This window comes from Vitis vinifera, chromosome 7, assembly GCF_030704535.1.
Source record: "Vitis vinifera cultivar Pinot Noir 40024 chromosome 7, ASM3070453v1".
In the NCBI taxonomy this organism is placed as follows: Eukaryota; Viridiplantae; Streptophyta; class Magnoliopsida; order Vitales; family Vitaceae; genus Vitis; species Vitis vinifera.
The window spans coordinates 24,311,839-24,437,581 of record NC_081811.1 but is presented as its reverse complement, the minus strand read 5'-3'; the positions used below and the strand labels follow the sequence as shown (position 1 = coordinate 24,437,581).

The following is a 125,743-nucleotide window of genomic DNA, read 5'->3' as shown; positions in this document are numbered from 1 at the left end:
ATAATATTTCATTATTAATAATCGTATTTTTAAATGGGTAAAGAAGAAATATTAATTTAGGAAAATTAATTCTACATTGAAAAAACATAAAAAATAAAAAATAAAAAATAAAAAATAAAAAATCAAGGTATAAACATAAAAGTAATATAATAAATATGTTTTCAAATTACTCTATTAACAAATTAGAATCATTGAATGTGATTATGATCTTAATCATTAAAAAAAAGATTTATTTTTTATCCTTTAAAAAAAGTTGAAAAAAATTAAATTAAATTATTTTTCATTTAATTATATAATTGATTGGGGAAGAAGGCAACATTGAATCAAGCTAGAACAAGCATAATTGTTTGATCAAAAAGATGAAATAAATCTCAATTTGTAAACTTAATTCTTCATTTTTTTTAAACCTTAAAAATATTCATTTTTGATAATAATATTATTTTTAAAATTTTATATGTAAATAATTAAAATGTATTGATTTGATTATTATTAATTATTATTTTTGAGTATGGTGTGAATAGGGTGGGTTCTTGGTCGATCCAGGTATAATTTCCTTTTATATGCATGATTTCATTATTTTTTTAAAAAAAAAAAAAAACAAGGAAAATTTAAACCCGCCTACTCTCAGTCTCTCCCAACGACGTCGTTCTCGAGAGGCGCGAAATTGGAACGCCTATTCTCTAATAGAATCCAGGGCTGCAATGAGAGGGTAGTAATTCCATCTCAACCGTCCACGTGTTCACACGGAGTAAATGACTCAAAATGCATGGAGAGAATGAAGCCTTTCTGTCTTCCCCCAATGGAACAAACCCCGATTCATCACAGTAACTTCCTGCCCCATTTCTCCCTCAGGAAATGGAGCGACGGAGCACAGAATCTGATTCTGTACGTCTTCTAGGACTATCCCAAGACCTTCTCCGTTACCGCAACTTCTCGTCCTCCCGCAGGTACGCTCTCCAAGCTCTACTCTCCCACCCTAACCTCCGTTGGCCTCACCAAATACTTGCCATCCTCCACGTCCTCATTGCCGCCGATCACCCCATCAACCCCCACCTCCCCGACTGGTACTCCATCCTCCAACTCCACCCCCTATCCGACAATACACCCCTCATTCGGAAACAGTTCGACAAACTCTCCCTCCTCCTCAATCCACTCACCAACCACTTCCCCTTCTCCCAAGACGCCTTCACCCTCGTCCGCGACGCCTGGTCCCTCCTCTCCCGCCCCGATAGAAAGTCTCTCTACGATCGCCGACTGGCTCAGCACTCTTCCAAGATGGAGGATAATGGTGATACGTTCTGGACTCTCTGTCCTTATTGTTATTGTCTGTTTCAGTACTATAGGGTTTATGAGGACTGTTGTTTGAGGTGTCAGAATTGTACGAGGGCGTTTCAGGCGGTGATGATTCCCTCGCCGCCCAAAGCTGTGGAAGGGACTGATCACTACTGTTGTTTTGGGTTTTTTCCCTTAGGGTTTTCGGGAAATGTGGATGAACCTAAGAGTGATTTTGTCGATATATCTGATAAAAGCGAGGATTCATCTGGAGAACTTGGGCGTAAAAAGAAAGGAAATGCCATAAATCTAGACAGTGAGAAGCCAAAAGAGGAGGAAGTGGAGAAGGGAGGTGACCGCACTGTTGACAACATAAAAACCGGTGATGGAGATGGAGATGGAGATGGAGAATTTGGGGTTACAGGGAAAAGAAGAGTCATGAATGTGGAAAGGGCGAAGCCAGAAGAAGAGGAAGTGAGGAAGGGAAGCGACAGCATTGGTGAAAAGGTGAAAACTAGTGAAGATGGGTTTCTATCGCCAAATGTCACCAAAAGACCCATGAAGAGGAAGTCTGTGGCAAAGAACACAAAGAAGTTGATGGGAACCGGGAAACGAGGTAGGAGATATCAAAATATAATATTTGCCATGGGAACTGACAAACCGAACTGCAACGTGAAAGCAGGGAGTGGGGTTGAAGAGGGTGGTGCTGGAATGGTTGGAGGACTTGGGTCAGGAAGTTCAGGTGTTTGTGTTTTTGCTGGGCGCGAGTTGTGTGAGGAAGATGATGACATCCCTGTGGGTGTGCCCATCTCTTGTGATGGCTGGAATGGAAACTTCAAATCTTTTTAGGTTTGCTCACGTATCTCCATTTTTATATACATGATTCTACCATTTGATGGTTTAAGAAATAGCAGTTAGGGTTTTTGATTAGCTGGTTACTCGATAGTTGAAAAGGAATGCAAAGTCTATAGAATAGTTTTGGACATACCTTGGGCAGTGTAAAAAAAGTAGCAGTCAGATCTTTTGTTTGGATGGTTACTTCATAGCTGAAAAGTAATGCAACGTTTTAGTATGGTTTTCTATGTTCATATGCTTTTGACTATTTATGGGTGGAAAATGATACTGTAAGTAGGGTCAGAAAAATTTAAATCAGTTACTGTTTGGACCCCTAGCTTATCCTCAATGGTTCTCCACAGGTAGCTGTGACTGATGAACTCAGGTCGACAATCCTGCCCCCCAGGTGGACTACATTAATAGTGTGAACCTTGTTGCAAAATGTTGATGAAGGAATTAACTGATCATGGCTCCTTCATCAAGACCCAATTTGTGAAATCTTGGTTTACTCATTGAATCTTTTTCTTTCATTTATGGGACCATTGGTTCTTCGGTTCTTTTGCTCAGGAGCCTCATCATCTTGATGATTTAATGTACTTGATAATAGTGTTTTAGCTTAGGATCATATATTTTTTTATGGTTCTGATGCTTATCTCTGCTAATGACAAATATACCACCTGGGAATCATAGCTGCTTTATTAGATTCCATTTTGATTGGAAGACACTTTTGAGGTTGCATATCTTGGAATTCCTAATCTTTTTTTGTCACTTTATTTAGGAAATTGGGATATGTTTGCTTGCCTCTTTCATTAGTTGTTTAGGCGTGTCAGTTGCAGTTTCATCAACTATTGCATGACATATCATTTTCTTTTCTTTGATTACTTAGAGGTGTAGCTGGGGCTTTGTTCAACCTTATCAATGAGAGTGTAACAGAAGAAATAATTTTTCAATAAATTATGTATGCAAATTGTGTTTGTTAGCTCCTACCTATCTATCTCCAGGATATCTTGCACAAAAATAGGTATACTGGATTTGTTTTTTCCCAACCTCAAGAGTCAAAGCAATGGCTAATGCTATAATAGGTCCACTAAGTCACTTTTGTTCGCATTTATATTCTTGCCTGGTGCATTTTGCAACTGCTGACTGACTCTGAGAGAAGATATCCATTCAAATACTGTTCTTATGTATTGCCTGGCCACCTGGACCATCAAAATTTTGTACCCATGCTAGGGCCATTCATTATTGGCATGGAAATAATTGCCCAAATCATTGGTCAAAGTAGGCAACTTTATGCTTGTAATAAATAAAGATATCCAAAATAGTTCTATGAAAAAGAGAGCGGTACTCAAAGTTTGGTATTTTAAGTATTCATGTATTGAACAACATTATCCAGTGTGGTTTATATGAATCATTGTGTGGTATTGAAAATTCCTTAATCATGGTCAAAAAGCTCTCAAGTATTCGGGACGGTCATAGCTTTAACAGTGGATTGGTGGTGCGAAGTTAGCATTTGATTTCACCAATGTGATGACTTTCATTTTAGTCAAGATGTGTTGGCAGATAAGAGTGCTACATTGTATGTTAAACAGTAGCATCCCGCCTAAATTCTAGTTGTTTTGGGTTTCTTATTTATCTGCTCAATTCATGATGTATTTTCTCTTTTGCAAATTGGGTTGAAGAAAAGGAAGACCAGCTGAATCCATTAATGCTTAAATCAAAGCAAATTTGATGGTATGGCTGCCTTTGTTGTCTACGTTCAAGACAAAAGGGAAAAGAATGGGCTTGGAGCCAAATGTGAATCTGGCAGCCGAACGGCCCATGCCCTGGTACTAGTACTTTTTCGTGTTTAGTTCACCCTCTCCTTCTTGAAGAACGCGTTTTCTCTTACGTATTTAATTTATGAAACCTGCCATTCTATCAGGGTATATGGAAATAATAACCAAACTTAGACAATGGTAGTTGAGAAGCCATCATTAATATCTAATGCTAAGTTTAATAGTAGTCTTAGGGTTAAAGTTTCTTCGATCGGCCTCAAGGTTTTAATGGCGGTGGATTCTAACGCCTTAGGTCTTGTGCAACATTTTCCACAACACATCATTTTCATGCCTAGAGATTGATATCGGATAAAAAGTTCAGAAATCTTTGTTGCCCCTTCCTCATTTTGCTTTACACTTTTTGAACATTGTAATTTGAATTTGGGATCAAAGGATGGGTTGGTCAAAACTTGGATAGCAACTCATCTCTGGATACAGGAATGTGAAGGACATGAGACAAGTTTGGAATCCTCTTTTGTCGCAGAAATCTGCCCCTTTTGCTTACATCTTGGCCGGATGTGGTGGAGGCCAAGGCTCCCATTCCTACATAATCGCTTTCACCAAAATTTCATCTGCCCCACTTAAGTGTCATTTTCCAACTCTATGCCCCACCCCAAATATTTGGATTTGATCGGCCTCATTTCACCAAAGCTTAATTAGTATCAACTTTATGCTGATTCAAAAAACCACCTTGCTGTTTCCACATATGTATCATGGATTGAATTCAATGGGGTTAGCGTGTCTGTTTATTCAAAAAAGCAGTGTTGCCTCCTTTACACCGAAAAGGAGCAAACAAGCACTGAGTAAATCGACTGTGGATGTTGGTTAAAGTGGTAGTACTTTGTCCTCGACCAACCTGATCCTGTCCTTTATCGTAATCTTTATTCCAATCACCTTATTATCCCCTCTTTTCTAAAAATGCTTATTTAGTTTTTCAAAATGTTATCTCACTTTCAAGTACATGACCTCTGGTTTTAAGCGTGCTTCCTTGCTTAAAATTCTATAACTATTAGAAAATTTTGAAAAATAAAATAAAATCTGATTTTCAAAATTCTGGGAATAGTTCCCTTTGTAGAAGGAAAAAAGAAATCTAACAATTTTTGATACATTTTTCGTAAGTTTATTATAATTAAATAAGATAAGTTAATACTTTCAAACCGTTTCTTTTTCCCGAGAAACAAACACCACAAAATAGAAAATTGGGAAGCTTTCACTCATATCATCAAAATGGACTGGGTGTCCTAACTCCTAAACATAAATTATAACAATGTTGGATGACAATGAGAAAACAAGAACAAACATTCACAAGTTAGACTATTTTGGTCCTGTGATTTAGTCTCAAATCTCAATCATCCACAAAAAGTGCTGTGGAGCTGAGGAATAATAAGCCAATCTCATATGATTTTGTTTAACTTACAGCATTTAGATTTTGGTCTTCCCACAACTTTACCTGTCGACTGTATACACTATACACCTGTTGGTATGTGTTCACAAAAGTCGGGAGACTAGAGGTCAAACATGCACTGCAAGTGTTGCAGACATGGATATATTGTCTCCTTGGGAGCTTCAAATGTTTGTTGGGCGCTGCCCCTTAATCATCTCCACCGCTTAATCAGCGCGTCCCCCCACTACCTACTTTTTCGGTTTGGTTCTAGACTACATCCTATTGTCCGGATTTGAATGAAACGTGACACTGCTCTTGCCTTTCTTTTTTTGTTTTTTTTCCAAATTCCAATGATTTTGCTTAGCAGTATCTTTAATGGGTTTTGTCTAATTGATCAAATTCTGTGGCTAAGAAAAAAGGAAACTTCTTTTGAATTTGAATTGCTAGCTGAATTCGTAACCTCAATCATGACATACATTTCATTCTCTTGTCACGCTATGCGCATAAATTGAGCACGATTAAGATTTCAATCATGGCCTCGCAATGTGGGTTACTTTCATTTATGTTATTTAAATGATCAAATCAAGACTCATTAATAAGGGGATCTCTAATTTTTAAAATATCGAATTTCATATTTGATACAATTTTAATTGAATTCATGCACCAACTACTGCAATGAAGCCATTTTAGAGTAGGCTTCACCCAGTGTGTATTATAAAAAATTAATTATGGATGATATGAATAAAATTATTTATTTTATTTCTGTTTTGAGAGAGAAAAAAGAATCCTAGGATCAATCACAAAAGTACAATGTAATATCCAGTTCTCATAGGCTCATGTTTCAAGCATAGGTTAAAAGGATGTGGCATCTATCTTGCATTATGTCATCAGCTACCTTCAACCTTTGACCTCCATATATTTGTGTATATATACGCATTTGTGCCGAAAATGAAACCATCGTCCTCCAGATTCTCCACACACCTACACCCTACAGCATCCATCAGACATCGGAGCGTATCATTAAAGTCTGCCAACAATATCCCACCCCAGGTTCCACTTCTGCAAATGCGCATTTACGCCTTTTATTTCTCAGTCCCCTCCTCTCTTCATTGCAAAATATACGCTTAATCTTTTGCTTTTATCTCCTCCTCTCTCCCTCTCCCTCAAAAACTTACTATAAGGGCAAAAGCTGAGTCGTTCCCTCCACGGGCTTACTGAACATGCATGCATTTGGGTATATATGCAACTCTAAATTCGTTTCTGCATCTTTAGGGTCTGTTTTTGATGTTTTATGAAATTTTGACGTATTGGGTGTTGATTTTACAGAAACCCAGAAGAGGAAATGCAGTATTTTCAAAGTTACCATGAGTTTGGAAGCTGTTCCAACCAAAACAATGGCCTTGATGAAGGACCCCAATCACAGGATGCTATGAACGATGGGAATTCAAACTTGGAGACAGAAGCAAGAGCAATGGAAGCCCGGGATAAACACAGAGTCGCGGAGAGAGATCGCAGAAAGCGAACCAATTGCCACTACTCCACTCTTCGCAATCTTCTTCCCAACGCAACCAAAGTAAGTCATTTTCGTTAATTCTAAGTAAATAATAATTGAAAAAAAAAATGCATGAATTTGGATTGACAAGTGAAGGTAATTGCGTAATATGTCAGCTCCCCAAGGCGTCGGTGCTTGCGAGGGTCATCCGGCGCGTGACGGAACTGAGGGAGGCTGCAGCGGAACTGTGGACGCGTGACGATGGCGATGGCACGGAGGAGTTTCTGTTTCCGGGTGAGACAAACGAGTTAAGGCTGGGGCGCTGTGAAGGTGAAGGCGAAGGTGAGGTTGAGGGTGAGGGTGGAGTGGTGAAGGCGATGTTGAACTGTGAAGATAGGGCGGAGCTTCTGTCGGAGGTGTCAACGGCGGTGAGGTCCGTCGGAGGGAGGGTGGTGAGAGCTGAGATGGTGACGGTGGGTGGGTGGACCAAGTGCCTTTTGTGGGTCCATGGGCTTGGACAAGATGGGCTCGAAGCCCTGCGTAGAGCCCTGAAGGTGGTGGTGGACAGGCCCAGTTTCTTCTGTGGGTCGGGCCGAGGTTTCCGAGGGAACAAGCGGATCCGGTTCTCTCAATGATTTGGTGATGGAATGGGTCTGAGGGGGTGAATGGGTTTATTGTTGCTTTGACATTTTACATCACCAAACAGAAAGTTCCAATTGAGATACAAAAAAATGTTTCACTTCTAAATTTTCAAATTCCCTGAAATTTTGTTTATTGTAATATCATGAAATTCCTAGATCTCCAAGGTCTCTTCGGGATTTAATTAAGTCTTAGAAACTAAACCTAATTTGATTATCTTATACTTTGATCATGAAATTTAATCAAATTGATGCGTAGATTAGGCTTTACATTCATTCCTTCTAGTCTAACGCTTGTAACTTGTAAGGGAAGTGGAAATTTGCCATATTCAAAGGAAGTTACCTAACTATGACTATGCATTGGTTTTTCCTATCTTACCAGTTAGTTGGGTTTCTGGCGGGAAATTAATGTCTTTGTTCTCATTACACCAACACAAATTTCAATGAAAATTGAGACTCATAATATAACCAATGAAATGAGTTTAAACATTCAACCTAGAATTCCTAGTGGGAATTCGAGTACATGGAGAATAACCAACCACCTAGGATTGGATTTGGATTCTAGCGGGAATCCTAATAGAAGGTGAACAAAAATAAAATCTTTAAGATAAATCAATGTAATTTAGGAGGACTTAAGAAATGAACGGAAATTCAAACCTAGGGCACTTAGGTGTTGTCTATTTTTCTAGTTTAATACCGAATACAATTCACTTGTAAATTTTAAATAGTTTGTTTTTAAAAATGACTTATTACTTAATATTATTAAGATAGACTGAAATCTCTAACACAAAGGGAGCCCAGGTGCGCGTCAGTTTGCCAACCCTTTGGTTGGCCCATTTTTTTTTTTTGAATTTGGTGTGAAGACAAGTAGGGGAGGTGAACCAACCACCACATGCCCAAATTTTTCTCAACCACATTTCATCGACTCTCATATTGCTTCTTCAAAATCTTCTCTATAAATACTCGTCCATACTTTGCTGTTGTACATCCAGAAGAGAGTTGAAATTTGCCCACATCCAAAGAAAGCTAGCTCCATAATACACCTTCATCCTTTCAAACCATGGCTACGCAATTTATTACTGTTTCTCTGGTTTTAACATTGTCGCTGTTGAGCATGGAAGTGAGCCTGGCAGGTCGCCACCTTCTGGACACACCAGCCGCTCCATCACCACCAACACTACCTCAAATTCCATCTCTTCCTAAGCCCACATTGCCTCCGTTGCCAGCAACGCCTGCGCTGCCCACTACCCCATTGCCAACACAACCAAATGTCCCAACTGTGCCAAAGCCCACATTGCCGCCGCTGCCATCTCTGACAAACCCAACATTGCCAACCATCCCCACAATTCCAAACCTGGCGCTTCCTCCGCTGCCCTCCTTCCCCACCTCCATCCCCACCTCAATCTCTTCAATATTCCCCAACATTCCAACATTTAATTTCCTTACACCACCTCCATCCACCACCACCACCAGCCCTTGAGTGGGCCCTGCCACACCTTAGCCGAGGGAGACTAGCTGGGTTCGTATGTATTTGGAAGGCTTCAGGAAATCCTAATACACTTTATTGCATGAGAGGTTGATTTATATGTCAGGTCTTGTCCTGTAACAATTCATGGTCCCTGTGAGGGCTCTTTATGTGTCTTTCTCTATGTTGTTTTTCTTTTTCTCTCTATACGAGTACGATTCCTTGTGTTTCTTTTTTGTTTTACATGAATACGATCCCTCTCTTTTTATTTTTTAATTTGATTATTGAACACTTTCTCAAGCAGTAAACATGACACGATATTCATTTTTACGTCAAAATCTTTGAAGAGGGAAGAAGACAATATGAGATGCAGACAGAGAAGAAAGGCAGTCCCAACTTGGTCTGCTGACCGTCTTAAGTGTGTACTAATCTAATAATCCTGATAAAACTTGATTAAACCTTAATTTCATTTTCATTTTCCTCGTCTACATCATCTTTAACTCCTTAATCATCAGCTTCGTCTTCCGTATAAGTCTCAACAAATACTCTTTTAGGTGGTGTTTGTTTTTTTACTTAATTCTAAATAGAACCTTAATGCTTGATAGTGTTAAATATTAGGTTGTTTGTTTTTATAGTATTTTATTTCTATTAAGTATTAAAAAGTAAAAAAAATTAATATGTTATTTTTTCTATTTAGAAAAAACTATATATTTTGGTTTTTTCTATTTAGTAAAAAGTTTATAATAAGTCATGAAAAAGTAGAAAAATAAATAATTTAAATTCTAAAACTAAATTACTTTCAATAAAAAGCCAAAAAAACAAACATCACCTTAGTGTCACATTAAGGCACGTAAATCAATTTTTCGATGCCTCATCTCTAAATATTATCAAATGATATGTTGGGATTTGTAAAGCAATTACAATAAAATAATTATTAAAAAGTCCATCCAGAGTTATCAATCAATAACAACAACTTGTATAGGTAAGAATCTCATGTATGATGATAATGGTATCTTTTGTACAATTTTTTTTCATGGGTTAATAATTATAATTTAATGTAATTTACTTAAAATTAATAAAAAAAAAAGTTTATAACAACCGATCCATTTTTATATTTAAGAATGAATTATTCAAACAAGGTTAAAATTTAAATATAAATAAATAATTTACCTAAACAAGCAAAGTGATTGAGATGTACATCTTATAATTATTTTTTATGAAGGTTGAAGAGGTTGAAGATCTATTTGGTGACAAAAAACACACTCTTTTAAGGAAGGATGTTTTTTTTATTTCATGCCAATACAAAGTTGCAAGTCAAATATTATGTTAAAACTATTTTTTTAAAAAAATTAATAAAAAGTTTATCTTGTTTGTAAAAATAATGGTTCTAATTCATTTTATATTATTTCATGTAAATATAAAATTGTGAATAGGAGATCGTGTTAAAAGAAATTTAGAAGTTATTTAGTAAAAAGTTTATTTTGTTTATAAAAATAATAATTCTAATTCATTTTTTTTCAAAATGATTATAATATTAATGCATTAATGTCAATTATATTTTTTTGAATCTTAATCATATTATTTATATCTGGATCGTATAGTTTGTACTCACATCCTATTATTCATACTTTAATTTTAACTCATAATATTCGTATTTGAGTCATATTATTTATACTTTGGTTATATGATTCGTTTCTTCATCATATTTTTTGTATTTTTGTCACATTGTTTGTACGATGATAATATGTTTAGTATCTTTGTAACATTTTTCATACTGTGATGATATTATTTGCATTGTAATTCTTTTAAATCCATGATTTTAGGTTGTAGTAAAGAAATTTACATCACATACTTCTTTGTACATCTCGTGTATATATACTGATTAGTCGTGTAATGAAGGGCAGGTGGTACATCAAAACCTCAAGCGGCTTTGGAATGATCTATGAGTCCTACCATGAAGCAATCCATGTGTCAAAATTTTAGAAGATAATAACCCAACAAGCTGAAAAGTTCTAGCAGTATACATAAGTGAGCTCAGGTTTGCGTCAGTTTGCCAACCCTAATTGGTTGGTTTTATTTTGAATTTGCTGTAAGACAAGTAGGGGAGGTGAACTAACCACCACTCCTCCAAATTTCTCTCAACCACATCTCATCAATCTCTTATATTGCTTCTTCAAATTCTTCTCTATAAATACCCGTCCATACTTTGTTGTTGTTTATCCAGAACAGAGTTGAAATTCGTCCACATCCAAGGGAAGCTAGCTCCATACACTTTTATCTTTTTAAACCATGGCTAGGCATTGTCTTATTGTATCTCTGGTTTTAGCATTGTCACTGTTGAGCATGGATGTGAGCCTGGCAGGCCGCCACCTTTTGGACATACCAACAGCTCCACCACCAGCACTAACACTGCCTCAAACTCCATCTCTTCCTAAGCCCACATTGCCTCCCTTGCCAGCAATGCCTGCGCTGCCCACCACCCCATTGCCGACACTGCCAAGTGCCCCAACTCTGCCAAAGCTCACATTGCCGCCGTTGCCATCTTTGCCAAACCCAACATTGCCAACCATGCCCACAATTTCAAAGATGACGCTTCCTCCGCTGCCCGCCATCCCCACCTCAATTCCTTCATTCCCCACCATTCCAACAACAATCCCAACAGTTCCTTTCCTTTCACCACCTCCATCCACCACCAGCCCTTAGAGTGGCCCCGCCACACCTTAGTCCTGGGAGACAAGCTGGATTCACATGTGTTTGGAAGGCTTCAGGAATTCCCATATAATTACATTCTATTGTCTGAGACGTTTGACTCATTTGTGAGGTCTTGTAACAATTCATGGTCTATGTGGGGGTTTTCTGCGTTTCTTTTTATTCTATATGAATACGATTCCTTGTATTTCTTTTTGTTCTATATGAATACGATTCCTTGTATTTCTTTTTATTCTATATGAATACCATTCCTCTCTTTGTTTAATTTGAGTATTGAACACCTTCGTAATCGGTAAACATGGCACAATATTCATTTTTACGTCAAAATCTTTAAGTGGGAAGAAGACAATATGAGATGCTGACAGAGAAGAAAGGCAGTCCCAACTTGGTGATCTGCTGACCGTCCAAGTATAAGGGTATGCTATAATGAACTTCAAGGATTCCTTGTGTCCCATGGCTTCATGAATTCCAAGTCTAACTTGTCACTATTGTTGGTGTCAAGCCAACTGAATTCAGGTCCGTCCAATTTCACTAGAGTCAGACGGATTTCTTCCCTACACAGAAGGATGTTCGGACAGGTGATCCAGGCACGCCCCTCCGAAGCTTAGGTAAAAAATATTCAACGAGAATAACTCTAATTATTTTTTGTGGGAGAGAATGAACGTTTGTACTTTGTTCGTGCTTCTTGAGGGGTTTATATAGAGTTGATGACATCGTCATTATAACGTTGATTATGCACTCTTGCCTTTCTTGTAATGATGATTGTTCGACAGAAATCAAGCCTTGATAGGACAGTCAACGTTGTCACTGCTGCATGGACTAGGCAATCACATCAAGTAAGGGCTGCTGACTGGTGCCATTTGCTGAATGTGGTGTCAAAATCTTGAACCATGTAGTTGACTATCCATTTAGCTTGCCAATATTTGGGATTGTGCGTAACAATTAATTGATATTGACTTTTAGGTGTAAATAACGTTTAGTCCGCTGATCAGACATTAGGTGTCTAGGTCGTCGCTCAGATATCAAACGTCTAGTCCGGCACTCAGACATCACATATCTAGGTTGGCACTCAGACATCAAACGTCTAGGTTGGCACTCAGACATCAAACGTCTAGGTTGGCACTTAGACATCAGACGTGGTTGATCAGACATGCTAGAAATCTTGAGGACTTGACTAGATTGATTTGCTCGATAAGTCCAACCGACTTGGTCTGTTCATTCTATTTGGTGCTAGATATAGTTTATCTTGGTCCAGATAGAGTGATCCTAGACGGGTTATATTTTTGCCCTGATAAGCTAAAGAGTTTTGATTATGAGAAGACATACACGTGGAAGGAAGCCCCTTGCAACTATTTATTGATAAACGTACACTTTTCTTTCTTGTTTATATTGACAACATATTTATCATGGGTACCTCAATTACATTTCTCACTCACTTCATTGGTGTCTTAACATAAAAGTTTTATATCTTGGCCCACTAAGCTATTTTCTCGGTGTTGAAACTGCTTTCACTTAGAATGATTTGTTCTTATCCCAACATAAATATATTAGTGACCTACCCGAGAAGATGAACATGCTTGAAAATGAGGAAGTATTTTTTTTCTTACTCGCTTAACATCTCCTTCGTTGTTAACAAATTATCCAATCCTTGACTCATTAGACATCATTGCAACGTGTTCTTCGCTACTTGAAAAGAACTTTGTACCATGGGATCCTCATTAGATGAACCTACTTTATTAATCTTCATGCGTCTACAAGAACTTGACAAGTGATGTCAATGATCACACCTTCACTTTTGCCTATGTTTTGTTCCTTATGCTACTCCCATCGATTGGAGCTCTAAAAAGGGAAAAACCATTGCTCGCTGTTCCATGGATGCTGAGTATCACATGGTTGCCTCCACTACAGTAGAGATAAACTGGATTCAAAACTTGTTACGAGAGTTTCATGCACCATTGCCAGCTACACCAGTTATCTACTATGATAATGTAGCGACTAAATACTTTGCGACAATCGCATCTTCCATTCCTGAAAGAAGCCCATCACTATCGACTTCCATTTTGTTTGTAGCCAAGTGTCCAAATAACAACTTTGAGTCTCATGGCCATCCTGCTAATTAACTTGCAGATTTGTTATAAATCCTTTCTCTCGTTAGTCATTTATTCGCCAACGGTACAAGATTGGAGTTCACAATGAAACCACAATCTTGTGCGGGAATGAAAGAACATAATCCCACCGTACTATGATTCTCATCTCTTTTGGAAAATATTTTTGAATTATAATTATTTAAAATTAATTCCCATGATTTTAGGTTGTAATTAGGGAATTGACATCACATACTTCTCTGTATATGTATATCACATGTACAAGCATATAGTCACTCTTTTATGTAATGAAAGGCAAGACCATTCAGCAAAACCTCAAGCCGCTTTAGTATGATCTATAGATTCTACTGTGAATAAATCCATTTCAAAATTTTAAAAGATTATTACCCATGGGTCAAAAAGACTCAAATCTCAAACAACAAACTGAGCAATTCTAGCGGTATACACAAGTGAGCTCAGGTTTGCGTCAGTTTGCCGACCCTTTTGGTTGGTTTTCTTTTGAATTTGAAGTAACACAAGTAGGGGAGGTGAACTAACCACTTCTTTTCCATATTTCTCTCAACCACATCTTATCAAACTCCTATTGCTTCTTCAAAACACACTCAGAAATCCTTCAAAAGCTTATCTATAAATACTCGTCCATGCTTTGCTGTTCTGCATCCAGAACAAAGTTGAAATTTTCTCACATCCAAGGGAAGTAGCTCCACAAACCTTGTATCTTTTAAAACCATGGCTATGCATTGTATTACTGTATCTCTGGTTTTAGCATTGTCACTGTTGAGCATAGATGTGTCCCTGGCGGGTCGTCACCTTCTGGACACACCAGCAGCTCCACCACCAGCATTAACACTACCTCAAATTCCATCTCTTCCTAAGCCGACATTGCCTCCTTTGCCAGCAATGCCTACGCTGCCCACTACCCCATTGCCAACGTTGCCAAGTGTCCCAACTCTGCCGAAGCCCACATTGCCCCCGCTGCCATCCCTGCCAAACCCAACATTGCCAACCATCCCCACAATTCCACAGCTGGCGCTTCCTCCGCTGCCCACCATCCCCACCACAATCCCTTCATTCCCCACCATTCCAACAACAATTCCAACAGTTCCTTTCCTTTCACCACCTCCATCCACCACCAGCCCTTGAGTGGCCCTGCTAACCTTAGTTGATGGAGACTAGCTGGGTGCGTATGTATTTGGAAGGCTTCAGAAGATTCTAATACATTTTATTGTCTGAGAAGTTTGATTTATATGTCAGGTCTTGTTCTGTAACAAATTCATGGTCTCTGTGAGGGTTCTTTGTGTTTCTTTCTTTTCTCTATATTTTAATTTTTTGTGTTTCTTTTTGGTCTATATGAACACGATCCTCTCTTTTTTAAAATTTGATTATTGAACACCACCTTAAGCAGTAAACATGACACAATATTCATTTTTACATCAAAATCTTTAAGTGGGAAGAGGACAATATGAGATGCAGACAGAGAGGCAGTCCCAATTTGGTCTGCTGATCGTTTCAAGTGTGAACTGATGGTCTCATGGTAGTCATCGATGCGTCTTAAGTTTCATAATCAGCTGTTTCATTCTTTAGATTGGACTGCAATAGACATGAGATATATGATATACATTAAGGAAGATGACTCTGAGCACATAACTAAGTGATAACACAATGACAAGCAAACAGGATATGCAATAAAAAAAATGATATCACTCGAGGATTAAATAAAACTTTTAACAACGGGGTATTAGTGCAGTACATTTTTTATTGAACTGAATTGTATATACAACTTATCATATCAGGCCAAGAACAATCTTCTTGGATAATATTCAAGAATCTTCTTGTACACCCAAGTGCAAATAATCTCACAACGAAGTTTGCAGCTACAAGATGATAATCAATACAAAACTGAGATATACAAGTTCAGTACCTGTTTGGTGAATGATGTATTCAAAAGTCTCGACACTCCCTGTATTCATTTATACAGGAAGCCAAAAAAACATAGTTGTGGGATTCTTGTTTCACTTCTTATAAAACAATAAGTCTCGGCTACAATTGTCTTTTACTGCATCCTCCAAACTCTTGGCCTGGTCAAAATCAACCTTAAAAGTAACCATGGTGGTGCCCTCTTTACCAGTTTCATAATCCTGCTTGATGTCCTCAACCTTAAAAGATTGTAGCTGTCAATGGAAAGCACAAGTTAATAGTACACCAAAACATTGGTCCAAATTTTAAGACATAAAAAGGGCATAGCAAAATTTCAAAGGTGTTACACAATGGCATTTGAAAAATAAAACTTACAACAAAGCTACAGTACACTTTATATCATATGTTTATTTTATTTCATTTACATTAACAATATCCTCTGTTAACAGGTTTTTAGATGCATAAAAGTATAAATGCAAGTGAATAACAGGTACATTAACAATATCCTACTGTGACAGGTTCAGATGCATAAAAGTATAAATGCAAGGGGATAGCAGGTAGGACAAGTTGCTGAAGAAGACAATAATAGTCTTCAAAGAATTCTTGGTGGTACATGACTCACCTCTTCCAAAAGAGCAGAGCAATAAGCTTGATTATCAGAGCACAATGTAATTAAGGAGGAATGTCATGGGAGTAAGTCCACTATTCCAAAATGGATTTAAGAGATCTTCCAATTGGTAATTGCATGGAAAAAAGACTTAACAAGTGAGACAGAGGAATTGGAGAACAAAGAAAGGAAACATGCCATTAGCATTACTTAGGGTTTGATAATCCTACTGACAGACCAATTTCTTGATATACACAACTCAAAAAATTACAGAAAATTTGAAGTAGTTACTAACATTGCTTCTAAACATGCTCACCTGATGATATAGAATCCCCAGAAGTTCAAAAGGAACCTCCACGGCCATTGGAACCTACAATGAAAAAGTTCCCAGTCCAATACTCATCAAAGTCTTAAAATGGGCAGGTCTCCATGCAGCAGATATCAACATAAAGGTGCTGGCACACCAGCATAGAACAATTACCTTAGATTTCACAAAGCAAGTTGGGGCATTCTTCAAACATTCTGCTGCAGTTCTTCCATAAGCCCTGACAAGTCCTCCAGTACCTAATTCGATACCTCCAAAATGCCTGAAATTCAAATGAGGAAATCAACCAGTGTGTAAAAGTAGGATTCATATACGAACCTCAAATCAGTCAAATAACACAGCTAACTTAAAAGTGAGAAATCATACATGTGACTTAAACCCAAAATTAATTATTAGCCAGAAGCAATGTCATAACATAGTTTGCAAACACAATTAAACTGTCAACATATACAGGAAAAAGAACTTACCTGATCACAACCACCATAACTCTATCTAATCCTGAAGCTTCAATAGCAGCTTGTATAGGCTTGCCTGCTGTACCCGATGGCTCACCATCATCAGTTGATCGGTATTGGTCTCCAACCTATGAAGTAAGTAACAATAAAACTGGTTTAAATTATGGGAGGAAAAAAATGAGAAGCCCATTACCATATCTTTACCATGAGCTATTCCTTCTGACAAGCATGCAAGGAACAACGGCATAGATGGGTCCCAACATCGATATTTCATATGCAATTACTGCAAATGCAGCTCAAATGAAGAATTATAGTTTTTTAACTTAATTTTACTATTCAACTTTGACCTTCCTGTGTAGCCATTTTGAAATAATTTGATGAGACACAGCACTCGAGAAAGAATGTTGAATGTATACTAACCAGAAGGAGAGCTTATAGTAAGAAACCATCCTTGATAATCAAGGCCTGGTTTTAAATTAATAAGGCTTAGTAAGTAATTCCCAATCATGAAATAGGAAAACTAACCTTATAAGCCCAACAATTGTGGGTAGCCTTGGGATCCTTGACCTAATTATCATCATAAGAAACAAAATAATCATATTTCAATCAACAACTCAATCAATTAATCAAATAAAAAAGAAAAAAGAAAAAAGAAAGAATGAAATTGTAAACAAAAGGATGTAATGATATCAAGTAAGTGTCTATACATCCTTATTTTAACATGTTTCGAATCAGATAAAGTGAAAATGGGTCAGAAACCCGAAGGAATATGATGCGTTATTAAGAAAATACGCCATTAAACAGAGACTAAGAAAAGAAACCCTAGAAGGGAGAATACCTGGGAAAGGAAGGAGTTAGCATATTGTTGGTCGGGGATGTGGCCGGCAATGGCAGTGAATTTGCTTTTTTTAATCTCTTGTTTAAAAGTGACTGTCTCACGGATGGTGGTGAAGGCACCAGGTTGATTGTTGCTGGAACTTGACATTGCCTTGTTGCACCAGCAGATTAGGCGATGGTGAAGAAGCTTGTTGGAATTGCAGCAATTGGGTTGTAGCAGTGACGTTATCACTGGCATGGGTTTGGGGTATTTCAACAGCTTCCACTGCAAATATATATGAATCCACACCGTCTGACAGACTGCCCCAAATACCTGGACGACGACGTTTCAGAGGAACAACAGAACCCGTGACGCGAAGCAGAATTGGCCGACGGACACAATTTTGTTGGAAATTTTTGCCTCAAACGGTGTCGTTTCACTCAGTGCCTTCTATGTTCTTCCGGCCTTTTCTGAAATTTGTTTTTAAAAATAATTTTTTAAGCGAATAACAAAAAAATAATTTTTTAAATATTTTATAAAAATAAAAATGTTTGACAAATTTTTTTTTTAAAAAAAAACAATAAATTGAATTTATATAATATAAATTAAATTTAATTCAGTTTTTATTAAAAATAAAAATAATTATATAATTACAAATAAATTTTTAGTAAAATATGAATAATGATATTATAATAAAATCATAAATTATTTGTCTATAGAAAAATATACTATTTTAATGTTTTGATTTTATAAAAATATTACACATAAATTAAATTTAATTCAATTCTTATTAAAAATAAAAATAATTATATAATTACAAATAAATTTTTAATAAAACATGAATAATGATATTATAATAAAATCATAAATTATTTATTTATAAAAAAAATACAGTTTTAATATATGTTAGAAACATAAGAATATTACCATCTTCCTAAAATTTGAAAAAAAAAAAAAAACCATTAAATAGAAAGTTTATCTAAACTGGGTTGATTTTTACGATTTGGCCCGTGTTTGAGGATTTTGAGAGAAAAAAGAATGATCAAGTTGAAAGAGGACTAATGAATAAGAAGCTGATCCATGGAACAAGCTTTTACCCAATTGAGAATGCCTGATGGCGGAAATAAGAGTTGCACATATTACAATTACTTAAGTTCAGCCCTCAAACTTAGTACAGAGGAAATAAAAGAAGAATAAATCATATGATGGATTTTTTTTTTTCCTTTTTTCTTTTTTTGTATATACCAACAATTACATCCTACTTCACTAGCATGGATCTCAACTCAAACCTCAATAAAATGTTTGAGCTGATCTTTCTCTACTTGCCCTTTTGAAGGGAACACCCGACTTTACATCAATAGGTTTACCCGCAACTAGTCGCCCCAAATCAGTTTCACTACTACTACCACCAAATTGGGTGGTACACATTTTACTATGTTTACTTGTGCCATTATACAAAAATGATGAGTTACCTTCTCCTTCCAACTCCTCTCCCCAGCTGCTTCCTTGGTGTGGTAGCCTCCTCCGAACCCCATCACCTCCATTGCTCCGGGAAGAGCCTGAAGGTCTTGAAAACAAGGAGGGAGTTATATCTGAATCTGATGAAAGTCCATAATTTCTGTACCAACTGTTTCCCACTTCACCAAATATGTAATCAGAGAAGTCTCCTGTGCTCGCAGAGTCGTTTGTGCTCTCAGTACTGCAAGAACCTTCATCTGAGCAGCAGCTGAAGAGGGAAGAACTCTCACTTGAGGAATCAACCACACCAACCCTTTGCATTGAGTGAGATCTCCAATCTTCTGGCCGAAGCCACTGATTACTTGTGGGACCATCCCAAGTCGTCCAGCATGAGTTTTCAAGCTTCCGTTGTATCATAGAACGATCCACACCTGGAACTGCTGAGTTGGATCTCGGTTTGGTAGCAGCAAGGCTGGAAGGAACAGCTTCCAAGTTCCTCATCTTCAGTTTCCCTTCATGAGAAACAGCCATGTTCCTTGACAAAGCAGGGGGCTTTGGAGAGCGCCTACATGTGAGTATATCGAAGTTGTTCAATCTTTAAAAAGGAAAAACAAAAAAAACCTAAAACCCAAAAAAAAATAAAAATATATCAAATTGAGCACCAGGGATATGTTACCTTGCATACAGTAGCATGTATGCCCCTTCTAATAAGACCCTATCCAATTCCACAGGTGTTACCTACATAATAACAGGATCCACCAATCAAACCGTCAAGTCCAAACATATAGCCCAAAATTATTATTATTCACTCAAATTCAAGTATATACTTTATCCCTTTAGCAGATTAACCATTCAAAAGGATGAGGTACACAAAACAGTAAACAGAGATAAACCAGGACCATATTCAGCCTGGAGATCTCACTGCAGGACATCAAAGAGTAAGTGTGCCTCTTTCCAACTAAAGGGAAGGGCCTTCAGATGCCAAAATATATTAATTTATTTTTTCCTTTTCTTAATCAATTAAAAAACAAAGACAACAAAGAAAACAAAAAACAAAATAAAACAGACAAACCAATGAACAAAAGTCAAAGCCAAAATTTTAATGCCAATATGTGACTATATATTTGAAATAAACAAGAAACATACTGTGCTGTCATCAATCCTGAACCAATCTCCAAGGAAATTCTTAACAAAACACACATAGTGCCCAGAAAATGCTGCATTCATAATATCCAAGTGAACCACCACTGCATAAAGACTGTAGACAGGATATCTATCATCTGTGCCACTCATATATGGGGTCAAGTTCAGCGTCTCAGGGAACCGGACTGACTTATTCAACTTCCCAAAATTACTGGACTGCATGCACAGATAGTGAATTAAACACAAATATTTCAAGATAACATGAAAAAAAAAAAATCACACGCTCCACTTTCAATTAAATAATTACCTGAAATCGCTTTAACACAATTGTAAGGATATTTGGTGCCTCCAATACCATCAACTTCTTTTTCGCTTTCTCATATGATCTACATCTGGTCAAAACAAAACATAATTGAACCAAAAAAAAAAACACCCTGAGAGAACACTCCACATGGCTGAGAACTGTAACACCCTGAGAGAACACTCTCCACATAGGTGAGTAACTGTTTTTACAAATGCGATAATTCAGTCATATGACAGTTCAGAAACAATAACTGTAAAAACATAACTGTTCTGCAAGAGGCCTACAGTATTTACATTACGATCTACTGGCATATAATGCTGCCAAGCCCACATATTTACTACAATTGTAGTCATCAAATGTGATAATCAGTCACATGACAGTTCAGAAACAATAAATGTAAAAACATAACTGTTCTGCAAGAGGCCGAGAGCATTTACATTATGATCTACTGGCATATAATGCTACCAAGCCCACATATTTACTACAATTGTAGTCAGAAATCTGGGAGATTATTTTTCATAGGAGGATAAGATAAGAAGTTCTATGGTAGAAGGTATCAAGATCTTAGATGATCAGTATTGCCCAATATGGTTCAATTTTGAAAAAGAGAAAAAAATTTAGCTTAAGCAAACAAGGATACAGCATAAGGGCTTCTAGCAAAATCTATGGAAAAAGAACAAAATCACTGGTAACAGTTTGGCATAACACAAGGTGTCCAGCACAATGAACACCCATATCCCAAAAAAGGGAAAACAAAGCTCAATATAACTGGATCTGGGGACAGATACAAGTGTTGGATATAAATTCTAGGTGTAATATGGAAAAAAGGCAGTAAAGGAGTTTCCTCATCATGTGTTATATATTGTGAGGAATGCAAATAATGTGGCAAATTCTAGCTACCAATAGCTGTTAAATTACTGTTACTGTCCCTATAGATAAAACCCTGGTGTAATGTACGTAAAAGTAACCAACCTGCCACATTGGTACTTGTTTTCCCCATCCAAGATTTCAGTAGCTGTGAATTGCGCAAGAGCCTCTTCAAGGGTTCCAATGTCTCCATCTATTTCAACAGTAAGATCCATCATCCTCTCACACCGCTCTGATTTGCCTTGGCACTTCATGCACTTTATCTAAGAATCCCAGTCATAAACTTCATATTAATATGAAAATACCAATAAGCAGAATCTTAATAACAAAATCACATCTCATGCATTAGAACGAAGGAAAATAATTCTATCGGGACTGAAGATTAATGAACCATTAAAACCATGAAATCACCTTAGATAAAAGGTATCCCCCAAAGGTCAGGCCCACTAGAGTTGTATCTTCTGCCAAGGGACCCACAACTCCCGTGTCCTTGAGGCAAACAGATTGCATTGTGTCAACAGCATACCTGCCATCTCAGTAACTGAATTGTAATACAAATTTGTAAAGAAATTGAATTTTAGATAACAGAAATACAAGTCCATCCAATTGGATCTAGGATGTGTTATCTGGCTCACCTCAAAAATTCATGGGCATCTTCTTCTCTCCCATGTCCAAGATGACTTCCAATTCTTTGTATTTGGGAGAGAATTCCCATTGGAGACAAGGGAGACTTCCCCTCCCTTGCCTCAAGAATTAGACATTCAAACTCACAGATGAAACACCAGTCCTCCTTTGGACCTGGAAAGAAGACGAATTTTAAAATGAGAGAGCCACCAAGCACATATTCCAATCAATTATACAAGTCATAAACACAAAGGAGTCATGAAAAGAAACTTGCATGCTTTCGAGTGTAGCCCTTGAAGAAGATAAGAAGCAAGAGGCCGAGTAAAAGTCAAGCACTGAAGCACTGCGTTAGCATAACAACTGCAGCAAATTCAGAGAAATCATATTCTAAGAAAAGTAAGAACTAAACTATCTGAATGACACATTTCCAAACCAGCATAGAGATGTTTTTTATCTCATTGATTAGTACATAATTCAAGAAAATAACAATAATGGACTTCATGATGATTGTCTGAAGCCTCAAAGCTCAAAACAGGTGGAATGCAGAAACTGACTGGGATTGGGATTTACAGGGGAAGCACAGAAGCATGTTTATCTAACACAATACAGAAAGAGCAGAAGCTAAAAGTTCTGTTGAAATAGAAATTTTAAATATTACATTATAACCATGAACAACATCTAGCATCCTTTAAATATAGTCTTCCTATAATGAGCTGAAAACAACTCTTAAATTACCTGTTCCCACAGTTCATGAGGCCAAATGGGCTCAATTCCACCTTTTCCCAAGAGTACAATTCCATGAATAGTTCATATGGAAAGAGCATCTGTCCACATATAAATCATATGTGCATTATCAACAAGGAAACTTGCACTACTCCAGGAAAAACATATCATAATTCTTCCACAAACCTTGTGATTGTATTTTCCAGCAATTCCACTTCCAATGCCTAACAACTGGGGCTTTGACTGTTTTGAGGCTCGAAAGTGCTGTGCAACTTTCCGCACAGAAGTTCTCAAGCCATTGTAAGCATTTTGTTGCAAGCCTGCAACCTCAGAGTGCATGTTAGGCGAGGTATGTTTTGCAGACTTCGCAACCGAAGCTGAATGCCCTTCAGGAGCAGGAGATGAGTGATCAGAAACAGTAGATGACACAGATGAGACTTCTTTACGCTTCACTACCTGTGGCTCATTTCTGCTATCACTAGCCAGAAAATCAGACCCTGAACGGCTCAAGAGTGGCGAGCTCCTGTGCTTAGAAGCATCTGAATGGCGAGCTCCACCACTGGACTTCTTATTACTCAAGCTTTTTGGCCGGGTATCATCACATATGGCAGTCTTGGCTTTGGGAAATTGCGATTGAAAGTGATCCACTTCATCATCACAAATGGATTTCATCTGATTTAACTTGCTTGCACAAGCAGTACTAATTATATTATTAACATTAGAAATAGTTACAAAGGAATCACATGAAATGTCATCAGAAAGTCCCTTTGAGCTGTCAGGTGTGCTTGACCCAAGGACATCACTAACAGAAACATCAATGAATGGTTCACTTCTAGCAGCAGAGGGAGTGAGGCCATAAAATGATGAGGTACTGGTAGACAAAGAACCAGTTGTTGTTTTGGCATCTGCACAAGGCTTAACTTCATAACTATCATCCACCATTGATACAGTTCTTTTAGAAGAAAAACTATATTCCCTTTAATATAAAAAACATTACCATAATTCTCAAACTGATTTTGGGATGTTGTTTTGCCACCAAAGCCACTTCCATCATTAAACTGCATGGCAGAGGTTGGGGTTGGGGGAACACATTCATTCTTGTGACCTTGTCTCCAGTGCTTAATTTGGCACTTCCCAGAACTAAAACAATACAGTAAATAGAAGTGAATAAGATAGAAAGAAACAGACTTCAAACTTACCTTGACATCAAATATGCACAGTTAGAAGCAAAGATTACAGATCTTTAACAATAAAAAGCCTAAAATTTTTACATACTGTTATGTGAAACTAAGAACCCAGACATGAACAAAACCAAACCAAAAAAAGCCCAATCAAAAAATAAAAAACAATAATAATTACAATAACAGATTTATACTTAATCAAATAAATGAAATGGCATAGTCAAAACATCATTTAGATATAAATAATGTGAAGAAAAGATTTTAAAATCAGCAAGGCATCACACTCCAATGTCCAAGATCCATGACCGGAGGCCCAAATTACGATCCAACATTCGAGTATGAGAAAGAAATTAAAATTGTTCAAATGATTATCTGACGAAACCATGAAAGAATTTCCATTAAAACAAGTTAAGTAAAGGCCAATTATGGTATTGCTTGATTACAAAGGGAATAAATTTTTTTAACATTTCTTTTGTGTTTATCAAAACATTTCCATTTCCATGCTGATCAAAACAGCCTACTGAAATAAAAGTAATGATCTCTTCTTTTTTTTTTTCCTGGATATTTCATGCATTAAGTTTTGCCAGATATTTAGAGTGACAAGCTTTCACAATCTATGCTGAAATCTTCTTTTGTTAGTCCATCAGTCTTTAGGTCACACTTACATCAATTAATTTTCTCTGCAGAATTAGCCTTTATAAACCCTGTTCCTGCAATGTCCTTAGTGAAATCCTTAATTTAACCCAAAGAAAGATTTTTAATTATTTTTTCTTTTTAGGTAAAGACCAATTGTATTTATAGTGCCTACCAAAGGGCGCACAGAGTATATACAGTGTATACAAGCTGCTAAGGCCAAAAGAGGCACACGGGGCACAAAAAACACCACTCTCCCCTCACATAGAGTTCAACCAATCAATAAAATCCATCAAAGACAAGGAACACTCTCTTATGTGCACCCTAACCCATTCCCAAACACAAAGAAAGATGCTATAGCTGTCGCTTCAGCAGGATCAGTGACTTGTGGCACATGATGTGGATTGGGATATAAAGCAAAACTGAACATAGCAATCTCCCTTTATTCTATAAATATGGAGCCATTGTTCATCAGAAAAGGAACAATGTTGGCACTACCAAACCAATCGGATAGATGAATTATCAAAATAACAATAATGCTCAATCAAGAAAGTTTTTGTTGTCCAGGGTTAGCCAAACCCAACTCAGAACCCATACCAAAATTGATTAGCCAAACCCGACTTGAAACCCACATTAAAAATTGATCCCCAAAACTGTAACCATGCAACAAAAGTCCAACAAAAGGATCAATTCTTTGTCCTAACCTAAAGCATCCTGACAAATACCATGACAATCAAACATGCATCGTCAGTTAGCAGACATGACCAAAATGTCATTTACATATGCATCTAAAAAAATATTACCACAAGTGTATTGCTAGATGATCCACAAAGCATTAGCATCCATAAAATTTTAAGACAGCAGCACTACATTTCACAAGTTTCATTAGGTTAGACAACCCAAACTCAGTATGTCATAATTCAAATGCAAATGCCAAAGATGTAATCTTCCTTTGCCACAATTTATTTCTCTTCTTTCTTTTTTGTCTGCGTCTGATCAGTAATAAATGTCAACGAATCCCTACAATTCTATCAAATTATCCATTTTTTTTTAGATACAATTCTATCAAATTATCCATTTAAAACTGCATTGTACCTAAAAATCTAATAACCAAAGCACCAATTGAACTACGCAAAACACCTCAACATTTAAAACCAAATACAAGACATCAAGTAACCCAAATCACAAGAATCAAACCCCAATTGAACAAACCCCACAAACTCAATGAAGCAAAAGTTCCAAAAGCAACTCACCAGTACCGGACGGCCTTGCACTGGGAACACCGCGTGGTGGCTGGGCCATAACACGCCGCACATTGGTACCGCCTGGCCACTGGAATGGAGCTGTACTCGACGGCGGCCTCGAGCTCGACTGCCGCAGCCTCTTCGGAGGCCATAGCCACCAACCTCATGATCTCCTCCTTCCTTTCCGCCGCATTCCTCCATTTCTGCCGAAGAATAACCCCAACAACAAACACCACCAGCGAAAACAGACTATAAAACCCTAGATTCCCCATAAGATTAACATCTATCCGGCACCAAGAATCAATCCGGAACAAAGAAACCCTAGAATCCTAAATTTACTACACATAGATGAGAGTGTCAGTAGGAGGGGCAATAATGTAAAATTAAGATAAAATTCGGGGCATTTGAACGATCAGAGAGGAGGAAGAAGGCAAGGGATAGATCTGAAGAGAGGGAGAGGGGGATTGATGTGTCCACCCCTTGATGGCTCATTTTGGGATTTTGCCATATTTGTCGTGTGTAGATGAAAGCGAGCTTTTTCTGTTGTAAAGCCTAACGAAGAGGGTGGGAGGATCGTGGCAGCAGTTAAAACCAGGTTGGAATCAAGAAAGGAATTTGACAATGGTGTACTAGGTATCGAGATGCGTGAATTCACATTTTACCGCCAAAAGTGACCCGACCCGACCCGCTATCAGCGAGTGGGGTGGGCCGTGAGCTATCATCAAACTTAGGATAAATTCCAAAGTATAAGCATTTGAATCGAAGCTATTCTAATAATTCCATTTGATTGATGTGAATAGTGTTTAAATTCATCAAGTGCTTCAGCCAGTTGCACTTGAATTTAAGGCATTCTCTTTATTAATTGAATTATTTTTTGTAAGAGAAAACACACCCCCCAACTTACCCCAAACTTATGCTACGTGGATCTCTACATTAATCAAGGAAAATAAAATTATGGTATGGTACCTAATTTAGAATCTTAATTCACGTTTGGCTGCACTCAACTTTGTTAAAACTTACTATCAAGGCCAAAAGGTCCAAAATAAATTATAATTCCCCTAAAATACCTTTTAAATTTACATTACAATTATTTAAAATAATTATACAAATAAATACAACCCGTTTTCTTAAATATGCATAAAAACCGAGCTACATTATTTATTCAAAGCTATTAGAATCATTAAAGAATCAATTGCATTCTTACATAATTTGAAGTTGGTTTGCTTGGTTAAAAAAAATCGAAGAAATGTTACTGTGTTTGAAGGAGAAATTGATATAATCATTTTGAACTACTTTTTGTGCAAGAAATTCTGGTAATAATTAGTCCAATTTTGAGTTCTAAATTATTTATAAAAAAAAATACTTGACTCGTAAATTAATTTAATGAATCAAGTTTCGTTTGATTTGGTGCCTTTTTCCTAATGAAAAAAATTTAAGAAAATAAGCGAATTCACAAACTCATTTAGTGAGTTACAAATTTGTACTCAATAATTGGAGTAGTACATGTTTCGACATTAGGTACTACATGATTAGATAAGGGTTAACATATACATAAATAAAGAGTAATGCACACATATGTTTACTCATACTTAAACTTCTAACCGATTTCTCTAAACTTTCTTAAATTTTCTTACCAGATAAATGAACTATGAATCAAGCAAAAGTTAATATATTGAATTCTTTAACAATCAAGCAATTTATAAAAAAATTTATGAATCATCTTTGGCCTTCAATAAGGTTTCCATGGACAACTTTTTTACTTGCGCTTTTCCTTCTTACTTACTCAAAGTCGCTTTTTAGGATTGCAAATGAACAAACTGTTAAGCCTAGAGCCTTTTACAAGGCACAAGGGCTTAGATGCTTAAGTTGGTAAGGGGATCATCGAATGAAAAGTTATGAAATCGATGTCAAAGTATGTGAGACTAAGATTTGATTAATCTCCTGTTTTTTATGTTTATAAAATAAGGATTGAACTTAACGTTTTACAATGAAATTTCACAAGCAACAAAAATTCTTTAGAGTCATAAAAATGAAAATATATGGACTGAAAGTGGAAATCAATGATAGGTTTATCAAGTTTATCCTTAAGATTTCTATGTAAGATTGTGGGTGCAATAAGTTAAGATTGCATATTTTTGTTAAATTGCAACACTTCACAAGTTCTTAAATGATTTTATACTTTATAATTTAGATGAAAATATTTTTGAGGAAAAATTTAAGTTTAAATTCGTTAACAATATTTTTATAAAGATTTTTCAAAATAGTAAGAAGTTCATAGCAAGTTTGTTTCCCATGTTTTTGTGCTAAAACTTATATATTTGATAAGATATCAAAAATAAAGGGGGAAGTCGGCTAATCCAAGTGGCCTAAAGGGCAATTTGTACTCCAAGGTTAATGACCACTTGTTAAGCATTGGAGCTTGACCAGTTGAGTTGCAAGGTCTATTGGTCATCTATTGTATTGCTCTATCACTCAATGACTAGTGAATTGATTCGATTAAAAGGTTAATAAGTTGATCTTAACTTACCAAATGACTTGTTTGGACTTTCTCTTCTATATAAAAAGCTTTATCCTTCATGCATTGAATAGAAAAATGTTCCACACTATTGTTCAATTATCCATTAAACTTTTGAAAAGACTTATGAGTGCATTGAACTTAACCTCGCATCATTCTTGATATATCTTATCAATCCTAATTTGTGTTGTACCCATTAAACAAAATTATAAATTACGAGTTTTTTTATCTTTATAAACTCAATTTGATAACCTTGTGAGGGTGAGATCAAGTATAGATATCATTTGAGGGAAAAATTCAAATGTGAATCATCACTTGATGATTTTGCCAAGTGTGAGATATCACTTAGAGTTTTCAAGAGTGATGTATCTTTCAAAGATTATTGAAGGTCCTTTGAAACCGAAAATCAAAGTATACAAAGTTATAAAACTTGATTTGAAACCTTGAAGATAATGGAACCTCAACTTGGGAGTGAAGCTTAAGTAGAGTGGACATAACTCAAAATTAGGTTAAACCATTATAAAATTGGAGTTTGCATTCTCTCTTCTTGTTTCTCCTTATATTCCATTGTCTTTAATATTGTAATTGTTGCTTATAATTATCATTTACATTAACATTTATAAAAATTGTTAAAAAGCAATCATGGCCCAATTTATTCCCTTTCCATCCCTTTTGGGTTATTAGTTTAAGTTGGATTAGTAAAAACCTAATTAAGTGATATATCCCTTTCTTAACTTTTAGTGCTCCCTTTTTATTTATTTATTTATTGTGGAAGAAGTTAGGTTGTCCACATGTTAGCATGGTTAGTGACAAGGATAGGTTGAGGAAGCCATAGTGCTTAAATTTGATGCACATTAAGTGCATAATGAGTGTTAAAGATTTTAGGTATATGTGATCAAACCTTGGTTTGTGAGAAAATGATGGCAAGAAGCTTCCTATGGTTCATTCAAAAGCCTCATCGATTTTGATAAGGAAGCCCTTACAATTTTGATTTTCTCCTTTAAATGATGAAATTCATCTAGCTTGATTATCATGCCCTACAAGTGACTTAAATGACATACCTACCCCCCAAACATCAGGGACAACAAGTCTAGCACGATAGATAAACTTAACCTTATTCAAGTTATAAGTAATATAGCTCCCTTAAACATAATATAGAACCAATTAAGGTTAATATTGACTATGATTATCCAACAATGATAATTTAACCTACTTCAAAAAAGTCAAATTAGTATAGACTATTGTGATGTCCCACATCGGATATGGGAGAATGTTCCTGGCGCTATATATGTAGAGACTCCTCTTAACCAAGTAGACGCATTTTAAAGCCGTGAGGACCCCCTTGGGCCCAAAGCGGACAATATCTACACGATTGGGTGCGGGTCGTTACAAATGATATCAGAGTCAATCCTCGACCCCGATGTAGGGATTTGTTTGGCTCCGTAAGGAGTGTTTGTCTGTTTGACCCCACAATCCCATGGGACATAATGAGGACGTTGTGTTTGTATGGAGGGGTGTTTGTGATGTCCCACATCGGATAGGGGAGAATGTTCCTAACGCTATATATGTAGAAACTCTTCTTAACCAAGTAGACGTGTTTTAAAGTCATGAGGGCCCCCTTGGGCCCAAAACGGACAATATCTATATGGTTGGGTGCGGGTCGTTACAACTATCCTAATCGTAATCCCATATCGAACTATGGTTTCAACCAATCATGACTAAACTATATAACTATGAATATATACAACATATGAAATCAATTGCATCTTGGTAATAGGAAAATATTATTTTTCTATTTCCATTCTCATTTTATCTTAATTTTCATTCTCCCTTTCATTATCCTTCATTTCAACCTTTTTCGTATAGGATTCATCTTCTTATCTTTTCAATGACTTGACATTTAAGGAAGTGTTGAAATCAATACATCCTTCACTTAAACCTTATGAAGTCACTTTCAACTTGTAAGTATGTTATTGGCTTCTCACTTTAATTTGACCATAGGGATTCACTTTTAGTTGCACTAACTTTTAGTTATTCTTTAACAAATTTAATGGCTGGTCCTCATTTTCCCTTTACAAATTGTGCAGTAGTGATTGCACGGAGGAGAAACTGTGGCGATTGTGGAAAGAACAAACTAGTAGTGAAAATTTTATAGAGAAAAGCATAGAATCAACAGTCGCTTTGGCCGAGTGGTTAAGGCGTGTGCCTGCTAAGTACATGGGGTTTCCCCGCGAGAGTTCGAATCTCTCAGGCGACGATCCTCTTTTTGTTTTATTAAAATTTGGAGACCCCACCATGGTAACCTGGTCAGCACCTCCACCAAATCCCGCCCACCTCTAAGTCCATAGCTCCATGAAAAGTTCGGAATTTTAATTTTAGCTTCTGAGTGTGTGGGATGAGGAGGAATCGAAGTCAAGCATAACTTTCGGACATACCCAATAGTCGTTACTTCCTAATAATACCATTCCATTATTCTAATTTTCATTCAATAAAGTCAAGCTACTTGACCCCAATGACCATTCAAACTCCCCAAAACCCTTCCAATATGGCTAGCTTCTAATTTCATGACTTTCTCCACCTCTTCTAACTGATATTTCTTTCGTCTGTCTCTTTTAATTTTTAAATTAGCACGTGGGAGGTGCATTTTGATTTCCGATTAAGCAGCGCTCGGTGTCATGCATTATTTAGCTTGTCCCTTTCAATCATACTCAGAAGGAAAAATGTGTTCAAATTGTATAGAAATTGTTAGCGAGTTTCAATGGAGTACTACAAATTTTGTTTGAATTTTGAAGATCGTTTAGTCTTTTAATAAATGGATTTTTTATTAATTTATTTTTCCATTTTTATCATCAAATTGTGTTGTGTGTTTATGAGAGTAGATTAAATAAGTTGGATTTTTAAAGCAATGGGAATGGTATTTAATATTTACCTTTAAAATCGGATGATTGTAAAGGGCGATGTTGAAATGGAAATAGGGTAGGCTTTGGCCCAGCCAGGAGACGCCCAAGTCAAGGGGGAAACGGTGTAGAACGGGAAGTAGGAGGAGTAGGGATCCACAGGTATCACTGCGTAAATTTTGGAGACTTTTCCACCTCCTTTCCCATTCACGCCCTGTTTCTATAAAGGCGTTTCGCTTCTGGTCTTCCACAAACCATATCATTCATTGCAGCGTTCTCTCTTGGATACGCAACCAGCATATGTCTCAGAGACCCAACGTCCCACATTCCTCTTCCATTGCATTTGGCCTCCATTCCCATCTCCTTGTTTCCAGTGATATGAACCCCAACTCCAACTGGTCCTCTTAGATTTTCTTCTTCTTTTTCTTAAAAGCCCTGGACAAAGGGATTTAAGCAAAAAGAACCCATCTTTTCGTTTTTTCACTTGCTGGGTCCAGTTTGATTGTGTGTTTGGTTTCTGAGAAAACTTAGAGATGGGTCTCAAGGGCTTTGTTGAAGGGGGTATTGCTTCGATCATCGCTGGGTGTTCCACCCACCCGCTCGACCTCATCAAGGTCCGGATGCAGCTCCAGGGTGAGACGCAGGTTCCCAATCCCGCCGTTCAAACTCTCCGTCCAGCGCTCGCTTTCCAGACAGGCGCCGCTCCCACGGCTGTCCACGTGACTCGGCCCCCGCGCGTGGGTCCGATCACCGTCGGAGTCCGGATCGTGCAACAGGAAGGGGTGGTCGCTCTCTTCTCCGGCGTCTCTGCCACCGTCCTTCGCCAAACGCTGTACTCCACTACTCGCATGGGTCTCTACGACATTCTTAAGAAGAAATGGACTGACCCAGCTACCGGCAACATGCCGCTCGTAAGCAAGATAGGAGCTGGACTGATCGCCGGCGGGATCGGGGCCGTCGTCGGAAACCCTGCCGACGTGGCCATGGTCCGAATGCAAGCCGACGGCCGCCTCCCTCTGGCCCAGCGCCGCAACTACAAAAGCGTTCTGGACGCCATAACCAGAATGTCCAAACAGGAGGGAGTCACTAGTCTGTGGCGCGGCTCCTCCCTTACGGTGAATCGCGCCATGCTCGTCACAGCCTCGCAACTCGCCTCCTACGATCAGATCAAGGAGACAATCCTACAAAAGGGTCTGATGAAGGACGGCCTCGGAACGCACGTGACGGCGAGCTTCGCCGCCGGATTTGTAGCGGCAGTGGCCTCAAACCCTGTGGACGTAATCAAAACCAGGGTGATGAACATGAAGGTGGAGCCGGGGGCGGCGCCGCCGTACACCGGAGCTTTGGACTGCGCCCTGAAAACAGTACGCGCAGAGGGACCGATGGCCCTCTACAAGGGGTTCATCCCTACAATCTCAAGGCAGGGACCTTTCACTATTGTGCTCTTCGTCACACTGGAACAGGTCCGCAAGCTGCTCAAAGATTTCTGATGATGACGATCAAGAATATTAGGAATTTTAATTTCGTGTTTTATTTTAAATTATAAGAAGAAAACAAAAACAGTATCATTCGATGCTTTGGTTTATGGAAATGTGGAGGGCTGATGATTTTATTGAATAAATTGGAATTTGAGTAGGGGCCCAGCCGCCCAGGGAGCGTGGAGGGCACAGGAAAATGCCCATTAACCCTTTACGCGTAGAGTCCACAGATGCCCATTGTTGCTTGCTTAGGAATTTGGAATTATGAATGGGTCGTCAACATTACGATATTTCTTTATGCAGAATTAATCCCTTTCTTGTAAATGCGCCACACAACCAAATTGTAAATGCCCCATACAACCGAACACGAGGTGGATGATGAATTTGGAGGGTGGGATGCATTCACAAGAACCACGATCCAATAGCATGGGCTTGCTTGCCTTGCTTGCCGACACTTGGAAGGGGCTGTTTATCTGTTTTTTTGGCCTTATACGATAATTAGGTGATGGAGTTGGATGAGTTATGAAGAGATAATTGAAGGAACGGATTTGGAGTTTTGGAGATGGAAAGAGGGAGGAAGGTGATTAATGGTGATGGTTTCTGGTTAGGTGCATCTGGGGCCGTGTCATTTAGTGATTTGATGTTGATACCTTATACGCATTGGGGTGACTTTTTTTAAATGTCGCCGTCATGGCCACGTTAGAATCAGTCTGACATGTTAAGCAATAGGCCTAGTCATGGGGTCATCGATTGAGTGGCTGGCTATAATTGTCAAATTGCCTTCGTCACTTTCATGTTGGGCACATCACAATTTGAACATTTCCACCATGCAGATTGCTACAATCTGAACGAATTTTTCCGCACTGCAGATGACCATCTGCCTAACGTTTTGCTGCATATAGACCCAGAACCATATGCCACGTTGACTGCATATTGTGACCCAGAAGCTAAGACCACGCAAAATCGATGGCCCCGTTCAAGTCCTCCTAACAAGTGATTCCTCTGGGATGGATTTGGACGTCAGTTTTACTTGTGAAATCATCATTTGTGATGGATATCTGAACGACAACTACAACTACGACTTGTAAAATTATTCAATCATAACGTATCTAAAATGCTCGAGTTCTTGTGGCAACAAAAAGGAATATGTTTGCATTTCCTGTACAAACTGCATCTTTAATCTAACTACATGATATCAGTGCATCTCAATGCTAAATAAAATCCTCAATTTTCTCTCTCAAAGCTAGGCTACTTTGCAAAACTGGAAGAGTATTGCAGAAAATCCTCAATTCTCTTTCTCTCCCAAAGCTAGGCTACTTTGCAAAACTGGATGAGTAGTGCAGAAAACATTGATAAGATAAATAAACTGTACATATGTTCCAGTCAGTCATAAACCACTTGCTTCTGAGTGCAAATGAGATGCAAACCCAATAAGGTTCCCAAGAATAGATGATGGTGGATTCATAGGCAAGAGATTTGACTTCCAATCCTTGAAATTTCTCATGTTTTTCAGAAATCACTTGGCTTTTGACCACAAATGGGCTGCTGCGCCTCAAACATTTTCTTGATTCTGGTGTGATTGGCTATCAGACCCTAAGCCTTTGTCAAAATTTTGGATATCCTTTGTAATTTGGGTTCGCTTCTCCTTCAAGAAGTTGAGCCGAGATGTCAGCTTAGTTAGTGCAAAAGATGTGGAAATGGTTTCCTGTTGTGGATTCACCTATGATCAGAATAAACAATTTTATTAAATTCTGATAAGCCAAATCTATAGCTTTTCAAAGAGGTTTCCAAAAAAAAAAAACATCACTCCAGGAGCCATAAATTAGCAAAAACATCTTAACACTTAGTTTCACCTTCAACAAAAAATGACAGAAAACAAGCATATAATGCTCACCTCACTCCTTAAAGCAAACTTTCTAGAGGTGAATGAAGCAGCAGGCTCTATCAATGCCTCCACTGGTGAAGTAGCCGGAAGCCAGGATGATATAATTTTGTCATGATCTGGTAAACTGAGTTGTTGCTTGTGAAGCAGCTGTTTGGTTGGTAGATGTTGTATAGCCTGTTTCTTCACCGTCTCAATGTTTGTGCTGCTTGTATTAATGTCCTGTTGTTCATGGACAACGGAATTCATCCAAGTCAAAGGTTCAATCAATAATGTAAATGTACATTAAATCAGGAACTATTAGCCATTCCTCTAGAGCCTTATGTTTCATTTCCCATTATTTGACATACGACTATTTTGGTATATATCTGATATAATGAGAAGTTCTTGTTGCATTCTTTATACATGCATTTGTAAATGAAGAAATGCATAGAATGGCGTGAAGTAAATTTTGAAGAGAAAAAAAAACATAGTATTTCCAATAGTAAAGGTGCAACAAAGTGGGATAATTAATGAATAGACCTGTTTACTGAAAGAGGGAACAAAGATTCAACTCAAAATGAGGAATTTGACCTGATGATCCTTTTTCTGATTGATGTAGCAATTTAGATGCAAAGAGAATCAATTGGAACAAACAATCATTTGTAGAATCGGGAAAAGTATCAGACACACTCTGGATGCCATCAGTAACTGCCTGAATACATCTTTTTGGTAAGGTCACTCATGTATCTTAAAGTGCATTAAACTAGTCCTGCAATTTATACTAAACAATAAAAAAGGGTACCAGTAATAGATGTTTTGAAAATATGTAAAGTATAAAATCAACAGTTTTCAGGGTTGAATCATGGGTTGGCGTTTCTTTTCTCCTTTTGAAATGTTACAGCTGAACACGAAAAATTGGGCAAATCCTGGTCAAGGACTTCTTGACTGTAGCCAAACAAGGTGATATAAAAAAATTATGCTACATCAGGTCCTCCAATTCTCTGGTGAACCTTCTTATGCTTGGATTTGCTGGCCTATTGTGAAAAGCTTTTTGGGTGTCATATTCCAACTTATTTTTCTTCCATCAAACTAAAAAGGGATGTGGAGGAAAATACAAGACTTTGAAATGCTATTGAGAAACGACTTATTCATGTGATAACTATTCCCAACAGTAGGATAAAGAGATGGACATGTAGGAAAACCAAGAGGATGTTTAATAAAACTTATTACTTATTACTGAATGACTTAATTATTCTTAAGTGTTAGCTTAAAACTTATTACTTGATTTTTTACTAAGGTTGTTTGGTAATATTAACTTTAAATTTTTTCTAAATTATCAAATTAATATGCTCACCCTTGATAATTTGAGTTAATATTGATCATCATTCATTTTAATTAATATTTACTTTCATTAATCTTAAGCAATAAATTTGTTCGTTATACAAACATATTAAAATTATTATAGATGTATAAAATAATGAGTCATAAATGTGGAGTCATGGTTGGAAACCTTCATTAGATATGGGTAAATTCGGCAAAAGATATTTGAGATTTAGAATAAATTTATTATTTTGATTGAATACTAAAAGTTATTTTTAACTGAGTTGTGATATTATATTATTTTACCAAATATGCTTAATCTAACTTAATGACTTGAATAAAAATTTTAAGTTATATTAAGTCAATTAAGTTGATTTACCTAACATCCTTTAATAATGCTTAGAATGTACATGGGCACATTTGGAAAAATCTATGAGGCATGAAATGAGATGATTCAGTTGCATTCAGAGAATTACCAATGGCAATGGTAGGGCTTGTAAAGAAACATAAACAGCTACAAAGTGAATGTAAAGGAGAAGAGAAGAAAGTTGTTTATAGACATAATAACTAAATAAGAAAAGATTCATAATCTCATCTCTTCATTGAAGTTATGGATTTTGATAGGCTAAAATGATGAAGCATAGTGTGTGTTGTATTCCCAAATAGTTGGAGAAAGAAACTATTGAGCGATTGAATTATTAATCAAGGCCAAAAGTCTGAAATCCTATGACTGGGTTCAAATAACTTTTAATTTTTCTGCCACACATGAAAAATAACTTTTCTGCCAAAGCACCTCTACCTTCCACTGATTTGAATGAGTGGTTCCATAAGCCAGATAAATTTATAATTCATAGAGCTCCATCAATGTTCAAAATCTTCACCCCAGTGTTACTTTTTTTCAGCTTCAGAAGATTCCAAAATATTAATTATGTTGCAGGACAAAACTCATTAATCTCTCAATTTCAAAAAATATCTACAGAGAAAATCAAGATTTAAAATTCTGGTCATATCATACCAATGGGAAAACCATGAGAAGGTACAAGACATGAAAAGCATACCTTGCTTCGCATTGAGCTTTCTTTAAGATGGGAAGTAAGTGGAACTCCAGCATCCTTCTGTTTATCATTCCTGTGATAGAACAAGAGATTCAACAAACTAATGCTTAAACAAAACACATCATCTCTACATCTAAACCTGTACCCCTAAACTAAAATCTGTACTTAGGCAGTCTTAAATGTTAATTGGAAAGATAATTAACATACAAGCCAAGAATGTTTATTTGAGTCACACCTTAGTTAAAGAAAAAACATCAAAAACGAAAATATTGATTTTTCTAATAAATGAGAATAAAAGCATCTATTGCAGGCAATGGAGACAATGCAACCATGGAGCAGAGAAGAAAAATAAAAGTCTTACAAAGTTGCAGGATAATGCAGAGGTTGTGAATGTTGACTACATGAACCACATAAAAATCCATTGTTCCATTCAAGTTGTTGACGAATATGCACATGGAGATCTTCAACCTGCTGCTTCAAATCTGCTTCTGCAGGAGGAATTTCCTCAAGATCTGCATTCATCTGTAGGCCAGTTTCAAATTATGAATGTGTTCTACAACCGTCATGCATTCAGTGAATGACTAATTATTTGCTGAACTGACCCTGTCATTGGTAGTGGTTGAGATGGTTAAGTGACCATATGGCAGGTGCAGCCCAGCTTCCAAAGCTTCCCTCCAACCCTTATCTTCTTGCAACTGTTTCTTTAGCCTTGCCACCTGTCATAAAATAACACCTTCTCTTAAAATTAAATTTAGTACAAATTTTTTAACGATGGACAAATCAGTTCAAATATTAAGGAATGTCTAGTTCGTATTCCCCTGTAGAATTTATATACAGGCACTGAATGGAGTGAGGTGGGGTAATTTATACTTGTACATGAAGAGTTGCTTTGAAAAGGTTGTACCTAAAAAATGAAAATTAGAAAAAACCTTAGGTTGGGGATTCATATCATACCAAGTGGAATAGAATAGAAGATCAAAAAGCCCCTGTGAAGGGGGGTAAGATAACAGAAAGGTCGAAAGTTGTCACATGAATCATTTAAGCATAAATATTCAGGGGGCTCAAATTAGGAGGATTTAATATTGATAAACCCCCATAAGGGTTACTGAGATAGGATGTCCTGATAGAATTCAAGTTGGTTGCATAAAGTGGAGAAATTGCTAAATACTCGTTACATGAAATGGAATTTTTTCAGTGAATAGAATCCCCTAAAGAACCAGCTCATCATATGGGAGTAACCACCCCATGCCTCTATCTTTTCTGTTGGAACAGAGTAGTTCTAGAGTTCTTATTGAGTTAGAGTACGATGTTCAAGGGTCTTTTATGTCAGGTATTTTTACACAAGAATAACTGCAGGCTAGCATAAAACTGCAGTTGTTTCATCTCTAACCCTCTTTCCACCAATTCTAATTCCTCACATTCAACAATTATAAAGCAAAAAGCTTTACTATCCTATAAAAAAAAAGCATTGAAAATATTTATTTTTGGCTTACAGATTGAAGTGCCTCAATTCCAGCAACCCAACAAAAGTGCATGATAAGTTGATATCAAGATATTCCAAACATTCTTATATGCATGTGCATAATACAAAGCTCAATGCAAACTTAATATACATGAAAAATAAGCTCCCAAACAATAAACAAAATCAGAAATTCTTAGAGGTCTAGGGCATTTTACTTCAAGGATAATCCACTCTTCACATGCATCCTAATAATTTAAGGTTATCCTCAATTGAAAATATTGAGGACTATCCCAGAAAATACATTGCTATTTCATGCATATGCTTATAATTTCCGATGATTTTATTCATGCTTGTCTAGAGATCTTCGGTTGTTGCTTCATCGATCAAGTTCATATTATGTATTACTTCATACTAGAGATTTAGATGGATAGCCACTAGTAGCCTTTTCATTTATCTCTCCGAACATTTCATGTGATATCCCACATAAGATAAGGGAAAAAGTTTATGACATTATATATATATATATATATATATATATAAGTTCCTATCAACCATGTGGACACATTTTAAAGCCGTGAAGATCCATATGGCCCAGAGTAGACAATATCTATATAGGGAGGAGAGAGTTATAACAAATGGTATCAGAATCGATCTTTAACCCTGATGTGAAAGTTTGTTTGGTCATGTAAGATATTTCTGTGTGTTTGACCACAGAATCCTATGTGTCTGCATAGAGAGTGATTGTGATATCACACATTGATAGGGAAAAAGTTTATATCATTATATATGTATGGACTTCTCTTTACACTGTAGATGCCTTTTAAAGCCATAAGAGTCCTTTAGGTGTGGAGCAAATAATATCTACATGGTTGGAAGTGGGTTGTTACATCTCATTTATCATTTATTCGAGTTTTTATTTTTTTTCTTATAATGTCTTGTGAACTTCTTGTTGAATGAGTAGACTCTTCATTCGTCATTATCATGGAGAGAATTTATTCCCAAAAAATCTAGTTATCTTGTACTTCTCCTAGACATCATGTTAACTCTAATACTAATTGTTTTTTTTTTTTTTGATAACCATGGATGTCCAAGCTAGCTTACGCGCACCTCGACTAATCCCACAGGGCCTTGAAGTTAACAACTGGTAAACCTCCAGTGGCCTTGAAGGGACTCGAATTGGTGACCATTGGGGAGCAAACCCAAGGCTGGACCATCTGAGTTACCCCTCAGGGTTAACTCTAATACCAATTGTTATGCAAAAGCAAGTGAACAAAAATATAAAAGAATGAAAAACAAACTAGAAAGCAATGATAGGACAAGACAAGATTTAATGTGATTTAGCAATGTATCTATGTACATAAGGAGAGGGGAGATCAATTCACAAATTTAAAGGAATAATTACAATCTTAAAGCTATCAATTTTCAAATCCCAATTATATCCAAAAGCACACTCTATAGGTCAAAATTTCTTCCTATATTCTATATTGATTTTATAGGAAAATTCTATATAGGGAAAACTTACTTCTATATGAAAATTTTATAATAGGTTACTTCCTTTATAAGAATTGAAAACTTTCTAACAAAATATTATCCACATAAGACAATATCAAAGGCTTAGAACAATCCTTTTGCAACTTATTCCAAAGAATGAAATTGAAGAACTGAGTAGTCATCCACAGATATTGCTCCTTGCCTATAGTTATAGAGTTTTCATTTCATTAACAGAGAATAATTGTAAGGAAGAAAAGTTTTCCAAACCTTCTTTCTCATCTTCTCCCAATTCGAAATTTTATGCTTTCCATTTTTTTGCTAAGTGAGGCCTAGTGAATCCTACCAAGCTGAGGTTCTTCCTCTTAGCCAAGCTACTAGTTTCACCATTTTGATTTCCGGCACATCTCTGTGATCAAATACTCTATCTAAAGCTAGTAACCAGTCAGTAACACCGTTACCTTTTAGATTTCCCGAGAAATTCTAGAATTTCAATGTTGAATCCAGAATTTCTTCCTTAATGGACACGTGAGAATGGTTCAACTTGCTTTTCAAAGAAACAATTACTGAAACCCTTGCTCTTCTTCATTGAATTCATTATCTTCCTCCTCAGAAATGACCTGATCACAAAGAACAGTTTCTAATAAAATCATATGATAGGTGGGGCTTCTACTTGCCTTTGGAGGTCATTCAATATGGTTACCATCTGCTCTTGATTAGTTTCCAATTTCTGATATGGGAGCAGCACAAAATGTTATGGATGATTTCTCTTCTTTGGCATGGTGCAAATTCTCCACACGGCCAAACAATCTTCAGAGTGGAAAAAAGCCAAGGCTATGATACCAACTGAAGCAAAACCAATGCCCTTTGAACAAAAAATGCAATGAAATCCTAAAATAGGGCTTGTGCAAATAAATTCAGCACTAAAGAAAATATTAATATTAGAGAAAACAATTCTTCTTCCTAGTCAGACTCAAACTCTCCTAATAGGACTCCAAGTAGAAGTACAATTACCTAATTCAAATAAAATTTTAATAATACAACTCAAAGGACTCCTACACTAAAGGCATAAGACTTAATCTGTAGCAAAAGCTGAAATACTACACTAATTGATTGATCTAGCTATTGCTGCTGTGTATGTGGCACTTGTAGTTGTTGATGGGGCATTTGATGCAGCCAACATGACACTTAAGGCCTGCTCCTCAAAGACCTCCATGTCACCTACCCTACCTTAATAGCTTATCGCATGGATGACAGCAATGGTTTCATCATGGTCAATGGCAACACATATGACAAACCATCTTACACAATTCTTTTAATTCATCACGACTTAAGTACTAAGAGATGAATACCATTCAATTATGAAGTCCTTGGTTTCATAGATTTAAATTGCATAATTAATAGGGTGGCTTTCCTCTCAAATGAACTGGCCTCAGCCAATGTTCATGGCAGGGCAATCTCATTATCATACACTAACCTCCTAGGAATTTGGCATCTATTTCAGAGGGTTGCCATCAAGTTCAGACCTGTTGCAAAATAATTTCAAATCATGGTGGATCATGCTTTCAACCATAAAATGACCAAAATTGTCAGGATAAGGCTCACAGGATCCAATCTTATGTTTAAAAAAGATGAGTTCACTCCATGTAGTTCTTCTCAATTTCTCTATATTCTGTTCAAAATCATAGACAATCTTATGCTTGTCCTACTTCCTTTACTAAAATGTGAAAATCAAAGCATACGAACCAGTCCATGTAGCACTTTGGAAGAGTATGAATCAGTCTGAGTTGCAGTTTACTCTAAGGTAGTTTTAAAATAGTTGATATTTTGAATTAGTCAAAACTAAGTCTCAATAATCTGAAATATGTAAGCATCATGACCTGCAAAAATACTAAGCATGCAAAACTTTCCAATAAAAAGCAAAAGAGAAAGTTGATCTTTTGTTATATACATCTTGTTCAAGTGCTGAACGGCACTCCTGCAAAGCCTGCTTTCTTCTTTCCAGACTTGCTTGAAGAATTGCATTCCCTTTTGCCTAGTATGGAAACATATGCATTAGGTTATGATGGAATAAACAAAAGGTATTCTCAGAGAAGGAAACATATGTTGAAAGTTACCTCTTCTGCAACTCTATTTTGCAAGTCAGTTTTCATGTCCTCAAGCCTATAAATTGCAACCCTGTGTACGGATTAACAAAAGAGTTGAGTTTAAAGAGAGTCAAGAAGAAAAGTTTGTCATAAAATGTTCCAACTATCAATAAGTTATGGTTATGTAGCTTAAGTCACAGATTAAAAATAAGGCTCGGTTGTACCATATTAGCTGGTAGTTTTAATCAATAAATTATATGCTATGAAAATAAAATACCCACAGCATATGACAAAAATGAAGTCTCAGAAAAAGCAGGAAATTAGAACTACAAGACAACCTAATTAAGCATCCGCAAAACTGACAAGAAGCATATGTCTGAAACTTATAAAACATCCAACATTTGCACTATCGTAATGAACCTTTTGATCTAGGAATAATAAAGCTTTGCTAAAAATCTGCACCAAATAGTTCTTAATAATAAAACAGCTAAAAGCTGATGACTTAACATTTTAATTTCTATCAGCTTCATCAAAGATGTACCTTAATATTCTCCAGCACAGTGAAAGGTACAAGTAGTATGAGCAGGGTTAAAACTCCAGAATCAGAGTCCATAGGAGGTACTAAAACACTTCAAGTAATCAATTTGTAGAGAGGATTCTACTAACCATGAAAATACAGTACTGATCATAAGGGAAAAAAAAACTACATACCCTATACATCTATCTATGTGAAGAAGCTGAACCAGGGTCAGCCTGGGGTAATCTAAGCAGGCAAAATAAAATAAACATTCTGCTGAAGGATGACAGGGTTAAACCTTACAGTGCATAAATCAGGCCTCAATCCAGCTTGAGTTCAGCTCAATTTAAATTACATCCAAGAAACAATGGTAAGCTGGACATGCGTGTTCCACATATAAGATCGTCATGGTGAAGAACTTTTCTCCCCAATCCTAGTCCAAGGCGGCTTTCAAATGAAAGCAAATGTGCTCCTTTCTAGGGGTTTAATATTTCTAAACCTCACTCTAATGTAAAACCAACCTTCTACACAAATGAGACCACTCTCAGTTATAGAAATCAACCTTCTACAGTCATGGTACTGTTGTCTGTTATATTATTATCACATTAGCATTGGAATAGTAATCCATCTAAGAGATCAGTATGGTTGAATTAGATTACATCGATCTTAGATTAGATGAAAACCAGACATGGAGTTTAGAGTAATTGTATGGGATGCAGGATCGTCCAATGAAGTATATTAGGAATTAGATGAATATAGATCTTGGTCTGAATACTTACTCATCTTCAATTTCATAATCAATTGATTCCAATGAATGGTTCTTTTTTGCCTGGCACCAGACACCAAAAAAAAGTATTGTTAAAATTAATGGAAGATGGAAATTCAAGATGATCATTGGAAAAAGGTAGGTATTTGATTAGGGCCAAAAAATATTTTGGTAACATGCAATCAAAGTAAAGCCAACGAAAGAATAAGCACAAAAGCTCCAAATACATAAACCGCAGAATGAACTTGAGCAAACACAGCAAGGAGTACTCACATGGATATGCCCCCATTTACTGTATTGTTTGACACCTGCCAAAGGATTGTTCGACTTATTTTTAGATTTTTGAAAGCATGAAGATGGACCACAACCAGTTAAATTTGGCACTAAATTTATTTCGCCTGGAACATCTTCTGAGGAATCACATGACATGCAAGCATGCATTTCTGAACAGGTATCACTCTGATCCTGCAGATTATGACTACTCTGTCTGCAACCATGCTGAGAATATGAAGTTTGGGGAGCAGTTAATGGGCCTTGAGTGGTTTCAAAATCTCCCTTAATTTCAGGAGTGACATAATCAGAAGTAGAGTCTTCAGAACCCTGCATCCAAAGCGGTTTGAATATATAGTCCAGAAAAGGATACAATTGAAACAAACACTCAAGATCAAAATCAGCCACATCGCACCTCATAGTTGTATAAAACATTTGCATAACAAGAGAACACAATTAAATTAGGTTTATCCTTAAAAAAATTTATATTCTTTGAACTACTGAAAATATGCAGGACAATGTTTCTCCACATCCAGCAGATACTGCTAATTTTTGCCTATCAAAAAAACAAAAAAAAAAAAGGATACTGCTAACTTCAATTATAATTGACATATGCAAAACTAGGGGATTATCTATATAATATCATGTGTACATGTTAGTATTGGTAATCATGTAAAGAATGCACAAGGACGTACCACACTGTCAGATAATACATCATCATCTCTTCTGCCACTAATTTTGCTACAAGTTCCCCTTGATGTGTCTTCTGCATCCATTTCAGTCTGATGTTTTGCCTCATCATGGTATTCATCATTTTTTAGGATCTCATCATTAGTTGGTTCTTCAATTTCACTGCTACTGTCTTCTGATTCAGAAAGTTCAGAAGAAACAGAACCCGCCTGCAAGTGGTTACCCTTCAATCGACTTGATGGAGTTAGAATGGACCAAACAACAGTAAAAATAGAGTTATAAATGAATCAGTACGTGATTTTTTTTTTTTTTTCATTTTAAATAGAAACAAATGTTTCATTGAAATGAAACTAGTAAGTACAAAGAAGGATAAGAAATCCTTCCCACATTAAACGATCTGCAACTTAAATCTGATAAATAAAAGAGGAAGAATTTTTTCTACTCCAGAAAGCAAGTGTCATACAACCAAAAGGAGATACAATTACAAATCAATACTCGAGGAGGTAGAAAATCCCCTACATTAGAGATCAAGTGCTCAGGGTGATTTTTTGTTTTGGTAGTTTTATGAAGAATGCACATTACTCTATTGAATGCTTTTACAGGAAACAACAATGCAAATGAAGATGCAGAAGAAATTTTCACGAACATAGCCTCCCTATCCTCTCATTTTGCAACAAAGACTGTCCTTTGGTGTCAATCCTGACACAAATTTTACACAAAAATTTTGCATTTGTAATCCTTGCTTTCAAGCATTTAATCTGATTCTGACCCCATATTAGAACTCAAGGTCATCATATTGATGTGGAACATCCTTCCAGAAAAGCCTTCTATCTAAAAAACATACCACTGCTTCTCAATATAATAGGGAGGAGCCTGTTTTTTATAACATTCTCAAAACTTGAACAATGGAATCTGTGAACTTCACTGGCTTCCAATATTTTAATGTGGGCCTAGTACATGCCAGTTACAGTGTTAATGAATATCCACTGAACCAGAAGAAAAAGAAACTTGTCCAACCTGATTATCATGGAAAGTTGGACCAAGTGAATGAATTCAAGAGGCAAACCTTTGCTTTATTTCTACGAGGAAGTATTGCCATTTTTCCTAACATAGAACTTTGCATTCTCCCCTTGAATAGACTTTAAAATGTGTAGATCCAGTAGAGGAACAAGAAGGTGGAGCAAAAATTCTCTAATTTTTTTTACTGTGGTTCGATGGTAGCTGTATTATTTGCCACAGAAGAGGATAGCGGATCAAATCTGCTTATTGAAAACTTTTGTTTCCATTTTTCAGGAGGGCAGCTGTCCCCCTGGGCACTAATTGCTCTGATGGAAGGTTATTGCTTCCAACTCCTCCAAGATGAAACATGAATGGAACCCATCAAGTCAAGGCCCCATTGCAACTCTCTTCTAATTCTTAGAGAAAAAGGAAATCAAGAAAGCAATATGAGAATCTGGTAGCTCCACTATATATATATATATACATTTTTTTGATAGGTACTAGTAGCTCCACTATATGTCGAAAACTTATAGATCCGCTATATGTCGAAAACTTATAGCTCCGCTATATGTCGAAAACTTATAAAAACTAGCGGAGCAGGGTTGGTTTAAGTATATTTTTTTTCTTTTGATAGGTAAATAAGCTTAATATATTAAAGACGCTAGCAAAAAGGCGTAACAAAGTACACACGGAGTATACAGATATGGCCCAGAGGCAAGTAAGAAAAAAGAAGAGAAAGATTCAAACCCACCTTCCCACCAACACCCAACTCCCACAAGGGCTGGGAACCCCCTAGCAAAAACCAAAATAGAGAATAAAACCTTTCCCGGAACAAACAAAGAACCCTTAGTAGAACAAAATTCCCACCAGTGGCCTGTAGAGACCCCTACCGCTAAATCCCCACCCCCCTCCCCAATTTTTTTACTATGGATGGAGCACTATTGCAATTGACTGAGCACTCGAGCCTTTGAATTTCCTTCTCAAGACGCGAAGAGGATATGGATTTTCTCCCTTCCCCGAACACCTTAACCCACAACATTTCTTCACTTCTAGTTTTCTAAGAAGAGAGTTAATTTTATTTTCAAAGCCTAGAATTGGCAACCCCAAACAATTGGAGAACTTGACAAAACCTTTGGGAAGAGATGCAAACTCCTCCCCCTCCGCTACACCTCCCAAACCTGCAACCCTAGGAAGATCCACCTCCTCAGTTCTGGCCTTCGAAATTGATATTCCTTTCACCATCTTCCCTGAATGCTCCAAGGACCCATCTTGCACTCTCAACTTTAAACCGGGGGTCAAAGGACCCAAAAAAGATAGCACAGAAAAAGGGTGGCAGTTTGCTTCCGCCAAAAGAGCAGGGTTGGTTTAAATAAAAAGATAAGAAAGAAAATTATTTTTAAAAAATTCCATATGATCAATCTAAAAGTGGAACCTACATACACCAGACGGCAGGGAGAATGCATTACAAGCATTTAAGGACGTCCATTTAAGAGTCCTTCAAATGAGAGACAAAATATTAAGACAGGATTGTAGGGGGGGAAGTAGGACCTGCATCATTTTTAATGGGAAAGGGAAGAGGGGTATATATTTCCATCAATCATAGAACAAATGAGCCAAAAACTTTAATTTCTAGAATAAAAAATAGTGGTGTAGTGGTTACATTGACCTCATTAGAACTAGTTGTCAAGATGATTCTTGAAATGAAATTTTTGTTAGCCCTACAAAGTTGCCAAAAAGTAGTTAAAAATTGTTACCAACTTTCGATCTCTCACTATACTCCCCTTTTTTCCTACAATCCAATTTCCTCATATTCAACTAGATACTTCAACATTTTCAAAAATAGTAGCCGCCTTCTAATAAAGTAGTGCACACACTTTTTATTCATGAACTCACCAGAAGAAAACTAAGAGATGGCATGTTCCACTTCTTAAGTTATAATGTTCATGGCTATGTATAATAAAACTCAACATGAGAATTTAAGGGTTCACAACTCTCCTATCCCACTTCACTGAAATCACAACCTAAACTCCGACTTACAAAAACTCTCACCTAAACTTGCTTTACCCACACAAACATATGACTAGATTAGAGGGTGTTTGTATCTTTTGTAAAAAGAATCAATGGATATTATAGATTGTTCCCCAAATTCATAAATAAATCAAATTTACTATTTTGTTTATGATTTTATTGTTTAAGAAAATTTGTACATACAAATTTCTAGCATGTTTAGTGGATTTTTCTTAGTAATAGGCTCAAAATGGATAAGAAATGGTGTTCATGTTTGCAGACCATCAAATCCCATTGCCCTTAATAAACCAATGGTAAGTACTTGCCAAAATGGGATGGACCCTATGTCATACAAAAAGTCCATATCAATGTCACCTACAAAATTGTTGCTGAAGATGGCTTGAGAAGTGAACCGATCACTAGAAAATTTTTGAAGTGTTATTATACTTGAAGACTTGTTATTGCTCCTTAAAACACAAGCCTAAACTGTGCAAATGCTCTTAGTCCACAAGAGCTTAAAACGTGAATGAGCAAAAAAAAATTGGGATCTTTGTAAGGCAAACTTACACAGCCAGCAAGATAAAAATGCAGCTGAGTAAACCTCTTCCACAAGAAAATCTTCAGTTCCCAGATCAACAAAAGGTGCAATCTCCTTTTGGGTTCTTTGTAAAGGCTTACCAATCAATCTAGTAGGATTACAAGTAATTGTTGGAGCTTTTGCTCTCTTTTTTATTAGCCTTCAAATGAGATTCAAAAAGATTTTTTTTCTTAATTTAAGCTATTGGGACAACGAACATTGTGCAATTTAGGCTCGTGGAATAATAAGTTTTCAAGCATAATAGCATTTCATATTATCTCTTAGTTTTCTAAAGATTATTGTTTTATAGTGATAATTATCTTTATTTTAATTATCACAAATCAGTTAATTATAATAATTATATATATATATATATATTAATTATCAAAATTAATTAATTTATTATTGTCAAATTTAATTTAGTACAATAAGTCAGCATGAAAGTCACAGCAAGTTACAATTGTCAAATCACATTTGTAAATACACAGCTATTATAGCTATAAATCACAACAATATGAAATTGTGTAAATATATTAGGGGGGAATTATGTAAATATGTACTATTTATAAAATATGGATAGACAAAGAATCCAAAAAAGTTATTTTCATTCTCATTTCATGCACTGGAATGGTGTCTACCTCACATTACCTGAAAATGCCCTTAAATGTGCATATGAGTTGCCACCCAAACCAAGCCAACTCACGTGAGGATGGTACATCATGCAACCAACAAAGGTACTTTAAGCTCAAAAAAGTGTTACTTTAAAACCAAAACAGTGTTACTTTAAGATCAAAAAACATGTAAAGGCATTTTCGGGTAATGTGAAGTAGATACTATTCCAATGCATGAAATGAGAATTATTTTCCCCAAAATACACTTTCCATGAAAATGATTTTTTTGGGTTCTCTTTTTATCCATATTTTGTAAATAGTGCATGTTTACACAATTCTCCCAATATATCATTTTGTATAGTTGGCTATCCTAAAAGAGCCTTGTGTACCCTGTATAAATACCATAGAGATATATGAAAAAATCATTCAGCAATTTATCAAGTCAATACTATTTTTCTTTCTTGTGGGACCCCTGTGACACATGTCATCATCTTACTGTGTGATCCTATGTATCATTTTTTTGACATTTGACATCATTTTATTTGAAGCCATTAATGCCACATGGCTTCTTTTTCTTTGTCACATGATCAATTCTCATTTGATTATTTAAGGCATGTGTCCTATTAGCTATTCATTGACACATGACAATTAGTGAATGGGCACCATCTACACCTTGCTTATGCCCAACATCGGTAGCTGCAATCATAACTTTATACTTGTCTTCACCCGATGCCTCATATAAATAAGAGAGTGTTCTTTGGAGGTAATTTCTTGTCAAAAAAAAAGCCTCACCTTTCTGGATTTGGAAAATAGCTATTTCTGAACTTTTATTTACTTATTGAAATTATTAATCTTGGAGGAAGATATGAACTTCATTATCTTCCACAAAGGAAGACTCCACTAAGCATCACAAGTCTTCCGATACAGTTCTTTCTATTAACTTAAACAATGCATTATTAAACATAAGAAAGGGTAAAGGCAAATAAGGGGGCTCCCTACAAGAAGATCATACTAAACTACAGCTAGAACATCTAGAATTAACTTCATACCAACATTATCATAAGCAGTTTCGTTTCTCTTACACTGAAAAGCATGACAATAAGTACATGGATTTAAGGAGGAAAGAAATAACCTCATTGCTTATAGGTAGTAGAAAATGATTTTTATTTTTTTTTTCCTTACAAGGATAGAACTTACCTCAAATATACTGCAAAACTCCTCTAGTAAAGTTATAACAATAGCTTGAGCATGGTTAGCTGCAGCAGCAGCTTTCAAAAGTTGAAGAGACCCATTACCACTTAAATCAAAACCATTTTCAATCTCACAATTGCCAGCCACCAGGGGACGAAGAATTAAAGGTGCCATGCAAGCTGCCACAGCTGATAAACTCATCCGGTTCTCGGATTTGTGAGATGCCACAGCTTGCATCACCAAAAGAATTCTGGATTCGGAAGGAAGAAAAAGACAAATTAGTACATGGAAACCTTATCGAATAATGCAACAATTGTAAGAGTACATGAGGCATTTTTCTTTCTTTCTCTCTTTTTTTCTCTTTTGTAGCAATGTGTTTAAAATGAACAATACCAATGTTTGATCTTCAAAGTAAGCTAAGATTACATTAATAAAGGAAAGCAATGTACAAGATTGAGAGTAAGTGTTAATCACCTAATAAATGAAAACCAAAAAGACCAACACAAGAAGTCAGGAACAGAACTTCATGCTGAAATGTGATTAGATATCTAAGCACATTGGATAGGACTTAATTGAGTGAGAGCTACTGACGTGGTAGATTCCAAACAATATGGGTGAAACCATCAAGAAGAATTTGTTTGTGAAGTTGGATTATCATGTTGGACCCACAGAATTTGGATTTTGATCATTTCAGGCTGATATGTTCCTACATGATTCCATATTTGAACTTCATGGATGGGAATTTAGGAACCAAAAAGATCAGTCCCTCCCTTGGATTGAACCTATCAAGTCAGGTTGCATATTTTTTCAATCTGGCATAGCAACATGATGGGTTCAAGAATAAGTATCCCATCTGTAGTAGGACTTTACTTTTGAAGAGCCTAACAAATTGGTTTACAAGTTGGTGGGAAATAATTCATTTTTTAAAAACTCTTACATGGGGGGTTTACCTGTAGGCAAGCCAAAGCAAATGTGGAAGCAAGTGAGCTGGTAAAATGCAAATATATAAAAATTTGAGGGTTGAAACAGAAATAAAATAAAGAGGAAGTTACTCCTAGAGTCCCATTGTTTTTTCTTTCTCCCTTTTTGCTCTTCCCAAAACCCCTTGTACTTCCCCTGATGAGCTTGGAATAAGATGGGCATCATATAAAATATGGGAAGTTTCATATCAGTCATAGAAGTTCAAAAGCATGCTAAACAGCTTTACTTGAAAAATATGACTTCCATCTCTATACCATTTGATTTCTTAAAAAACTGTCAAGATAGCATCAAAATTGATTCAATCTACCGGAGCCTATCAAAAAGAGATTATTAAAGTGAGTTCGATTTTTTTATTTTTTTTTTTGAGTCAAAACATGTATTGTGGAACATCATTGGACAATAGATAGTACACTGTCCATCAGTTACAGGCTCAGTAAAAAGGCAAAGAAGAAAAAGGAAAAAAATAAAGAAAAACCATAACATTGAATTCAACTTGACACAACTATTAGATTTTAATATTCTTTTTAAATAAATCAGTATAATTTTGATATGAAACTGAAAACATAACGATGACAACAAGACATACTACCTCTTTAACAATCGACAGTTTGGTTCTGGAAATGTTTCATATAATGCTCTACGAATGGCATTCACTCTAACTCCACGTTCAGTACCTATCAGCATTGTGTAAGAAATAAACAAAACAATCAAGAACAGTGACATAACAGGGAAACCCAATACAATTATTTCAAGAATCTTTAAAGATATATCATAAACACATAGCTGGAGCATAGAAAATAAAACAGATCCTTTATGAGACCCACATGTCCCATATAACAGAGGTAGTATGATTATATAACCTAGGATTTTTCCTTATATATCATCCTTAGAAAATCCAACCCATTTTCTTCTCAACCTAACAACTGAAGCATCCATTCTGCAAGGCCATCATAAAAGTATATATGAAATGCTGCCTAGCATGAAAAAGAAGAAAGTATGGATAACATGTTGCAAAAGTTCGAAGATCAGGATTAAACACCATCCAGGCTGATACTTATTTTTGGTCCTGTAAGTCATGGTTGGATCTGTTATTCTATTTAGTTGGCTTTCGGTTTGTGATTCGAAAGGGGTGGATAACGTTTGAGAGAGTTTGATGTTGGTTTTTGAGATATTTTGTACATACTTTTATCAGTTTTTCTCCTTATACAGTGGAGTATACTCTTACTTTGATCAGGTTTTGTACTTTGTGGGAAGGACCTCTCATCATTTTCTTCAACTTTATTATTATCAATATATACTCTGTTTCTGAAAAAAAAGGTCATGGTTGGATCTGCTCAGCATTGGTTCCAAGCCTGTACACATGACACATCAAAATCATATTCTCAAGGAGCATCACTATTGAATAGCAAACATGTTCTCTAGAATATAACAACGATAGACCATTAAGCTTCTTTAAACTTCTCAGTTGAAGTACTGTTAGAATGTCGACCAAATGGAAACCAACAAATTAATTTGATTATTTGTTGATTCGCATTGAATGGTTCAAGCAATAGAACAAGCTTCTCTAAAAAGCCTTATCAGTCCCTTTAACAGTGAAATTTGTTGTTGCTTCATCACTATTAGAGAAAGACATGATGGTCTTTAAACAGAGGAAATGCCCTAGATAGAGATGAATGGCAAAAAAGAATTTGATATTAGCCAAAGTCAATAGCTTAGAGAAAGGATTTTTTTTTTGTATTTTAATTTCTTTTTTTCTTTTAAGAAAGGTAACCTAATATACTTAGAGAAACTTTAATGATGTTATTAAGAATAACCTTGTCCAGTTTAATTTTTGCAATATATGGTCCAATTTATCTTCACCCAGTGGTTAGTGTTAAAGGTTTTACAAAACGGAACTAGAATTGACAGATAACTCAACCTTCCAACTTAGTATGTTGTAGCTCCCCAATGTTTAACATAACAAGTGCTATGAAACCTTGGAATGCATTTTGACATTAGATGAGGAAAACGAACACAAGAATTTAGAATAAGACTTACGACATGCTTTTAATAGAGCACTGCAACAAGATGCAGGCACAAGTGATGATGGTAACTCCCGAAGGACATGCTGAAACATTACAGCAAGGAAAGAGTCAATCAGGAAATGAAGACATCTTAATAAAGTATCTGATTCTAGAATTGTATACCCCCAAATGGAAGTGCAATGGAGTGTAAAAGAAATGATCCGTTTGTTATCATGTGATACACCTTGATACAATCAGCAACAACATGGGGGTCCTCATCTGGAGAAAATTCATTATTACCTGGATTTTACATCATAAACAATCATGACATTAGGGTAGTAAATGAAAAACATTTAGGGAGATTTACTTAATGAAAATGAGCAATGTTTCTTTATCTTTTTGAAAATGGAAAAAAAGATAAAAATGAAACCAAAAACATATTTTGTAGTGCATTTTTAAGAACAGTTTTCAAACACATTTTCAAAAATGGGTAATTTTCTGCAAATGCAAAATATTGTTTTTCAGTTTGAGCATTTTGACAATAGAGAAAGAACCAAAACCAACAGGGTTTTGAAAATTTTCATGGTTTTTTTCAGAAAAACCCTTTTCATTTCCACTACCAAATAAACCCTTAGAATTTGTTTTTGAGAAACCGCCAAACAAAATTTTCTTCTCTTTCACAAAATAAAAAAAATGGTGACATGATTGGGGGTTAAAACACTTAAGAAAGATCATAATCACCAAAAGCCCAATACCTGTACATAATAGAAAAACTGGAATTATTGAAATTCTGAGTGAGTCAAAGTAAACAAACCCTGCTCATATTCCCGAACTCGGCGTGCAACATCATCTACTGAAGCAGATTGTCGAAAGATACCTTCTACTTTGACTCCTGCCAATGAATATCAAAATGCTCGAACTCAGAAATATCAAAGGTAAAAGAAGTTTTTTTAAGTGCTAAATATTTTTGCATTGAAAGTGGAAAAATATTAGTTCCTCACATTGATCATGCACTAGTTAAGATTATCAGGCCAACAAGGTTAAATGTCAAATACAGTAACATTCACCAGGTTGCAGGAAAGTTGTTTATTCCATTTCTATTTATCACTGTTAAAACATATCTCTTTGATACATTGTCTCTCTGCTGGTTTTCTCCTTGCATCGCTAAAGTTGCATCTTGCAATGCAGTACAGAAACTAAAGTTTTGACCACATCATGGAGATTCATACTGAATTGCAGTTTACAAAAAAAGAAATTGGCTTACAAGAATAATGCATGGCAGAATTATCCTTTTATACTACAAAAAATTGAATCCATCTCCAACAATAATTTCAGAATGAATTCACCTCATGAGAGGGGATAGCATCTACTTTATCATGTTCCTATACTGGCATAGTGACTTATAGACATCCAAAAAAGTTCAAAAACCAAAAAGAAAATCAAGGATGAAAATGAAAAAGCATTTAGAAGCATTTAATAAGGTATATGCTGGAATAACTAACCCATTCAATTGAACCACAAAGCAACAAGATTACAGCCTCAAGTACTAAGGAGCTGCCACAAAGTGAGAGATTCTCACCATATTGTTCTAGAAACCTGAGGGCTTTCTCCAAGAAAGATGGAGCTCCGTTAACATCTTCCAAAGCAAGTAAAATTGGCCTACCAACCACCAAGGACTTTACAGGATGTTTACTCCTCACTAGAACAGAAATACAGAAAATTAATCATCCCAATGAAACACCCAAGCAAACAGATCAGTTTGGAAAACCACAAATGATCAATATCAAGTGACACACACAAACAGAACATACATTATAAACCAAATTCTATCCTTAGCAACAAATTTCATTTATGTAATATTGTCTCTTACAAGAGGTACTGAAAAGCAGCCCTAGGAGAAAAAGAAAAATATTCAAAACAATGAAGCAGTGGAGATAGAATGAGGCATAATATAAACAAGACTGCCAAGACTTCTGATGTTAGGTTAGTTATAGCTTATTTATGGCAACTCTTCATCCTGATTTTGTAACCCTCGATACACATTGACTGATAATCTTCAACATTTCTAAACAGGAACTCTTAGTTGCTTGATACGTTGAATGATGGGATAACAAAAACAGAAAAAAGAACTTCTCAGTGGAGCACCTAACAAGACATGTTTTTCAGAACAAGTATGTTCCAAGCAAGAAGCTCAGCCATGAGAAAAATCACAGAAGCCCAGGAAATACAAGTCAATTTTAAAAATATGTAAAGCATGAATACAGAATACACAGTTCTAAGCACCATCAATTCCATCTGTCGGTTCATTCCTGAAGATGCTATTGTGTCCCATTACAAGAGCTACATTAGGTGCCTGTGCCAAAGCATCCTCAAGTGCATCCTTCCACTCATTAAGGTCTTCTAAAGTTTCAGCCTGTCATCTCAAAAGAAAAACATAATAATTAATGACAGCTTAAGCGACCACTGCTTCAATCATCAGATGAGAATTATTATTATAGCTCAGCTAAAGAGAAAAATCCCTACACTTTTTTGACAGGACATGCATCTTCTTTTTTTTCTCTTACCAGAATACATCTTATTTTTCCCCAAAGACCATTCCTATTCTTACTTTTCCTTGAGGTTTTTTCTGATGTGGCAACCACATATCCATGGCCTTGACATGTGAGATGTTTGCTAGGAAACTCCTAATTACAAAAATCATAAAAATAACACACATTATATTTGCTTAAACTTCATGATTTTTTAGTATATGTGCACACATATATAGCTTTCCCACATTAGATATGGTGGGAAATACTTCCCTTTTTAGGAACACAGTGTGGTGATCAAACTTCAGATTGATTTAATGGGATGACCCTAGTATTCTTTCTATTCACCTTAAATCCTTATTTCCTAATATTTAGGGCCCAACACCAACCTATAAATGGTATAAATTTTTGGACAAAATCCTTTAGTTTGATATGAGGATATAAAGACACAAAATTAATAATAATAAACTAAAATAAAATTGACATGCTAGAATAATGGTGTTTTTTGGGACTAATCAAATAGAATGACATTTGGTGTCACATTTGAAATTTATAGTTAGAGACTATCCCAATGCATTATTCACATGCCAATAATTCATCAACAATGAGTTGGGGATACTAAAGTGGAAGAGCAGCAAGACCAGCAAGGATCAAGCTAGAAATAAAACACAAATTAAGTCAATAATTGTTCTTTTAAGGCTGTAAATGAGTAGGGCAACCTGAGATTAGGTGAGTATTGGAATCTTCAAGATTATCATTAAAGATAGGGTAGCTTCAAGCACAATGAGTCAAACGAGGATGTCTTCAAGCTCTTAAAGTCAAGCTGGGATGTCTTCAAGCTCACTCTATTAAACTAGGTTGTCTTCAAAGTTGGTTCCATAATCATCAAACAAATTTAGGCACAAAATGAAATGGAACACTTTTTTTGATAGAGCAGAAAAGATTTTATTGAAAAATTGCCTAAAAAAGAGAGGGTAGGTGCAATCCAATTCCACCAAAAGTATACAAAGAGAGACAAAAGACAAAAGAAGAGACCAAACAAACATCCTTCTAAAAGGACTCCATCCAGTTAATGAAATCTAGCAAGGAACAATTATAACCGCCTAAAGACTTTCAAGACCAAAGCAAAAACAAATGAGAGCCTCCTTAAGCAATTGACCTAAATTTTCCAAGGCTTTGAAAGTCCTATCACTCCTGCCAAATGACCTTGTTAAACTACCAACTTTTCTAAAAACTTGAAGTTGATTGAATTTGGTTTATGTGGGGGCAATGATGATTTATGTCTACATCCCAATGAAATGGGTAGCTATTGATTGCTTCATGATATATCATTAGATTAGATTTGGTTTTGCTCACCAATTAGAGGAATGAATAAGGCTAATTACACTTTGTAAGTCCCACTATGATAGGTGTCATCTCTAAAACGCCAAAAGTTCTATATTTGTATGTAGAAACTACTTATTGAATTATTTATTTGAAAGTACTTCTAGTCATGCTTTGATTTCTTATATGACATAACATTTAGAAATTATAAGCTATGCAGAAGAATCCTTTTACGTGTTCAATTATAGCTCTATTTAAAAAGCATATGTTTTTTTCATATTTTACTTCTACAAAAATACACACTTGATCTATACATGTATTATATCCCATTGGGATTTCGAGGTCGTTTTCTTCCATTAACCATATTTCAAGTATTTCAAATTTCAACCAAGAGTGTCTTGGATTAGGCTTGATGTTGATCAGTTTTTTTGTATCATCAATAAGTCTTAAACTACTTACACTTTAAGATTTGTTCCTTTATTTAGAAGTTAATTTAGTAAAACTCTAATTATTATTCTAATGTGATTGAAACTAGACAATTTAAATTATTAGCTACACCATGTTCTATTTTGGTGCCACTCACAAGATGAACCTTCTGAGTTGATGTGTGATCATAGAATTATGCCTAGACAAGATATGTAATTTCCTAGAATATAATACCAATTGTCTAAACAACCCTATGTAATCTCAATAATTCATCATCAATGAATATCAGTTTTCACCACATTTATACTTCCAATCTCCTGTCTACTGCTCTCTTTAGCTATCATATACAAAATCATATAACATGAAAACGTTGAGTCGAAAGTCACAATTAGAATAAGGGAAAATTAGAGAATTTCACTTAAATGAAATTTTGAGAGAGAGAGAGAGAGATTACCTTGAGTGTGAAAGCCCGTCCATCACCACCATCAGGAAAGAGCACAGTCAATAGTTTTTTATCTGCTTTCATAACCACACTATAGAATTGCACAACAGAGATATCAACAGTTGAGTACAAAATTAACATGTTTTGTATTCAACATGATTACGATATTGCCTTAAAAACTCTGAGTAGAAAACAAAATTCAAGGAGGAACTAACCTGCCTGAATTGTTAAGGTCAATGCCACCAAGGGTCAGATTCACCTCTCCCCCTTTCTGAGGAACAATGCTCTGCAGAGTACAATAGTCAGTGCTCCCTCCCCTAACTTCCACAATTTAACAAGCATGGACAAATGGAAAACAAGAAAATCATGATATGTAAAAATATCTACCAGATTTGTTAACTTAAGAGATAGAAAGTGCAAGCTAACATCTGGAATAGACATGTCTAACAGAATTTGAGGTGATGAAGTGCTTAATTCCAATGGATATGAATAACATATCTAACAGAATTCAAGGCTTCTTTGAGGAAGAATCTATGCTACTTACCCCAGAATTCAGGGCTCCCTGAGCTGTAGGTTTTGGTCCTAATCCATTTCTTTCTTTACCTATTTCTTTTTGGGTTGTTCAATCTCTCTTTTAGTGATAGCAGGCACCTCATCCTTCTTTTTTGTATTCTTCTTTGGTTCTCAAAGAAATAGAATATTCGTTTCTAATTAAAAAAAAAAGTAAAGTACCTATTGTATCAATTGAGTCTTGAGTCCTACGAATATAATCTTCCTTACTATTTTTTTATAGACCACTATTTTCCTTCCAATTCAACCACAAACATGAAAGAAGTTCGCAAAAATCTCTCCATGTAAGTATTATTCAACTACCTTAATCAACTCTAGTAGTGTGATGATAATATTCGACTATCACTGCCAAATGAACATTTGAACTAAATGAGTTGCATTTAAAATTTAAAATGACTTGTAAGCATTATTCCTTTTTAGTAGCATAAAAACTTGTATCCTCTCTTACATGGTTAAATTGATAAAAAAGTTTAGCATTGCTGATTCATGGAAAGGATCCAAAATAAAATATGCACAAGAAATTGCAATTTGTTCAAGGAAGGAAATCATGGCAGTTCGGTTACTAGAAGCTTAGAGGCTAGGAAAAGTAACAGACGGTTCTCAACTGTGTATCTGGTTGTATGAGACAATTCCATTGTAATCTTGAGAGGACAACCACTACCCATAGTATCAGAGAAAATAAATACAAAGTGAAATAGAGTACCGGGTTTCTTCTAAAGAAGACCAATGATGTGCGTGTCAAAATAAACCACCTTCTCTTCCAAGATGCCCATCCTATTCCTACACATGAATTAAATAGTAATAACTTTAGGTAAATTCATATTCTTTCCCCACAAGATAATAAACACAATATGAAACCAAAGTTTGATTAATCTCAATTTTGATGATAACAAAATAAGATTTGGAACTAATGATTTATCCTACGTGTGTCTAGGTAAGAAGATTTTCAAAGAAGCAATCAAAGATATATCAAACCAAAGGGAAATCGAGAAGAATAAAAAGACCTCAAAGATAAGATCAATCAAGACTTATTCTCTAGGATCTCTTTGTAAGGCTATTGGTACATTAAGATCATGCATTTTATTTTTGCTTAAGTACCTAAAATCATCCAAGTGCTAAATTAGTTTTATTCTTTTATAAATTGGATGAATAATTGTTTTATATGAAAACTACTTTTGTTTAATGCAATTCATAATTAAAAAGGTTTTTAAAATGATAAAATGTTATTTATCTGAGGTTCCCTCAGGATTTTATCTAAAAGATGCAAAAATTATAGAGTTCATTTATACATCTTTGAATGATTTTTACAAGAATTGAGATTGATTGTTTCAAGGATAAAAACCAATGTTTTGACATGCATTTCATCATTGTGCAACGATAAGAGTCTTGTGGGAGTTGTTTGCCCTTTTTAGGGTGTCTTGGGTGCTTCCATCGTCAGTTAGAAAAACACTTTTAAAGTGGTATGGGTCGTTTGTGGCCAAGGAGTGCAGGAAGATGTGGAAAGTGGGACCATTATGTTTGTTTTGGATGGTGTGGAAGGCAAGAAATAGAATTGCCTTTGAGAGGAAAGAGCTCTCTATCCAAAGGCTAAAAAGTTCTTTTGTTTCTAGTCTTTGGTCAAAAGCAAAGGGGTGTTTAGATGATGTTCCTCTATACAAGTTTAGATAGAAGGCAACCTTATCGCCAAGATTTTTTTAACTTTTTTTAGTTTTTTAGATTGGTAGAATAATAATATGGAAGATAGGTGGTGGAATTCTAATTAGGAGCTTCCAAATTCAAATGTCACATTCCGAAGTATTATTCTTTTTAATCCATCAAATCTAAGTGCCACACCTGAAAATCCTTTACCAAGTTCATTTAGTTAAAAAGAGCCTTCATTGGACCTCTTCCCATTTAAAAATTCACTCACTATGCTTACAAAAATTCCAAACTCTGATTTTTTTAGAGCTTGCAAACAAGAGGCCCAAGAGTCCTATTTTCAACATGTGTTCTAGAAAAGAAACTCAATCATGAACCCATCATCTTATTTCACATTTTGTGCCTAACAGAGGCTTTCACCCCAATACCAAGCCTTTATCGCTCAACTGTCCAGCCATGAAAATCCTACAATAGTCCAAGAGGCTTTGAGCATTAAACCATGGAAAGAGTCCATAACTGAAAAAATTTAAGCTCTATAAAAAAAGAGACCTAGGAGATTGTGAATTTACCAAAGGGAAAGAAAACAGTTGGATTTAAATGGCCATATACCATCAAATACAAATCCAATGAAACCTTAGAGAGGGGCAAAGCAAGGTTGGTTGCCAAAGGGTACACTCAGCCATATGGTATTGACTACCAAGAGACTTATGCTTTGGTCACTAAAATAAACATTATCAGGATTTTGTTATCATTTGCTTCCAACTTGTACTGACCTTTACAATAGTTCAATGTGAAAAATGTCTCTCTTCATGGTAATCTAGGAAAGAAAGTGTACATAAATGTTGCATTGGGATTTGTACACAAATCATGGTCAAACAAGGTCAATAAGCTCAAAAAGGCACTCTATAAACTCAAAAAATCCCCATGTGCATGGTTTAGGAGATTCACTATATCAATGGTGAAGAAGGGATACATCAAAACTAAAGTGATCATACCTTGTTCATTAAACACTCCCTCCATAGAAGGGTAATTGCTTCAATTGTTTATATCCCTAATATCATTATTATTGGTGATGATCAAGAAATTTGAAATTTGAAGTCCTATCTAGCAAAGGAATTTGAAATCAAGGATTTGGGGAGCCTAAGGTATTTCCTTCAAATAGAAGTTGCGATATTGAAACAAGGAATCTTCATTTCAAACAGAAATACAAACATAATCTACTTAAGGATACAGAAATGTTGTGTTGCAAACTAGTTGATGCTCTGATTGAGGCAAACTACAAATTAGGGATGGTAGGAAAGTTGATCTACTTACCACAGATAACATCTTATATGGCATATATTGTTAGTGTAGTAAGATAGTTCATGCATGCTCCACCAAAGTCCAATTGAAGGGTTATTTATAGGATTCTTAGGTATATCAAGGCAGCCTTGGGCAAAAGGATAGTGTTTTAGAGAAGTGGTGACCTGAAGTTAAAAGCCTAAACTGGGCAGGGGGTTAGATAGAAGATCAACAATGAGATTTTTTGGGAGGAAACCTTATTGTATGGAGGAGTAAGCAACATTCAATTTTATTCTTTTTGTACAAATCTCCTTGTCAAGCGAAGGTTTCCATGTACCAGGTTTGTATTTCATGGGAAGGATTTCTCATCCTTCTTATGTTGCTTTTGTCTTTAATGAATACATCTTTGGTTTCTGATCAAAAAAGTTTAGAGCTTACAACTCAAAGCATTTGTGAGTTATCCTCAAAATAATGCTCATGGATCTCAATATTAACATCAAAGAGGATGTTGTATTGTAACAACAAAGTAGCTATAAATATAACTCACAATCCAGTCTACCATGATTGAACAAACATGTGGAGGTTTGACACTTCATCAAGAAGAAGCCAGACACTGCTCAAGTGTGCACACCATATGTCACATCAACCAACCAGCTAACGGATGTGTCTACCAAAGGTTTACCAAGCCTTAGGGATGCAAAATATCTTTGCACCTCCTTGAGGAATGTTGGGAAGATTTGAATTAATTCTCATAATTTCTATAAATATAACCTCATATAGTTGTCAGGCATGTGTACAATGGTTGTATTCCCGGAAATTTGCTTGTAATTAGAATAGGATAGCTATAAATTGTCTTGTAATTAGAATGAGATAAATGTAATCCTTATTTGGTTGTGATTGGGCTCAACTATTGGATATAAATTAAGGCCTTGTACTGATTCAGAAAAGTGATTGAGATCATTTTTCATCCTTTGATTCACCTTTTTTTTTATTTTGATGGGCACATTTAAGAGAATTGCAACCACTGACCAATACCAATCCCTAGAAATGTTCACTCTCTAGAAAATAGTTCGTCTATATTTGAAGTTTTCCTCTCTCCCCCTATGACATAGAACAAAGGAATCAGAGGACCTTGTATTGTTTCCATGATATTTTTGTTTTACGTGATCATGTTTGCTTGTTGTCCCTTCAATTATTTTAGATCCAGATTTCACAGATCCTAGGACATTTTTCCTCTGGCCTTAGCTAGCTGTTGTTATAAAGCCTGTTGTTTTTATGATGTTATTGAATTCAATATACACCACATTTATTCATCTTCGAAGAAATATGCAAAAGAACTATTCAAGACATAAATCTTTGAACTTTTAGCATATAATAAATGTCTTGTATAAATTGTGTTTGTGTAGAAATAGATTATGTATCCATAGTGGATGATATATTATTCTCTATCATCCATTGTGCTATGAACATTTGTAATTTTAGACCAGAAAAAATCATAATAGCAGATTACAATTCAGTCAAGAGATTCTTGTTTTATTGTTGTTGAGAACAGAATTGGGATATCTATAACATGATTTTTTGACTTAGTATATGATCTTTTCTAGTTTAAATTGTGTATCCTAAACTCGTGAAGAAAACGAATATGAGGTCAGATTTTATAGCAAGATGGCAATCAGGGTGTAGCTTCTTGTTTAAACTGAGAGGCAGCAAAAGTATATACAGTCCTTCATATGATAGAATTAGAAAAGCTCATGAGAGAAACGCTTCCAAGTTCCCCAAAGCAAGTCTGAACATAATGTTATAAGCAAACAAATGAACAATCCAGCAAAGAAAAATGCACCTTTGGATGATATAAAGAGTGGTCCACTCTTGAAAACCTGTATAGAAATATAGATTTCAGGATAGAATTACGTTAGTAAACTAAAAGAGAAGTGCATAAACATGAAATCAACTGCAGAGGGAGAAAGGCATTTCATGATGCCAAAACTGAATCCAAAACCACTGATGACAGAAGGCATATAAAGCATAGCATTCATCCATGAGTTTGCAATGGCCTATGAATAATAACCATTTAAATACATGGTTGATGCCTAGATTTTTATGATTAGCAGCCCAAGATAATTCAACTGAGTGTCACATTTTAGAATCAACAGCTTAACACCAACTTTTTAAATCCAAGAACGTATCACATTTGTTGCTAGGAGCCTACAAAGATGAACAAGACACCGTATAAGATAGAATTAGATCCTAACTCTTTGCATAACTGAGTAATTTGTTGCTGGTACCTTCTCTATCTCATGATATTGCATCATGAAATAGGGAAGATACTTGTGAAAAATTGAAATTCACTCAATCAAATGGCCAAAATAAGTTTTTCAAAATAGGAAGTTCAAATATGTCAAATGATATGTGAGTTCAAGGTGCTTTTGGAAATAAGCCGATGTTAACACAGACCCATGGAGAGTATGAAATGTACCTTCTCACTCAAATGGACATAAAAACCCCTCCGCCAATACTATGCTACCATGCTCATTTGAGAATAATCGAAGTATAAAAATGGGTTTTCAAGCTCACTATTTGTGATCACCTCCAAAAGTGAAGGAAGAATGTGCATCTCGCCATCTCCTCTGGCACGCAGTTACTTTCTTAACCTCTCAGTTCACCATAAGGAGGCTAAGACAAATGCATCACTTCATTACCTGAATGACCAGCAAGGGTGGTGGTTTTTGGATTCTCAAGATACCCATCCATGAGTAACTATAGTTCATTTTGAGATGTAGGAGAAGGATTTACAAACTTTCCAATACATATATAATCAATTCAATATTCAACGATTCGGTTCAATAATCAATGCACCATCTAAAATTTTTAATACTTATACTTTGAAGCCTAGATAAAGATCAAAACAGCTTTATTACCCAATCTAATAACAAATACAATGCCAATAACACAATCAAGTAAACAAAACATTCATTAACCAATCATACAGTACCAGCACCTCAAAGTAACCCAGGCGCAATAACATATACATGTAATAGACAATACTATAAATGGAGGGTTACCCTATTTCCGGCATGATAACACAACTGATCAGCCCACCCAGTGGTCGCAGAACTCACATCAGATCCTCCCTGAAACACGAAAAAGATCAATCATCGTCTACCATACAAATTCAACATCCTTTAATGGATAAATGCCGCTCAACCCATTTCTTTTTCTCTGAAACAACGGCAGCACATCCAAACACAATTCTGTTAACTATGTGTACCACAGAAAATTCGGCAGTTTGGATCACCATCTTTCTCCCTGGATCATCAAAGTTAACCCCCACAAACGGCAGTGCTGTATCATATCAAAAACCAAGCCAAGACTCAATAATCTCCGTACGCAAATTATAGAATATATATATACACGTTGAGATGGACTAACAGTGATGAAGTGTATCTCACACATAAGTCATAACCAAGACATCTTAAAATGTAATTTCCTTTTTAAATGAAGAAGGAGCAGATCAAAAGAAAACCTCAAAACTCAGAACAAAAACAGAAGATATAAAAAACAAATGAAAGGGAGAATATGGACCCAAGGACAAGACGGCAAGTGTACAATGAGGCCAATGCAAGTTTGAAATCCAAATCCTTGGAGATAAAGCAGAATCAAGAAAGCAGAAAGAGAGAGGAAGAGAGTAAAGTGAATTTGCCTTTTTTGAGTCTTGCCTCTCCGTTTCTTGTTTTCCAACGGAAACCCCACCCGCAAGCAACGTATTCCAAATGGCCCCACCGACTCTTCACACTTATCACCCATCAGTCATCACCCACTATTAATTTTGGGTTTTCTATTTTCTGCAAATATTCCCATATTCTGATCCAAAAATTAATGCATGAGTTTAACAAAGATGGACAGTGGGTGATGAGACTCGAATATGGGAGACATGCTTTGCTTTGTAGTTTATGGTTGGAGCCACGTGAATGAATGGATGGACGACAATGCCAAACACATGCCTACTTCTTTCTTATGTTGTCTGCCATTGTTATTCGTTTCACTTTTCAGACATGCTTTGTCTTGATATGGCAATTAAATTAATTCACTGCCAAAAGCATTCTTTTTTCTTTTTTTTTTTTGAAATTCGATTTTCAAATCTTACAAGCAATCAGCCATCATGTCGTTCAACTCGATCTATTTCCAACGTAATTTCAAGTTTCTCGTGATTTTTCTTCAAGAAGGCGTGCAACTCTCCAATCATGGCAGCGAAAATTAAGGAGCTCCGGAATTGCTGGACAAATAGAAAAGCCCACGTAAGCAAAAATAAATAAATAAATAAATAAAATGCCTGTTTTCGTGACCGCACTGTCAGTGTAGCGGGCTTTTCTGTTGCAAATTCGCTGGCACTTCGTTACAAGTAAAAGAACATTCGAAAACGACGTCGTTTGGACACCAAGAATATCGACCGTCAAAAGTTCGTTAAGATTTGACCCCGCATTTGGCGGCTGAGAAATGAGTGGAAATTTGAAATTTTCAAATAATTTTTATATTTTTCAGTTCCCAAACATGGAAACAATCCGTGATTCATTGCCATTGCGGCGCGGCGGAGATTCATCCGCCATCAGAGTCAAAATTTGAAAAATCAAAATTTTTTTTCCAAAAATCACTTCACACGTGTAAGCGTTTTCTTTTGAAATAGATTATATTCAAACATTCCATGCATTTTCTATTTTTTAAAATAAAAAAAATTATAAAAATAAAAAATTACCTAAACATAAACTAAATGATTTTAAGCATGGAAGTGCTACTAAAGTAAACATTATGGATAGAAAATGCTTTAACCAGAGTCACTCCCAAACGAGCCCTCTAATTCATTCAACTTGCAACTGCAAAAACCCTCAATACCATATACACAAAATCGGTTACGTGAATCACAGCTCACAAGTTGAAACAAGATGTCTGCTGGAAATGCAACAAAAAAATAGAAGTGATGAACACTGTCTTCCATAATCCATATTCTCTGATGGAAAAAAAGAATAACAAATGATAACCTCCATGGAGGCCATGGTGGGGAAACTTCATCAAAACTGAAAAATCATCAAACCCGGATCATACATATGAGGGTGACAGTGTCAGTGTTCCTTCCTTGCTTCAATTTGATGATAATGGACAGAAACTGAGGGCCTCCTTGGACTTGTATGTATGTACAGAATTAGAAATTTAGAGTCTAGAAATAGTAGTTGTTCTCCTTGTGGTTTACAGCATCCTTACAGAGCATGGACCGCACTTCCATTATCGATCTGGGTGGCTCCAGGTCTTTCTCTTGCAGTGCATTTCCAAGCAATTGTTGCATTTGTGATGCAAATGTGTCATCTAAAATCTGCATATATGCATAATTGGTACATAAATTACAGTAGATAAGTGAAGAAAACAGGATGCTCTATATAACCCACTCCTCACAGGAGGAGAAATTTCCATTCATTAGATGATTAATTCAATTCACTCATACTGGTTAGGCCACACGAAGATTGTCAGATAAATTGTTAAGAATGTAAATTAATACTTAAGATATCTTATGCTAGAAGCCTAGAACTACCTAGTAAGAGATATGCCCAGTACAATGTACAATATATCTGGATTAATCAACATTTTGTTGTTCAAGTTTGGTCTACACCATCCCAAAACTATTAACCATATATATCAAAGCACTATTAACATGCGTTTAAAAATATTTAAGCACAATTTATGTATATATAGTAACAGGTTTTCAAGTCGATATCATTCAAGCCAAGCGGGCTAAGGTTGGATCCTGTGAAATTAATTAAAATTGAAAGAAAATTACTAAAGCTACAAAATTGTGAAAAAATCTTGACAAGATAATTTAACATCTATATGGGAGTTTGAAATCTCAAAATCTTGGGAAGGTTTTAAATAGTTTAGAATCTAACAGCACTTTTGGACTAAATAGTTTGTGTCATAGAGTATTTCAACCTCAGCAGAAAGCTTGGATGGTAAAGTGAAACTTACAGACACTGCAATTCGTGAGCCTTTATACCAAGACTGGTTCTCTCTCCTATTCTCCAAAAAACTTAGCACATCCTGTTACACAAAAGAAACAGTCCATGTAATATTTACAAATCTGATTAATTTGTTTTGGATTTGTGCTGCATAACTTACCTGTCCCATCCGGTCCCAATAACATCGGCAGATTGCTATGAACACATGAACTTCAAAGACGGTATAAAGGTGGTCAATTGTCTTTGTTAGAAGATCCTTCAATGGCTGCATTCTACTTTGTACATCTGATTCTACCATGGTTTCTTCTGAGTCCTGGATTATCTTCTTCAATTTTGTGGCACTCTGCACCCTTGTCTGTACATACAAAGAAGCAAGACATAATCCCTTATCTTAACACGAAAATTAATAATCTTAAACAAATATCACTGAGGAAATCAGGTACCCACATTCTCTGCAAGTTTCTCAACAATTGCTTGCACATAATTTCTGAATTTGGCTCTAAGCATCACAGTTACTTCACTGAGACGCTCACCTGCCACTGCATTTCCACCATCAGGGATGCAAGAACCCCATGACTTCAACTGGGTTTCTATCTTGGGCCGAAGCACATCCAGCATCCTTTTCATGGAATTTAAAAGAATCCCCAGCTGAAAAATAAATGTAACCTCTGACTCCATGCATCAAAAAGAAAAACAAAAAGAAAAGGAAAAGAGAAAAAGAACCATTTCTCTGGAATGGATGGGGGTTAGTTCAGGATGTTGCCACATTCAGAGCTTGGGTTTGAGGCATGTGAACTTTTGTATAGGCTCAGTCCTTGCCTTCCCTTAACCAAGTATGTGGCAGAATCAGAAGCTCACCTCTCCAGGGACTGTATAGGTGTTTACTGTTCGTTTTGCAAATTTCTGCACATATTTGAGTCCCAATATCTTAGTTGCCAGATTGTCCTTCAATGGTGATAAAACATCGGCATATTGCTTCTCCAAAGCTTCTAAAACTGCCTTCTCAACATCTGCAACAGCCTTTTAACACATACAGACCATGAACAGAAATAAGTAACTGTAAAATAAGTAACTGCAATACCAAGTAATGAATGAACAAAAGAGAAAGGTGCCATAATAATTGGAGACTGGATTTGCACTACAGGTTTGGAACCTCGATTTTGACAGATGCAATATTGACAATCATACAGGTCAAAAGCCAACCCAATTCAGAAGACCATATTCATGTAACTGAAAGATAATGCCATTCAGACCATTTCCCAAATTTCAAATGAATGTTTAAAAAAAAAAAATCCATATATCCAACTGCAAATGTTAGGCAAAAGATAATCCTAGGTTGGTCCTAAGCTTCCACGGAAAGTAGAGGTTCTTGGATTCTTTGATGTATATCAGTGGATGAGTTGTACTCTTGATTAGTAAAGAGACAAGATCTTGTTCATAATATGTTTGGATAAAGACATCTTAGGTAGGTCCCAAGCTTCGGAAAATAGAGGCTTTTGGAGTCTTGATGCATTAGAGGACATGGAGGCCTAGAACAAGAATCAGGAAGCTTTTGGAGTCTTAACAATGGTCTTTTAACACCCCCCATCCACATCATCACCACCCTTTGTTGAAGGATATTATCCCATCCTTCAGGTCATGAATCGGAAGCTAGTGATCTGCTAAATGGAGAAGGCCAAAGAATTTGAGGGGAACTTTTTCACTCATTGAGACTTTGTGTGACAGGTTTCCTCTTTTATTGTTGTGTTTGCTGTTTACTCCAATTTTCCATAAGGATGTTTCTTGTACCATTTTCCCCCTTTTGTTCTTATACAAGAGAGAGAGAGATAAAAAAAACCACAATTAAGGCTGCTCTCCTCAAAATATGTGTTATATATCTGTATGCCATTAATAAACTCAAGCCAGCAAAAAATAAATAAGTACAGAAATAAAACAAAAAAATGGTAAGAAGTTAAGAACCATTTCTGGACATACATTCTCCAAAACAATTGTATATTCTGGCCAGCGACGAATGATGATTTCATATTCATTCAATGTCTCCTTCAGCCGCTCATACATTTCATCTACAAAGGGTGTGGTAGAGTGTTGTGTTCTGATTCCACACCACTTTACCTGAAAGTAAGTCTTATCTAGTCAATTTCCATAAAATAGTAACATAGTCAATTTCCATAAAATAGTAACAATCATTGTGAAAAATGGGATGTTTTCCAATAACGTGAATATAACAAGGTAGACACTGTATGATTGACTGGAATTAAACCACTTATCAGCTAGCCTGAAAATAATTCAGTAAAAATCAACAAATAGTAGGAAATATGATACAACATCTAATTTGTTAGAAACACTGTAAGCATTCTAATCACTTCATTAACTTGTTTGCATCAAAGCAGAAGGGAAAGAGGCATCACTGCTCAAGTAAATATTCTAGATCATAAAAGGAACCAGTGATTTCCATTAAACTTGAGTGCTCCAATTTATATAAAATAATGCTTGTTAGACATATTACCTTATCTAGTTTGCATGAGTCGAGCAAAGCAAGACGCTTGTCTTGAATCCAGACAATTATATACAAGTGAAATAATTCTTTCGCATCCACTCCACCTTTGATAGGACTGAGAAAGAGCATTAGATGAGTGAAGATCACACACAAAAAACAGTCTCAATATGGAGTAAATATTTCTTTTTTTGATAGGTAAGAAAAGATCTAATAAAAAGAGGCGCCAAAAGAGCGACTCAAGGTATACAATACCTACACCCACCGCCAAACTGGCCATAACAGAAGAAAAAAATACGCACCCAGCTGGCCCAAAAAACACCCTTATCTAGAGCCCAACCAATCAATAAAACTAACTATAGTTAGAGGACGATCAGCTATAAACAACTTGGCCTCTGACCAAAGAGAAAACAAAAAAGTATTTGAATCTCTATATTGACAGCACATCATCATTAAAGGCCAATCTATTTCTTGCCTTTCAAACCGTCCAAAAAATATAAAGAGGAGCTACTCTCCACACCTTCTTGCACTTTTTGCCCACAAAAGAACCATGCCAACTAAGAAGCATCTCTCTAACTGAGAAAGGCAGCACCCATGACACCCCAAACAAATTAAAGAGCAAATCCCATAAGACCCTTGTTTTTGTACAATGAAGAAGAAGATGGAGTAAAATAAGGCAAAATAATTACCTAATGTTCCAGCAAGCTATATCCTTTTGGAAGTCTGCTGTTGCAATAACAAGTTCAGTCACAGGAGGTGAGGGGCCAGAAGGAGGACACGAAAGAAGGAAGGCTTGCAATCTATTGCATAGCTCCACACTATATATGGCTGAAGAAAGATTTGGTAGATCAATAAAACTGCAAAAGAAATCAAATTAGAAACTAATCAAGTATTAAGGATTCAGGGAATTTTTTTTATACACTCATAGGAATATAATAGGTGAGCAGTACTGCTACTATTTAAATTACAAACATACACAAGAGTGAATCTCACAAAAGAAAAGTCAGAAACAATTCCCCAAAGGAAATTCCAAAATAGCATCTGGCAAAAATCGCTATTTACATCAATAAACTGTAATAATTGCCAAATGCAATTCTTTGGATCACAGTAGAAGGTCTACCACTGCCCCCTAAATGTGCCAAATACTTTAAAAAAAATCATGTAATAATAAAGGATGTGCTGATTATTTTACCTGGGCAGAACATGCTGATTGTGGATCTCAATGTCAGCAAAAATTTCATTTCTAATATTTAAACACAATGATTTCATCTTCTGGTAAGCTGTACAAAGAGTCACAGAATCCATCAATGTGCTCTCATTATTACTGGAAATAAAGTCATCCGTTTCAGCCAAATGCCTTCTTGATCTCTTCTTTGCAGCAGCCTACAGCAATTTGTAACTTAGAAAAATAATAGAAAGGGGAAAATTAAGGAAGCATAAGCATGAAGAAGTCAGTTTACAACACCTGAAAATATTTGCAAAGCTTCAACTGAGCCTCAGAAGTCAAGATGTCATGGAATAGAGTGTAAAGCTTTACAGCAGGTTCCAAAGCAGGAGCTGCATTTCCAATTGCAGGAACAAAAACATCCAACATTCCTGACGGAGATGATTCATCAAGGGACTTGTAGTTCTCAAAAACCAAAGCAAGAATCTGCTCAACTTGATCCTCAATCTCCCCAAGGATGCGATTCTGCATAATGGTTAACATGAAAAAAGTAACTCTTGTGACCTTTACTAAGTACAGCCAACCTTACAAAAATGATGAGAACATGGTTGTTTATTCTGAGACACTACAACAAGCATTAGTGTCACATTGAAAGTTAAATGCCTGAGACGTAACATAAAATAGTTGCAAGTTTTTTTATGGAGCACAAAGGGGTCATCGGGTGATAAATGTATTTGCAAAGTAGGAGCAATCAGATAGATCCAAGCTACAATGCATGTTTTTTTAGAACCTGTGGTGTTAAAACACTTTCCCTTTCGGTCACCCTCTCTTTTGTTTCAACATGTAAGGTTTAAGTTGAAACTTTTGGATCACGACAACCCAAATAAAGAGGCCTACTGACCTGAATGACCTGTCATTCACCCTTAAACACAGAACCCTCCAAAACTAAACATGCAAACTCATAAGGCCAGAATTTCACGAAAATTCAACTCCTACCTCTTGATGGCTTAAAACACCCCTACTGGAGCCTTTCATTAACACAGGTAGCAGCAAGTCATGGACCAAGCCTAGGCAGTCTGCAGTGGGTGTTGCTACTTCCATAACATATGATAAGTATCTGCAAGCAACATAAGAGAGTATCTGATCAAACAGCAATTTAGAATTCTTTGTGATGTATGGAAAATTATCCAGATACAAAAAATCATCCCATCTGCGACATCTCAATACCTTAACTTGGTGTATGCGTCTGAAACTCCATAGTAGGAGGCAAATTCGGTCACTAACCACTTCCATGGACCATGTAGCAACAAATGTCTTTGCTGAAAACGTTGAACTTTCATTGCAACTTCTAACACCAAGTCATATGCCACAGTTTCTGCAACGGAACCACACTAGGACGAAAAGGAGAAGTTAATACCATATAATGATTTCCAGAGTTATAGCAATCCTGTTGCTCTCATTCCATATAATTACTGATGGTCTTTGGTCCTTCATGTATAATTAATATTCCTAGCAGAACATCGTAAAGCAGGCACAACATAAAACAGAAAATGTAGCATGTATTTCTGAAACTGAAAAGAGGATAAGATCTCAAATGTACCTTAAGATGACTATTCTCATCCACAATAGTTGAATAGTTTATGTATAGTTGTATTCTGCCCACAAGTTCATGCTCTGGCTCATGATATATAGACCACCAGCGGAGCTTGTCACTCTGCATTCAACCAAATATTGAATCCTCCAGCATCACTATCTGCTATACTAATCTTCACAGATAATAAGTAGGTTTGACAAATCTTACTGGCTCATCTGTGATAGTGGCCAATTGAGCTACAACACGACCATAATACTGTCCTTTAGAATCTTGGACTTCAATTATCAGATCATCGCCAATGCTATCTGGGAAGCTGTTTTGAAATAGACAAAAAAGTGACTATCACCTCTAACAACAAAGGAGTAACAAGGAGTACATAAAATAGAGAAAAATAAATAAACAAATTAAAATTAAAACACATACAATACATGGGTTTCACCAGATCCTGCTTGCATGCGAACTGCATCCTCTTCAGATGAACTTTTCAATCTCAACAAACAAGAATAGGTTTCTGACAACAAAACAACACCTAAACTCAGATTATGTAAACTCAGTGACTAGCAGTTCCTCATTCCAGCTGTATATATATATATATATTTAATTTAGGTCAAACACGAGCACTTGTATGGACCTAAATGACCTGGTAGTGTAATGTAATAACATGAAATAATTGCATTTAATGACATGTTACAACCCAGAACTTCTTCAGAGTTTTTTCCCAATTAATTGGTACCATCTTATGCCATGGGGCATATTATGTTTTCGTTTTTATCCTCCTTTGTGATATATTTTCTCTGTTAACAAAGTCTTAATTTTCTATTAAAAAAGGTATAGGAGACCTCAGAAATTGTGTCTGGAGGTACTTTCTCTTGATCCATATTTTCTACTATTTATTATGGTAGTGGGATGTATGGACGTTTTCTTTTTTTATTACACCACGTTGAACTCTTCACATGGACAGAGTTATAGATTTTGGTTTTTCATACCTGCCATCTTGCTTATTCACGTAGAGAATTAGAAGATGGATACCATGCTTTTTCAATTTTACGTCCACATTTTTTTATGGGAAAGGATGTCCACATTCTAGCACCTAGATCTGCAGACAAAACCCAATCTAAATTCACCAATCCTCAATTTGAAACTAGATAAAACTTTCATGAAGCACAAGGAACATGCTTTCATGGATCATAGTAAAATAATTGACACATATAGCCGGTGAAGCAATTTTTATTTTATTTTTTCATTTTCATTTTCTGATAGCAAGTATTGCAATTTGTTCTATTCCAAAATAATTACCAAATGACAATTATCCATCCCTACTCCTAAGAAGCTTTGCTTTTCTCCCATTCAAAAAATTTCTCAAATATTCCCAAAATTATTCTTGAAATACTGAGCAAAATTTACCCTTCCTATACCTGACTGAGCAAATTTTACCCTTCCCATACCTGACAGTTGCTAGAATAGTAGCCCCCTGAGGTACTCATATTTGAAAGTTTTTCACGCTCTTCCAAGTGTTTTCCTTGGAAATGTCAAGGCACTAAAAAAGGACAATGGAAAGCCTGGAAATGATTCTAAGTTTGTTATCATGAAAGAGCATAGTTTAAATAGAGAACAACATTGCTCTGGAGATGGCACCAATGGAAAATTGATTCATGACACCAAATATTCACTGTAAGGGTTAGTCAGGTTCAATAGTTTAGCAGACATTAACATTGACTTCCCAGCTTTGTTATGATATTTTGCTAGTTAAATACCCAAGTCTGAATTAATCTCAATACCTAAGTCTGAATTAAATACCGAATTCAAAATTTGGCGCTGTAGTTTTTCCATCCAAGAGGTGATCCATCAAAGTTTAGATGAACACATGTCAATGTTGGAAATAGCTCATAGAAAGCAACAAATTTTAGAGAGGTCATAAATTCTAAATTGAGCAGAGATTTTTGTACCTTGCACTGCTTCATAAGATGGCGAACCATTGTTGCACATACTAGTCACCCCAATTTTTAAGAGTCCAGAGACCTGTTTTATATATCGAGTGCTTGCATGCATATATGCTAAACTCCGACTTGAAAAAGAGCCATTTACAGGTATACGGGGAGCAAAATTAACTTTCCTCACAGCAACCCATCCAGAATGAAGGGTTGATTTTAATTTGGAGCAACGAAACCAAAACGATTCCATATTTATCTTTGGTTGCTTTAGAGATGTAAAACTGCAGCCAGTAGGTGGGTCTCGAGCCATTTTCACTTTTCTTGCTGCCAAATGATCAAAATTTCAGACAGGTGATAGAGGTCTTGACATACAAACTTAGTGCAAGCATGATGAAAATGCATAAAAATAAAAAATAAAAAATACATAACAATACTTTGAACTTTCATTTTTCCAATGATTTTCTTCGGTTTTGGTGCAACTCCCTCACTGACTATATCTGAAGATCGTCTTGCCAACAGTTCTTCCTCAGATTGTAGTAGTACTTGTTCCAGACTGTATTTTTTTTCCAAGAAAATTGGCATTAAAAGCATAAATTGAAAAATAGAACTCAATATTAGATGTCATGAATGGTAAAAACTTCATTAGGAAAGTAACAGGATATACAAACAGAAATAAAGTTTAAAGGAGCAAAATACACGGTACAGGTGAGTTTCCTATGATCCTATTCCAGTAACATTAATTGCTGATGCATTTCAGAGCTTAGCAGCCAGAACATAGATTAAAGTCCATATATTTTCATCTTTAAAGTTTTAATAGCCAAACATGGTGTTTTAAATCATAGCTTCAATGGAGCACAAAATATGTAGCTCATAATCAAATGGCCTAGTGAGGCTTCTTTAAGAGAGACCAATGATAACATTTTTCATTTTTAATTTCATGATGTAGATATTTTGCAAGGTGATGACAAGTTTTTGAAACCAAGTGATTTGAACCCACTTACCTGATGTAAATTATTTCAATTCTACGTGCTAATTAAATTTCCATTTTAGCTTCCCTAATGAAAGGTTCTTTTCATGTGGACAGTTCTTCCTTGTGTACTTCCCTCTACACCACAAATTTAGTGAATCGCTTCTTACTTCAAGTTTAAGGCAGCATAAAGAAAAAAGAAAGACCTAAAGGAATTTGGGTTGAGATGGCAAGTAAATACATGACTGTGAGGGTCCAATGAAATATATGACCTTAAACAAAGATGCATGGAGAAAAAGGGTTCATTAGCTAGGGCAAAGTAGCTGGGGTCACTCAAAATCAAGAAATATGAAATATGCAGTGTTTTATTTTCAAGACTCTCACAACAGCAAAGAGTCTAAGTTAGTAGAAGCTTAAGTTTTAAATAGTCCTATCAATTACATTTCTTAGGTTCTTGGTAGCATTTTTCATATGTAAGCCAAAATAAAATCCTAAATGTCGAAACAGTAGCGTACAAGAAGAAATAAAAAGATAGGAACTATGAACTCACCCAAATGCATTTCGCAACAGTGCACATTCATTATCCAAGAAGAGGGGTGCTTCCATGCAACCCCCAGCCCATGAGTGAAGACAAAGCCGAACACATGCATCATAAGAAATCACAGCACACCATGGACCTTGCCCACTGAATCCAATTTACAGAACAGTTACTAGAAACAACGAATGGATTGACCAAATTTGTATGTGTCACATTTAAGGATGATCATTCTTCTTGTGCTTTTTGATTTGATGCAACAACATTGTTCTTTCTTATCAAAGAAATGGATTAACCAAATTATGATTACAACTATTTACTCTGTCCAATGGTTGAGTTTATCATAAGCACTGTAGATAAGATTCAGAAACCAACATTAAGGTCTATAGTTGGATCAGATACACAACCTACCTTGCATGAAATGTGGGAAGACGAGCTGGCAAAGAACCCGAAGATGCAGTAGTTTCAGCAATGCTGTAAATCATAATGAATGAGTCAATTTGTTCACAATACCAAGAGATTCTTGCTGGATTTAAAGAAGCACGCACACCATGCACACACCTTGCAGAGGGGTCAGGAATTCTGTTGCCGCTATTTTCCTGTGCAGTGGTGCTTGAGGGAATGTTTTTTGTTGTGTTTGGCTCATTTATGGTTACAGTACTACTTGAAATTTGATCCCTGTCTTGGTTGATTTCCAGACTAGAACCAACAAATGGGGGTGCACTGGGGATATCATCATCACCAGAAAGCTTCTGCATTCCTCTGGCATAGACATCCTGCGGCCACTCAACCAGCTAAGGCACCACAGGGGGCATGATAAATAATTTTTGGCATAAAATAAACAAAAAGATTAATTTTTTGTCTTTCTGTTTCAAGGAAAAATGCTAGTATATAATAAGCAGTTTGGGCAAACGAAAATTTGATGGCAGTACTTCTACTATGCAAAATTAGGAAGAAGAAAACTGTTCCAAGGCACAACTACACAATGAAGTCAACTGAATAACAGTGGTGTGCAACCCAGTTGTTCACAAGTTAAGCTTAGCTAACTCAAAACTCCTGAATAGTAATAGCTTCTGGCCAATCTAAAGATTAAGAAGCTAGCTGTTTGGGCTGTGAACAACCAAATAGCCCACCCTCTCACCCAACTATGCAGTTGAGTTCACCTAAAAGCATAAAACATGTTTCAAAAGTGTAATGCCATCCTGAATCTTTCCATATAGAGCCCTAGGGCACTATACTTCCATTTCAGAGAACTTAAAAATATTTAAAGCTTTCAGTCTAAATATGCTAATCACTATAACCAACTAGTACACCAAGTAGCAGAAAACACTATGTCAAAGTAGTTAGCATTTGCAGTTCGTGCCTAATTTGTAGCACTTAAAACAGTCAAAAAGTAGTTTCTACTGTTTTTCACTATTAAATCTCACAGAATTTAAAACAATTTGAATTATTTTACATTCATGTATGTATGAACGAAGTGGAATGTAAATCTGTATGTGTATGATGCTAATAAGTTGATCCCATGCATTCATTTTTTTCTCTAAAGAGTTCATATGTCAACTCACAAGTGTCTTAATCAAGATAATTTTAGGTTATGTTTGGTTCTTGAAAAGTGTCAAGGAAAGAAAATGCAAAAGAAAATCAAATATAATGAAAATTGGTTAGAAATTTATGTATTTTCAAATTATTTAATTTTTATATTAAAGTGCTAAAATAAGTAAAATTAGTTTTAAGTATCATATAAAAATAATTTATTGATTTTAAATCTAGTTTTTATTTTCCTTCCTTCTACTTTCTTTCCCTCAAAATTTCCAGGAACCAAACATAGCCTTAATGAAATTTAAAAATAAGCACTAGCCTTAAACTATGACCAAGTGTAAGCACAAAATTTATCACACAGACATTAACATTTTACAACAAGAAACCCAACATTAGGAAAAGAAACCTGTTCAGCTGCCATTTCCGTATCTGTCCGCAAAGAAACGTTTGATTCTGAAGCATTCATTGCTCGATGAGGCATAACACCACCGAGGCTTCTAAATTGTGTGAAGGACACTCCAGAGCCAGCAGCTGAATCTGATGTTCCATCTTCTGTACACCCATGTCGTCCAACTGAAAACCCACCACCTCCATCTCCCATTCTCTCCACATCTTCCGTACACCTATGCTTTTGCAATGGAGTTGGATATTTGGGACCCGCAGAAACAGGAATTCTATTATCTTGGGGTGATGAATCAAGCGAGTCCTGCCCAATGTGTATGTCATCCTCTGAATCGGTGCCTATGTCCATGTCTGATCCAGACCCACTATCATCACCACTCCTGGGTATAGCATGTGATACTGGAATTATTCCTGATGGCATATACCCACTACGGAACTTGTCTGAAGGAGGCAACCCAAAGCCTCGCCCACCATTTCTTAGACTAGCAATAGGATCACATTGAAGTCCCTGGGTAGAAATCATAACCGAAATATCTTTCTTCTTCTCCTAATTCAAGTTTCAAAGATAAAATAAAACCCATCAAGAAACTCATTTTACACTTGAAAACTAATACCAAATTAATGCTAAATTCAACGGTTACACTCACCTCTCCAACCCACTTTAGGGCATTACTATCAAGGCCTTGTGTAAACATTTTGCAGGGTTTAATCTTCAACCAACCCCCGATTCAGAAACAGAATCTCAAGACCGAGTAACAACACTTGTACAAAGAAAGAAAAATAATAAATACAATACAAGTGGAAAATAATCTTGAATTCTTCTAATGGGTTTGGCGCATTAGGTTTGAACTTTGAAGTGGGTATCATAACATTCCAAGTTTTGTTTTCTTTTCTCAAATTTTCTCACCTGCCAAACAAAGCATAAGGTTTAAATAATTAAACTCACTTGCTAAAAAGTTCAGAGAACCGACTCCAACCCTCCATCAAAACAACTTCGCCCAGGAATCTAAAGAAAACATATATGAGTAATCATCCCACAAAAATTCACTTACCAGAAACAAATCCCACAAAAACAAATGAATTATTAGAGAGAATGTAAAGCAATTTCAATGAGAAAATCGAAGAACGTGAAGCGACTGCTCTGACTTCATAAACGCTTTATTCCCTTGGCTTTAATGCTTCAAAATTCAGGGAGAGAAAAACCAGAGAAGAAATATATATATATATATATCTATATATATTTTTTTTCGAAAAAAAAAAAGCCAGATTTTAGTATCAAACGGATGAATAATGTTTAAACCTTTGATTACAAAAAGGAAAACGAGAATCAGAGAAATAAACGGAGAGTTTAGTTTAACGTGAAGCTGACGTGGCAGGAGGGAAACGCGCTCTTTGTAACGGTCGAATGTTTAATGGTGCAATGTGGCGTGGCGGTACAGGCGATGAGTGCCACTTCGGATGAGGGAGTGGGCCCACCTTTCAAGAATCCACTTTCAAAAATTGACTCAGTGCAATCGCAGAATGCTGCACCCAGCTGTCGGAACCCCAAATATCAATTTTACCCTGGTGAGTCAATGCCTTAGTGGCCAAGTAAGAGTGCGCTTTTGGAAGCAAATTAAATTTTGTTTTCTTACTTTTTAAACTAACAGAAAAATTAAGGTCTAAGCAGGTAGAGCGTCACACCAATCTTAAATTTTATTGACAACATTTAGCAAGAAGCCAGTGTTTGAATTTTTACACATTCATTCATGTTTGTCTGATGATAATCATAACACGAGAACTAAGCAATGATGGGAACACATGCCATTTTGAATTTGACATGTTTTCCAGTGAAGTCAGTGATGATAAATAATTCACATTCTAACATTCTGTTTTGTAGAGGCGGTTGACAGAAAATGCCCATTTTTTAATTTGTAAGGGGGGTTAAATGTTAGAGAACTGTTCCCAAATCTCAATGTGCCGACGCATATGCAGAGAGAAAAGCGAAAGTAGGAAACCATGCACTTTTTCCCTGTACTACCCACCTGGACATCACTGTATTTGAGTCCTACGCTCCAACCTTACCAACCTTACCACTTTGGAGTTAGGCCCGTTCTCTTTTTTTTTTTCTTTTTTTAAATAAACATAATTTATAACTAAATAAATTTTATACATAAAGGGGGTCATTTTGACTCAAAATTCCTAAGGAAGGTAAGCCGGATAACTGTTTGAAGCGATGTTTTTTGATGTTCATACGGTATAAACCAGCTTAGCTTTTAACTTTAGCTTTAAATGATGCTAATGACCAGCATGTGCATGTAAAGAGGTAAGTCATCAAAGAGTGAGAGGGCTGAAATGAGGACAGCCACTTACCACTTGATCAGGCTTTGTGAGCTTGCTTTGGACGGCATAGGCTCATCATATCAAGCTTCCTGTCTTCCGAGATTCTATACCAGAATATCCAGCAGGCCCATTGTGAGAATCCTCATCTTTCATAGTAGGACCCAATGGAATGTTACCTGGGACAAATTTTATTTCCCTCGCTCTCACTCCCATTTCACTTATAGGTAATGTTTGGTTCCAGAAAGTATTAAGAAAAAAAAAATGATAAGAAAAATTATTTTCTTATATTTGGTTTTATTATAAGAAATATAAAAAAAGTTAAATATAATTAAAATTATAAAGAAATTTGTATAATTTTAAATTTTTTAATCTATATATGAAAGAGTTACATCCATAAATTTTTTTTGAAATAATATATAAAATAAATTTATTGACTTTAAATTTATTTTTTATTTTTCCATTTTTTTTACTTTTTCTCTCTATTTTATTTTATTTAACTGAAAAAAACAAAAAGGCTATGTCTTGCCAACAAAAAGCCTCCTCCACACAATATGGTTAGTCTCTTTTCTCTTTTTTATTTTTTCAATTTTTCTCTCCCAGTTTTTTTTTTTTTTTTTTTGAAATAATGATAGATCTTATTAATGAGAAGAAATAGAAACATCAGAGGCTAAGATAGCTCCTAATAGAGGTGGAGCATCCCGCCAAAAACTTGGACTAGCAAAAGAGCTTGCTGCTTTTGCAAGAGCATCAGCAGCAGCATTAGCTTGCCTTTTCACATGACATAGAGTAAAACTTTGATAAAAAAATAGAGATCTACAGTCTTGAATAAGCATGCCAAATTCAGACCTATCAAGAGCTTTAGAGTAAAATGCATCGTAATCACCTTTAGCATCCAATTCTACTATAACATTTGAAACACGTAGCTCCAATAGCCATCTTGCAGCTTCACGTAACCCCAAAGCTTCAGCCTCCTTAGGAGAACTCACACCATTAACAACCTTAAGAGTAGCAACCAACAACAGAGCCGAATTCATTTCGTAGAATCACACCTAGCCCGATGGTTTGATGTTTTGAGAAAATCGTTGCATCCACATTACATTTCAACATTCCCGGGGAAGGTTTACTCCATTTGACCTGAGTGTTGGCATTTCCATTAAAAAGCTTTTGATCAGAACCCAATCTTGCATCTAACCAATCTTTTAGGAACGATAAGCTAGTAGAGACTGTTTGAGTAGGAGATGAGGCACTATTATTCCATAACAAGGAGTTTCTCTGCCTCCATATACCCTAAATGATAGACTCAACACACCCCACCACTTCTTTATCAACATTAGTGAGGAACATGAAAAACCAGTCAAAAAAAGAAGAGACACCATTAACTGAGGGAATCAAGTCAACTTGTGACCAACATGAAAGAGCAAACAGACAAGAGAGAAAAAGATGCATTAAATCCTCTTCATGTCCTCCACATAGTACACATGTATCAGTCACAGGCATACCTCGTGCATAGAGAGCAGACCTGGTAGGTAGACATCCTTTGCAAGCACGCCATAGACATAATTTTATCTTTGGTGGGATAGACAAATCCCATAGCATATTCCATGCTATAGGCCGTGAAGACAAATTACCATGCAAGGAAAGCCATCTCGCTATACGATACCCTGATTTCACCGTGTAGTTTCCATGATTGTCCCAATGCCAAATGAGCGAATCAGGTGGAGACTTCGAGCTCAAAGGAATACTAGCAATGGCTTAAGCATCCCTAGGTGAAAATATCTCCCCAAGTAATTCCACATCCCACTCCTTACAGTCGTGGATCCAGAGATCATGAACTTTTAAGTGAGCTAAGTCATGCATAATAGGAGTTTCAACTTTAAAGTTTTCCGCATCCCTAAGCCAAGGGTTGTTCCACACATCAATACTACAGTCATCTCCAATTCTCCACCTACTACCCTTTAAGAGAATGGCTCGAGAACTCCATATCCCTTTCCAAGTAAAACTTGGATTATGGCCCAGACGGGCTGAAAGAAAATCCCCAGAACGGTAATATCTAGCTTTGAGGAGTCTAGCAATAAGAGAGTCTGGTTTAGTGATCAAGTTCCACCCTTGTTTGCCTAGCATGGCTAGGTTGAAATCACGGAGATTACGAAAACCCAGTCCACCTTCTTCTTTCCGAAGGCATAATTTATCCCAACTGAGCCAATTAATACGCCTTCCTCCATCGGACTTCGGGCCCCACCAGAAAGAGTTCATCATTTTTTGTAGCTCTTCACTTAGAGAAATAGGCAATAAAAAAGTGCTCATACAATATGAAGGAATAGCCTGACCAACTGCCTTGATCAAGATTTCCTTACCTGCCTGAGAGAGCAACTTACTCTGCCATCCTTATAAATGCCGCCACAATCAATCACAGAGAAAACCAAACACAGCTCTTTTACTCTTGCCAATCAAAGAGGGAAGCCCAAGATATCTTCCAGTGTTAAGAGGAGTGGAAACACCAAGAATATTAGAGATAAAATCTCTATCCAAAGATGAGACATTTCTGCTAAAAAAGATACCTGATTTTTGAAAATTAATAGCTTGCCCCGAATTAGATTCATACTTAGCAAAAATAGTGTGCATGGTTGAACTCTCTACTGCATCAGCTCTAAAGAAAAAGAAACTATCATCGACAAATAAAAGATGTGAGATCCTAGGAGCACCTCTACAAATCCTACAACCATGAATATCACCCCGCCTCTCTGCCTGCTTAATGAGGGAAGACAAACCTTCTGCACAAATAATAAATAAATATGGCGACAAAGGGTCTCCTTGTCTTAGCTCGCGCCCAGGATAAAATGGCCCAACCAGTTCACCATTCACAGAGACAGAATAGGAAACAATAGAGACACACAATATTATCCACTCCATCCACTTAGAATCAAAGCCCATTCTCAACATGATAGCTTTGAGATAGTCCCAACGTATTCTATCATAAGCCTTGCTGATGTCAATTTTGAGAGCCACATCCCCAACCTTGCCATGAGTTTTTCTTTTCATGTAATGAATAAGCTCAAAGGCAACTACCACATTGTCTGTGATAGCCTTAGCAGGAACAAAAGTTGATTGAGATTCATTAATTAAAACTTAACCGATTGGCCAAAACCTTTGCTATAATTTTGTAAAGGACATTACAGAGAGCAATAGGCCGAAGATCCCTCATTGAGACGGGATTATCATTTTTTGGAATCAAAACAATGATAGTCTCATTTAAAGAAGCTGGAAACTCATTGTTGTTTAACCAAGAAGAGCAAGCATGAAAAATTTCCTTGCCAATAAGAGGCCAAAAATGCTGAAAGAAAGCAAGATTGAAACCATCCGGTTCTGGTGACTTGTCAGGATGCATTTGTTGAACTGCAATTGAGAATTCTTCAAAAGAAAAAGGAGATAGCAAGTTTGCATTATGAGCCGCAGTTACCTTACTGTCCACATAGCTCAAATCCGGCAGAGAAATATTTCTTTCCATAGCAAAAAGAGTTTTAAAATATGATAAGGCCACCCGACACAGATTAGGTTGATCCTCCCACCAGGTCCCCATGTCATCCTGCAGGTTATTAATTTTATTGGCTCTCTTTCTTGCACTAGCCACTGCATGAAAATAACGTGTATTCATGTCTCCTCCCTGCAACCAATGACTTTTTGCCCTCTATTTCCAGAAAAACTCTTCTTGCATGAGAACATTAGGTAATAGGAATCTAAGTTAGATGAAAATGGTCAAATTTATCAATAACAAACTTTTCAAACAGCCAATTGTCTCTCCTTTTGTGAGAGTTTTCAATTTGTCTCTCCCATTGTGAGAGTTTTTGTTTTTTTCTCCTACCATTTGTTTCTTTCTGTGAAGGTCGTGTTTGCTTCTGTTATGGATTCTTGGCTAGAAAATCTCTCACTCTTAGTTGATGAGGAGGAGGAACTTGTTCTCGATACTGGTGAGAATGGGAGCACTACTCAGTCTTTTGATCTATGTCTCATTGGAAGGTTTCTCACTGATCGGATGATCAATTTTAATGCTATGAAACATTGCCTTGCCAGTGTTTGGAGACTCGAAAAAGGTATCTGTATCAAAGAAATCAACAAACAGCTTTTCCTTTTCCAATTTTTCCATATTGTTGATTTGAAGAGAGTTCTTGAGGGAGGTCCATGGACTTTTGACAACCACCTACTCATTCTCCACCATCTAAAACAAGGTGCAATTCCAACTGCTATACCTTTATTTCATGTTTTGTTTTGGATTCAAGTATATGATATTCTAGTGGGGTCTATGTCTCTTAATGTTGGTAAGCAACTTGACAACTTTATTGGAAAATTTGTTGACTACAATATAAATAACAATGCTGGCCTGTGGAGAAATTTCATGCGTATCAGAGTTCTTCTGGATGTGAGGCAGCCATTAAAAATGTGGAAGAGAATTCGAAAACCTCAGGGGGAGTGGTCCTTGGTTCACTTCAAATATGAACGGCTGAGCACTTTCTGTTATCTATGTGGCATGTTAGGGCATTCAGAAAAATTTTGTAATAAACTTTTCCTTATAACTGATGGTGATATCAAAAGAGAATGGAGTACGGATCTTCGTGTTCCAGTGAGAAGAGGTTCTGAATATGGTGGAGAGCGATGGTTGCGAGAAACAATGGAGAATTCTACGCATGCAGACGATTCCGAGTATGGTAATATTGCTATGGGATCAGGATATGGATCTGATTTTTCCATTCAAGAAGTAATCAGCTCCGAGTCTGGTGGGATCAAGGATTTTCAAACTGCTAACAGGTTGCCGCAAATATTGCATGGATTACAAACTTTTCCCACGTGCACTACCAAGCCAACTGGTTCCTCTCATGCTGATGGTCATGTGATTACTTCAAGAGGTGATAACATGGGCTTTAAGGAAAATGGGCTGGAAATTGTGGAGGATAAAAAACGTAGAAGGGCCGAGCTATTTTTTTTAGGCCATTCAGATAGCATGGCTATTGATTCTGGAGAACGGGCCATTGTGAGTCAAGTTGCAGTGGCTGCTAACAGGGTGCTGGAAACAAGCTCCACTACCAACATTTCATTGGCGGGACCTAGTAACCAGGCCTGCCAACAGCCATGATAGGCATTAGTTGGAACTGTCGAGGGCTGGGCAACCCACGAACAGTTCTAGCTCTATGTGAGATCAACAAATCTCGCAAGCCTGATTTTATTTTTCTTATTGAAACTCTTGTACATTCAGCACAAGTTGAGAAGTTGAAGTCTAAGCTGGGTTTTGAAGGTGCTTTCTATGTTGATCGTGTGGGACGTGGAGGGGGTTTGACTTTTCTTTGGAGGAAGACAGGGATGTTTTCTTTGTTGAGTTACTCTCAATCACATATAGATATGGAAGTCTCAGAGGAGGATGGTCTTCGGTGGAGAGTTACTGGTTTCTATGGTTTCCCGGATAGAAGCCAATGACATTTGTCTTGAAATCTTCTTCGGTCTCTCTATTCTGCTTCCTCTCTTCCATGGTGCACATTGGGTGACTTTAATGATATCGTCTATAATGAAGAAAAAAGAGGCAATGTCCCACATCCTCCATGGTTAATTAGAGGTTTTTGTGAAGCTCTTTCAGACTGTTAACTTCAAGATCTTCCTCTTAAGGGGTATCCTTTCACTTGGGAAAGAGGTCGTGGATCAAGTCACTGGGTTGAGGAGCGTCTCGATCGGGCTTTAGTAAATGTATCTTGGCTTAATCTTTTTTCTAATGCAAAGCTAAATAATTTAGTAGCTCCTAGCTCTGATCACTCCCCAATTGAGTTGATTACGGTGGACAAGTTTTCTTGTGTTTATAAACATAGGTTTCGGTTTGAGAATGGATGGCTCAAGGAGGATGAACTGGATTTTGTAGTGTCAAATGCATGGAGATCTCCTCATGCTGCGAGCCTGACAGACAAAATTCATACTTGCTCTTTTGCTTTAAAAGAGTGGGGCCAGAAACATGCTTTCAAGTTTAAGAATAAAATATATCATTACAAAAGGTGTATTGAGCAATATAGGGACAAGGATGGGCCTACGGACAGTCAAGTTTTAAAAGCTTATAAAACTGCTTTATCTAATTTTTCTCTCCCAATTAAAAATTAAAAACCAATGACACACCTTGACTAAATTTTCAATTTTCAATTTAAAAATTTTTAAGGACATAAAATAAGATGATGCTTATTTTTATAGCTTTTAAAGTAATTTATTTTCGAAATTAAGGTTATTTGTTTTTTTACTTTTTCATGACTTATTATAAACTTTTTACTAAATAGAAAAAACTAAAATATGTAATTTTTTCTAAATAAAAAAAAAAACATATTAATTTTTCTTTACTTTTTAATACTTTATAGAAATAAAATACTACAAAAACAAATAACCTAATATTTAACATTATTAAGCATTAAAGTTTTATTTTAAGTAAAAAAACAAACACCACAATTTATTGCTTAATTTTTAAACCATACCTTAATTTGAAAGAAAAAGTACTGCTTTAATTGAAATGCTTCGACCACCAAGGATCTTTTTCCTTGATGCAATTCTTTGGCATGCAAGGTTGTGTGGAGAACATCACGGGGAGAATATCAAATTCCGATTTAATTGAATCACCACAAATTATTGAAGAGAATATAACTATCTTAAATATTGAGAAACCATGAAATCTACATTGAATTAAAGAATCATTCATATATTACTTGTATGAATCATTCGTAAAAAAATTCAAAATAATGCATAATGAAATAATTAATAGCATTTGCTACGTATTACACACAGGATGTCTTGCCAAATCATAGGGATGACCTTTCCATCTACAGGCTGCCCATCTAAAAGAAAAATGTTTAAAGCAGACCAAGCGACACGAGGACAGAAAAAAATTGAACAGAAGGCAACCAAGTTAGAACAAAAAAATATATTGATTATTTCTTTTATCCATGCAAATAAGATCCTTGCTTAGCCGTTTCCAGAAACAGAATCAATTTTTTTTTTTTTTTTGAAGTTTAAAAAAAAAATAACAAACAATAAAAAAGCAAAAGATGAGATGCAATGGTACACTAGCTAGTGGTGAAACCAGTGATACAAACTGTGGTGTAAGTAGCACCATCCCATTTACTTTGATAGCGATGGTAAAATATCGAACTCAGAATTTATTTTTACAAAAAAAAAAAAAAAAATGCTTTACCTATAATACTTGCCCAAATGTCAATTCATTCCCTCTACATGCCCTCTTTGCTCTACCTTACTCATCTTCTGAACCTAGAACTTGCTGCTTGAGCTCTTCAATTTTAGCAGCCAACTCATCCCTATTTTGCTGTAATTGAGCAGGTGTTAGTACTCTCTTGTATTAAGAAGGCTACCTGATAAAGCAAGATCAGTGGCATATGGATATATACCTTGAAGATTAGATAGCGAGCACTGAACCATAATGTGTAGCCCAGACCCACGATTTCCATCAACTTGGGAAACTGGTTTCACAAAATCAAACACAATCAGATTGTCAGCTATAAGAAGCCAAACAATTTTCACAACTCCAACAAACTCCAACTTCCAATACAAAAATAACAACACGTACTATTGGAATAGAATCGATGGCGCCAACGATGGCTGATGCAAACCACAAGGCAGTCAAGGCACCGGTACCATATAGGAAAATAGAATATGGATCTTCTGAGTCAAACTGCAAGTAGTTCATGAATACGTCATAAGATAGCATGTTCTATAGCATCCTTAACCAAGTTGTTAACCAGAATGATTGTAAGTGTCTGAACTTTATAGATAAAATAATTCAGAAAATAGTCTGTAAGGGAAAGGAACACCTCAAAAATTACTCAGAAAATTTCAAATTAAACACAAATTGTGGGCGTATTTAAAGAACCAACTGAATCGTACACATTGAAGTCAAAGTTTAAAGAAGAAACAAGCAAGTTTTGCCTCCAAAAGAAGGTACAAGGAATTATTAATAAAATTTGAACCAGTAGAAATTGATGAACTTGATGGACGAACTGACAGAAAAAAAGAAGATAATAAAATGGGGGATTACAAGATGAAAATAAATAAATATGCTTGTGTTGCTCAGGTAACCGCTCAGGATAAACTTTCATCAAGCAATTTGTGTGAACTTTCAATAGATTTCTTCCATTCATCATCATAGCAACCAATTTGGATATTCAAATACTGTCCCCCCTTCTCAAGCATTTATGGAAAATTGACCACTCAATAGACAAGTTTTGATATGAAAAAGAAGCAAGAATGAGAAGCGTGTTAAATAAATGAGAAGAAATGGCAGAGAGAGGAGAAAAGCACAAAGTGGACTCAGATTATTAATCACCGGCAAGGCAAATAATGCCATTCCGATGAGCGAACCTAATAATACAGAATCATCACTACTAAAATAAAATAAAAGGAAAAGGAAAGCACAAAGCAACACAATTAACAAAATATATTACTAAACTTAATAAAGTAATTAATCCAAAGTTCCATATTCTTCCAGACAGCAAGGTATATGCCTCATGAAAAGAAACACTCTCAGTTCTCCAACACAGAAACATAAATATATCTATAAAAACATTTAAATAGAATTGATAAGGAAGAAATTCTATCCCAGCAATCATGCTACTTAAAAAAAATAATAATAAACAAGCAAATTGTGTCTCTAGATATGAGTGAAAAGGCTTGAGTTGCTCAGATAGTCGATCATCAATGAACATGTAAACTTTCAATAATTTTCTAGCAATCCTCATAGCAACCAGCATGCAAATGCATGCTTATCCAGTAAGGTTTTCCAGATAATCCATTTAAAAATATAAATAATTATGTGAACCAAAAAGCTAAATAAGGTCCACAAACAAGACAAAGAAAAGTATTTACACGGAAAGAAAATAATGCATCATAAGCAGATTCCGATCATTTTAATTCAATTTTTTTTTTGATAAGTTAAGGGGACTCAGATCATTGCAACTTCGGCAAGGCTAATAAGCCATTGCGACGAGCGAACCTTATAATTTTAATCCTCCTTGTCCTCCAGTACTAAAGAAATTTTAGGAAAGAATGTGAAAGACTAAAGAATCTAAAAACAAATTGATAGAAAGAGGAGAAATTCAAGTGTGGATGTAGTCAACATGCCATAAAACCCATCAGTAGAATTTGGCTCCAGAAGTATAAAAAGAACCAAAAGATGATTTAGCTACTGTGAGGAACTAAGGATCCTTTGATAATCATATTTAGTGCTAAAAATACAAAATAAATCATCATCATGTGCATTTGTTGTCTTTGATAACAACAATTGCTTAAGAAGAAATATCCGAGAAAAAAGGACTCCGATTTACAGTCAGAGAGACAGAAAACAAATGCTGAGCATGCTCTATGGTTGCAGCTTTAAAATTTTATACTCAAATAATATTTTCATTTGTGCAAATTCAGTAGCTTAAACTCTTCAGCTCCCTAAATTCAGCATGAAACCTTGCAGTTTCCAAAATTCAAGTTTCATCAAAATGCTTCATAACTGAGAAAACACACAATGCGATAAGGATAAGGATAAATGTGTCATCCAAACTTTCATTAACTTCTAACATTCTAGCCAATATGCATTCAAATGCACTAACTTCCCACCCTACTTAAAACCTGGTTCTCATGTCTGTAAGAAAATTGAATGACCATTTAGAATATTTCTATTTATCAAGAAGGAAGCTGAGTGAAGAGTTTCTGTTCACAAAAAAAGAATAATCTGAAAACTAGTTGATATAAAATAAATTCAATCCCATGTAAGTAACATACCTGGTATCCGAGAAAACTTAAGAAAATAAGAAGATTGAAGAAACTGGTGAAAGAAAGAGGGATAAAAAGGGATGAGAAAACTTAAGACAAGAAAATTGAAGAAACTGGTCAAAGAAAGATGGATAAAAAGGGGTGTAGATAGAGTTATGAAACAAGTGAAACATGGGTTGCTCAGGTAACCGCTCAGGATCGACAAGGTTGTCGACAATCTCATCAAGTATTGAGACACTTTCAATAAGTTCCTATACTCATCATTGCAACCACTCATTTTAACTACAACCCCTTTCTCTATTTGTAAGGAATCCAATTATTTACAACAAATTGGAGTCAAGATATCACTACCAAACTGACAGTATAAATTAAATAACTTATTGTGAAATAAACCTTTATATTGAGATTATCCAGAAACTCAAAAGCCACTGTCTGCTCTTCCACTTGTGAATCTTCTATGGGTGCTTCTGTTGGAATAACTTCATTGTATACGTTTTCTTCAGTTGCTGGAATATCTTCCATGACTAGTACGCTGTCACGCTCTTCTCCGAAATACTGATCTGCTCCACTTGATGATCCTTCGGATATTGATGCCCTCAACAATGGATTATTGAAATAAAGAGAACCTGAAGAAGAAAACAAAAAAAATACTGCAACTGTAAATCAAGATCCACCTTTTCCTCATTTTTCTGGATTTCATAGAAATTTACTGCAAACTGTAATGGCAGGATGACACCTCATGCACAAAAAATACATTACAAACAGTTATTGCATTGATGGCTTAACAAAATGCACAACTCACATACAAGATGCTTGCACTATAAATCATGGAAAATAAAAAAGCCTCAGATGCATCTCAGGATCCATCTTACTTTCCCATGGGTCGCAAACCACAAATATATGTAAAAGACCAGGATATGAATAATAGTAACAGCATCAAGAAGAAATACAGAAACCAGATATACTAGTCAGAAACTATACGACCTAATATTATTATTATTTTTAAATTTCTGCCTTCAGTTAAAAAGAGAAGCTGCATCGAATCAATGCATAGTTCATTTCCAATCCTAATTGATCCCAATCCCAAATGTCAGAAAATCTCAATCAATAACCGCCCAGACAATATAAGAACCGATTTTCAGAGGAGATCCCTGGTCTGTTGCCATTGATTTTTAATAACGACTATAATAGAATTTCGAGGATAAATAAAAATCAAACCATAAGCACATATGTCCACCCCATGCTTATGGGATCGGAAGGAAATTCTAAGCCACAAAACAGTATGAGTTCATCAGCCTTATAAAGTCGCAACGATCTCTGATCTGGACTAAAAATTCTGCATCAACCGCAAAACCTAGCTGTCATTTTATTTAGGGTTCAGGAAAACCCACTAATGGCACAGTACAAGCCCCCAGCCGTATAAAGCCCTACCGGCTCCAATCTAGTTCAAAACTTGCATACCAACTAAAAACCCTGAATGTTTGTACACTTAGGGTTTTAAGAAAAAGACATTGGTGAACAGAACTACAGAAACCACATCAGATGGACAAAAAATGTATGCGTAGAGAAAGGTAGGTTCGGATTATAATAAATGTATAATGCAAAGCACAAACCTGGACTGGTTCGAGAGATTGGAGATTGTTTGAAGGGGATAGATATTGTTTTCCATCGGAGACGATTTGCGAGAGGATTGAAGAGGGTGCGGTGGTGAAGATTAGAGAAAGCGCGAGTAGTGCAGAGCTCCATTGCAGGAGGCTGCGCTGTGCTCAGTACTCAGTAGCAGAGTAGTGAGTGGCGCTCGCTGCTTGCCGTTGGATCAATAGAGGGCTAATGGGGAGTGGGAGACTGAGACATGTTATTGCGTTAAAGCCACTCTTTATAGGGGGTTTTGGCTAGGGTTCTATCTTTTCTGGAAATTACAAGCCAGCCCAGGTTTTCTCTTAATTTCCTTTTCATTCTTATTTATATATGTAATGAAGAGTATCAAAAGTTAAATTTTTTAAGTCATCCCTAGGATGAAAAAAACGTTGTGTTACACTGGGCCAAAATGTTGAAAAACGAGACACGTTTGAGGCCCAAACCAGACTAATTAGCTGAGTGGGCCTTTATTCTGAATCGCGGCTGCGCTGCGCTCCGGCCCATCCGGACTTGGGTAAGGAAATCGCAAACAAATCCGGAAAGCTTAGAAGCGATGAAGAAAGCAAAGCATTCCTGTGTATAGGGTCGGCATTGTCAGAGTCGGCTCTTGCATTCCCTCACTCCACCCATTCTCTGCGTTTTTGCCAAGCCCAGGGCTGCGATTATCTATAGCAACATAGGTAAAGCCTTCGTTCTCCGTCTCTGAACCAGGTATGTTTTTTCCCGTTTTGCTCGACTTCAATTTTTGCTGCTTTCGTGTTTCAAGTTCATTTTGTTTTTGTATGCAAAATTTAGTGTTAGGATTAACCGGTGAAGATAGCTGAAAGACATTGAGGAGATGTGCCATGAAAATTAACATTTCAATTGGGTAATATGGAAGCTGCTCCATGCCACCATAGAATAGAAATGTAGAAATGAGTTCACTTGTTCTGTTTCGAAAATGCCCTTAGTTTTTCACCTTTTGATGGAGTGTAAATTGGTTTACTGAGTCCGATCAGAATGCTGGGAGTTCAGGTAGACCCATTGAATTTCCATGGGATTCCAAACGCAATTGGGTTCTGAAATTCATTAGTTTTGGAACTGAGCATGCTTCCCAATTGGGGTTTCTCGCTAACAATGACAGATATCAGTCAGTTTTTTGGGAGATTGTCTTCCCCAATTGTGATTATTTCCATTTTTCTTCTTCTTATGGGTGTCTTTTGTCCCTCCTTTTTGGCATTCTTCTCTGCTTCACATTAAACTCTTCCTTTCTTATAATGGATATGAGGCAATAATCCAGCATAAAAGAGGTGGTTTCACATTTGGTAAAAGCCTTAAAGCAATCTCCTCTGAGCATTGTCAATTTATGATAAACGATGCAATGAAAATGTGGTTTTCGGAGCTAAGCTGGAACATTGTGTCCATCCCATGGCCAAAGATAACCAACAAATGAGTACTATTGTCCACCAATTAAAAGGCATTAGCCATAAAAAAAGAATGCGATTGTGGATAGTTGGATTCATTGAATGGAGTTATTTTCTTGGCTTGATTGTTCTTGAGCGAGATTTGTCAAGGACTCAAAATAGTATTACTCGTACCCATGTGTGTGTTGTTCCACGGAATTTAGATGCCATGGGCTGATAACTTTTTGAGACATTCTTTCTTCTCATCAAATCACCTTCACAGCAAACACAAGCCTGTCATAATAATTTCTATTTTCAAGTTTATGAAAATGATTTAAGTTGCCATTTTCTTAATCCAATATTGAATTATCTGTTCGAGCGTCAATTCATATAGCTTGTGTATTAAACCAGGTTTGCAGTGTGACAACAGCCAGCTGTTTGCTTTAGGGATGACTCTGTGTGGATTGGCTAGTAGTCCATCAATATATTGTCTCCGCAAACCTGCACAGGAGCCCTGGTCACGAACCAGGCAAGTTCCTGATTTTCTAAATATTAGGAAATCCAGAGAAAACATGGGGTTATTTGGTCTAGAAAGGTATAACTTTGATTATCTCCAACCACTGAACTTTCTTGTGGTGTTTAACATATTATTTTCTTTCCACATGCAGAAATTATTGGACTGGTTCGATGCGGAGATGTAATATACAAAGAACTCACTTGATCAAGTGTGCAATGGATTCTTCCTACAGCAACATGGCAAATGACCCAACTGGTAAAATTTACTTTCTGCACTATTTCATGCTTGATTGACGTCTCTACTTCATTTCATATTATCTTATTAAAGATGCATATTCAGTACTTTACCATGCATTTTCATTTGGCCAACCTTTGAGTGGAAGGAAAAGATGATCGTATTAGGTTTCTGTATATGAGATGCATCTTAGAGATGACCATCTTGCGACATTGATTTAGCTATTTCTTTGCTTGCATGGCTAAGAGCTTTACATTGTTGATGTTCATTTGGCTCAAGTTGAAAATCTAAGGATCTTGTTTGGTAGTATTCCCATTTCCTAAAATGAAAACAGTGTACATGCCCATACACTTGTTTAAGGATTCATTTTATTTGGTTTTTTCTTTTTTTTCCTTTCTGGTTTTTTTTTTTTTTTTTTGGTTGTTTGTTTGTTGTTGTCTTTTTCTTTTTCGTTCTTTCTTTCTTTTTTTTTAATTCTTTTTTCTTTTGTTATTTATCAAACTGTGTCATTTTCATTTTTTTTCCATGCCAAAAACAGTTGTAAAGTAAAGGTGGCCCATAAATGAGTGTCTGGATATTTGTGGTTAGATTTATTGTTTCTAAACTTATATGATCCTAAAAGAAACGGTCTTCACATGTGATGTGTTATTTGAAATTGGGTTAAAAGATGAAATCTCTTAAGTACTTGGGAGCCATGCATGCTCAGATAGTCATATTTGTACCCCCTTGTTTTGGAATGCTAACTTTCATCAAAATATTTGGAATACCGCTACTGTTCCAACTATTTGTCTCTCTCCTCTCATTTGACAAGCAAGACAGATGTGGTTCCATAGCATTAGGTTGATGTTTGAAGAGCTTTGTATCAATGTTGGATCCAAAACCTTGGTTGGCATCCTTATGTTAAGACCTAGCTCATCAGATTTTAATCACACTTTCTAGAAGCTACTTCTTAGTGAAATATGATCTTCTTTTGCATAACTCATGTTTTTTCTTCTTAGTTTGTTTACTTCTTGAACTTTGCAAGTCTTTTTTCCGGTTTACTCATTCTGACCAGAGTTTATAATTTTGGTTCACTTGCCAATAGAAAAAATGAGCAGCTTCCATCTCTGAAAATCTCTTTTTAACTATCATTGTAAGTGCAGTCATCTTTCCCAGAATCAATATAAGAGACCCATACAAAAGACTTGGTATTAGCAGGGAGGCTTCTGAAGAAGAAATCCAGGCTGCCAGGAACTTTCTGGTACAGAAATATGCAGTGCACAAGCCAAGTGTGGAAGCAATTGAGTCTGCCCATGACAAAATAATAATGCAGAAGTTCTATGAAAGGAAGAACCCAAAAATCAACATCAAGAAAAAGGTTAGGGATGTAACTCAGTCCCGTGTTGTCCAGGCTGTTGTGAGCAGATTTCGTACCCCATCTATGAACTTCATCATAAAAACATCAATTGCATTTATAATACTCGGGGCTCTCACTGTTCTCTTTCCAACGGAGGAAGGCCCTACTCTTCAGGTGGCCATTTCCCTGATTGCGACCATATATTTCATATATAATCGACTGAAGAGCAAAATGCGAGCTTTCCTCTATGGGTATGTGCTGTGATATCTATTAGGCCCTTTCATTACTTCACAGATCTTCTAATTCTCCATTCAGCAATCACACAATCATCATATTCTGAGGATATCCAAATTAAATTTGACGTTTCTGTTAGCACCCCTACTGCTATTCCCAACTCAAAGCATTCAGAACTCTGAGTTGTTATAGTGGTAGATATTTCACATCTCTCAAATATTGATTTATTGGTCTGTACAGGGCAGGAGCTTTTATTCTCTCGTGGCTACTGGGAACCTTCTTGATGGTGTCTGTGATTCCACCAATACTTAAAGGGCCTAGGAGTTTGGAAGTGACAACTTCATTGACAACTTATGTGCTTCTCTGGGTTTCTTCTACTTATCTTAAATAGTATTGATTCTTCAAGAAACCCCAATTTTGTTGGTGAACCAGATCTTTTGCGTCCATGGCTGTACAGAGCAGGGCAGTGTCTACATTGGGTTGAATGGGTTTCGAAGATTAGAGCTTTTGGGGAAGAGTGGCTGCTATGTTTTTTTTTTTTTTTTTGAAGGATGTGAGACGATAGGGTGAAGAGCACAGAACTGGTAAGGCATGGAGAAAGTAAAGCCTGCTCATTCATTTGGAGTTTGTGTAGCGTTCATATGTTCTATGTCTCTTTCAATAGATTTTTCCCCTTTGAACTCGTTAATTCATGGTGTTCCTTCAATGGGAACATCTGAGGACATTCGCTTATAAACTTTTCCATCACGAGAGGTAGGAACAGAGAGGGGCAGATCTATTTTTGTGGGGACGGACCATGTACGATGATGGTGGCCCCATCCATTAGTGGGCCTTGTCCATCTACGGCCCACTCCTCCAAAATGTGTTGTGGACCAGTGGAATGTCTAACGACTCTTAACTTGGGCGGGTTAGTGAAGTTGATGGCTAACTCGAACCTAATTTGAATTAACCTCTAACTGCATGTACTTAACCCAATCCCAATCCAACCTCACTTTTCTAAACTCTTCTTTAAACTCGAGGTGAATTTGAGATGGTCATATTAGATTTAGGTTGATCAAATTATATTAAAGTTGGTTGGGTTGATTGAATTGTACAATTTAAAATTCATTTTTTTCATAACTTTTTTTATATTTATTTATATAAAAAATTTAATTTGTAAATTGGATAAAATTTTAAGATAATAATAAAAAAAGTAAAAATAAATTTTTATATTTTAGAAAAAATAAAAATATATATATAATATAATATAATTTTATGTTTTTTTAATCAAAAATCCAAAAAGAAAATAAATATTATTACATATTAAATCAGATATGCTAAAGCCACTACAAATATGGTTTGTTAGGGGCACTAGGAATCTTCCATCCCATTAAAAAAATCCCATCCAAGAGTGCCCAGCCAAGGAAAACAAGTTGAGGACTTGGAGTGTACGAGTGGAATCTGATTCACACGACCATAGCCTATCCTCCACACGCGCTCGGTACACAGAAGCTAAAGCATACTCGCCGGCTTAGTGAGCCAGTTAATCGAAGGGATTTCGGAAAACCTCATATCTTCCTTACATATTTATCGGAAATATTTTAAATTTTACAAAAAACATATGAGAGATATTATTAAAAAGACGGCGTTAGGGTGAGGTTGGGATTGGGAGTAGGGTCAATCAAATTTGGTACTGTCCTTTTGCTATCCTCCACAAGTATTTCGCTGCATCACCATCTTCTCCGTTGTTGAGGCGGTGATTGCCTCCACAAGTATTAACTTACCGTCGCTTCAGATTTCACTTCTCGCTCCAACACACCATGGCTTCCAGGCTTCATTCTTCCAGACTCTTCCAAACCCTCAAAACTACCAGTCCCATCTGCCGCCTCCGCCACCTTTCTACGGCGACAGCGGCGGCGGCGAAGGAATCGTATGAGGATGCAGATGGGATTAGCATGAAAGGGGTTAAAATTTCTGGAAGGCCCCTTTACCTTGATATGCAGGCAACATCCCCTGTGGACCCTAGGGTTCTTGATGCTATGCTTCCGTACTACCTCTCCAGCTTTGGGAATCCTCATTCCCGGACTCATCTCTATGGTTGGGAATCGGATCTCGCTGTGGAGAAGGCTAGGGCGCAGGTAGCGGCGCTAATCAATGCCTCTCCTAAGGAAATTGTCTTCACCTCCGGCGCCACTGAATCCAACAACATCTCCGTCAAAGGCGTCATGCACTTCTACAAGGAGAAGAAGCGCCACGTCATCACTACGCAAACGGAGCACAAGTGTGTTCTTGACTCCTGCCGTCATTTACAGCAGGAAGGTTTCGAGGTCACATACCTTCCCGTAGGGTCTGATGGGATTGTTGATATTGATCAAATGCGGTCCGCGATTAGGCCCGATACAGGGCTTGTGTCGGTGATGACGGTGAATAATGAGATTGGCGTGATTCAGCCGATTGAAGAAATAGGGAATATATGTAGAGAGTTGGGTGTTCCGTTTCATACTGATGCGGCTCAGGCTTTGGGCAAGATTCCCGTTGATGTGGAGAAGATGAATGTGAGTTTAATGTCTTTGAGTGGACATAAGATTTATGGGCCCAAGGGAGTTGGGGCCCTGTATATGCGGCGGAGGCCAAGAATTAGGGTTGAGCCGCAGATGAACGGTGGTGGGCAAGAAAGGGGAATTCGCAGTGGGACAGTCCCAACACCGCTGGTTGTGGGAATGGGGGCAGCATGTGAGCTGGCAATGAAGGAAATGGAGTATGATGATAAGCGAATATCTGATTTGCAAGAAAGGCTGCTTAATGGGATCAAGGCAAAACTTGATGGTGTGGTGGTAAATGGGAGTAAGGAGAAGAGGTATGCTGGGAATTTGAATTTGTCTTTTGCTTATGTTGAAGGGGAGAGTTTGCTAATGGGGCTGAAGGAAGTGGCAGTTTCAAGTGGGAGTGCATGCACAAGTGCAAGTTTGGAGCCCTCATATGTTCTAAGGGCGTTGGGGGTAGATGAGGATATGGCTCATACCTCTATTAGGTTTGGGATTGGGAGGTTTACCACAGAGGCTGAAATTGATAGGGCTGTGGAACTCACAGTGCAGCAGGTGGAGAAATTGAGAGAAATGAGCCCACTTTATGAAATGGTGAAGGAAGGAATTGATATTAAGAGTATACAATGGGCACAACACTGAGATGAAATGTTGCAGTGAGCATGTTACAAGTCCACAAGGCAGTGTTGCATTTGGAATGTATGACCCACAGAAACAAGCCTTTGAGATAAACTATTCAACAGTAGGGAGTATCAATGATGCTTCCCGCAGGTTTTCTTTACACTGTGCTTGTACATGCCTTTTATTATTATTATTATAACGTTTAGAAGTTTCAAAACTATTAAATTTTGCACTAGATGGCTACCTTGAATAATTGCCTAATGTTTATGTACATTACTTATACCTTCAGTTGGTTGATATCGTATTTTAAAACATTCTGCTATAATTGCCAAATCTACTTTGTTTGACATGCCTTCCATAGTCCAATTATTTTAGTGTGTGATGCAATGGTAGTTTCTACTTTCTCAATATCCATGGTGAACATGCCATATTTGAATACTCTTGGGCACCTCCATGTTATATTCAACAAGATTAATTGCAGTAGTATTAAGGCATTACAAAATCCTAGATCAAATTAAATACTAGAAGGCGGCTTATTACTTCATGACAACCAATGTCGTAGGAAACTATATGTTGCATGAAATGAATTAGAAATGGGGAGAGAGAGAGAGAGAGAGAGAAGAAAGAGGGGGGGAGGGGGGGGAGGGAGGGCAACATGTTCTGTTATTTGTGTTAGGTCAAAACTTTTTACTTTTTTTTGGTAGGGCAACAAGAAGATACATTAAAAGCATCAATAAAAAAAAGTTTGTGTATCCTATGCACACAAGGGGCATACAAGAGGAGCCACCTAAACACAAAAGAAACGACACCAACTACAAGAACAACTAACAACCACTATCCACAATTTAAATTATCAATAAAGTCCAATAAAGAAACACAATTCTTCCTCAAAGGGATTCTAGATCTTTCCATAATAGACTTGATAAGGGTTTCTTTTAGCTTAATGTTGTTAAGTTCTACCCATAAAAAGTTCTTCTACTCTTTCCCATGACACACACCAAAAAAACGAAGAGGGGTCATATTGCACTCCCTCTCTCATCTTATGTCTATGCCTTTCACCTTCCAACCTAGAAGGAGCTCTTTCATGGAATCTGGAAATACCCATCAAAGCCTAGGGATGGCTAACAACATATCGTACATCTTTTTTGTTTTTTTGTAATAGATAAGAATGAGGTTTGTAGATTCCCCACCAGCTTTACAAAGACTGCATTTATTGGTCATCAACCATCCTCTCCTCATAATATCAATGGTTAGGATCTTATCCCACACATCCTCCCAAGCACCAAAAAAAAAAAAACTCTCATGCCCCAAACAGGGAAGATGACTTGATTCTTATTGTGTAAGGAGTTATAAAAAAATTTCATTTGGAACGTACTCTTCTTCTCCTCCTTCCAAAGTAAGCTATCCTCCCCTAATTTAGCACTCTCACCCTATGGATGAGCTCCATGAATTGCATTACAGCTCCCAACTCCAAATCTTGAATACGTCTTTTGACCAAGAGGGGCCAAGTGCCTTCCCCCTTCCATTTTTTATAGGTAAATCAAAATAGTATTGAAAAGTGCCAAATAGGGGGACACCAAAGTACACACGATGTATATAATGGCCATAGAAAAGTGCCAATAAAAGGAAAAAGAAAACAGAAAACTTATCCATTCCTTGCCACCCATAACTCGACTATGGTTGCATTCCTTGAATAGTTGAGGAATCACCTCTTCAACGGACACTCACCTATCTATCTATTCAACTGGAATTTGGTTTGGAGGTCACTCCTAACCAAAATAAAGGTCTTATGGCTAAATTCCTCCAATCCACCTTTAATTGCTTTCCATAAACTCATAGCGAAAGCTTTTCTCACTTCTAGAGTACTTAAACCCCTTCCACCTCTCCATATTTACCTTGGATTATCTTCCTCTATGGATTGTTGGCTCAAGGGCATATCTCCACAACCATTTACCTAAAAGGGCTTTATTAAGAAAATCCAACTTTCTAATCTCCAAACTCCTTATCTTCACAGGTCGTTCTCTAGTTCACAAGGTGCATTTTTCTCTCTTTAGAATGACTCCCCCCAAGAGATCTCTCTAATGTTCTTCTAGCTTCTACTTTCTTTCATGGGTATTACAAAAGGGACATGAAATATATAGGAAGGCTTGAGAGGGCACTTTTTATTAGGGTCAATCTTCCTCCCTTGTAGGAAGAGGAGATGATAGTGTCTTACCTGCTATTTGCGGATGACACAATTATCTTTTGTGAAACTAATAAAGAGCAAGTGTCCGCTCTAAGCTGGGTGTTGGCTTGGTTTGAGGCGGCTTCCGGCCTTAGAATCAACCTTGATAAAAGTGTCCTAATTCTGGTGGGTGAGGTGGAGGATATTGAGGAGCTGGCTGTGGAACTTGGCTGTAAAATAGGAATGCTGCCCACTGTGTACTTAGGGCTGCCCCTTGGAGCTCATCACAAAGCGGTTTCCATTTGGGATGGGGTGGAGGAGAGAATGAGGAAGAGATTAGCCCAATGGAAAAGACAGTAGATCTCAAAGGGAGGGCGTACCACCTTAATCAAGTGTACGATGGCCAGCCATCCCATATACACTATGTCCCTTTTTCGAATGCTGAAGAGTGTGGTAAAAAGACTCGAAAAAATACAAAGAGACTTTCTTTGGGGAGGGGGCAGCTTGGAGAGGAAGGTCCACTTAATTAATTGGGAGGTGGTGTGTACTAGCAAGGAAAAGGGTGGACTTGGCATGAGGAGGATTGACTCCTTGAACAAAGCACTGTTGGGTAAATGGGTTTGGAGATTTGCTGTGGAAAAGGATAATCTTTGGAGGTTAATGATCGGGGTGAAGTATGGTCAGGAAGAGTTTGGGTGGAAAACTAAAGAAGGCCGGGGAACCTACGGAGTAGGGGTATGGAAGGAGATCATGAAGGAAGCTAAATGGTGTTGGGAGAATATTAAGTTCAAGGTAGGGAAAGGGACTAGAATAAAATTCTGGTCGGATCAGTGGTGTGGGAATGAGAGGCTGTCCCATGCTTTTCCACAGCTTTATGAGATGGCGGTCAACAAGAATGCAACGGTAAATGAGATGTGGGACCATAGCAATGGTCCAGGTGGCTGGAATCTCAGATTTCATAGAGACTTCAATGACTGGGAGATGGACATGATTAGAGGATTGCTTATTAGGCTCAGGGACGTCAAGCTCTCTTCAGAGGAGGACGGGGTGCTTTGGAAAGTGGGGGGCCATGGGAAGTATGGGGTGAAGGAGGCCTATAACGGGCTGGTTGTTATCAATGCTTGCGACTTTCCGCATAGAGGCGTTTGGGTGAACAAGGTCCCTACCAAAGTGGCTTTTTTTGCTTGGGAAGCTGCGTGGGGGAAAATTCTCACCTTGGATAGGCTGTAAAAAAGGGGCTGGCAGTTCCCTAATCGTTGTTTTTTGTGTGGTTGTGAGGAGGAGAGGGTAAATCACATCCTTCTTCACTGTACAGTGGTAAGGGCCTTATGGGATATCGTTTTTGCCCTTGTGGGGGTTCATTGGGTGTTCCCAGAGATGGTGAAGGAGGCTTTATTCAGTTGGAGGGGCCCCTTTGTGGGGAAAAAGAGGAAAAAAGTTTGGAATTCTATCCCGTTGTGTATTTTTTGGACAGTATGGAAGGAAAGAAATAGGTTAGCATTCAAGGGAGGGGTGTTAAATATACAGAAACTCAAAAATTCTTTTGTTTGTACCTTGTGGAGTTGGGCTAGGGTGTATATTGGAGAGGAGTCCTCTTCACTCGTAGGTTTTTTTGAGTGGCTAGCGACCACTTAAGGGAGGGTAAGGGTCTTTGTTTTTGTGCTCTCGTTTTGAGGCAAATTTGTATACGTCCTGTATACTTGGTGGCCTATGCCCTTTAATATATTTGCGATATTTATCAAAAAAAAAAAGTATTGATTCTTCCAAGGGGTTAATCTTCTTTTAAGCTTCTCCTCAACTAAATCCCATACCATAACAGACTTATGAGAAGCACCCAATGGCATCCCAAGATAATGGAAGGGAGGCTCCTGACCTTGCTCTCGCTCCCAAACAAAGAAGTCAAAATGTCTAAATCTTCTACTTCACCAATTGAAATTATCTTTCTTTCTTGCATGTTAACTCTCAAACCTAATATGAGCTCAAAATAAAGGACCCAGTAATAGTTTAATTGTTGAACATTGGCCCCTAGGAAACAAAGGGTATCATTTGCAAATAAAAGATGAGAGACTTCCACCCTTATACCCCCCTTACCTCAACCTTAAAGCCACTTTAAAAACCTTCTTGAACTATCTTAAAGATTAGGTAATGTAAAGTGTCTATAACTAAAACAAACAAGTAAGGTGAGAGATGGCCCCCTTGACTTGAACCTTTATAGCTAGCAAAAAACTTTGTTGGAGAATCACATTCTCATTGAAGAACTGTAGAATTGAATCCACCTCAACTATCGTAGGCCAAAACCCATTTACTTCATGGCTTAATGGAGGAAGTCCCATTTCATGTGATTGTAAGCTTTTTCCAAGTCTAGCTTACTTACCAAGCTTGCTCTAGAGCTTCTTTTTCTCAAATCTATGGTCTCATTAGCAATCAAGGTTGCATCAAGAATTTGTCAGTCCTCCACAAATGCATTCAGATTCTTAGACACCACCTTGGCAATCACCCTTTTGAATCCACACCAAAACTTTGGCTAGGATTTTGTAGAGGCTTCCAATAAAGCAAATCAACTTGAAGTCCTTAATAACTTCAACCCTCTTTTTAAGGAATAAGAATCAGGAAGGTTGCATCGAGACTCCTCTTGTAAGTTTCCTTTGGGTGGAATTTTTTTTTTAAAAATCTTCATCACTTCTTTGCTTATTATCAGCCAACAACATTTCCAAAATGTCATGGAGAAACCATCTGGACTTGGTGCTTATCACCTCCCAACTCTAAAAGAGAGGTCACCACCTCTTCTTCCGTGATGGGGCTTTCAAGACATTTACCTATTTGAGTTTTCAATGCGTTTGAATAGATCTCCCTCTAGCTTAGGTCTCCTTAGATGGATATTCTCAAAAATGAAATGGAAAATAATTCAAGATTCCTCTTTTCAGATTTGCCTCCTCTGAAAACCAAATCCCATTTACTTTAAGCTTGCTTATAACATTGGCTCTCTTGTAGTAGTTGGTCATTCAATGGAAGAACTTCATGTTTTTGTCCCCTTAAGCTATAAAATCTTTGATTTCTGTCTTCATGAAATGCAAGATGTTCCTGTTATTCTTTTTTGGCATGTCATGGGTGCTATACTCTTTGGTTAGAGAGGTCTTTTTAGGATGACATGGCCCTTTTGTGGTTAAAAACAGAAAAAAAAGCTTGGCGACCTACTCTTTTATGCATCTTTTGAATAATGTGGAAGGAAAGGAACAAAAGATCGTTTGAATACAAGGAGCCATCTAACCAAAGGCTGAAATACATTTTTTTTTTTTTTTAAATAATCTTTGGTCATGGACTATGATGTTTATAGATGATGGTCCTTTGTCTTTAATTGACTTTGTTGATTGATTGGATTCTTATTAAGGGTGGGTGTAGTTTTTTATAGCCCCTCCATACTTTTGGTTGTGCCTTTGGACAACCATTGTATACTTCCTAAGTGCTTTAGGGCCCTTTTTTTGGCACTTTCTTTTATATAATACTCTTCTATCAAGAACAGAAATGGGACTATATTTACCTTTCTCTATGGGGTGATTTTTCAGACAAATTCGTTATTCCAGAATTTTATTTTCTCCAAAGAAGCCTCTTTCTGAATTGACACTGCCGACAACCGTTCTGTTCCATTTTTTTGAAGTCACCTTTAAATGCTCACAATTTCTTCTCAAACACAAAACTAGCGCTGACCAACTCAATAAAGCCCTCTGCCTTCAACGTATTTCCAAATCATAATAGCATCTTGCCCTTTCTTTTGATAGGTGATTAGATGCAGCATCTTGCCCTTTCTGAGCCTCCTACAATCAATCAAGATGGGTTATTGATCAGATATAGGCTTTGGATGTAACAACTGAGACAAAGGAGAAATGGACCTCTCAATTACCAAAAAATAGAAAATGGTCCTGGCATGATTTGTAGCTTCCATCTTGTTCTCCACTCTTCATGGAGAGGAATATTCACAGTTCATATGCATGTTTAAATTAGAGGAACATAATGTGAATTCGCTAGGAATTTCCTAGGATTTTCCCATATTTTGTTTGCTACCTGGATGGATAAGAGAGATCCTACATCCGAATGTCCTATGTTTTAGGAGAAAAATCATGCTCCTCAATCATGACCTATATGCAGACCGGGACTTGCATGCCTTATTCTTATATCATAGTCTTGCTTATGGACTTATTAGATGCACCAAAGTTTGATGTTTTCACTCATTTGCAAGCCAATTTATTCCATTTTTGGATGTGAACTATATATTGTTTGTTGGTCATGAAATATGTATGAAGACATTTGCGTGAGCAGTTGCAGTTGTGGCTGAGTTATATGTGTGCAACTGCAATGGACTTCTTTTGTTGCAGGAGCTGTATGGTAATTTGTATTGGATGGTAACAAAAGGTGGACTTTGGGGTAGTCATAAATAGCATCATTGTAATGGTATAGCAATGATAATGAAGTTAATTATTTAAGATAGACCAGTGACAAGAATCAGAAGAAGCTTCCATGAGAAAGTCCTGTTTCGTATGTTTGGTTAATGTAGAAAACATGTTGATAGATCAGTCCTGTGAGGAGTTACTGATTATGTTTGGGGATAAGACTCCATTGGGGGTGCTTAAAGGATCTAAAAAGGAAGAAAGGCTTAAGAGTATGTAGCTGAGGTTGTGGAAGAGGAACTGATAGCATGCACATGAAATGAGGAGATGACCTCAGATTAGAATGCTCAGCAATACGTGATGCTTAAAGCTGAAACCTTAGCATTTTTGCAAGTAAAATGCTATTCATCACGAGATGTTTTTCTTGGATATCTTTCTTGACATACTTAGTGGCATGGAGTATAGTCTTATGCAAAATCAATGGCATTTTTTCCATGTATGTGTTCAGTGTGGCTATTTGACAAGGCTATTCATGTCAAATACTTGGAAAATTATTTTGGTGAAACCTAAACTTATTGCCTAGATTTGCTTGGATGAACTTTTATTTTTGTTAGGTTGGTGCTTCATTTCTGAAAATATGATCATCAAAGCTAATAATTCATCCTGTAGTTGTTCCATGAAATTTATTTTGCATTAGTTTTTAAGTGTGTTTATGTCTAGGCATCTGATCCTTTACACCTCGAAATTTTAGAATATAGTGACTCAGCTATAAAGAATTTCAATAGCAGCTATGGACACTTAGACACGATAATAATAGAGGAAAAAAGAAAACAGTTAGAAATCAATCAAAAGCAAAGTATTGTTGATAAAACCCCTACCCCTCTTTTCTCTTTTATTCTGATTCTTTCTTTCTTATCCTTAAATATTCATATAAAGTTTTACTTCCAACATACTCTTTTTCTTCAATATAATCATTTGTTGACAAAGTTGAAATATTTATATTAAAAAAAAAAACCAAAAAGCAAACAAACTAACAAAAAGGTCAATTAAAATCAGTCAGTCATTTTGAAGCAAAATAGCAGTATCCAACAAAGATCTCACAAGCATGCCCATGCTGTATTGACACAGGTCAGCTAGGTGAAGTTGGGGAGTCCCAGCATTATCAGAGGTTGAAATAATAGGCTCTTTGATGTTTATTGATTTTTTTGGATATGATAAGTTCATCTGGCCTTTTAGCTTCACTGTTTTTGCTGCCTGTTGATGGATTTCCTCAAAGGAAGTTGTTCTGCTAGCAGCATAGTATGAATGTGTCAGTTTGTGCATATAAGCATTTTTCTCTTGTTTGTTTGACTATTTGTTCGTGATGCTAGATTCTGAATTCCAAACTACTTAGGAGAAACTCTCGGCTAACACATTTGACCTGGGATGCTTATCTTTTGGCTGCATAGGTGAAATTCTAGTTAGTGGCTTTGAATCGCAGGAATTATGAATAATGGTAGGGCTTCAACATCATCTAAAGTAGCATGCATTACATCCATTCATTGTATTGCCAAGGTTCCCAACAGCTCACTCAGTCCTTCACAGATGGTGGAAAGAAAAGGTGATTGCCCCACTTGAATTTAAAAGCCAGTTGTCATGAGCCTCCCAATTGATTCAGGGATGCATTGCAAGAATCATTTTTCAAGTTTGCTCTATTGCGATAATCAAGCACTTTGGTAACAATCTCTTAAAGGAAATCATCACTCATATTTATATTTTCAAAGATGAAACCAATGTACAACCGCAGTGTGTGTCCTACGAATGCATCCCGAGACGACCATTGTGATGTTACCCCTGCTATTTGCCTTTTACTGATCTCCTTCCTCATCTCAGAATGTTCATCAGCATTGGGATTCTTGATGCCCAGTTGCATCAGTAGTGGGAAGTGGGTGTGTTTTGTCCATAGACCAGGGATGGGGGCATTTCAACGCAATCCGCTGAATTCACAGCACTAAAATACTTAGAAAAAGGAATCCTTGGTCTATTTTTTGTTCTCTTGAATAAGAAAAAGGAAATAAGTTTTACAAATTAGAAAATGTTTTCTATTTTTTTGTTTTTAAAAACAAAAATAGGGTGTTTTCAAAAATAGAAAATATAATGTTTTTAAAAATATATTTTTTAGTTGTTTTTATTTGTGTTTTTCAATTTTTTTTTAAAATATAATTGTATAAATATGTATTCTCATTAAAAATAAAATATTAGATATGAAAATTATTTTTAAAACATATTTAAAAATATTAAAAATAAATTAAAAATATTTCAGATTTTTAAATAAATTTTTATTATACAAAATATCAAAAAAATAGGTTTAAAATTTTATTTTAAAAAATTATTTTTTAAAACTATTTTAAAAAACAATTACTAAACATGGTTTATAGTTCTCTCGCTTTTGATTGTTTTAGTCGTCTACATGGTTCCGCACTTGACTTTATTCTTACACTTAGGTGATGTTTGTTTTTTTACTTAATTCTAAATAGAACCTTAATGTTTAATAGTGTTAAATATTAAGTTGTTTGTTTTTGTAGTATTTTATTTTTATTAAGTATTAAAAAGTAAAAAAAACCAATATGTTATTTTTTCTATTTAGAAAAAGCTACATATTTTAGCTTTTTCTATTTAGTAAAAAGTTTATAATAAGTTATACAAAAGTAGAAAAACAAACAACTTAAATTTTAAAACTAAATTGCTTTCAGCAAAAAGCCAAAAAAACAAACACCACTTTAGACTTTGTTATAATCAAAGTAATATCGATTTTGATGGACATATGGAAAAGCTTAAGTTACATAAAATGTTGCCTACATGTCAAGGTAAAGCGTCCTTCTAATCCCATCTAAATCCTCATATGATTCTTTCACTGCCGCTGTTGTGGCCATAGAAAGGTAGGAGAAAGGTGGGACTGGTAGTTTTGAGGGTTTGGAAAAGTCTTAAAGAAAGAAACTTGGAAGCCAAAAGTATGATAAAGCGAGAAGTGAAATATAAAGCAATGGTAGTGAAAGCAACGCGATACTTATGAAGGCTATCACCATCTCATCAATGGAGAAGATAGTGATGCAGTGAATCACTGAATGGGAAAAACATGGCTGGCTTATAGTCTTTGGATTACCAAATATAATAAGTTTCATAATTCATGTCAAGGTTTGAAATGTGGGGAAATTTTGCCAATATAAGAGTGAAAAATCAGATATTGATGGGCCTTGAAAATGAAATGCAGGTAAAAACTTCAAATGAGGGAAATTTATGCAAAAATTAAGGACTATTCGTGATTAATTGGTTATGACCGATAAAATGGCCGATACAATTACAACCCATAAAATGGTCTATGGCTTTAAAAAAACAATGGTATTTGGTGGAAAAAAATGGAAATGCCATATTATTATTTTCAAATAATATTTAATGTACTTTAATAATGTATATATCTTACAAAATTTATATTTATTTTCAATAGGCAAGATATTATTATTAAATATAAAAAATTATATTATATATATATATATATATCAATTTTTTTATAAAATATTTATTATAATTTTTTATTTTTTTAAAGATTTTTTTTAATATTTTCATGAGTTTTAAATAAATTTTATATGTTATTTCAAAATATCCATCATATTTATCAGTATTTTTTATATATTCAAATATATATGTAAAATTAAATTACGATATATTCGCAAAAATGGACATTTTCATCGATCAACATAGATGTTAAAAATTTTAAAAATTCCAATGGGAACGGGAGAGCCACTTTTTGTGAAATGGTCAAAGATACGATTCAAATGCCATCGCAGCCGCTATTTGCGTCTCTGGTGGTCCCTACATGGTATCCCATGAAACTTACTAAAATGCCCTTGGAAAGCGAGTGATTCACCTGGAAGTACCGAAAGAAAAGGATATGTGACAAATCAAAAAGCCATTTTCCAAGCTGGTTCAAAAGCGCATACCTGACACTTGACACTCGATACTCATTCTCATCTCTATCTCTCCCAGCAGTTGTTGCAATGGCGCCGCCGTCGGTCCCAGAAACCCTAACCCGAGAGCAGTACGTGTATATGGCGAAACTCGCCGAGCAGGCCGAGCGGTACGAGGAGATGGCGAAGTTCATGGAGAAGCTCGTCTTCGATTCCACCCCCGTCGGCGAGCTCACCGTCGAGGAGCGCAACCTCCTCTCCGTCGCCTACAAGAACGTCATCGGCGCGCTCCGCGCCGCCTGGAGGATCGTGTCGTCAATAGAGCAGAAGGAGGAGGGGCGCCAGAACGATGATCACGTGTCTCTCGTCAAGGACTACAGATCCACGGTGGAGTCAGAGCTCTCAGAGGTCTGCGCTAATATATTGAAACTGATCGAGTCGCATCTCATACCTTCGGCTTCGTCCAGTGAGTCCAAGGTGTTTTTTCTGAAGATGAAGGGGGATTATCATCGGTATCTGGCGGAATTCAAGTTTGGAAATGAGAGGAAAGAAGCCGCCGAGTTTACTATGCTCGCCTACAAGGCTGCTCAGGTATTTCTAGAGTTTTTCGTATCACTCTGTAATATTTACCGGTGCTTTATTTTTGGAATTCAGGACTGCTAGATGGTTAAAGCTGGTATTGCAATTGGACTGGAGATTTGCAACATGGGAAACATTGAGGAACATTCCTGTTTTCTGTAGGACTTTGTTTATCGGAGGAACAGAATCGATCCATAACATATTTTTGTCTTTATTTTTGAAATTTAGAAGTCTAGATATAACTTTTTAACCGTGTCTCTAGAAAGCCAGGTGAAGATATGATATGGTGTTCTAGGAATTTGCTACAATAGGAAGTTGCAAGGAAGTGTTTGTTTGCAATCAGTTACAGGCCTATCTTGATGATAAAAACAATGGTGATAATAATTCTATTACAAACTTCCATTCTGTAAAAGCGTTCTTGGATGCCCCAATTAATATGCCGGCGACGGATTTGAAATTGATGAATAAAAATCATATCAAGTGATAGGTAACTTAGAAAGGTTCCCTAAAATTTTTTTGTTTATGAATTTCCATGTGAGTTAGAAATGTGCTTACTCCTTTACTTACCTGCTAAGGTCAAATGAAACTTTTTTTGGATGCCTGGTGAAACTATGGATAGTAGTACAAAACTGTAGCTGAAACCTTAGTGATTTTTTGGGTATTTTGCCTAAAACCTTTTAACCTCTGTCTAAACTATTTTCTTGCGGAGGAACAAGTGACTCTTTCAAATATAGTTGACCTAGGTCAAGTCTGAGCTATCACAGGTTTTTGATGGTTTATTGAAGTTCTTGGAGTCACATCTTGTATAACCAACTTTAGCAAGTGGGTTGGAAGTGGTTGGGAGTGTTTTATATGGAGATCAAGGGAGATTATCTTTAGTATCTGGAAAAATTGGTTCGGGGTGAAAGGACCATGCTTGCCTAGAAGGTAATATGTTGTATTTAAGGTCTAGGTTGATTTGACAGGGCTAATACAACATATTACCTTCTTGGCAAGCAGAGTGTGTTACAAAATAACATATTATATGGGATAATATGTGCAGAGTGTGTTATTTTGTAAATGTGGGATTAGCAAACAGTAAGGATTTCAATTGCAGTTTGTTGATGTATTAGATTAGGTTGACAATTTTGTTCAATTATTGCACGACACATCATACATTTCATAAAATCTAGCATTCTAGATTGAGGGGATACATGTGATCTCATAGACATTATTCTAACCTAGCACTTAGCTTTCAAGATCTTGCAAAAATCCTCTTAGAAGTCCTTTTGGTGGAAAGCTGTGTGCATCAAATTGCTTGCCTCAATACAGTGTTGAGGTGAGCCATTAAAGAGCACCAAGTGCTGCATCACAAACCTTAGAGAAGAGTGTAAGTATTGACCAATATAGAATCTTGGGGAGTAAGTGCATCCAGACCATGTAAAATTATATATCTTCTTTTCATATTTAGTAGATTTATTCTATGGCTATTTGATCCATGCTTTTTTACATCTGTAGAGTTTCTAGGGGATTCCATAGATGTTTTTTCCACATATATCTAGAGTCAATATGTGCTGATTGTCTTTCTATCATCTCTAATTGACTTAATTGTTAATTTAGAGAACCTGGATATAAAATTTAAATTCGGTATATAAATAGCTTGGACTACTTATTCACCCCTCTTTAGGTAGTTTCATAATCAAGAATGAACTTACAAAGTTATTTAGGTGGGAGATTATGGAATTAGAGGTACATGAAGGACCCATGGGAAGACTGTCTTTTCTGTTTTCTGGAAGAATTTGTATCATTGCAATGTTGAGTTTCCTTCTATATTTTCTTCTAATCCTTTATGAGTTCATCACTGCCTATCAAGCCTAAGAGTTTTATTTAAGGCTGTTTTTATTTACTTATATATTTATCGTTGGCTTGTAGGATATTGCGCATGCTGATCTTTCTCCAACACATCCCATAAGGTTGGGGCTGGCACTCAACTTCTCAGTGTTTTACTATGAGATTCTTAATTCGTCAGAGAAAGCTTGTAGCATGGCCAAACAGGTTTGCTTCATCATTTCTGCTGCTAGCTGTTCGCATTCAAGTTCTTTTTTATGGCCTACATGTCTAATAATGAGTGCAACACCCCTTGTATTATAAAGAATTTATTCATGTGGAGATGATCAAAATTCTTTCTGTGATCCAAATTTGAGTCCATATCCATGTCCTCACTGAAAATTTTCCAAGTAACGTTTATTTCTTGAAATTTGGCCATACAAGTTATTTTCAACGGGACAAAGTATTAACATGGAAATGCCTTGGTTCTGGGTGCTGATCGCTACTCATAATGAGGCTCTGATCAGTTCTACTGTAGGCTGATGTAATATATTAGATTTGATGTAATTTGAGATCTTATGTCTCTGGTCACTGTTGATTTCTTCTCACTCTTTCTACATAAATACAGGCCTTTGAGGAAGCCATTGCTGAGCTGGACACATTGGGTGAAGACTCCTACAAGGACAGTACTCTCATCATGCAACTCCTCAGGGACAATCTCACTCTTTGGTCTTCAGATATGCAGGTCAGTCCAACTTAAACATAGGATGTAAGTCCATAAAATCAAATCCATAAGTAAAGGGAGCACATTAGAAAAGAAGAATGAGACTTGGAAGAGCCTCTTTCTTAATTTTTAAAATGATCCCAACTGCTATGAAATAATCAATGAAAAACAGAGTCGATTTGTCTTATGCTTTGTGAACAAAAAGGAGAACACACATTCTTAAGTGGCATATAAACCGTCTTTCTGTCTGTCTCTCTCTCTCTCTCTTCTTTTTTTTTTCCTTTTTTTCCTTTATCGTAGTAAATATTATTTTGTGAGCCAACAATGTTAGATTGGGGATTATCATAGCTGATTATGAAGCCGGTCGTGGTTCTAGTATTTGTTTTAGATTAATGCCCTATCCTCTGGATCCATTATCTGAATTGGTTCTCCTTTCAGACACAAACCCGAATTGCCCCTGATTTTCCAAAATATTACCCTCCTGTCATGTTGTCAATTAGAAAACCAATTAGGAAAGGTAATCAGTTTTCTTTGTTTTATGGTGGATCCAAATTCTTCAAAATTTGACTAAATTACAATTATGTTGGTGTTTGCAGGAGCAGTTAGATGAGATTTAAGCTAATGGATTGCTATGCTCCTTGAGGGAGGTGGGCTTGAATGTCATTATTTATCTGTAATCTGCACATATGACCGATCAGATGTTTTCTCGTATAAATAGCATGAACTATGATGATTTTAATGTTAAAACTTGCGCTGGTTTTTAATTTCCTAATGATTTCAATAGTTTCACCATGTGCCTTAACATTGGGACCAGTAGCAACTTCAAGGAATATATCAAGTGCCTATTTCAAATTAACTACTAAGGGGGAAGTAGAAAGGCTGAAAATAAATTTCCTAGTCATGGGACTGTATTATGATTATCAACTTCCAAAGTCATATTTGTGGATTGTGAGTGGGTGATTTAGCCAACATACTGTTGTCACTTGGTTGTTTTCAATTAAGGTGGTTTATGAAAGGGTTATTTGGAAGATGTCATTGTTTGAATTGCTTCTGAAAACTCCCTTCTCCATTGATTATTATATTATGCATTTGAATTGTATTCCTGTTGCTGTCACTAGCACCATCTTCCTCCAACATGATGAGATGGGCTAGAGTAAATAATAGAGAAGAATTAAGATAAATATGGAGCTTTCTGGAAACCTAATTAATTATACATGGAAAAGCCTTGTGTTACTATGCCAAATTGGTTTTGTTGGTTCTGACTCTTTGAAGTTGAAAAATCAGTGTTTTAAAGGCGTGATTTGATGGTGTTGGATGAAAGGTGATCATTATTTAAGAAGCTTGTGCTACAGCAAGGCAAGTGTTCATGATCGGGCCAAAAGGCTATTTCTGAGAGCAGTTTCGTACAGAATATTAGAGTCCAGTCTCCAATTTTGTAGGCCTTCAAAGCCATCTCCAATCGACATATATATCAAGTAAAAGTGGCCATATAGTTTCATGGTATTCTCTCCTGTTCAGTATACATATTTCCAAATCCAAGTTACAGATTTGTAAGGTGGTGCCTTGTTTACAAGTCGGGGCAAGTATGGTTTCTCATTCATACATCCAGTTTATATTTACTGTAATAAGTCTCTACTAGTAATGGGTGTGAAATCAAAAGACCACTTACAAAAGTGGTAATGAGCTAATTCCGGTGTGAGTTATCCATTGAGTTGGGACTAGACAAAGCCAGCCAGGTCCCCATTCCCATGGCCAAGCATGTGTTGGAGGTGGAGGTGGAGGTGGAGGTGTTGGAGTTGGAGTATCCCCTTCGCTGCTGCCACTGGTGAGAGTATCCTGTGAAATTCTTCGATTCAGGTCCTGCCAAATCCTCCCATGGATTCACCACATCCTTCCCAATTTTACCCTGTAACAGGGTAAAAAACAGTTGTTCATTAAGAAATTTTCAATATATATAAGAAGTTGGCAGAGCATGATAACGAGAGAGTCGGTTTGAACAAAAATGAGGAACAGACTTGGGGAAAAAAAAAAATGCTTACACGTGGCAAAACATCAGTGATGGTGGGAGTGTGATTTGGTTGATAGAAGCCAGACGCGGAAGCAGAGGTCCCGCCAGATCCATTGTTAGTGGAAGCAGTAACTGAAGGGGGTTCGTTGAGGTTGATGAGGGTGGTAGTGTGATGAGGTGTGGCGTTGACGTGGCGCTTCTCAGCCAAGGGTTTGACAGGGGAGATGGGTTGTGATAGCGGCAGCGGCGGAGGTGGTGGTAGTGGTAGTGGTGGTGAGGTGGAGGAAGAGACAGACGGAGGAGTGGGGAGCGCCAGGAGGTCTTCCACCTGGACCACAACCTGAGGGGACACAGCCATGCTGCTTGGCCACAGGAATGTTCCCTGTGGCTTGCATAACCTGAAACCGCTCTTCAGTCTCTGTATTTTTGCTGCTTTTTCTTCTGACTTGCCACCTCCCACGTTTTTTCCTTCTTCATCGCCTGCTCTTGGGTCCGCCACTCCTTTTTCTTTTTCTCCTTTTCTTTTCATCCTTTCTCCCTCCGCTTTTTCACCACTCCCTGCTACTGATACTGCCGACCCCATCGCCATTCCTTGTGATTCTGACTTCTTCTCTGGTTCTTCCACAGTGGAAGTTAGCTCTCCCATCTCTTCCTGCGATCCATACATGCCATATCATCATCAATATTTTTAATCCCATTAATTAATAATACATTTATCAGACCTCCACCACGCATGTTTCACCTAGACAACAATAGGTCAGGGTGACAATATGAAACAACTAGTGGAGTGCCACCGGATTTATCTCATAAGCAACCCCAACTTTTACCAAAGCCACATTCAACAATTTACTGAGCAATTAGCATCTACGATGTAGATACTTACAATTTGTGTTCTGGGATGCGTGACTGATTGTGTGTAAGAGAATATGCCCAATATTAGTTCTAAACTTCCAACATAACTATACAAATAAATCATTTGTATTGTATTATATATATTCTTGATTACCTCCATTCCCTTCAAAGAACATGAAATTTTGGATAGTTGTTCATCGATTTTAGCTTTCATCTTCACCAAGTCTTGATACATCTTCTGTCAAACGTACAGGTACGACACTAATAATGTTAATAATAACCAAAAAAACTTAATTAATTAAGATAAAGTAAATAAAAGAACATTTTCAAGCTAGAGTCACCTTTAATGAGTGCAATGAATCTCCATGACGGACGACCAAGTTCTCATCATGCATAATAGAAGAATCTTTGCCTGCCGTTACCCATCCTTCTTCATGTCGCTTCTTTGATACCAACTCATCCATAACTCTACTTATACAAGAAATTTAAAGAATAAAAAGATTAATTAGACTCTAAATATGAAGTTAAATTTGTGATGAGGCATACATATCATTTAATCACCTCTTCATTTGGGCCATCTCTTGTTTGAGCCGCTTTAACTCCTTAGCACAGACGGGGTCTTGAGTAGGGCTATCACCAGGCTTCCACCCTAGTGGTGGGGTCCAGTAGGGATCTTGCACCCCAGCCTCACGTCTGATACTAACTAAGTCGGCATTTTCTAACCAATACTCCATTGCCCCATCCGCATTGTGACGCCGTCGGAATCTCTCAGCACCACCTGGAGCCACCTTCCCTGCCATATGTTTCAACAGGTGGTCTAATAAACCCGTGTCACCAATCTTTTTGCGAGCTTCTTGTCTTAATTCTGGTCGTAGAATTGGGTTGCCAAACACCGCACCTTTAGCTTTTAGTATCTTTAACATATTCTCTTCCGCGACTTTATACCTTCATAATTAAGCATGCATGTTTACGTCTAGGGGGAAAAAATCAATAAAAATGAGAAATAATTGAATTTTCATGATATTTCTCAAGATCCCGACACACAAAATAAAATCGGAAATTCAGTCTTCCGAAACATGTAAAAGTAAATCAGACATGGAAATTATATGCATGTACCTTTCCGCAGACCATCTATCCTTGGAGTTCTTTAGTATTCTTCCAGTGTAACCACTGCTTCGCTGTTGCTTTTCACGTTTAGCTTTTTGAGTACGATTGAAAGTATGCCGCTTTCTCTTCCGGCTCCCCCTCGTCTCTGGCATGTCAAATTTAGCAGCTTCTTCCGTCTCTTCCTCATCTCCTTTCTCTTCTTCCTTAACTTCACTTGTCAGATGTTCCGAGTTGTCCTCAAAATATCGGCTGATGAACCTAACTTTCCGGCGCATACCCCACTTCACTAGCCCTTCACATTTTAGTTCAGACCAGCACTTACCCTTCTTAGATGTCAAATCTCCCAACTCACCATCACTTGCTGGGATGGAGATTTTCTCAGTTTCTAGTTGCTGCACTGACCAGAAGCTGGGTAAATTTCTTTGCTCAGAAAATTCTTCAGTTGGGATCTGCCGGGGAAGCACTTGGCCCGCGATATTCAACCCCATTTCCCACCTCTCATCCAGCGCAGGGTACATTTTTCCGTTCACTTCCCCACTGGCTTTGTCCCTGAAGTGTTCGCGGATCGACAGCCTGCTTGGAAACCTCACTGACACGTTATGTTCAGTCTTCTCACTCACCTGAAACAACGAAAACAATTCAAAAATCACAGCTCATGCACCGCCAAACAAATTATTCATTGACATTATCCAATGGTTTCTGGATTTCTCACCATGACAACGCGACAAGGATAGAGTTGAGACGGTGAATCAGGAGGCAGCCTCGAGTGATCGATTTCGTAGAAAGAACCCACTTCCTCCATTTCCTCTGAAATTTCCATTCCAGACAGGAAAGGAAAAACAAAAGAACCAGGAAGAGTTTAGGTTAAAGTAGGGGGAGCATTTGGGATAGAAATTGGAGATAGGGAGAGAATCAGCTGGAGACGCGGAAGCAGAGTGGCAGAGAAGATCTTCTCATACCATTGGATGTGCTGCTGCGTAGTACATGTCTAGCTAAAGATGGGCTTTGTTGTGCCTCCACCACCTCCAAGCTTTTCTGCTGCCTTTCTATCTCCATCATTTCCTGCAAAAATAAATAAATAAAAACAAAATAAAAGTAGTGAACCAACTCCCACTACTCTACTCACACAGAATATCCACTGCATACAATAACCAACAGTGTCGTCTCCTTTTAGCTATAGCCTCAACAGAATAAACCCTAATTATAGGGCTACCAACACGACCACATCTCCCACGCTCTCCTCCCCACGTGTCGCCACTGCATTGATTTGGTGAGGGGGCGTGGAGCTGTAGTGCGCGTGTCCCATGGAGTAACAGAAAAAAAAAGGAGTTTTCTGTTCTGATATGGGCCATGCGTGAGAATGACGGGTTTAGAGAGAGAAAGAGGAGAGAGAAACTTTTGTTTGGTTTTCCTGTAATGGTAAGAGCAGCATTCCCATGATCAAGATAAGAAAACACGTAGAATGAAATTGAATATGAAAGCAAGTGATTTTGGACGAAAAACTTCGCATCAAAAATGGCGTTTTTTTTTCTTTCTTTTTTTTGGTGTGTTTTGGTAGTGATGGAGCTGTCTGTGGCTTTAGGGTTCCGAGAAAGTCTGAGAGATGTGAGAGATGTCTGAGCTACGTATAGTAAAGAATTAAGTGTTGCAGCTGACTGAGAAGAGGGTACCTGAGACGAACATGGCAAAAAAAATCACGAGCAGGCAACGATGAAGATTGAAGTTGCAGAGGATTGAGGCCGAAAAACTTAAAAAGAAAAAAAGCAAGCGAAGAACAAGAACACAGAAAATGCAGAAAGTATAAGCGAAAAAGAAGGTTTGTTGTGTGCCATTCAGAATGGAAATCAGTGGAAAGACAAAACAAATGTACCACGTTTTCATTTATAGCAGAAGAAACCTATTCTGGAAACCCTCTAATCCACTTTCTACAACTCGTTTGGAACTCTAGAATTCTTTTTCTTTTAGGTTTACCCGAGACGCCAGAAACTTAGAGAGAGAGAGAAGAGAGAGAAACAGAGCTTACAGTGGTTTCCGTAGACCGTAATGTCATTATCGTCCTTGATCAAGATCTGCATAACATACCAAATCAAATGAATAAAAGATCAAATCATTCTGAATTAAAAAATAAATAAATAACTCAATTTGCATCAAAACTGTGTTGGTTTTAGGGTTTTGGAAAAGGAAATGCTTGAGTTAAACAGTTTTAGGGTTCCCAAAAAATCTAAGAAATGTCTGAGTGTGTGTTTTCCCATGTATAGTAAAGAAATAAATATTGCGGCTGATTGAAAAAAGAATGCATGAGCCAAACAGGGTAAAAATCAAAGTTGCAGAGGAGAGAAAGCTCAAGTTACAGATCATGAAGAAGAGGAAACAAATCAAAAAAAAAAGTTCTTTTCCTAACTGCTACCACATATAATTAATCTTCAATGGATAGAAGTCTTGACATGAAAACTTACCTCGAAACCTTGGTTTTAGGCCTGGGCCAGTGAGCAAAGAGTGGTAGGCTTCAGTAGAGGGCGATGGAGTAGTGAGTGATATCAAATTTGATCTTCTGTGTTTCACGTCTTGCTGATGGAGTGGGCACATTAGGAGAGTATTCTCACATGGGGACTTGATCATTTTATGCAGGTCAATCCAATATGTACTTGGTGACACATGGTAACTTAGTGGAAAATAGATTAATTTCGTAAGCTTATGTTTGATTCCCAGGAAAGTAACAAGGCCAGAAAAAAAAGTATATATTAAAAAATAATTTTTTTCACATTGCATTTTCCTATAAAAAAAAAAATATTAAGGTTATGTTTGGTTCTGGAAAATTTGAAAGAAAATATAAGAAAAAAAAAATTAAAAGAAAAAGTGAAAGAAAATAAAAAATAGATTTAAAATTAATAAATTATTTTATATATTTCTTCAAACTCATTTCACTTTATTTCCTCCATTATATAAGGATTAAATAATTTTAAAATGTATAAATTTTTAATTAATTTTAATTATATATATTTTTTTTTAAATTATAATAAAATTAAACATGAGAAAACTATTTTTCTTTAATTTTTTTTTTCTGATTATTTTTCAGAAATCAAATATAATTTAAAAATAATAATTTTTTATTTTTCTTCACTTTTTCTTTCCTTTATTTATTTATTTTTTTTCACTAGTTTTTCTTTGAATTTTCCGGAAGCGAAAGATAGTCTAAATGAATGGAGAGTTGACATAAGCTTAAAAGAAATGGAGGCAGTTGAAAGAGGCTGCGAAGTGCTTCCGTACAATCCATTTTTCTTTGTGACAGTAATGGCAATTTGGGATAGCTAAAGTTTGTTCAATTTAGGGTAATGTTTCATCTTTCTAACCCTGATATGCTTTTGTCAAGAAACCACTCATTATTGTCCTTGATTTTCTAACACATTTTTGCCTTGAGAGCTAACTCTAATTCAGAAAATAATCTCTTTTCTTTGATTCTTTATGGTGAAAGCAATTTTCAGAATCCAAGGAGCCTTTTTCACTGCTTATGCAAGATGATGTAGGATATCTGTCACATTTACCTTCCCATGCAAGCAGCAATTAGCTAGGGATTAACTTTAATATCTTTGATAATGGCCCCTATAAATATGGTCAGCTTTGCCTTGGGTCCATTGGCATGTACTTAAAATTATATGTATATGAAGCTAGCCAGGAACAAACAAGGATAGCCAACAAAATATGAATATATATATATATCAATTGTTTGTTCCAAAAAACCCATATTTCAACTTATAAAAAAATAAAACTTATTCAAAATTTTCATTTAAAAAAAAAATGTTATTGATACCAAAAATGATTTTTAAAAACACTGTCAAACAAATTCTTATGTTCAAATGAGACAATGTATATTTAAAATGTGTGTAAAAGTATTTTTATTTGAAGCGTTTTTTTTTTTTTAAGAGAATCACTATCAAGCATTTCTTAAAAAAATATATTATAAATGATTTTTTACGATGTATATTTATAATGTGTGTAAAAGTACTTTTATTTGATGGGTTTTTTTTTTTTAAGAGAATTAGTATCAAGTATTTCTTAAAAAAATGATATTATAAATGATTTTTTAATTTTTAAAAAGTATTTTCTAAATTTGATCAAAACCTTCAATTTTTTTTTCCTAAAATGCTTTTTATAAACATTGTGACATTGCAATGACGACAACCACTTTTATTGGGATGAGCAAGTTGGTGTTTTAAGGTAATGTTAAAGAGTCTTGCAATTGGGTGTTTTTAGGCTATGTTTGATAGAGTATGGACGTCTGCGTGTGGGCTATTACAATGTATGCCAAATGAGTAGAATGTGTTGATTGTGGTTTGATTTCTGATATCATGATTTGAGATAGCCTTGTTCCATGTCTCCAAGACCTACCCTAACGGCCTGTTTCCTAAAAAGTTGGTATCCTAGAAGCAAATGAACGGTCTCTTTGATTAACAAAAAGACATGGGAGCAAAAAGGTCAATTTTCCTTGTAGAAGGTTTATGATGCTAATTGGTCTTAATTTGAAACCATCCATCAAACTTACCTTAGCAAATGTGGTTGAAGTTTTGGAAGTCAATTTCTGCTGCTTGGATTGTGAATCAGGAATTTTCTTTCTTTCTCTCTTTGTTTTAATTCAATTTGTAAATGTTTTGAATCCGAATTGTGAGTCTGTGACTGGTGGGTGTGACTGAATTAGTTATAAACTGCTAGTTTCCAGCCTCGGGATCTATATATCTTCCATGGGCCATGTGTCACCTCTGCTTGGGCACTAATTTTAAGTAGCTAAAAGTAGTAGACAAACCCCACAATGTTTTCTTTGTCATTATATCTCTAATCACCATTTAGCAATAGGCAATCCCCATAATCTCCCCCTCTCAATTCCAAACGTCTATGTTGGAGAATCTACGAGACAGTTTTGGGAGTGCAAACACCAAGGCTGACCTTCATCATATTCACCGGGGGGTAAAGTCCAACCGCTCAAATATCAAGATGAAGGGATAATATGAGGAAATGGTCTTATAAAACCCACATCGATCATTGAAGTTACATGCAAAAAGTTTTCTTCTCTCCAGGCAAAACAACTGATATTCAGTAGCAGCTCCTGTTCTGGTCCAAGTCCAACATTCCCCTGTTGAAAGCAATCATGTCTTGACCATCAAAATGTGGACATGTAAAAACTTCCTTTGTTAGTCCCCATGACTTTTCATTCCAGTCATTTCCAGGACAACATTTTATCTTCGTTTCACTTCAATTGCCAAGATTTTGTTCTTCTTCCCACTTTTTTTTTTCTAACTTTACCAAATCCATCCATTTTGTTGTTGGAATATTAATCATATTAGTCTCTCTCTAGATTCCAATTTCTTCGGGGGAAAATGACTAATGTCAATGACAGTCACTAGAATTGGAGGTGACTTTCAAAAATTTCATGTCATAAGACTTGACCAGAGAGACAGAACAGGGCCCAAAACACAAGCCATAGGGGCGAGACCAATGGTCCTATAACATCAAGAACCCTTTCCAAGTGTCCATTTTTTGTTGGGTATGCTCGAATCCTGGCACCAAATGATCTTACCCCACCACATGATTTTACAATTTGGTATAGATGCTCAACATTAAAGGCTTATAGAATGCAAAAGATGGCTTCTGCTTTGAATGGCTAGTAAGATCCTCTGGAAGGAAGTTAGAAATTAAGAATTCACAAGTGGGATTAGCAAGACGTTTATATTATAAATTGGCGACCAGCGCTTATCGTGGAGACTCAAAAATAATGGGTGATATCGTGGATGCTTTTGATGGCAGTGCACGGCGTTTTAGAGAATAGAGAAAATGTGGGATGTGGGGGGGGTGTGTAAGTGAGTGAGTGAGTGAGTGAGTCTGTGGGCAGTATCGAGAGCTCGAATCTCAATCAGTAAAGACTAAATTTGGAGCATAAGGCTGGTGAAGTGGGGGTGGCCAACTGCTCCAAAGTCACCAATATTCACCAAACAAGGCTGCAATTCAAATTTGTGATACACGTGATAAGCTATGCATGAGGGGGGGTGAAAAGAAAAGGACTAAAAGTGTTTGATATTTGGTCTAAGAGAATTTTTTGGGAGCTAACCCCAGAAAAAAGAGGGTGGGGTGGTGGAAAGTTGATGACTTCCCTTATAGAGAGAGCATCTCTAGGAGACGACAGAGGAGAAAAGGGCTGGGAATTTGAGTTGATAAAGTCGAAAAAAAGGGGGATAAGCATGTGTCTTTACATCTTAATTTTATCTCTGCTTTCATCAATGGTGGGATCTCCAGTATCCTAAGTTTTTGCATTTCGTTTTCATTTGATGCGCATAGTTCCCAGTTTCAAATGGATCTGATGACCCATTGCTATTGGAGCTTAAATTTTAAGTGGGTTTTTGCTTTGTATATTGACGTGGCCGGTCAAATTGCAAGTAGAAGATGAGGAGTGTGGGGGCGACTTTCAAATTTAAAAAGTCATTGCCTTTTGTCTTTAGTATCTTCCTCAGACTGTAGAAAAAGTACTATCAGCCAATATTCCTCCCATGGAAGTAGCTAAACCAAGTGGGAATATTGCTAAAAAAGGCGGGCAGAAAAGGGTTCATCCAACCCTTCATTTTTTATTTTTTTTTCTTTTTTTCAGAGGCGACAAAGAATAATACAAGCTATGCCTATTGTCAATGATCTGCATTCAAACACCCTCCACAAGAAAAAAAATAAAAATAAAAATTCTAAAGAGTATGTTAAAATAATATTTGGTGCAACGAGGGGTATATTTGGCCAAAAAAAAAAAAAAAAAGTGTGAATGGTGGAATGAGAAAGGACCAAATGGAGATTTCTGAATGAAACGGCTATAGGTCCGGTGCCATGCTGAGAGCCTGATGATGCAGACAGCATGCGCTCACCAGATGAGGAAAAAGACAAAGCTTTCCTCTGACTGGTCATTCCCTTCAAGACTCGAAACTCTCATTTTACTGTTTTACCCTTTCCATTTTCCTCCAAAATGTCACAGTAGAGTAGGGAAAGAAAGAAAAAGATCACTCCAAGGGGGCAGGAAGCAGGGAGGACCCAATGGATGATGGGGTTTATGGTACGGGGCATCTTTCTAGGTTCACAAATTTAATATGTAATCTCTCAATCCCATAGAATCATTAACAACATCATCAGTAATCATAGGTACATTTAACCAAACAAAACTACCATATGTCATGTCCTCCTCTGACGCTCATTTTAAATGCCTCATTTCTATCCATACCCTACTCTTCTCACCCAACTCGTAAATCTTGTACCTACATCCATAATTAAATTAATAAATAAAAAAATCATTTCAAAAAGGCCCAAAATTCCTTTATAGATTTCAGATGTGAATGCGTTTTTATGTCACTTAATGCATTTAAGAAATATTAAGTGGAATATTTCAAAACATGAAAACTAAAATTTAAAATTTATTATGTAATTATTTAAGTTGATTTTAAGTTAAATTATTAATTATCTTTTACTTGAAGCATTAAGATTATTTGATAAAATTAACTTAAAATTTATTTTAAATTATTAAATTGATATATTTACTCTCGTTAATAGTAATTAATATTTATTTTTATTAATATTAAGCAATAAATTTATGTGTTAAATATTTATACTTAAACTATTGTACCATATATTAATAATAAATTTTATTATAAAAAAATGAGTTAGGGATATGTTGTCATAATTATTAAATATAAATAAATTAAAAATAAGTTAATTATTTTAATTTAATACTTAAAATCATATTTAACTTTAAGTTATGGTATTGAATTATTTTATCAAATATGTTTAATCTATTTAATGGTTTAAATTTAGTTATTAAATCACTTTCAATCATTAAATTGATTTACTAAATATCCTTGCCCATATAACTTAATTATTCTATATATTGTATTATTTTAGAATAAATTTTTAAGATATTTTATTTTATTTTTTATATTTGATGAGGGAAAAAAATACAAAATGATTTTTTTAATTTCTTAAAAATCATATTGTAAAGGTGTGTAATAATTCTATTCATATATGAAGAGGGCCATGAATTATTTTCACATAGAGAATACACAAATATATATATTTTTTTAATAATGATTAAAGGGCATCTTTTGTGCATATGGAAAAAATTGCTCATAAGAACAACCCTAATCGATTAATAAGTAGGTTTGCTTTGATGAATATGCCTTGTTTGTCACTCGATAAGCCTGTTTGATTATTATAACTAAGTAAAGTTGTGACGAAAAGGTGCCCTCTTTGCAACACTTTAATTAGAGTTAAATGATAAATTCATTGAAAAATTATTAAATTTTTGAGTTTATTACGTTTTACCTTGGCCTATATCATGTTTTTCAAATTATCTTCTTATATTTAAAATCGAATAGTATACATACTTTATAAATATATAGATATATATATATATATAATGTACATTTGTTATATGAGAGTATTAGTCATAATGAACAGAAGGTGTATGTGCTGAACGCATGATACGTTTAGAAGGTAAAATTGTCATTTCATTTAAAAACCCCCAAAACTCCAACCCAACCTTCTTCTTATTGAAATTTTCTTAAATCCCCAAATTACAGACGAAGCCTTAGAATCCCATGTAGTTCCCCTAATTTTTTAAAATTAGGATTAATTTAAAATAGAGGGACAAAGAAGTAATCCTCTTTATACATAGAAAGTAGGCAATCACTTACCCTACGTTAGTAGAGTGGGAAGTTGAACGAAGGAATCAAAATTATTGCTTGGTTATATCAGAAGTGATCATTAAAATTATTTGATATACCGTAGTATATTCTCGTCGAGTTGTAGTAGCAACTAGGTTTTTCACACATATATTGGTTAGCCACATTTGTATTAAATTTCTTCCCTTGAAGATTTTGAAACCCTATAATTTGATAAAACCAAAATTATTGTTTGGGTGTTTCAAAAATGACAACGAAGCAAGAAATTTATCATTTTGGTAACATTTTAATTTATTTTTAAATAAAATTTGTTTTTTTTTTTTTTTTGTTAAAATTTTGATTGGAGTTGGAGAATAAATAAAGAATGGAAATTAGGAATTTTGTGAAATTTATTTATTTAAATTTTTTTTTTTTTTTATGATTGCAATAAAATTTTCTTTCTATTTCTTACAGTCACTATAGGGATCCATAGTCTGAGCTGCTCCTGGTTCTCTCCTCCCAAATCTCTCCATTACCCTAAAGACAGATGTTCACTTCTCGCATATAAAGCTCCGTCCTTTGCAACGCTCTCTTCAACGCTCCCGTCTCTCTCTAGACTCTCCCTCTCTCTGTCTCTCTCCAAATCTCCATTTCTGGCACGGTAGAACCCAGGAAAATCCTTGTCTACTATTCTCATTTGATGAGATATTGCTGGTTCTGAAGCCACATTGAGGTTTCTGCAATGGGAAGTGGTTTTGACTACTCAGTCTCAAGCCTTCTTTGCTCAGAAACCCATACTGTGTGCTTTGATGATCTTGATTGTAACGCCATTGATGAGTTTTTTCCTTGGAATTTTCAAAACCATTATCAAAACCCGATTTTTAGAAACAGTAGATCGGAGTCCTGGATTGAGTGCCCAATGCTTAGCGAAGAGCGTCTCAGAGAAATGGTTGAGAGAGAGGGGGAGTATATGCCTAGAGATGACTATCTGGGGAGGTTGAGAAGTGGGGACTTGGACCTGGGTGTGAGGAGAGAGGCTGTCGATTGGATTTTGAAGGTCTGTTCATTGATTTTATCAAATGGGGTTTTGTAGTTTGTTTGGTTCTTTTCTTTCACTTTGTTTTACTATTTCTCCCTGGATCAGTTTCTATTTTTTTTAGTTGTTTTTGCAACAGTAGTTAAGATTTTCATTTTTCCCCCCTCGTTTGGCTGCTCATCCCATTTTGATCAAATTTTTTGTTTTCTTCAACACCTATTTTTCTTATCTAGGAAGTTTTCTGGTTGATG

The 125,743-nt window shown here is 36.4% G+C and overlaps 15 protein-coding genes and 3 non-coding genes across 28 annotated transcripts in view; 9 read left to right on the top strand and 9 right to left on the bottom strand.

The window, feature by feature from the left end:
* Positions 1 to 794: 794 nt before the first annotated feature.
* Positions 795 to 2,834, top strand: LOC100243160 (uncharacterized). Its single transcript, XM_002264813.5, has 2 exons — positions 795 to 2,121; positions 2,469 to 2,834. The coding sequence occupies exon 1, from the start codon at positions 856 to 858 to the stop codon at positions 2,119 to 2,121; it is 1,266 nt and encodes a 421-aa protein (XP_002264849.3). The 5' UTR covers positions 795 to 855; the 3' UTR covers positions 2,469 to 2,834.
* Positions 2,835 to 6,268: 3,434 nt separating this feature from the next.
* LOC132254049 (uncharacterized LOC116803646) lies at positions 6,269 to 7,656 on the top strand. Of its 2 annotated transcripts, none has more exons than XM_059737770.1 (3): positions 6,269 to 6,538; positions 6,631 to 6,877; positions 6,973 to 7,656. In XM_059737770.1, the coding sequence occupies exons 1-3, from the start codon at positions 6,525 to 6,527 to the stop codon at positions 7,429 to 7,431; spliced, it is 720 nt and encodes a 239-aa protein (XP_059593753.1). In that variant the 5' UTR covers positions 6,269 to 6,524; the 3' UTR covers positions 7,432 to 7,656. The 2 variants fall into 2 exon arrangements, with proteins under 2 accessions (XP_059593753.1, XP_059593754.1); XM_059737771.1 differs by having other exon boundaries at positions 6,270 to 6,354.
* A 6,721-nt stretch (positions 7,657 to 14,377) lies between these two features.
* Positions 14,378 to 15,090, top strand: LOC100268048 (protein PELPK1). Its single transcript, XM_003634998.4, has one exon. It carries the CDS (start codon positions 14,443 to 14,445, stop codon positions 14,854 to 14,856), a length of 414 nt encoding a protein of 137 aa, XP_003635046.1. The 5' UTR covers positions 14,378 to 14,442; the 3' UTR covers positions 14,857 to 15,090.
* Positions 15,091 to 15,424: 334 nt separating this feature from the next.
* On the bottom strand, positions 15,425 to 18,298 carry LOC100853398 (uncharacterized). The gene is made up of 6 exons (XM_003635003.4): positions 17,856 to 18,298; positions 17,543 to 17,584; positions 17,030 to 17,145; positions 16,719 to 16,824; positions 16,554 to 16,607; positions 15,425 to 15,884 (listed from the first exon to the last, which is right to left on the bottom strand). The coding sequence occupies exons 1-6, from the start codon at positions 18,090 to 18,092 to the stop codon at positions 15,726 to 15,728; spliced, it is 714 nt and encodes a 237-aa protein (XP_003635051.2). The 5' UTR covers positions 18,093 to 18,298; the 3' UTR covers positions 15,425 to 15,725.
* A 719-nt stretch (positions 18,299 to 19,017) lies between these two features.
* On the bottom strand, positions 19,018 to 26,681 carry LOC100853437 (ubiquitin carboxyl-terminal hydrolase 17). Of its 2 annotated transcripts, none has more exons than XM_019218106.2 (12): positions 26,021 to 26,681; positions 23,951 to 24,011; positions 23,140 to 23,858; positions 22,966 to 23,054; positions 22,505 to 22,590; positions 22,242 to 22,404; positions 22,018 to 22,132; positions 21,712 to 21,869; positions 20,743 to 20,827; positions 20,439 to 20,651; positions 19,969 to 20,030; positions 19,018 to 19,857 (listed from the first exon to the last, which is right to left on the bottom strand). In XM_019218106.2, the coding sequence occupies exons 1-12, from the start codon at positions 26,210 to 26,212 to the stop codon at positions 19,125 to 19,127; spliced, it is 2,676 nt and encodes an 891-aa protein (XP_019073651.1). In that variant the 5' UTR covers positions 26,213 to 26,681; the 3' UTR covers positions 19,018 to 19,124. The 2 variants fall into 2 exon arrangements, with proteins under 2 accessions (XP_019073651.1, XP_003635052.1); XM_003635004.4 differs by having other exon boundaries at positions 23,951 to 24,093; positions 26,021 to 26,679.
* A 4,020-nt stretch (positions 26,682 to 30,701) lies between these two features.
* Positions 30,702 to 30,783, top strand: TRNAS-GCU (transfer RNA serine (anticodon GCU)). Its single transcript has one exon. It is a non-coding gene; the product is annotated as a tRNA-Ser (tRNA).
* Positions 30,784 to 31,674: 891 nt separating this feature from the next.
* Positions 31,675 to 64,984, bottom strand: LOC100853474 (rho GTPase-activating protein REN1). Of its 7 annotated transcripts, none has more exons than XM_059738560.1 (24): positions 64,698 to 64,984; positions 64,266 to 64,339; positions 64,060 to 64,128; positions 62,838 to 62,874; positions 58,782 to 58,858; positions 57,724 to 57,794; positions 57,521 to 57,599; positions 55,073 to 55,202; positions 54,369 to 54,488; positions 53,604 to 53,681; positions 53,034 to 53,089; positions 52,824 to 52,893; positions 51,376 to 51,460; positions 49,812 to 50,055; positions 44,426 to 44,644; positions 43,734 to 44,060; positions 43,474 to 43,523; positions 42,208 to 42,268; positions 42,042 to 42,125; positions 37,743 to 37,856; positions 37,502 to 37,662; positions 37,144 to 37,213; positions 34,796 to 35,005; positions 31,675 to 34,621 (listed from the first exon to the last, which is right to left on the bottom strand). In XM_059738560.1, exons 2-24 carry the CDS (start codon positions 64,293 to 64,295, stop codon positions 34,454 to 34,456), a joined length of 2,610 nt encoding a protein of 869 aa, XP_059594543.1. In that variant the 5' UTR covers positions 64,296 to 64,339; positions 64,698 to 64,984; the 3' UTR covers positions 31,675 to 34,453. The 7 variants fall into 7 exon arrangements, with proteins under 7 accessions (XP_059594543.1, XP_059594541.1, XP_059594544.1 ...); XM_059738558.1 differs by lacking the exon at positions 64,698 to 64,984 and adding an exon at positions 64,580 to 64,687; XM_059738561.1 differs by lacking the exon at positions 64,698 to 64,984 and adding an exon at positions 64,521 to 64,685.
* LOC100266307 (probable mitochondrial 2-oxoglutarate/malate carrier protein-like) lies at positions 31,957 to 33,058 on the top strand. The gene has a single exon (XM_002274081.5). It carries the CDS (start codon positions 31,957 to 31,959, stop codon positions 32,911 to 32,913), a length of 957 nt encoding a protein of 318 aa, XP_002274117.1. The 3' UTR covers positions 32,914 to 33,058.
* An 828-nt stretch (positions 64,985 to 65,812) lies between the features above and the next one.
* On the bottom strand, positions 65,813 to 78,872 carry LOC100242393 (uncharacterized). Its single transcript, XM_059738555.1, has 22 exons — positions 78,271 to 78,872; positions 77,628 to 78,170; positions 76,244 to 76,458; positions 76,094 to 76,156; positions 75,698 to 75,832; positions 74,615 to 74,733; positions 74,196 to 74,504; positions 72,673 to 72,760; positions 72,457 to 72,562; positions 72,256 to 72,369; positions 71,883 to 72,046; positions 71,652 to 71,772; positions 70,956 to 71,180; positions 70,683 to 70,873; positions 70,180 to 70,347; positions 69,503 to 69,608; positions 68,971 to 69,108; positions 67,855 to 68,016; positions 67,444 to 67,644; positions 67,157 to 67,351; positions 67,007 to 67,078; positions 65,813 to 66,359 (listed from the first exon to the last, which is right to left on the bottom strand). The coding sequence occupies exons 1-22, from the start codon at positions 78,316 to 78,318 to the stop codon at positions 66,207 to 66,209; spliced, it is 3,636 nt and encodes a 1,211-aa protein (XP_059594538.1). The 5' UTR covers positions 78,319 to 78,872; the 3' UTR covers positions 65,813 to 66,206.
* Positions 78,873 to 81,697: 2,825 nt separating this feature from the next.
* On the bottom strand, positions 81,698 to 82,201 carry LOC109122029 (uncharacterized mitochondrial protein AtMg00310-like). Its single transcript, XM_019218100.2, has one exon. The coding sequence runs from the start codon at positions 82,199 to 82,201 to the stop codon at positions 81,698 to 81,700; it is 504 nt and encodes a 167-aa protein (XP_019073645.2).
* Positions 82,202 to 87,041: 4,840 nt separating this feature from the next.
* LOC100261101 (protein CURVATURE THYLAKOID 1D, chloroplastic) lies at positions 87,042 to 91,667 on the bottom strand. 2 transcript variants are annotated; one of them, XM_002274394.5, is made up of 5 exons: positions 91,345 to 91,667; positions 90,125 to 90,357; positions 87,540 to 87,644; positions 87,361 to 87,432; positions 87,042 to 87,278 (listed from the first exon to the last, which is right to left on the bottom strand). In XM_002274394.5, the coding sequence occupies exons 1-5, from the start codon at positions 91,475 to 91,477 to the stop codon at positions 87,207 to 87,209; spliced, it is 615 nt and encodes a 204-aa protein (XP_002274430.2). In that variant the 5' UTR covers positions 91,478 to 91,667; the 3' UTR covers positions 87,042 to 87,206. The 2 variants fall into 2 exon arrangements, with proteins under 2 accessions (XP_002274430.2, XP_010646326.2); XM_010648024.2 differs by having other exon boundaries at positions 87,042 to 87,432; positions 91,345 to 91,656.
* LOC132254141 (small nucleolar RNA snoR128) lies at positions 88,036 to 88,121 on the bottom strand. Its single transcript, XR_009466310.1, has one exon. It is a non-coding gene; the product is annotated as a small nucleolar RNA snoR128 (small nucleolar RNA).
* LOC132254140 (small nucleolar RNA snoR128) lies at positions 89,908 to 90,000 on the bottom strand. The gene has a single exon (XR_009466309.1). It is a non-coding gene; the product is annotated as a small nucleolar RNA snoR128 (small nucleolar RNA).
* Positions 91,668 to 91,904: 237 nt separating the features above from the next.
* On the top strand, positions 91,905 to 95,760 carry LOC100259506 (protein CHAPERONE-LIKE PROTEIN OF POR1, chloroplastic). 2 transcript variants are annotated; one of them, XM_010648023.3, is made up of 5 exons: positions 91,905 to 92,080; positions 93,163 to 93,280; positions 93,420 to 93,523; positions 94,645 to 95,089; positions 95,313 to 95,760. In XM_010648023.3, exons 2-5 carry the CDS (start codon positions 93,201 to 93,203, stop codon positions 95,461 to 95,463), a joined length of 780 nt encoding a protein of 259 aa, XP_010646325.2. In that variant the 5' UTR covers positions 91,905 to 92,080; positions 93,163 to 93,200; the 3' UTR covers positions 95,464 to 95,760. The 2 variants fall into 2 exon arrangements, with proteins under 2 accessions (XP_010646325.2, XP_002272554.3); XM_002272518.5 differs by having other exon boundaries at positions 93,163 to 93,346.
* Positions 95,761 to 96,395: 635 nt separating this feature from the next.
* LOC104878163 (cysteine desulfurase, mitochondrial) lies at positions 96,396 to 98,562 on the top strand. The gene has a single exon (XM_059738554.1). The coding sequence runs from the start codon at positions 96,872 to 96,874 to the stop codon at positions 98,234 to 98,236; it is 1,365 nt and encodes a 454-aa protein (XP_059594537.1). The 5' UTR covers positions 96,396 to 96,871; the 3' UTR covers positions 98,237 to 98,562.
* A 10,139-nt stretch (positions 98,563 to 108,701) lies between these two features.
* On the top strand, positions 108,702 to 112,603 carry LOC100250873 (14-3-3-like protein G-BOX factor 14 kappa). The gene is made up of 4 exons (XM_002274510.5): positions 108,702 to 109,296; positions 111,196 to 111,318; positions 111,719 to 111,835; positions 112,411 to 112,603. Exons 1-4 carry the CDS (start codon positions 108,796 to 108,798, stop codon positions 112,429 to 112,431), a joined length of 762 nt encoding a protein of 253 aa, XP_002274546.1. The 5' UTR covers positions 108,702 to 108,795; the 3' UTR covers positions 112,432 to 112,603.
* Positions 112,604 to 113,281: 678 nt separating this feature from the next.
* On the bottom strand, positions 113,282 to 118,395 carry LOC104878167 (protein DYAD). Its single transcript, XM_019218101.2, has 10 exons — positions 118,238 to 118,395; positions 117,805 to 117,850; positions 116,741 to 116,843; positions 116,494 to 116,588; positions 115,791 to 116,401; positions 115,236 to 115,619; positions 115,016 to 115,142; positions 114,829 to 114,912; positions 113,854 to 114,474; positions 113,282 to 113,720 (listed from the first exon to the last, which is right to left on the bottom strand). The coding sequence occupies exons 2-10, from the start codon at positions 117,829 to 117,831 to the stop codon at positions 113,499 to 113,501; spliced, it is 2,274 nt and encodes a 757-aa protein (XP_019073646.2). The 5' UTR covers positions 117,832 to 117,850; positions 118,238 to 118,395; the 3' UTR covers positions 113,282 to 113,498.
* Positions 118,396 to 124,931: 6,536 nt separating this feature from the next.
* The window catches only part of LOC100265861 (cyclin-D4-2), a 2,541-nt gene continuing 1,729 nt past the window's right edge, over positions 124,932 to 125,743 (top strand). The window contains exon 1 of the mRNA XM_010648025.3: positions 124,932 to 125,513. Coding sequence (XP_010646327.1) covers positions 125,199 to 125,513 — 315 coding nt within the window. The 5' untranslated portion in view covers positions 124,932 to 125,198. The remainder of the gene's footprint in view (positions 125,514 to 125,743) is intronic.

What these genes read in the sequence shown, in the direction of transcription:
- LOC100242393 (XM_059738555.1), bottom strand. Translation starts at nt 78,318, where the DNA reads ATGTTTACACAAGGCCTTGATAGTAATGCCCTAAAGTGGGTTGGAGAG. An exon ending in ATTCCTGACCCCTCTGCAAG is followed by an intron (nt 76,157 to 76,243) that starts GTGTGTGCATGG and finishes TATGATTTACAG; the next exon opens with CATTGCTGAAACTACTGCAT. An exon ending in GTGTTTTAAGCCATCAAGAG is followed by an intron (nt 71,181 to 71,651) that starts GTAGGAGTTGAA and finishes ACCATTATGCAG; the next exon opens with AATCGCATCCTTGGGGAGAT.
- LOC100259506 (XM_002272518.5), top strand. Translation starts at nt 93,201, where the DNA reads ATGACTCTGTGTGGATTGGCTAGTAGTCCATCAATATATTGTCTCCGC. An exon ending in GGGTTATTTGGTCTAGAAAG is followed by an intron (nt 93,347 to 93,419) that starts GTATAACTTTGA and finishes TTCCACATGCAG; the next exon opens with AAATTATTGGACTGGTTCGA. An exon ending in ATGCGAGCTTTCCTCTATGG is followed by an intron (nt 95,090 to 95,312) that starts GTATGTGCTGTG and finishes TGGTCTGTACAG; the next exon opens with GGCAGGAGCTTTTATTCTCT.
- LOC100261101 (XM_010648024.2), bottom strand. Translation starts at nt 91,477, where the DNA reads ATGGAGCTCTGCACTACTCGCGCTTTCTCTAATCTTCACCACCGCACC. An exon ending in AATCTCTCGAACCAGTCCAG is followed by an intron (nt 90,358 to 91,344) that starts GTTTGTGCTTTG and finishes TTTCTTCTTCAG; the next exon opens with GTTCTCTTTATTTCAATAAT. An exon ending in CCATCGATTCTATTCCAATA is followed by an intron (nt 87,433 to 87,539) that starts GTACGTGTTGTT and finishes TTGTGAAACCAG; the next exon opens with TTTCCCAAGTTGATGGAAAT.
- LOC104878163 (XM_059738554.1), top strand. Translation starts at nt 96,872, where the DNA reads ATGGCTTCCAGGCTTCATTCTTCCAGACTCTTCCAAACCCTCAAAACT.
- LOC100853398 (XM_003635003.4), bottom strand. Translation starts at nt 18,092, where the DNA reads ATGCCAGTGATAACGTCACTGCTACAACCCAATTGCTGCAATTCCAAC. An exon ending in GTTATGGTGGTTGTGATCAG is followed by an intron (nt 16,825 to 17,029) that starts GTAAGTTCTTTT and finishes TTTGAATTTCAG; the next exon opens with GCATTTTGGAGGTATCGAAT. An exon ending in TGGGGATTCTATATCATCAG is followed by an intron (nt 15,885 to 16,553) that starts GTGAGCATGTTT and finishes TTCCATTGACAG; the next exon opens with CTACAATCTTTTAAGGTTGA.
- LOC100853474 (XM_059738556.1), bottom strand. An exon ending in GACGGGCTTTCACACTCAAG is followed by an intron (nt 55,203 to 57,520) that starts GTAATCTCTCTC and finishes TTGAGATGACAG; the next exon opens with GCTGAAACTTTAGAAGACCT. An exon ending in AGTTTTGCAGTATATTTGAG is followed by an intron (nt 44,645 to 49,811) that starts GTAAGTTCTATC and finishes AGTCGATTGAAG; the next exon opens with GGTAACCACTTGCAGGCGGG.
- LOC100266307 (XM_002274081.5), top strand. Translation starts at nt 31,957, where the DNA reads ATGGGTCTCAAGGGCTTTGTTGAAGGGGGTATTGCTTCGATCATCGCT.
- LOC100853437 (XM_003635004.4), bottom strand. Translation starts at nt 26,283, where the DNA reads ATGGGGAATCTAGGGTTTTATAGTCTGTTTTCGCTGGTGGTGTTTGTT. An exon ending in TGCAAGGCCGTCCGGTACTG is followed by an intron (nt 24,094 to 26,020) that starts GTGAGTTGCTTT and finishes GTATTGTTTTAG; the next exon opens with TTCTGGGAAGTGCCAAATTA. An exon ending in GATGCCCATGAATTTTTGAG is followed by an intron (nt 22,133 to 22,241) that starts GTGAGCCAGATA and finishes CTGAGATGGCAG; the next exon opens with GTATGCTGTTGACACAATGC.
- LOC104878167 (XM_019218101.2), bottom strand. Translation starts at nt 117,831, where the DNA reads ATGACATTACGGTCTACGGAAACCACT. An exon ending in ATTCATTGCACTCATTAAAG is followed by an intron (nt 114,913 to 115,015) that starts GTGACTCTAGCT and finishes TACGTTTGACAG; the next exon opens with AAGATGTATCAAGACTTGGT. An exon ending in TCACTGATGTTTTGCCACGT is followed by an intron (nt 113,721 to 113,853) that starts GTAAGCATTTTT and finishes ACCCTGTTACAG; the next exon opens with GGTAAAATTGGGAAGGATGT.
- LOC109122029 (XM_019218100.2), bottom strand. Translation starts at nt 82,201, where the DNA reads ATGATGAACTCTTTCTGGTGGGGCCCGAAGTCCGATGGAGGAAGGCGT.
- LOC100243160 (XM_002264813.5), top strand. Translation starts at nt 856, where the DNA reads ATGGAGCGACGGAGCACAGAATCTGATTCTGTACGTCTTCTAGGACTA.
- LOC100268048 (XM_003634998.4), top strand. Translation starts at nt 14,443, where the DNA reads ATGGCTATGCATTGTATTACTGTATCTCTGGTTTTAGCATTGTCACTG.
- LOC132254049 (XM_059737770.1), top strand. An exon ending in TTCTTCCCAACGCAACCAAA is followed by an intron (nt 6,878 to 6,972) that starts GTAAGTCATTTT and finishes GTAATATGTCAG; the next exon opens with CTCCCCAAGGCGTCGGTGCT.
- LOC100250873 (XM_002274510.5), top strand. Translation starts at nt 108,796, where the DNA reads ATGGCGCCGCCGTCGGTCCCAGAAACCCTAACCCGAGAGCAGTACGTG. An exon ending in TCGCCTACAAGGCTGCTCAG is followed by an intron (nt 109,297 to 111,195) that starts GTATTTCTAGAG and finishes GTTGGCTTGTAG; the next exon opens with GATATTGCGCATGCTGATCT. An exon ending in TTTGGTCTTCAGATATGCAG is followed by an intron (nt 111,836 to 112,410) that starts GTCAGTCCAACT and finishes TGGTGTTTGCAG; the next exon opens with GAGCAGTTAGATGAGATTTA.